General features: G+C 36.3%; 1 protein-coding gene across 2 annotated transcripts; it reads left to right on the forward strand.

Moving 5' to 3' along the window:
- Positions 1-3,455: 3,455 nt before the first annotated feature.
- Positions 3,456-79,255, forward strand: LOC105233684 (pituitary homeobox homolog Ptx1). 2 transcript variants are annotated; one of them, XM_049447163.1, is made up of 5 exons: positions 3,456-5,330; positions 16,051-16,891; positions 44,919-45,074; positions 54,209-54,462; positions 77,717-79,255. In XM_049447163.1, the coding sequence occupies exons 2-5, from the start codon at positions 16,408-16,410 to the stop codon at positions 78,296-78,298; spliced, it is 1,476 nt and encodes a 491-aa protein (XP_049303120.1). In that variant the 5' UTR covers positions 3,456-5,330; positions 16,051-16,407; the 3' UTR covers positions 78,299-79,255. The 2 variants fall into 2 exon arrangements, with proteins under 2 accessions (XP_049303120.1, XP_049303121.1); XM_049447164.1 differs by having other exon boundaries at positions 3,458-5,330; positions 44,934-45,074.
- The last annotated feature ends 64,924 nt before the right edge of the window (positions 79,256-144,179 follow it).

The raw sequence follows: 144,179 nt of genomic DNA on the forward strand, positions 1-144,179 counted from the left end.
TATTTGTATCACCTTAGATTAATCGAAATAGATATAGGGTTATATACATATATATAAAAGATCAGGATGACGAGACAACTTGAAATCCGGGTGACAGTTTGTATGTAATCGAATCACTTCCACGCCCACAAATCGCCATTAAACGAAAATCTATAAAGTATCATAACTAAGCACTAAATTATGATATGAAATTGTAATTTGGCTCTGGGTATCGCAGTAGCAAGAGGACTTTACAGGAAGCGGGGTCAAAAATGAACGGTGAGCTGGGCACCGCCCATATTTCAATGAAAAGCCATATTTCAGGATCTACTTGACCGATATTGACCAAATTCGGTTTGTAATGTTATCTTGACATTCCTTTGTTCCAGTGCGAAAATAAACGAAATCTACAACCATGCCTACTACCCATATAAAACAAATAATAAATTTCATCTGATTCTATTAATTTTTAGTAAACTGATCAAGCACCATACTTTGTATACTTCAAGAAGGCTATGTCCAAAAAACTGTCCAAATCGGATCAAAACCGTTGAAGTTCCGAGATATCGAAAGAGTACATCAAAGTACCAATTATGAACTTTTTATCGAAAATATCGGTTAATCCGTGAGATACAATATTATAGAAATTCTAGGAGAATCCTTTTTTAAATAATATTATTTTCTTCTATCAATCATTATATGAAGAATCTGCTTGAAATGTATTATAGCAAAAAGTAAGGAGTGAAATATCTCAATGAAAGTTTCTGTAAATATTAATTTAAGCATATGATGGCCCGATATGGAAAACAAGAAACAAGAAAGAACATTGTATCAAAAAAGTTTTCCATATGAGAACCGATATATTAATAAATTTCACAATTTTAGTAAAGGAAATTAAGGATGAAATATTAACTTCGATGTCTGCTGCTTTGAACTGATCACACCAGTAAATGGCTTTTTTTGACGTCTTTAACCTCACATTATATTATTTATTTAATTTATCTGTTAATTTATCTGTTTGCCCGGTGTATGTTGTATTATCTATCTGTTTTTGGAAGATTCGACAAGACGAAGGTTAGACAGAAGATTTTTCGCGTCGGCAAATGCGATGGAATCCAGAGCTAAATAAGTATTCGATAACTTCAGTACAACAAATTCTAGGAGACTATGTTTTATTACATATCTAATATTTATGAAAATTAAAGGTCAAATGGTACTAAAATTTTCTCCATCCCATTAAAATGGAACTATCACTGAAGTGCTATGAATATTATTTATTTATTTATTTACAGCAAACTATTTCCTTTCACAATTATTAAAAACAATTAAAGTGTTTTTCTATGAGTTTGCTTGCTTAGAATATAAGCAGTGATGTGCCATGCCGCGCAAGCCCCCACAGCGACTTAGCACGCTGCTCAATGCACGTAGTAATAACGGCAACTTCAAATAATACTTGAATAACACACGAGTAATACTCGAGACGAACATCTCGGCGAAATCATTTTGATGAAAAGCGAATATAATAACATGTTATTACATATATATTATTGGAGGATATATATATTTACAATATATTTGTATATACCTATGCATATATGTATGTACATACATACTATATAAATACTAACAACAAAATTGGACCACTTAAATGGAACTATTGCTGAGCGCTGAAGTTTGTTTATGTAGTTGTATTATACTTTTCTTCCTTTGTTGACTGCGATTGTTGCTGTGCGCTTGTTGTTGTAGCAGTCAACGACGAGTGTTGTGATAAAATCGCACATAAGGCGGCAATAAAAATACGAAATGACTTAAAAAATATGAACTCCAACAAGAGCTGCGTTGAATTTTAATAAACGCGCTGCCGCAAGAAGACCTTCAAATATGCCGCAACGCCGTTGCACGAACGCAGGAGATCGCTCGGAAGCGAGCGAAAGGTTGAAGGAGCCAAACGAGCAACAGCGACGGCGACGGCGGCGATGAATGAAAGCAAACGTAAGCGCAGAAGAAGTCAAGTTGAGCGCAAAGCGAATGGAATATGTCAAAAAATAACAGTAATTTATTTGTACACAATACAAATGTGGCAAGGGAGTGAGTACTACATACATATGGTAGGATGAATAAAGACTCAGCGGCAACGCAGCGCCTGGGTAGGGGTTGAAGGGTTATTTGAAAAACGTAAGAAAAGTAAGAAAATAAAAGATGCTTTCTTGTGGGGGGAAATTGAAGAAACGTAACGGCACTTCAAGCACAAGGAGATTCACAAAATAATGGAAAACAAAACGCCCTTGACACCGCTAGTCAGTGTAATAGCTTAAAGTGGGCGCCGCTGGGAAGAGTGAAGCGCAAGTTTATTTTTTTCTGCTCTCAAGATGCTTGGCTTGTCAATTGATGGGAAAAGCAAGTAGTCAAATTGTATTGAAAGATATGGTATGGTACAAAAATATTTCAAGTAAGAGTGAGAGAGCGCATGCAATATAGAAGTAACTGAGAGAATTCAATAAAAATTATGTGATAGCTGAGGCATCTGTTATAAGAGCTGTTTTTAAAATTTAATCAAATTTATAGAAACAATATTTGCATGTACAAATAACGGATGCGCAGATTGCCTACGCTACCAAAGAAACTATAGATAAGAGAGGCAATTCTTTTGCGATGACAAACAGTATATTGGAATTGGTAAAACTGGAACTTGCGTGGAAATCGGCTATGCTTATGCCTGACGTACAATGAACACCGAAAATGCGCCGGGAAATGTCGCTACAAGAGCAGCAACGACAGCGCAACAACAACCACAAAAAGGCATAATACTAACAACTGGTACTCCAAGACGCGTTCTCTAAGCAAAAGGGGTGAGTGTGTTTACACAGCATGGCGCGTTATAAATAAAAACAGGCGAGACAAGTCAATGGCAAATAGGACTTGAGCGCACCGCCGACACACACTCACCTTATAATACCTTGAGTGAACGCGTGCGTGTGAGCAGGAGCAACACAAAGAGAGCCACAGCGCGGTATAGCGCATGCTTCTGCACAGCGTTAACGGCGCTTGCTGCCATACAACGGCGCCGTCAATATGTCGTCTGCGGTGGCGGGTGTGTCCAATGAGGCGGAAAGGTGCTTTGAGTGCGTGCGCCTTGCGGCTGGTAGAGCGAGCGCGCATGCTGTTACATGCTGCACATAGCTGACAGTTGCGCGCTCACACACGTGAGTAGCGGCAATTTCTGGCAATTTCTTATCAGAATTTACACACACGCGCATAAACTCTAAGCGAGCGCAGTTTGTGTTGAATATAGCTATTCCGCTCACACCACTGCAAGCGTGGTAAGTCGACACGATCGATAGCGCTGCTCGCCAACTCATGTGTATTTATGTATACAATATATATGAATATGTGTATGTGTGTGCGTGCTGATAAGATATTTGTGTTGCTTTCGTCGAGTCGCTCGCCCGCTTGTTGGACTAGCGCGCTGCTAAACGGAATTTCACAAATCAGTTCGTTGTTTTCCGCTGCGCCAGTGTAATCGTACAGTGTACATGCCGCGCTGAACGCATCGCAAAGCAGAGTGTCTTTGATTATTTTCGCTTGCCGCGTCCCAACGGCGCGTTGAAGCAGTGAATTTTCTGAATTTTCCAATAATTGTGTGTGGAGCTGAAAAGTGTGTGTTCAGAAAAAAAAAAGTGATTTCCATTCAGCCTCAAGAACAAAAATAACAACAGTAACAACAACAATAGCAAGAACAATAACAGTGTGGAATATAATAAGGGGTGGTGATAGCAGCAGCGCATCAGCAGCAGGCACACGGCCAGTGTCCGCCCCATTCTACAGCAACAGTAACAACAACAACAATAGCAGCAACAGCAGCAACACTAGTAGCAGCAGCAGCAGCAGCATTGCGCAGCGCGTGTTCGTACTCTCTCACGCCATACGCCAAGCGCTGTGTTATTTTTGTAACTGATATTTGTATATATCTTTGTTATTCTCCTGCGCGCGTGTGTGTGCGCGCGTGTTTCATTAGGGTGTTTGTTGTGTGTGCGTGCTCGATAGCCGAAAAGCGCCCAGCATAGCAGCAGCAGCAGCAATACACTCGCGCGCAATGTGCCATCATTTGCTGGTACACAACCACACACACAAACAGATATAGACACTCGTACTCGCACTTGTGGTGTACATATCCACTACTCATCCAGTCGATACATTTGCGTTTCAAATTTGATTTCAATTCAGATACGTCTCGTTACCAAAGCAGACGCGTTTCCGTTTTCCGCTACCACTGTGATTGCCGCCATACAAGCCGCTGCTACACTTTTTTCAGCCAAACGTGCGCTCCGTCACAAAAGTCAAATTTCTCCAAGTGTTGTACAATAACAACTGCTCACTCACTACTCAGTAGCGTTAGTGTCGGTGTGTGACAGTGTGGTGTATTAAGAATTGTGAATTAAAAGCATCTACAGCTTAGCCTAATTACGCGAACGGCTTAAATTATTAGAAGACTAAGCCAGTGCGAATCCCCGAACAAAGCTAACTAAACTAAAGAGTGTGCAGCTGAACTGTATGTGTACTACGCATATGCATGTGTGAGTGTGTTTTTTTTTATTAAGCGTAAAAAACTAAAGCTCTTTAACGCGCTTAAGCTCTGCGTAAGCACTTAGCTACATAATTTGTTATTTTGTGGATACGAGAACGAGAATTTTTTTTCCAAGGTTTTGCGTGAAATACAAAAACAAAAAAGGTAATAATATTTACAATAATAAACAGCAGCTGCAAATATTGAATTGTGAAAAAAGTATTTTTTATGAAATATACGATAAAGTGACAACAACATTACAATTTACAACAACATTAAAGTTAAAAAAGTGTCAACAAGTAATTTAGCTAACTGTTTCACATTGAAAATAATAAAAAAAAATTGCGTGAAAATATTTAGAAAAATTTTAGCAGCAAAAACTCATTTCAAAAAACACTATAACTGCGTGGTAATCTCTAAAAAAATATTAAAAAAAAATCTAAAAGTAAAAAAGAAAAACAAAAAATAAAATAACACTCGTTCCGTTTTTGAAATCCCTGCTATTTTCACACACGCCCATAAATTTCCATTTACAACTTCGATTTGTCGCCGCGTCTTGCCATTTGATTTATGCGTCTTCAAGCGCTCACGACCCGTCGGTTAAACACCCATGTGCAGTGACAGTAAATTAGTGCTTCGAAATACACAAATCAACTATTACAACTACAAAAAATCGAAAGCATAATAAAAACTATATCACACAAGTAGTAAAATCCGAAAATTTGTCAGCTAGTTCGATTCATTATAAGTGGATTAAACGCTGATATTGGCCACCTTGTGCTTGAAGGTAAGATTTGCTGGTTTTTCTTTTATACATTTTTCCTCACACAATTTGATTTGTTGCGCTCGGTCAGGCAGTGCACGTGACTTTTATGCGGTCATATTTTCCTCACAAAAGCATTCATCAAATTGGAGATTAGCTAGCAGCTTAACTTTTTTTATTTTTATTTTTTATAAATAAAATATGTTGGTAAAAGCAATAGGTGTGAACGCGTTCATGATCGGCAGTCTCACCGAGTTTCCAATTATCAACTAATACTTGTTCAAAAAGCCGTCGCCAAAATTCATACCTCTGAGTGTATTTTTCATATAGAGTAATTTTCATAAAATCCAACAGCTGTGTTGAACAGGTTTTAAAGTTTTTGCTTCTTTCCAATATTTTTTTTTTTTTTACAAATTTAATATTGGCACTAATTTTTTTACTTTTCCATGGTGACTCAAATTTCATATTTGTTTGAAAATCTCTGAACACAAATTTAATTCAACGGTTGAACTGTTTGAAATCATTTTAGATATTCGGATGTTTTAACATCATTGAAAATACCGCAAATATTAGCCAAAAATTTAATTTATTTATATCATGCCAGTTGTGAAAACTTCGAATATTTTCGCTAAACTCCATCATTTTTCAAAAAGTTTGCTTTGGATACATCTTTATTACTACTGCGAGTTATTCCGTGATTGGGGTTTGACTCTCTAGTCACAAGTGTAATATTATTCATTTTATTATTGTGATATTATTCTTTCTAAAAACATTATTGAGCTTTTCTTGTGAGACTAATGACATTCAAAAATCACTCGTAAACTCATAAAATAACTCGTCGTTTTATAAAAACCCGATTTCTGGAGCTTTGATTATATGAGTTAACATATCATTGCAGCTACTACGTTTCTTTCGGTATTTGAGACTTGAATCTCAAAAGAATCGAAGTTTAATATCATTCTTCGCTTATTTGACTCTTGAATCCCGAAGGAATCGAAGCTTTAATATTATTTCTCTCGAAATTGATTTTTTGATCTCTTCTGCTTTGGACAACTGATACACACGTTTTATGAGAGCTATGTCCGAAGTTTACATTAACTTTAAAGCTACTGTCATTATTCCAGCAGTTGAGAAGAGTCTAAATTTTAGTATTATTTGTTTTCTAACAATATTTTTTTATCTCTTCTCTATGGCGCAGCTGATAATCACGGCTGAAAATTGCCTCTCAAAATTCAATGTCAATTCCTTGTTATTCTAAAACTGTTTCGAAACATGTCTTTCAAGTAAGCAATCCGAATGAAAAATATGATCCAACTCTATAATTAGACATCTATGGAATAAAACGTGTCTGAAACCATCTCTAAGTCTACTTATATTCCAAGCCATTCATGTATGCGATAATATAATAATTCAAAACTTGCAGAAGTACGTATTCAATCTATATTTTGGTGAATCAAGTATGTGATTAAGTACTTGACGTGTTCCTTTGTATTTGCCGCTGGCGTCTCATAATCATCTGTGGATTAATTTGAAGAAGTCTGCGATAAGACTCAACAGTTCTACAAATGTAGATATAGAATGGGCCTGCTGCTGCTATTAAGTTTCGTCTGATATAATTTCAATTCAGTGTTTTTAGATAAAAAAAAAAACACGTTTTCGTTTGCTTTTAATTATTTGTTCATCTAACTCATCGCGAACGTTATATGTATGCCTATATCAGCTCTTTAAACTTATTTTATGCTCTTCTCTGCTTTCTTTGTGAAAAACAAATTGTTTGTTAAGAAGTGGGTATTGCAAATTTTAGCTTTACCACTCACCGAAAAAGAGTTTGCAGCAAAAATAATCAAGGAATCTTTAAAATATGAGTTGTATTATGTTTTTCCAAATTTCAAATACATTTACATATTAGAACAAATTTTTTTCCAACGTCTTTATTCAATTTGCAGTTTGAATGTAATCTCCCATAAAGAAAATATATATTTATGAAATCATAAACATATGTGATCCTATCATAAACAATGTTAATACATGTTATTAGCATAAAATATAATTTTTTTAATATTTATGAAATTTAAAATTGAAACAAAAATAGATATTTCTATATCTTCTTCTTCTTTATTGGCGTAGACATCGTTTACGCGATTGTATATCAGAAAAATTTGAAAGACAAAACAGCAAGTGTCTGAACTCTTCTTATTTGTGAAGCAGATAGTAGCAGTGGTAGCGGGTAGAAAAAATATGATAATAAAATGGTTTAATTAATGGTGGAACATATCGAGCACAGGTCAAACCGCCAATAAAAATCAACCATCTGCAAACACATATTTCACCAACTTTTTTCTTAAATGGCAAAATTCGCGCAGATTCACAATTTCAAAATATAATTTTTTATGAAAGATTTACAGAAATAATTTGTTTCGCGGGTTTTTTTATTTTTTTTTTTTTATGAAAATGAGTGCTGTTTTCTATTTAAAATTAGTAAAAATAAAATATTAATAAAAATATATTTTGTCGGATCAAATATTATTCCGAAACTCGGTAATACTGATGTGAGCTAATACTGACAGTTTTTAGAACGTATACTATTTATCTGATACTGTTTATAAATGGTGATCTATTTCGGGATTCCCTAGTTTTTTTATGAAAAAACACAGAAACATCAACTTTAATGGGGAATGTTTATTATCAATCAAAATAACATGCTTTGGCATTTATCTTTTGAAGATTAACTCTTCAAATGTTGGCCGCGGCTGCGTCTCAGATCGTCCGTTGAGTCCAATATTTAATGACTCTTTCGGGTATTTCGACCGGTGACGAATCGATCGGTCCAAAATATGAAATTATCTGCTCACCGAAGTATCCTCTCAATAAATCCATTGATTGATGCGATGTGTTGCAGTCTTGTTGAAACCAAATGACGCCTAGATCACGAGCTTCAATTTCAGCCAACAAATAGTCGATTATCGGGCGCAATAACGGTCGCCATTGACGTTTATATTCTTACCAGCACCATTTTTGAAGAAATTTTGATTTTCTTTATGAAATGCCAGCTTGTGAATATCTTCAGGCAGGTCTCATCGCTGAACAAAATGTGGATCGAAAACGTCGGATCTTCTTGGCACTTCTCAAGAGCCTTTAGAGCGCAGCGATGTCGCTTTGGAAGATTGAGCGAATTCAGGTCTTGCACAAGATGTATTATTAGTACGCTTCCAATTTATATTATGTTCACTGCTTGCTGGCGTGGTCTATTCGTTCGAATGTTATCCAATATTCGAATGCCAGATCTCAAGATGGGTGATGGTGTTGTGAATAGTACGCTCAGTATGCCGATTATGTTGGTTAAAAATGATGTAATTTTGTGGATTTTTAGATAAATCTTCTGTTAAAAAAAAAAAAAACAAATTATAAAAATATAGTAGAAAGGGTAAAAAATATTAAAAATTTCATATATTATTTTATTCAATTGTTAAGTCTTATTACTGCTATTATATAATTTAGAATTTTTCGAAAAAAATTAGGTTTTGGCTCTCCAGTGTATATTGTAAACATTTGATCAAATATATTTAAATTTAAATTTTATTTTTTCTTTGTTATTCTTAAAAACTGTTTAGTTTTGCTACCATTTGGTCAAACAGATTTCTATATACATATATATTTTTTTTCAAAACTTTTTCCAAACATAAAAAGCATAAAATGTGTAGCCCAAAGCAGCAAACTTGACATTGCAACAATAAATTAATTTCTTTATATGAATTTAGAGGTTGCCACATTCGAAACTAAGAAATGAGCGACGCTACAAATACAAAAATATGTGTGTGAAAAATATTTATTTCTGAAATAAATTTTATGTCGAAATTATTTATCGCCTATCAACATAAATTCCAAATATATTTAAAAATTTCTCCAACTCAAACATATGAATTTTGCAATTTATGTGTGTGTGCTGCCCAAAGTAAGCAGCTTGCAGCTGATTGGTTAAGAACTCATAAATTCCTGTCTCATTACTTAACATCAACACACACATGCACACACACACACGCAAACGCGTATAATTCGCACACATCAAAGCGACTTTAAATTAAGCAAAATCTGTCGTTTTCAAATAAAAATCTACATTAAAGTAAATTATTATTTTAATAATGCTCACCGCGCAACCGCAAAACGATTAAAAACATTACAAGCACTCAGCCACTTTAATCCACTCGGGATCAAGTGGAGATCAAGCGGGATTTTGACGTATAAATTCTCAATTTGATTTGACTACTAGAGTGTGGTGTGTGGTGTGTGGTTGGCGGCAAGTGTGAATATTTTGCATGCCCGTCTGTCTACCCAACTGCCCAGACGTACATACGCACACCTACATATGTACATATGTGCATTTGCGTGTGGCATTGTGTGTGTGTGTGGCGTGTTTATGACAATCTAAAGCCGCAGTTAGCACGGTTAGTGGTTAGAGAACAGATCGCGCGCCGTCAAAGCTTTTTTTGCTCTCGTTATTGTTTTTGTTTTTGCTTACTACGCGTATAAATGAATTAATGAATGAAAAGCGAAAGTGGCATTTAAGCATTATACTTAATACAATAACACAACAACAACAAAAGCAGGCATTTACATTGTAATTTTTATTTTTAATTTGTTTGTTGTTGCAGTCAAGAGACCAATCCAATGCATATGCAAATATTTGCTGTTATTTTTTGCACTGTATGCACCGACTTGATTTATATTAGTTCATTCATACTTGTTAGTGTATATTTGCGTGTGTAAGTGGTAATAAGAATGATTGCGTAAATATTTTGTTTGAAAAATGATAGTGAAACACACATATATGTTCATACATATGTATGTATATGTATTAAAATATGAAAATGATGCTGTGAGTGCAATTTGTAATGGATTTTATTGGCGGTTTAGTTTCAAGGAACGAGTATATAGTTAAATACTATAAAATAATAATTTTTCTTAGAAAAAAAATTAATATATTTTTTGCTTTTATGGGTATATGTATATACTTAAAACATATTTTAAAATATATATTATTGTAATCATTTGATTCGGAGTGGATATTTTTTTTTTGGTTTTTTTGATATATTGCGGGTCGCAATCAGACTCAGAATTTTGGGAACATCCTTTAAGGGGTTACATGGGTTTCCTCGGCATCATCTAAAGTGAAAAATATGTGTTTTAGTTAAAACCTTAACTTAGAACTTGGAGGAAAAGAGTAAAAAAAACTGAAAATTGAATTGTTGGCAGAGATTTTTCCAAAAAAATGTAAAATTTCAATGAAAATTTCGAGAATTTTTTCTTTCTAATAGTTGTAATCGCAAAAAAATACTTTAACCAAGTCTTTAAGAGTTGTATCTCAAAGACTGGTGTAAAATTTCATGAAGATCGGTCAAGTAGTTCTCGAATAATCTTAACAACCGACTTCAAAAACACAGTTTCGCGAAAAATGCGTTTAAAGACCGCGCACTTAGCCTAGCTAGCCTCAAGCGCACAAGTTCTCAAGGCTGTAACCGCGAAATTATTACTCGAATCAACTTGAAAATTTAAGATAAAATTCCAGAGGTATACGTTGTAAAATTTAATAAGACATATTTCTCATTTCTTCAAATTCGATTTACCTGACTCACTTTTCTAAATTAAAAATACTTTATTACTTGCTCTTAATAAATAAAATCGTTAACTCATTATTTCGTAATTTTAATTTAAAAAATTTAAATCTCAACTATTAAGTTTTTGTTTCTGTGAATGAGCATTTTTCTAGCTCAAAGATTAAAAAACGTAAGAGTCTTTAATGAATCGGATAATTCTAGAAATCCAGCTACGTAAAAATAATCTCTTTAAACAATTGCGTAGTTAAACTCACCCAAACAAACAAACATACACGTTTTGCTATAAATATCTAAAAAAATTTGCCGCCAACGTCATTCTAACAAACGTGTATACCAAGCGAATGTATACAAAATAAAAGCGTTAAACACACGCACATACAGGCGCATTTAATTTGTGTATATTGGCGTAATCATTGATTTACGACTAATCCGTTGAGTGATTTTTAATTAAATTTATGTCTTTATGACTTCTCGAGCGTCATGTCTAATGATATGGTTGCATGCACATACTTTTGCTGTTGTTGTTGCTCAGCAACTTTACTTTTGTTGTTGTTTTGTGTATGTGTAGCTGTTGTAAAATCCAAGCGCTGGAAGTGCCAATTTCTAGAGCATAACTAGGTATGTAGATGACGAGCTTCTTGATATTTTGTTATGAAAATTATGCCGTAATTGGTTTTTTGTGATTTTAGTATGTGCTACAGTTGATGATTGACTACAAAACTATATTTATTGGTGTTTAATTTAAATTATAATATTATTTTAAAGCGTTGGGTGCAAAAAATGTTCCACACTCATTATTAAATATGCATGATTACACTATATAAATATATATATATGTCATACTGCGTGAATAAAAAATTATGAAGGATCTTTTGTTTGAGCTCATAGGGGAATATACATATGCACTATGGGAAAATATTAAGGTATATATATATATACTCAATTAAAGGATTATCCGCAAGAAATTCCAAAAAACAAAAACAAATTTAAAAAAGGGTATAGAGAGATCTTTATCTTGATTTTATGCGGCCGCTTTCTATGACATCTACCCACTAAAATAGTTCGATCTGTACAATATATGAATGTATTATAGCTTCGCCTTAGGCAAGAATATCTGCCAAATTTCATAACGATAGCTTGCCAAGTTAAAAAGTTTTCCATACAAGAACTTGATTTGCATTGGTCAGTTTGTATGGCAGCTATATGCTATAGTCGTCCGATCCAAACAACTTCTTAGCAGATTGTAGTACTGTCTTCAAAAATAATATGTGCTAAATTTCGTGAAAATTTCTCGTTAATTGAAAAAGTTTTCCATATAAGCCTTTATTCCATTGGTTCAGTTTATATGGCAGCTATATGCTATAATCGTCTGATTAAAACAATTTCATGAGAGATTATAGCGCTGTCTTCAAAAATAACCTATGCTAAATTTCGGCAAGATATCTCGTTAAATGAAAATGTTTTCCATATAAGCGCTTGATTCCGCTGGTTCAGTTTGTATGGTAGCTCTATGCTATAGTGGCCTGATTTCAGCGATTCCGATCAATGAGCAGCTACTTGAAGAGCAAAGGACGTCAGAAAAATTTCAGATCGATATCTCAAAAACTGAGGTACTAATTCGCCTATATACTTCTTTACATACAGAGTACATATAGTATGTACATATATGCACTCAGTTCTCCATGCTGATCACTTATTTATACATTTTATAGGATCTCCAATATAGTGTTCAACATACATATATGTACATATACATACATTACTATATTTATAGAACATACATACATAGGTATGTATATCAACAGGTAATGACAAAAATATCGGTTTTTGTAATTTTTGTTGTATTCTAATTCAAAATTTTCAATGATTTACGATGTTTTCCCGCGTATACGCAATAAACAAAAGCAAAAAGTGAATTAAAAATAAACATTTATATACATTTTTCTATATATCAGGTAAATGTGTAAATTTTTAACAGCACTAATTACAATTCAATACAAACAACAACAAACACAACAACTGTAATCGGCAATAATTTGATTAGGTCGCGCAAAATGTGTAGCTTCCAAGCGCTGATAAGCGAAATTCAGAGTTTGTAACAACTTTGCCACTGCTGTGCTGCATGTATGGTATATTGTATGCTGAAGGAGCAATAAGAAACCACAACAACAACAATATGGTACAGCTAGTGCCGACAGCACGCGCAATAAATAAGACACGTAGAGTGTAAATATTTTTACACAGATAAGACACCAAGTGCTGTTATCTATTTCGGAATATATGTACTTACTAAATACATACACACAAACATAGCTGTAGTTGTGCGCCTTTTTAGATGTGTTGCTGCGTAGGTGCCTCTAAACGCTTTGTGTGTAATTGCGGCCGCGCGGAAAATTAGTAGAGAAGAGCAGCAGCGAGTGTTAGACGCAAAGCATAGAAATATAGAATCATAAGAGTAGTGAAGCCGGGAATAATCATAAACTGCAGCCTGCAACGGCGGGTAAGTTAAGCAAAGTGTGTGCGGTTGGAGACAGCAGGGATAGGAGCTTGTGGCATTTTTTCACTTTAAAACCGCTTTCGAAGCTGTTTTGTTTAGGTGTATGTGTGTGTGTACTGAGTGCAAACACTTTTTCTGTGTTGTATACATATACTGCACTCTAAGTGTTCACATCCTCCACGCTGCTGCAGTGAAGCAACGCGCTGGAAACGGCGGCTTGTTCTGCTTTGAGCACAGGTGGCGAAGAGTGCATGACCTCAGCTTCAGTTACAGGAAAATATGAAAAAGTGTAAATAATATGTTATTTGTAAGACTACACGCATATACTTACATACATATGTATATATACATACACGCATGTAAACATTTGTACCTGTATTTGTTCTGCCGCTTAATTTGCTTTTATTATGCCTTATTAATTTGCTCAGCGCGCGGCAATGCCTCCGTGTAAAACAGCAGTTTACAACAAGCTATCAACACACCGCTATCAGCGCTGTTTATCTACAACTTTTATAAGTTTCATTGCGCCGAGCAAATATACAAACATACTTACATACATACATACAAATGTATGCAACATCTAGTATGTTTCGTTGGTAGGCATATTCATATTCATATAAAGTTTGTATGCACCTACATACATACATATGTATAAACGCCTATACTCCGTGCAGTGCCACAATTTTACTCACTCGGCGCTTTTAGCCATTTCTAAGTGTCGCTAGGTGCTGTTGGGGTTAAGCTTTTTATTTTGTTAGTAAATTTGCTAGGTAAACAGTTATATCAGCTATATTAAAAAATATATGCAACTACATACAATTTTAAAGGTATATTACCTACAAATAAATGTATATATAAGGTGCTACTGATGTATAAAAGATATTTTAAGAATAAGGAGTATATTTTTTCCAATTACAGAGTCTTCGAAAATATATAATTACGGTAATTACAAGGTAGTTAGTGCTAATTATATCCTGAAGAGAGTATATAAAGTTTGTCACGAAGTAACAGTCAGAGGAAAAATATAAAATATGTACATATATAATAAATAAGTAAATGTTCAGCGTGACGAGCTGCGGTGATATTGCCATGTTCATATGTATGATAAATGCAAATACGGGAATTAGACTCTTAGTTTTAAAGTTATCGAACGGAAATTTTACACACGAACTGCTGTCCAAAAGCAGCTCATTTGCCGTTTGGAACTACAAATTTTGGGTCATTATTGCATATAGCTGCCATACAAACTGAACGTTCAAAATCAAGTCCTTGTATGGAAAACTTTTTTATTTGGCAAGCTATCTTCACGAACTTTGGTATGGTTTATTTTCTAAGACTACGTTATAATATCTGCAGAAATTTTCTAAATCGGACTACTATATCATATAGCTGCCATACAAACTGAACGTTCAAAATCAAGTCCTTGTATGGAAAACTTTTTTATTTGGCAAGCTATCTTCACGAACTTTGGTATGGTTTATTTTCTAAGACAACGTTATAATATCTGAAGAAATTTTTTAGATCGGACTAGTATATCATATAGCTGCCATACAAATTGAACGTTCAAAATCAAGTCCTTGTATGGAAAACTTTTTTATTTGGCAAGCTATCTTCACGAACTTTGGTATGATTTATAAGCCAAAACAACGCTATAATATCTCTAGAAATTTTCAAGATCGGACCACTATATCATATAGCTGTCATACAAGCTAACCGGTCAAACATAAGTCCTTGTATGGAAAACTTTTGTATTTATGAACGGTATTAAGTCATAGCTTCAATGCAATCGAAGTTAAAGCGTTTTCTTGTTAAAAAGATTATTCTCTACATATTAATGACTGTTTTCCAGAACGCATAGGTATTTTTCTCAAAAATGATTAGCCATTGCATCAAATAATCCAAGAACAGCAAAAATACACCCAGGTGTTACATTTATTGTGCTTATATATCGCTTGTAAATATATTTGGGAATATTTGCCGCCATTTGGGAATGGATTCGGCAAATAGTTTCGGAGATATGAGCGTATTTCCAAGTACTTTTTAAGTTCGCGAGAATGGCTCCAAATGCTTTAAACGCGTTTTTCCGGAAACGCTGTATTCAGAGCCGGCAAGGAGAATATCTTCAAAACGACTAGATGGATTGACTTGAAAACTTCCTTCTATTAAAGGAATGGGATTTTTGGCACGCTCAAGTATAAATTTTTTCACAAATATTATAATATAAATTTCACTTTAAAGTTGCCCAGCTTCCAAGAAGCCTACTCATTTCCAATAGTTTAGTTGTTTAAGAAAACCTCGAACCTAAGCCATAAATATGAGGAAACCGAACGCAAAACTTAATAAAAGTTTTATAGTTATGTATACTCCTATTTGAATCAAAATCTAAATTAATTTACATGAACTCATTCAACATTTGCATTTAATTTTTTGTTATCACATAAGAGATAATCGCGCTGCGCTTAGCTATTTCAGCAGCAAAAGTTATCAACTAACGGTAGATAAGCTGCACACCTGACAGCGGCACTTTCTAAAATTCGCGCTGCGCACACACAGTTGTAAATCACATTTATATGCACATTTACAGTTAAATTTTGCACTAAACTTACTAAAATTGCCTTTACTTTCTCATTTTCAGCAGTTACTTACACATTGAGCCACTACGTATCTACGCCACGCCCTACACACCGCACAGTTGCAGGCCAACGGCACAATCATCGATCGCACTAACGACCGTACGACGCCACATACAGCGTCCGCGTACGTGCCGACCAATATTACGCCAACGTTAGACTATACCGGCCTCACCACGACGACTACATTTTTGCAACACTTCAAGGACGTCGTCACGACGAAGTTCTCCGGCAGAGATCACCACCTGCCACCGCTGCATCCGCATCCGCATCCGCACCAGCAGTCGGCCGCACTGCATCACCATCAGCCACACCAATCTGTGGCACAAAGCTTTTCCACCATTTTTCCCACATACTTAGGCATGGATCGCGCCGGTGGCGGCGGCGGTGGTGCCGTCGCTGCTGGCAGCGGTCTGGGTGTCGTTCACAATTCGGCCGGCACCGGTGGTGCGCTAAATGGTCTCGAAGCAATGTCAGCCGAATCGACCGGCCTCTGTTTGCAGGATTTAGTGAGTGCTGGCACAGCAGCGGGTGCCGGTTCGGCAGGTTCGGCTGAGAGTACCAACACAACAAGCACTGCACTCAGTAGCGGCAGTACTGGCAGTTCAACGGTGAATGGTAGCGCCGGTTCGGCCAACGGACAAGAGCATTTGCACAATCATCACAGTCTACATGACTCCAATTCGTCGGTTAGCATTTCACCCGCCATATCGAGTCTGATGCCAATCGGCAGTCTGAGTCATTTACATCATACAGCTGGTCAGGATTTGGGCTATCCGCAGCATCCACATCACGCCGTGGTGCCACCGCATACGCCGAAGCATGAGCCGCTCGAGAAACTGAGAAGTAAGTACTGAATATGCTTGTAACTTAAGTTGACTAGAGTTAGAAGATTGGAGCGGCTTTTAGAATTATAAGCTGAAATCTTTAAATATCAAAATTGTATATAGATTTTGAGTAAAGATCGTCAAGAAAAATCGTTATTATAGGTATTTGCAAAACGTGTATAATTTCTTGCTAGACTTCGTTTTTTCTACACACAAATCGCTCAAGCAAAAAAAACACGAAAAAACATTTGTACACGCTTATGCGACGTCAACGCAACTTACGCAGAAGCTCATGTTCTCATATGTTGCCAAGGCAAAAGTGTCTAAAATGACTTCTGACAACTAACAAATTAACAAATAATTAATTAGCTCATAACTCACTCATTCCCGCGCCATGTTCCGAGTCGTTGGCGCATTGAGTTATGCCCCCAAGGCAAGTAGTGTCTGTCTGTGCGTCAAAATGGTGTGAACAAGCAACTATATTATATCTGACAGCTTGTTCTTAAACTTATGCTGTATCGACTGATGTATGCGCTAATGATTCCACTATAATGGAGATCATTTAAATCGGTTTTGAGGCGATCAGGAGAACTTATTTAAATATCCCAAAAACAATGAAAAAATTTTATAAATTTAAGAAATAAAAAAAAATCAATTAAAAAAAATTAAATTAAAAGAATATACATATGTATATGCATATATTAATTGATAAAAATATTAAATTTCAAAAAAGTTGGAAAAAAAATAAATTAAGTAGAGAACGCTCTAAAAATACTAGTTCAGAAAATACCGTATTTGTATAAATGGATTTGTATAATGGTATGTACTTCCCGATATACATACATACATATTAAATATCATAAAAAATCAAACACTTGGTTATTTGAATTTTTCACATAAATTTTGAGGTTATGTGAAAAAAGTGTCAATACAAAAGTTGTAGATATTTTCATTCCCCACAACTTTGAAAGATAAGTTTTTCCTATAGGACCCAACTCTTCAAGACCGCTGTCGCTTTTTATCTTCCGGAGAATATCAGCATACGACGCACCTTCCACCTTCGTTATTATGATGGCGTCCGGTTTCGCTCTTATTTTCTTTTGAATCGGCTTCTATTTTTAACTACATCCACCCATTTTTCGCATGTGTTATGTTGACCCGTAGTAACTATTACTTTCTTGACCTCACTGGTCATTTCTTGCACCTTTTCAATAACCTTTTTTTTGTTTTTTTTTGGGGGGGTAGTTCTCCCGATGCTTCTCACAGCCGCTTTGGGGTGTTCAACTCTATAGAAATATGAGATTTCGTCACTTAATGTTGATCCAGCAGCGGTGGATTCTTCATTTCGGCCGTTTGGGGGCGTTCTCAGAATTTTAGAATTCCTCCGAAAAGGATTCTCTGGTGTACGCCCCATACTATTCTCAGAGGCCATACCTCAGTGAGAATATAGTTGGGTACACCTGTCAATGAGTACGTTCAGTCCCTGCTGCTAAACCTAATTTATATTATAAATGGTTGGCAATGCCTATACCGAGAGCAGAACGAAAAGGAGAAAAAAAACGAAAAAGCGAAAAACGGAGAACAGCTGATCAAAACAAAGCGGCAAATTCAAAAAAAAATAAGCGCACGTTCGAATCGCTGTTAGTAGGGGAAAAATAATAAAAATGGAACTAAAAAATTTGGAAAATTCCCACGAAGGTTCAGGTATTTGAAAATAAGTTTTTATTTAAATTTAATTGTACTTATCAATTTGCTTGGATCGTCCCGAATTTCGGTAAGTCCCAAGCCAAATCAAGTGTGATTTCACTATGAAAAACTGGGATTATTTCACGAAAAATCCAGGAGCTCAAAAAACACATCCACTACACTCAACACTCTCTAATATTGTGTAATATTCAAGCGTATGTTTGTTTGTATTTGCTTGAAACTGGCTAACGTTGCCAACAAGTGTCCACGCACCAAAAAGTTGCAACGCTGCTTTTGATGATGTAAATTTACACAGATATTGGCACTTACACACCTTTCTACATTCATAGCTAAACATTAGACAATGTGTCCAAACAATGCAACAATTATGCCAAAGTAATCTGTCAACAACAGCTGCTGTGATTCCCGCCACTGCTAGCTGTTCAGCATGATTCATGATTCATGCAAACGTTCACGCTTTTAATTTGCCAAAATAACAACAACAACAAGAAAAAAAACGCATGCACCCTCAACTACATACACACAGGCGTTTGAACAGGCAACATAACAGCACTATTAGCGGCAAGGAGGCACCGTAATTCGCCCAATGATATTCAAAACCACGTTCCGATGGCGCGTTGACAGCGCGAGTGTTAAAATTCGCGCGATCCAAATGCCATTCAGTCACACTTCAACGCCGGCAAATCGTTCGGCAAACTTAGCCAGCGCAAACAACAATAATAACAACAACAACCGACCAATAAAACACCCACCCAACGCAGTCGCCGCAATTACAAGCGCTGAGCTGCACTGTGTCGCTCGCGCTTACACGAATACACTTGACTGTGCGGCGACATCGTGTAATCTCGTGCGTGCACTTGTTGTTGTTGCTGTTGTACGGTTCGTTGTTATTTGCCGCTCTGCACTTGTTCAAATAAGCGAACATTTTTCACGCATTTTAATGTGTTCAACGGCAAGGCAACTGCATCACAGACGCTTGTTGCTGTCGCGCTGCAAGGGAGGGGGAAGGGAACGCTGAAAAAAGAGCAGTGTCGTGAACGAAATTCCAACGTAATCATTGTGCAATCATTAGCGTACATAAATATACTAATTTCGCTGCCTTTCACTCTGCCCTGCTGGGTTCGTATATATGCTTGTGTGTATGTATGTATGTATGTATACTGGCAGCGCGTCACGGCTAATTGAGCACCCTTCTGCCATAAAATGATGCGCCGCACACACAAAGAGTGTGCAATATGCGCTGAAGAGGAGCTGCGTTGAAGTGAGTTTTTGAAGTGCTGTGGATGGCAGCACAAACACACAAATATACAAATATGCATGTACTATAAAGTGTACGTACCACGCTTGGCTGCTGTGCCGTGAGACAGTGTTGAACATATGTACATATACATAAATTAGTACTCCCAAATTTCGAAAGTATCTTATCTGCCACATATTATTTTACCATTTCCTCACGAAATTTGCTGTCTACTTTGACTTCCCACTTGAAATCGCCGCGCTAGACGCAAGGACGCCTTCGTTCGTTGGTCATCACTCAGTTATGACAGGGGTTTCGCACTCAGCCGTTCGCTGTGCATCGTTCCACTCATCCTGCCAAGTGTTTCCCTGCTGGAAATTTGATATGTTTGCGTCAAGTGTTTGTTGCCTTTGTGGAGGCGAAATTGTTTTGGGAATTACACAAATTGAAGTGTTATTGTACAAGCTGCTTATGAAAATATGTGGCTGTCAATGTGTGGAGAGGAAGTGTGTAGGGTTAGGGGAAAGAAGTGGTTGATTGTATGCACTTGTTGTTCTGTGATTAGAAACATAGTTTCGGTGCAATTAAGTGATTACATTGCTGTTGAGGACTTCGTGTGTTGTTGGAAAGCTCTTGGCACACTTCAGTTTCAAAGATTTCAAGCTTGCTGATAAATCATTTGCTGATGAAATATTTCATAGTATAATAGTTCATAATAGCTGCTGATGCTGTCGTTTCAATATAAAAGAAAACTATTTTTTTTTTACATTTCTATGGATAAAGTAAGAGTACTAAATGCCTCGCCATTATCTCATCTAGCGCACTTGGTTGCGGCAGCATTTTTATTTAGATATCTCTAGATATTAAAAATATGCAATTTATGAAGAACAAAAAAATGCTTATTTCGCCTGCAGCGAATCTATAGAGCCTTAGCAGGTCACTTTGTTCGGCAGTATGGCTCTAGAGGTCCGAATTGAACAAATTCTTCACCTTTGCCTCGGATTGCTTCTCATAATATTCGTGCAAAATTTCGTGAACATATGTACATACATATATATTCAAATAAAAGCGTTTCCATACAATAATTAATAATAAAAATAAATAAATAAAAATAATAAAACGCCATTGTTGTCAAATATATACGTTTCTGGCATATGCATAGCTTCTTGAGAAGACAAGAACGATCAATATCTCAAAAACTGAGAGCTTAGTTCGCACTAATCAGTGGCTGATTCGGAGAAGGGGAAATGAAGGACCTAGGAAGACTACTACAGGGTCTCAGTGTACATGCCTTTATTGGATAAAATCCCCGTAGATTTGAAGACGCGCTTTTCCAGCGAAGTATTAGATGGATTTCAACTGAGTCTGTTGCTTCCAGAAAAAGTATGTACTTTGAAAACCAAAGAAATGGAAGATCTTATTAAAGCCAAAAGACAACAAGTAACCAACTACTGCATTGAAAACGTTGAAGAACTGCGATGACGACCTATACCCATAATTCATATTATTCTTCGTATATTCTGCACACATCCTGTAACAAATGAGAGCTTGAAGTCCCTCTTTCGACACTTTGCCCCATGAAAACTTGGCTGAGGACGAACTTGTTTCAATGGCAATTCGACTCTTAAGTGGATTGGAAAAGGGAATGTTTTGTGCTCTACTAACGGGTTTTTCAATAAGACCGCTAGTTAAAAAAAAAAAACACAAAAACCACATTGACTGGGCCATTTGGGGGAGAAGGGGGCCGTTCAAATTGGTTTTCCGGGAACCGCATATTGTCCAAAACAATCAATTCGCCAAGAATATTCAGTTTATCATTATCAGTAAAATTCCTTTTTCACAGTAACAACAAATGATCATTACGGAAAGATTTATTTTGCAAATTGTGTCAATCGTAAGTGTACCAAACGTAATTTTTTTCGGGATGTAATGGTGACTCATGGAGTTTTTGGAATGCTGCTTTCATCAATAAGATGTTTTGCTTATTGACGAAGCCATTCAGCTCAAAAATGAGCCTCATCGCTGTAGGTGATTTTCGATAAAACTTCAGATCATTTGCAAGTGTTGCTTCTAGTTCCTAAATTTGTATACATACGAAGATATTTTGATTAAATTCACTTTTGTTCGAACCATTTCATGAAACTTGTAAGGTAGGTAGATAGAGGGGGCGGCAGAATTCACTCCTTCCACGTCACGAGGGCGCTAGAGAACGACGTTGTCGAGAGACTGCCACTGGCCTTCCTCAATTGATGCTCTAATCGCACTATTTTCGCACTTCTGTCTCACTGCCGGGAACAAATGCGAGTTGTACTGTGCCTGTGGCATTAAAACTTTTCCACTAGGCGCTCAATATAGATATGACATCGGACTGATTTGCAGACACCATAATGACATGAAGGCAGCAGAAGCTCTCTAAAGATTCTCCGAACTTTCACTTTTTGTTTTAGTACATTTTTTAAGAAGTCTAGACTCCAGTTGTTCAAAAAAGGCCGCAATTAGACAGTTTTATTCTGACATTATGGGAACAGGAACCACCTGGAAAACATTTATTTGGTGAGCAAAAATACCCTTTTATTGACAGTTTTATTGTAGCCACTGCATCAACTTAAAAAAAGCACACTTATGTTCTTGATAGTCTAAAAAAATTTCGATTTTTGGAATTTAAAAAAAATTACAGCTTCGATTGTTTTGTAAAATGAATACTTTGCGCGTCAAAGACATGAATTTTTTCAATTTTTTTTTCAAATACCAGACTGACTTAGCCTTTAAATGTTTCGAAAGTTACTGCATTTTACAGACTTCCTCTAACAGATAATATCGCAGTTAAAATAAAAATCTGCACCAAACTGTTGCAAAGCACTGCCTTGGGCAAATGCAGCAGCAACACAGCAGTTGTTAAAACCGTAAGGACCAACTTTACTAGAAGCAAAGCACTTTTTGACCTCTCACTCACCCAGCCAGTGACATTGTGGCACTTTCATTCGAATTTATTTGCTTAGAAAAACAATTTAAAACTGCCATGCCACGAATGGGGCACATTAAAAATAAAATGCAAACAATAAAAATATTTGTTAAAAGCCACGAATATCCTTGGACCTGTTGACAAACGCAACCATATACACTTATACATTATATAAACACATATATGTATAAGTGCACAGGTGCAAATGTGTTTGGGTTGTGGTTGTATGCATGCATGTGTGCGTGTATATTGCCACTTGTGCCACATATGCAAATTGCATGCTTATTTGGAATTGCTGCAATTGCTATTATGTCATGCGAGGAGCATTGACAACACCTTCTCTACACACGTCGCTGATTGCTATCGGCCGCATGACTGCAAGCACACATACAGCACATATACCGTTTACTCATACTTTGTGCCACAAAGTGTCTGTTGCTTTTGCCACACACCGTTGCTGTGTTGCTGCTGCTGCAGCAGTTGTCATCGTTGCTGTTGTCATCTGTGTTGCTTGCATTGTTTGTCATTTTGCAGGTGCGCTTTGCTAACAAATTTGTTGTTATTGTCGTTACACTTGTTGTTGAACGTGTCATTTGTATTATTTGTTGCTTTCTGTCGTGTTGTTACTCTTGCCACAGCTTCCACGCTCCGTTGTCTGCCATTATTGGTGCTGTTGCTCGTTTCTTTTGTATGCTTATGCATGCTTTGCTATTGTTATTGTTGTTTAAATAATGGCTTTGCAACGTGCCGAATGTGTGTACATTGGGGATTTCAATTATTGGCAATTTAATGGCGACCAAAAGCATTTTCGGTGCAGTGGAGCAGCAACAACAGCAACTGCAATATTTTAGTCAGTTGTTCTGGAAGATATTTATTAATTTAATTTTTTTTTGTATTTTGTCTACATATATCAATGTGCTAACTCTGTTCTGCAGAAATTTTTTATATTGTACCGCTATATCATATAGCCGCCATACAAACTGACCGTTCAAACTCAAGTCCTTGTATGGAAAACTTTTATTGGGCAAGATATCTTCACGAAATTTGGTATAATTCATTGCCCAAGACAGTGCTAAAATCTTCGAAGAAATTGTTCAGATCGGACCACTATATCTTATACCTGCCATACATATTGGCCGTTCAAACTCAAGTCCTTATATAGAAAACTTTTTATTTGGCAAGATATCTTCATGAAATCTGGCGTAATTTATTATCCAAGACAACGCTTTAATATCTGATAAAATTTCTTTGATCGGATCAAACTCAAGTCCTTGTATGGAAAACTTTTTTATTTGGCAAGCTATCTTCACAAAATTTGGTATAGTTTGTTACCCAGAACATTCCTAAAATATATGAAGAAATTTTTCAGATCGGACCACTATATCTTATACCTACCGTACAAACTGACCGGTCAAACTCAAGTTCTTGTATGGAAAACTTTCTTATTTGGCAAGCTATCTTTATCAAATTTAATATGATTTACTATTCAAGACAACGCTGTAATATCTAAAGAAATTTCTTAGATCGGACTACTATATCATATAGCTGCCATACAGAATAACCAAATCAAGTTCTTGTATGAAAACCTTTTTATTTGTCCAAATACCTACGAGAAATTAAGTATTGATTATTACTCTAAGCAGCGCTAAAATCACTGACCAAATTTCTCGGATTAGACCATTATAGCATATAGCTGCCATGCAAACTTATCTATCGAAATAAATATAAGTATCTTTTTAACCCTTTTATGCTATGAGAAATTCACATGTGAAGTGTATTATAACATTTTTTCTCATTTGTATTTTTTTTGTCATAAAAAAGCTTATATTTATACCATACACTTTTAGTTTTTGTTTTGTTCATTATTAATTTGATTGCATGCAACAATTTTATGTCATTCGTGCGTGCTTTTTTCTCATTTAAAATATTTTTCCTCATTTTTGTATGTGTATGTCGTATTTTAATAATTTAATGCGCTATTTCAAGTTCAAATTATTTATTTTCTAGCCTGCAGTATTTCATAAACATATTTCTATATTTATTTTTAAGTCACCTTAACCCGCTCTAGAATCTCTCACACACATATGCACATATGCAGGTGGGACTTTTTTCTATAAACATGCACACACATCTGTATAAAGCGGAAATATTTTTTTAATCCCATTTAAGCCTCCTCAAAAGGTTTTGAATTAATTTAGTTGATCGCTTCAATATGTTTGCTGTAGTTAGTCAACGTCCGTTTATGCATATGTACATACACACATACATATGTATGTGTGTATATTAACTCTAATACAGCTTGCTCTCATATTCAGCTCTAAAATGTGCCACTCTTTAATACTCCAACAAATTTTATAACTTAATTTCCTTGCCGTTAACTCAATGCCGTCGCGCTTAAAGGCTGCGCCAATAACTATGCTTGTGTCTTAAAGTTTGTCACCAATGCATTTGTACTTTTTCCCACAACACACATGCACGCATACGTATATAAGCATTCAACTCCCCCTTTTCTCATATACTTCTCATTTCCTCCTCAGCCGCTTCTGTAACCATTCATTTCCTTCTGCAATCGCATTTGCAGCGTTTTGCGTTTGAATTATGACGCCAGCAGCTGCCCCGACGCAGCGGCGACGGAAAGCCTAGCTAGCGCGTGTGGCGAACACGCAGCACCACAAGTTCACCATAAAATTTGTCGCCTGCGTTTTTATTATATATTTCTTTTGTAATTTTTTCAACATCTCTTTTTATGTGCCTTTCGGTCGCCACCATCCATTTTGTTGTGTTGTTGTTGTGTTATTTTTTATGAAGCTTTAAAACTTGTTTCCGTGTGTTATTAATTTTATGTTTTGGCATTAAAGAGTTTAGCATTTCTCTCATTTTTCCACGTTTCAACACTTCAATGTGGGCGCTACAATTAATTCATCAATTTCAAAATTCAAAATTTTTCAAAATTTTTTTTTTAATATTTAAAAATGTTTTGAGTACAAAATATGCTATAAACATGAAGTCATAATCGCTTAAAAATTTTTGTTTTTATTTATTATTTATTTGTTTTGATATTTCTGATATTTTAATACGCGCTAATACTATTGGTATTTATCGGAATAATAGTATTCGAAGAAAGTGGCTGTTTAAGCCACCTGAAATTTTTAAAGCAAAATATTTTAAATAATATTAAAAAAATATAAAAAAAAAATTTTATATTTTTCATTAAAAAAAAGAACAATTTTGTTATTTTTGAAATTTTTTATTTTAATTTTTTTTGTTTTGATTAGTGCTTCATACCTTTAGACTGCTTCAGAAAATTTTCTAAATTTTAAATTGGAATTTTCAATAGAGGCCACATTTTTAGAAATTGTTAAAGTTTTTCGCTACGAAAATTTGATTTTAATTTCGTTCGTTATTTGCTTAAAAGCTTTTAAGGGCGAATTACTCGGTTACCAACATCTAAAAGCCGGATTATATACTACATAGATGTATACAATTCGAACTCAACATTTATAAAATTTGAATATTCGCAACTTCAGTGTGATTGATGCCGGATAGCCTTTAGTGTTACTGAAGATTCATTGATGTAATCTATCAAAAAAAAAATATTCGAAAAATTAAAAAAAAAAATTAACTTTGACCTAGGCATGACGCTTTAAAGAAGGAGGTCAAAAGTCCACACAAGCGCCAGCGACCGTACTAAACCGATTTTAGCGCATCTATGGTTTAATTATTATTTTATTATTATTCATAGTTTCTAAAGTAGAGATATTGCTTTGGGATAGGGTATAATCCGAGTTTACAATAGCGTCCGAGGCTTTTTTTCTTTTTTTCATTGGTAGTGTTTTTACCCGCAAAACCCTGAGCAAGGGATGTTTCGCCTTCTCGCTTTAACTCGCCTTCAACTTATGTTTTTTGGCTACCCAGAGGATAGGTTGCTTGGTCTAAGACCGAAAGTCGTAAGATGCTGGAGCCATATTTTAAGGAATCAATTCTGGCCACTCCGAATTGAATGGCGCTCAGAGAACTCTCCTCACTTTCGTGAACTTCTACACATGGCTCCATCCTCTAAAGTATATAAAATATATATCAATTTCGTTATAATTACCAAGAAAGATCTCACTTGGACAGCTTAGAACTCTTTACTTCTTTATTGAGTTAGAGAAATTTTACATAAACTGATTTTAAACGGCTTTAAAGCATAGAATCTTCGCAGAAAAATATTGAAATATGTTTGTCAGCACATAGAAAGATTTTTACAAAACGTCTTCACATAAAGTCTCGTTGCTAATATACAAAAAATACAATTATTTACACGAAAAAAGTCTCAATATAAGATACTCGTATACATAGGCAAACCTCAGAAGATTCATCTCCCATATTTGTTTGAAGGTACGTGAGTTGCCAGCATTTTCTTGCCACAGACTTTTCCACCCGCTTATCACTTTTTACCTTTTTGTTTATTTGCGTGAAAACAGCCACGAACAGTGTAAATAATTAAATGCGTTTTGAGTTATGCAGCGATTTTTATTTTATTCTATTTTTTTACTTTTATTACATTAGTTGAACAAATAAGTAAATAAGCAGATTCTTTCTCCTGTTTGCTTCGCTTGAGGAAAAAAGGGAAAGATGTGCGCAAACAATTTAAATGGGAGCACTTATGTGGCTGGAGAGCAAATAAGAAAAAAATGAAAAGAAACAAATATTCTATTATTTGCCTAAAACGTGTTGTCACAACACAAACTACTAAGATAATCCCGATATACTGAAAAAAAAACAAAAAAATTGGAAGAAAACATAAACGAAAGCAAATCCTGAAATTAGTTCTGTGTGGCTGCAACGGTAAACAAGAAGTTGGTTTTACGAAACTGTCAGGTATTTTTTCTTAAATTTGTATAGCAAGTGTTGGCGTTGTGGTATTTTTTAGATAAATTTAGGTCTGCGATGAGTTGGAAGAACAAAGTGTATGTTTGCTTACATAATCAAATACGTACGTACTTATATATACATATATGTATATGGAAATTTGTATGCAAGTACATTTATACATACATACATATATACATAAGTTTTTAAAAATGTGTATTACTTAGGGACATTGTCGAATTCTGAGTAAATTGTCATTTTCCAAGAATAACTTAAACCGTTAGTCATATGAACATTTTTATTCGCTTTTCTTTTAATTTCATCATGTTAGTCGTTTTAGTTTTTCATAAACATCAAACCTTCCAAATTGCGATGTAAATATTATTTTTATTTTTCAATTTTTAGAAGAAATAAAAATCTTAAATTTTAGAGTTGCCACCCAACTGCGAAAAAAATGTATGTATTTAAATTATATTTAATTTTTTTGAAGAATATCTCGTTTTTAGTTTTTTCAAAAAAAAACAAAAATTTTGTTTTTGGTAGTTGCCACCCAACTTGAAAAAAAATGTAAATATTAAAATTATGCTTCTTTCAAATGGAGTACTCGTTTTCAATTTTTACAATAAAAAAAATCTTAAATATTGTAGTTGCCACCCAATTTGAAAAAAAAATTACATATTAAAATTAAGCGGAATTCATTTAAATGAATAACTCATTCTCAAATTTTTCAATAAACAAAAATTTTATTTTTGGTAGTTGCCACCTAATTTGAAAGAAAAAAGTTTGATGCATTAAATTTTTAATAAAATTTCATGTTTTGAATTAGCCCTAAAAATTTCACAATAAACAATAAATAATATTTAAAGAGTTGCCATATAATTTGACATAAAGAGTGTCATAAATGTTGTATAAAAGAAAAAAAAATATGAAGTGTGAACTCATAATTTTTTCGATTTCAATATTGCAATTTATACATAGATTAAAATGGTGTTGCCACCCAGATTAGTTGTTTTCTGTTTTTGCTACCTATTTTGAAGTAAAATTTGTTGAAATATTATAGTAATATGTAAATTTCTTGAAATGAACTAGACCTTTTCAATTTTCACAAAAAACAAAAGTATTATTTTATGTAGTTGCCACCTAAATTGAAATAAAAATTGTCGAAAGTTAAATAAAAAGCAAATTAATTTAATTTAATGAATGCATAACTTTAACGATTTAAAATAAAAAAAAAATTTTCAGAAAATTTCCAAAAAAAAAAAAAATTTTATTTAAAATTACTAAGAAATATTTAATCAAATCTTCCGATTCCAAATTTAAAATTTTTATTATTCGTAAAAAAAAGCTTCAATACCTAATTTTTTATAATTGTTATAATTTTTTTTTTATTTTTCTACCATCATTTTTATGGCATATACTAATTTATTTTTTAATATTATAATCTTAAAAAAATGAAACGGTCACTGAGCAGGTTTAATAGCTCTGTTGATTCTCACTACTCTAAAATTTTCTAAAGCATTGTTAATATTTATCTAACCAAAAAGTGTTAATAGCACGTGAGCATCATAAGATGCGGGATGGTGTTGGCAAGAGTGTAGACAGATGTTACAAATTTACAAATATACAAACAAGTACGGCACAAAATACATGAGAAGATTACGTGTTTAAAGGAAGATAGCGTTACTAAGAGATAAGATAACAATTTATTCTTAGAAGCATGCATAACTGGCAGATTATGGAGAAATTAGGAAATTTAAATAGACGAAAATTTGAACTCAAGGTCTTGGAGGGGTTTGAATTATCACACCTGTTGTAAAAGCTGTAATAAGATAAAAAAAAATTTTATTTTTATTGTATGTTTACACAGATATAGGTATATATGTTTGTGGGTATGAAAAGATAGTATTTTTCCTGAAAAAAAAAAATTTTTGTTAAAGGAAAGCATAATTTTTATTTATCAATTTTTACATTTAAACAGGTAATATAAAAATATTTTTTATATATTTTTTTTTATTAAAAATTATTTATACAAATTCGTTTTTAGAGACTTCTCCAATTGAATTTTACGTCACACTCTATTAACTCTGCGCTAAAATAGAAAGTAAAACGGCCGGAAAATATGCTCTGGCTGATTAACTTTCCCCAACTTTGGTTTGCATCAACACTTCCTTACATGAAAATAAATATACAAACATTACACTATATCTACATACACGACATCTCTATATACTGCCACTTAGAAGCGACAGACGGCAAAATAGCGCAACCAAAAGGACATGAGAATATGAAATCTCCCATGAAGTGAATTCACCAAATTTGCTTGGCTGTGCCAAGTGGCTATATTGGGCACACTGCTTTCAGAAAAACAGAGAGAGAAAGAGAGGGAGATGGCGAAAAGGCCACTTCCGCAAATGAGGCTACTTTAAATGCAAAGCATTTGACCTTAGTTACACAGTTCTTGGCGTTCTTTAACATGCACTTGAACACAACAACAATATATATTTACAACAGTTAAAACAACACACTTTTATGTATGTATATGTAGATATGTAGCTAATATTTAGCTATATTCCAGTTTCCATTAAGAAATTGAAGCGTTTCGCTTTTTACTCCTTATGCTGTTGTTTCGCGTCTTCTACTTTGCACCTACATCCTTAAATTCACACCTGGCTATGTGCATGTAATTGTATATACATGTCACGTGTCTAAATTGTTGGAAGATTGCCACGAATGCGTTTAGCAATTCAAATGTTGTTTTATCGATTTTTGCGCAGCCGTAACAGATAAATTAGAAAACATGCGTGAAAGTTCGTCGATAACGTGATTTGATTGCTTTGTTGTTGTGGTTTTGCTTTTATCTGTGTATATTGGATATAAGAGCATGAAAAAATATTTGGAATTTATGGCAAATGCCGCGACATGTTCTAATAAAGCAGACTGGCTTAATGTGTGCTTACGATTTTTGAGTAAAAGTTATGAGCTAAACGGCAAGTGATTTTCAGCTTAGCAATTGTGTGTGATTAAATTTATGAAAATGAAAGTTTTACCTATGTACATATGTATGTATCTATTTTATAGTTATATAAATATAATATTATAATATGGCGGACATACAATTGAAACAATCCAAAGTGAGATTTCCAAGGGTTCGTCCTGACTTCGACTTTATCCTGAAATCGAATACGTATGAATACTCCGGACATTTCATATAATTAAATTGATGGAAAATCAAGATCTTCAACCGAATATTTCTTCAAGAGCTACGTTCGAGTATAATATTTGATAGCCTCACAATTAACAATAATCACTATGTAGGAGCTGCAAGAATCGTTTATTTCACACATCTTGAGCATTATACATATGTATGTGCAGCACAATGTCAACGGGAGTTTCAAAAGCTCTTTATTAAGTATAAAAGTCTGGAGAAAATATAAAAACGTTATTATCAGAGAAAAATGTTCTCTTAATTTTATTACGATACCAATGAAATTCACTGGGGTCTTCATAATCGTCAGCTATCTATACTTTCTTTCCATCTTCATTTTATTGATACATTTAAATGAAGCTAAGACAAATGATCTGATGGACATCAAAATTCTATTATATAATGAAATAGTCCGATTTCGTTCGTCTTATAATCATAACATAAAGATCACAAAATAATAGCAAAAATCAAATTTTGTTCAAATTGCTCGAGCAGTTCTTGAGTTATGTGATTTCATCTAAAAGTGGGCGGTGCCATAACCATTGCATAATATTTACACAATCTTGACTATAAAATTTGAGAAAATCGACGACTTTCTTCAGTGAGTTATTCCACTTTAATTACAACTATTGTATGGGAGTAGGCGTGGTTACCTATGACAATACTTGGTTACCCTCCAAATACAAATTTAATCAGAATTTCGCCATGATATATTGTTCGTTCAATGATCTCATCCATATTCTATCCATGCTGATATATTTTTCATTCTTTCGTTTTTTCGGTTTTTGATGCTTCGACAAATCACTTTCTTCCACTGATCTGGGAATATAAATTATTGTAGCCTTAATTGTGGAGTGTCAGGTGATTTAAAACGTTTTTGGTGAAATAATGTTGCATAGAAACTACATATTTTCATTATGGGTATGAGGTTTTCATGTTTCAGCAAGAGATAGTTCATGTCATCATAAATCAATCAACAATTAACTTTTCTTTTTATTTATCTATTTATTTATCTTGATTTAATTAGTATCATATGAAGATATTGTAGTATTAATATTTTCTTAAGAAAATCCAAACAGATATATAATTTCATTTGCATCACTAAACTCTCCACAAAATCCATGAAAAGAATGAATAAAGCAATACAAATTAGCAACAACAATTAAGTGAAATGCCAACTCAGTGGAAGTTAAGTGATCTTATCGCCTCAGCTGGTCATTCAAATTAAGAAAATTTGCAAAATTACCAGTCACAAAGTCATTTGTGCACAACAGTCGCAAAAAAATCTGCACTAAGACGGGACAAACTACGAACATGTGAGCATTACAGCTACTTATCATCATTACCAGACATGACGGGACACATTGAGCTCCAAATGATACAGAAATTACATGTTAGGGAAAATAAAGAATGGAGTGGAGACGAAAAAACCAACCCCAAATAAGCAAGACATACAGATATACACATATATACAATGATTGTGTGGGCGTCAGCCGGAAATACACGCCAGGATATGGCAATATGATGAGCTTCCTTGGGCGGTGAATGTAATATGTGATTACTGCAAGACAACACAAATAGAGTAGAGTTGAGTAAGGAATAGAAACATTTATTTGTATGTGTTTAGCTAGTAATAGAAACACAAACACATAAAAATCACTGCAATAACATTGACATGCCCAAGCACAAAGATTGCAGTGCCACACAAAGTTTGCCTGTACATTTGTATATAAGTGTGTGTGCTTTGGCAGCGGACTAACCCCAAAATGCGGTCGGCGAACCCTACAGCAGCCAAATTGCATTAAGAAGCTCATTAATTTCTACATTTTGCGATAACAGTTTAGCTCGTAAATGCCTGTCAGGGCACACAAACACAAAACGGCAAGCTTCGTAAAGTACTTACCCGATTGTGGCATTGTGGCGAGGCAGAGAGTGGAGAGTGAAGGAGCAACGAGGTTGACTGTGCAGCGGCAAGCTGTCTGCCTCTGGCCGCAAGTCGTTTCATGGCTGATTGTGTTCGTTTGTATTATCGTCATCGAAAGGAAAGGCGTTTGGGTATGTGTGCGTGAGTGTGTGTGCATACAGCTTTCTAAGCCCCTCAACGTCCGCCCTCCACATATACTTAGCCCTAGCCTCACAGCAGGCTGGCAATTTTCTTCATTTCGCATTTTCTTGACAAAACAACAAAGCTGCACACAGGCAACAGAACCATCAAAGCGCACGTCGAAACTGTCAGTCGAAGTTTATCTCAACCGAAAACAAGAAAAACTTTAACTTCGACTTAATACCCTGCACAGATGCCTTTCTTATAGCTATAAGGGGTATAAAAGGATCTTTTCCTTGATTTTCATAGGCCAGTTTGTATGGTAGCTATATGCTATAGAGATCCGATCTCAACAATTTTTTCGCAGTTTGTACCGTTGTCTTGGGCAATAATCTCTGTTAAATTTCGTGAAGATATCTCTTCAAATAAAAAAGTTGTTCATACAAGGACTGGATTCTGATCGTTCAGTTGGTTTAACAGCTATATGCTATAATGATCCGATTTCGGTTTACAGACAAATCAGCAGGTTCTTCAGCTGGAAGGGACGTGCGCAGAATTTTAGGTCAATATCTCAAAAACTGAGAGAGTAGTCCGCATATATAGAATTATGTAGATAGGCGGACAGACTGACAGGGCTAAATCGACTGAGCCCTTCATGCTAATCATTTATATATACCTCTTATATGGTTTCCAACGATTCCTTCTGGGTGTTACAAACCACCTGGCAAAATTAATATACTCTGTTTAGGGTATAAAGACGAAATTTGCCGGAGAAGAAGTGCGAAGCTGAGTGGAATGGGCAATGAACAAGCAAAATGGCGTCAAAGCGTTCGAAATAGCCATTGCAAGTGTTCAACGGCGCTTATTATGCGGTGCGCCTGCGTGTGTGTGCGTGTAGCTGTATGTGTGTTGCTTGCTCACGACGAAAGTGTCTTGTTCGGTTAAAGTTTGCGCAGAGATAATCTCTAATGCGACATTTTTAGAAAATTACCAAAATGGATAATGAGAAAAAGTGAAGTGTGTCTCCGAGTGTACAGCTGTGTGTGTTTATATGTATGCATGTATGCGTGTGAGTTTGCTAGTAATTGAGCTGGACATTACAGCGTGACCCACACGCACGCACACAATCTGCAACTTAATCGATTGCCTTTCGGCCCCAACCAATATGTGCTCGCCACTAATGACATTATAATAGATGTTTTCGCAAGCGCATAACCTGAAAATGACCACTGGTTCGCCAACGTTCGATTTCGTTGACTTGTTGGAGCTCTTACTCCTTGAGCATAATGAATGTATCACAATCACCTTTCAAACAGATTGATATATGGCCCCTTCAATCGGCTGTCTCCAGAGCTAGCATTCGCTGCAATCAACTAACGGAACACTGTATAGCATTTGGTAAGCTTGCAACTGCGTATCTACGCGCCTTAGCTGCAGAAGGACACCCTTTGTTCTAGGTAAGCGTTGGTTAAGCGTGGAAGATGTATTTGTTGTCAAGTTGCTGTGGACAAGCAGCAAATGTAATTTTCCAAACTTACAGTTATATGTATACTATACATTGTATAGTATACCCCAGCATTTTACAGTCACATATTCATGTGTATAATTCTGCCTTTGATCACCTCCTTCCCCTCCTTCTTTCTACAACTTCTTCGCCTTTAATATCTCTCTTCCTGCCGGTGATTATTATTGCTGGTTTTGTGCCAAATTTATGGGGTGATTGTCATTTGCTTGTTGCTGCCCACAATTGCTACACCCACTGCTCTTCTATATGAGTTTGTACCACTAGTAAGCGCTACTCCTCTTTCCCCTTTGCCCATTTTACGACTGTGCTGCTCACGGTTTTGCTGTCTGCTAAAGAGACATATGGGAGTAATTTTCCAGCGGTTTAGCTGCGGCTTCGTGCCATATGTTTGCGCATCCTCACACACATAGCCGCAGTTACTCACATGTTGGTATTAGAGAGTGAGTAAATTGTTGTCGGTCGTAGACAAAAGGCACTAAGTCAATCGGCATTAGTGTCAACAATTGTCCAAAAAAGCATTTTCCTACGACGATTCCAATTAAGTATTTGTCAAAGGGTTGTTAGCTCACAAGCAAACTATTTATGGTGGCATTGATTTCATTCTTTTGAGAATTTATGTTGATGTAGCAATAAATCACCAGAAATTAACTTTTCCTTTAAAAAGTTATTGAAACGATAAGAAGTTTCATAAATAGTTTTGAGTGCAGAAATTTTGAAAATACCTATGTTGAATAATTTACTTTCTTATAAAATAAATTGTTTCTTGATTTGAAGTTTCTGGAGCTCGCTTCGTATTTAAGGTTTTGCTATGAATTTATGGTCGACTTCAAATGAAGTGCAGATCCAGTATAAGAATCTGTGCTGCGTCAAGAATAAGGCTATGTGTATTGTACAGTATTTTTCAATCTCGTGAGACCTAAGAGCAATTCTAAATCCAAATTTATAGTGCTAATGAAGTCCGAATACTTTTCAAGTCTTTATACATTATATTGTATTAAGGGGTTAAGGGTAGTCAGAGGCACGAAAATTCTGTTATTTTTCAAAAGTAGTAATATGACATTATTATGGAATCTCTTATTGTTATAAACTACCACTACCATTAACAAATAGTTTAATTTCGAAGGACATATTTAAAAGAATTTTTGTGTGTAATCAACTCGCTAAAAGGTACTTGCGGTGAAACGCTGTTTTCATAAGCCGATGAGGAGATTCATCTAACGGAATGACTGATCGTACAAAAAAATTTCGCCTGATCTTTTTAAAAATAACCTGGGCCTAATCGAAGAATTTTTTTTTCAAGAATGAACAAAATGGCGGCCTCAGGAAATTTTTTAGCCAATCTAAATTTTTGTCTGGGAAATCTCCATATTCTCAAAAAATCAATATTTGGGCTTTTCCTGTAAGAAATTCCAAAATTTTTCAAAATCAATCACTCATTACTAAAAAGCATTAAATTTATGTATTTATGAACATAACCCTTTAAATTTCATTAAAATCTACTGAGTGATTTTCGAGTAACAGTTGTCACCAGTTCAAAAAATCTAGTTTTGAGAAAACCGCGCTTCCGCGCTTAAAGTTTCACACTAGCGTGAAGTTCCCGAGCTCTCTTTGTTATTTGTCGAATAACTCAAAAACTAATTATCGGATCAACGTGAAATTTTCAGAGAATATTTTTAAGATATTACACTTAACGAAAATGCAAAAAAAAAATAATTTTTTTGGAAATTCTGACTACTCCTAACCCTTTAATATACCCTGTTTAGGGTATAAGAAGTTCCATTGCGATTAACAAAGGTTTCTTAAGGATATTTGTGTCTTATCTATCTAGGTTTTTTCAAGTTATTTAAAAACTGCAACAGCTCATACTGCATGAAAAAACTTGTTTTGGAGACCTTCAAAAATTAAAATTCTCAATAATATTATTACTATTTGGTTAAATATGTTTATTTTTTGTTATTGTGCTAAAACCTTCATAGACAAATTAATGATTTAAAATGGATTTTTAAGATAATACAATTTTAGGTTTCATTTGTATCTTTGATAGAGTTAAACTTTTTTTTAAATACTTAAAGTTTTTTACGCGTTTAACGTCATTGGAAGTGTTTGGGGTCTGGCAACTTCCTTAAATTACACCAATTCTAATAAAACCATATATTCAAAAAACTCAGAGAAAATAGTAAAATTATCAACACTTCTTAGGTTTCGAAAACATATACCGTTATTTCAACAAATTAGCATTTCTTCAACCAAATTGCGCACCCACTCACTTCAATTATGCGTTTTCTGCTTAAATACTTTTTTTTGCAAAAATGTGAAAGACAAATTTTCTCGTTGTAAATAAGTATACATATAATATATATATAGTCTGTGCATGTTTTGCGTAGCTCCATCCGTCAGCCACTAATCCCGCTCACATCAAGCGTAAGAAACTTGTTTTCTCTGCTTAACAATGACACCTGTTGTCACAGCATTTGACAACTCTTAATTTCTTCAAGTGACCAAAGACAACAGACAAGCCCGACACAGCAGCAAACAAAAAGTAAAAATAAAAAACAAAAAAAAAATATTTGTAATTTTAGAAACTGTCAAATTGGTTTATTGACGGCTACTGCTGGTGCGGCGCTACTCTGACGCCTATTTCCACCTACCCAATAGCTGTCACCTCAGCGAAAGTATGAGCACACACACTCACATAGAGACTTGAGTGCGGCAGCTAGTGCGTGTACACGGCGAAAACCTTGAAGTACAAGAAAATCTATAAACGCACAAATGCACAAACACACATACGCTCTTACTCACATATATACACAAATACCAACGAATGTATAGCAAAACGTGTGATGCGCCTTAAAAAAATAAATGTTCCCAAAAAATGTCAAGCAACTTTTTGACATTTAACAATGGTGACCTGCTCAGCAAATATTCGGTGTATTTTCACTGCATAAAAAAACATTGATTTTTTAAATTTCTTTTTTTCGAAAACACAAGTTGGTGTAAAAAATTCCGCGCATGAAAAGCAAAAACAAAAACATCTTTGGAACGTGCTTTTTTAGTATTTTTCTTTGAATTCTATATATATATACCTGTATATATATTGGAGCACATGCATATGCATATATCTTTGTTTTTTTTATTTTTCAAATGTTTGTGGAATTATTTTTATTGTTGGCAGATGCGCCTTGCAGCCTACCGTAACTAACGTTTGTGTTCCGCTTGATATCTTCGTTTTTAGGTCGCCTCAACGCCATAAACACTTATTAGAGCATGTCTATAGAAGAATTAGTTCAGCTATTAAAGCAGAAGCGGCGAGTCGACAATAAAAAACAAAACAAAATAGATGCTAGTAAATGAGCGAGAAAACTAGCTGAACGCTTCACAAATTAACAAATATTTTTAAGATAATTAAGTTAAGCAATTTAAAGAAATTGCCGATAAATTGAAGTTCTTTCTTGTGGGGAACATACATACATATGTATATGCGAGGGCATTGGAAGCGCAAGAAGGAAAGAAAATAGTCAGAAAAGTTAAAAAATGAATATTTCCAGCACCTTGAGAGATAAATTTCTTAATACTTTGTGGCCTTGTCAAACAAATACAGAGTATAGACGACTTTAAGTGTTATATCCACTTGTGATATTGAAAATCGATTTTTGCTTTCAGTCATACACAATTTTGGTTTCTTAAAAAATCACACTAATTGTTAAGGAAACTCATTTAATGTGCAGAACAATCGATACAATTAAGTTCTGAATATAAAATTATTCAAATGACCTCCACAACTTCTTTTGCAGGAAAGAATTCGATGAACCCAATTTTCCAGTGCTTTTTTCTTTTAAATCAAGTCATATGTCATGAATAGTAAGATCAATATTGACTTCTAAAGTTTGCAGAGAGTCTGGTTTGCTACTAAAGACCAATGACTTCAAATAACCCCACAAGAAATAATATATTGGTGTTTAATCACAACTTTTTGGAGGCCATTCAATGTCACAATTTCTTGAAATAATCAAATCTGCAAACTTTTCTCACAATAATTCGGCACGTAGCCCCCTTTTGTTGGAATCGGATGTTGGCAAGATCAAGTTTTTCCAATTTCTGGTATGAAAGGTTGGTTAACTTCGATCTATACCGGAGAGAGGTGCTCTCCATTGACAGTAACGGAGTTATCAGCTTCATTTCGAAAGAAGTACGGATCGATGATTCCATCAGAACAAAAACCACACCAAACTGTTAATTTAGGTGAATGTAATGGTTGTTCATTAATAATTTGTAGATTCCCAGTATCGACAGCTTTGTCTTTTCTCTACTCGGATGAAAATTATCGTTTTCAAGTTGTTCCAAGGCAAAATCAGCAAGTTCACCTCGTTTACACTGGTCCAATGGCTTCAGTTCTTGAGTGAGAATAATTTTATATAGACGCAAGCCCAAATCGTTTCTCAAAATCAGATTGTGGCTCGAGACAGTCCCAATTCTTGGGAATGTCTTTGAATCGACAAATTGCGGTCTTCAGCAACACTTGCATGAACGGCAGCAATATTTTCATTGCATCGAGTGAGGCTTGGTTGTATTGGCACTTGAACATTATGCAAAGAAAATGTAGGCTCGAAATTTTTAACAATTCGACGAATAGGGTCGCGCAGGTATCATTTCTATTGGATAACTCGGAATATATATATACAAGATGCGTCCCAAAGTAAACAAGACTTAAAAATAAAAACAGAACAAATGGTTTTTTCGGCAAAACCAATTTATTTAATTCAAAAAAGTCACCTTCTGCTTCCATACAGCTTTTTGCATGGTCCAAAAGCGGATTGGACAGAAAAAATATTATTTTTTAACAATTTTATCAATTCAAGATGCTTTTAAGACCACAATGTTTATGTATAGTATATTGTATGAAGTCAAAAACTTTCCATTTTCGAAAATCCTAACTTGATCCAACACTAACCTAATAAATATACAGTCTTAGAAGATTTAAGTTACTTCGGTGCGATTATCCTTTTTATTAAAAAACTGTTTTAAAACAAAAGTATTGTTTTTTTTATTGAAGACTCAGATTACACTTTACTTATTTTAAGTCCAAATGACTCATTGATAAATTACATTTCAAGCAATTTCCCTTCAAGTTACACAGAAAAATTGACTTCATCGACACTTAATCAGCTATGATATCGAATAAAGTAAATATGGGTCCCATGAATATAACACTTTGAGTCATTTGTTACAAAAATCTCAACACATTCATTAAACTATTAACGAAAAGTCAAGTAATGGAAGCAGAATCTAAGCAAATTATAGCAAAATATTTCAACATAAGGTGTAATTTACGGCAAATGAAGTGTGAAATTGAAATCGCATATGAAATAACCAATTTAACCCTTTACTCAGCATTCAGATATAACCCTTTTCTGCACTACAAAGCACAAAAAGAAATGCTCGAGCACACACATTCGCCTACACACTGTACAATCGCGCTGAAAAGCAAGGCGATGATGTCCAGTGACAAAGCCACTGCCGCATCCACTGCAGCCAGCCTGTGACGCCCTTACCCACAAGCTGTATTTGCAATCGATATAAAGTTTTATTTATGAAAACAAAAACTGAGAAATGTCCAAACAAAACAACACACACATACAGTCTCACGGATATCCTGCTGTAACTGATTGTGCGTACGTGCGCTTGTGTCGCCTAGGCATACTTCCTGGCGCTTTGCCTGTTTTCATGTAACTATTTCGCCTCGCTTTGCTTTATCTATTTGTTTTTGCAAAATCATCATCAACGTCACCGTCAGCGTCGTTCCCGGTTGCATGTTCGTTTTGTATGCAACACAGTTCTTGGAAATATTTGCTTTGGCTGTCATATATCCTAATTCAACTGTCACATTAATCGTTTGTTTGGTCGGGCGCAAGGATGTGCGCGCAAGGGAAACTCTTCTACAAAACACATACTCATAAATACTTACATATAGACACACTCATTCGTAGATTTTTTGTTGGTACTTTTCTTTCCGTCCTGACAGATGCTCATGTGGCAGCGAAAATGTCAAAAAGGACGCATGTCTGCATATATATATGTATGTATGTGCGTGTACATATGTATAATACATAGAAATATATATAAAAATATAGAGGCGTTCATGTGTGCCGTTTTGTTTGACATTTTATTTGTTTACACATTGTGACCGCAGCTACTGTCATTCCTTGCCAACTGCTTTGCCATTGCCCACTAAATTTATTGCTTGTCACTTTTGGTTGCTCCTTTTTTCCCCGCAATAATGCCTATTTTCTCTGACTCTTTGCTTACTTTTTTTCATGAATGAATTGGGATGACAAATATACAACGAACCTTTTTTGTAGCCTCACGCATAGGCGCAGCACACACACTCTTTCAGAACAGTGTTTTTTTTTTGTTTCTTTTATAGTAGTGTGTGCATATTTTCGCTAAACAAATATATAAATAAAGAAATCATTGCCACCACAAAATTTATTTCTCATATTTCCAAATGACACCATTTCCACCACTACCACCACTAACGGTGAGTGTGTGATTTTGGGGCGTGTGTTGCCTTCCCCCGTCGTGCTGGTTCGAGAAGTCAGCTAAAATTTTGGCAAATGTCATGATTAATAGTTTCGGCGTTCATAGTTTGCTTGACTCCGTTGACTCTCCTGCCGGCCGATTGTCATTGTGACTCTGCATTTGCGACGTGCGACTCCCAAAGGTGCAGGGCTTTCCCTAGTTTTGTCCATTTGTAACTCTCCTTTGATTTTTTGATTTGTTTTTTTTTTTGATTTTTTTTGTTTGTTTTGCAGTTTACTATTTCGTTTGTTTACATTATGCTGTTTGTTTTCTCTGTTGAAGTCGCTCAACTTGTGCCAATTTTTGTGCCTCTTTCCGGGGGATGTTTACAGTTTGTAATTATTAATCATTTCATTTAAGCCTTTGTAAGTCTGTTTTTTTTAATTATCATATTTGACAGTATTTTTAATATTGAAGGCGTTAACTGTAATATTTAGAGTGGAAATAAGGCATGATGCCTATGGCAATCAATTCAAATACTGTTAAAGATATTTGAGAAAAGGTAACATTTTTGTGTTATGAAGACATTTTCTTTAAGCTGTAGTGATACTACATTTTTATAATAGAATTGGAATTCAAAAGCTTTTCATTTTTGGGAAAATTAAAAATTATATAAATTAAAGAAAAATAAGAGGTATTTAGAGCCCTGAATTTTAACATTTTTCCTCTTTAATTCATTCAGGTTTTATAAAAGTTTCCTTTAGCTGAAGTGATTATTCATTGACTTCGATAATTTTATTATGAGATTATTTCTTAAAAACTGAAAAATTGTTATGAGAACCTTATACGCTATAAGTAGATTGCTTTGAGAAAAAAATTTAATAAAATATTTTTGCCTTCTGTACTCCGATTCTTAAATTGTCAACTCTTCCGGTAACTCGTCGGCTCTTCGCCTGCTACTAATCCTGCAGTATAATTAACATCGTCAAAATACTACCACAAAACGATTGCTGGCAGCAGCATGTGTCCATGTTGTCAACGACATAAATTTCAAAATTCTCAAATTCACAAAAGAGTGGCAAATGTCGACGACAACCGACAATCGACAGTGACACAAACCACTTGCTCGCCAACAGCGCACGAAATGCAAAGCTGCACAGGCAAACATACCGATAACGATTGCTCTAACGTGTATGCGATGTGTGTGCTTGAGTAAAAGTGAAGCTGTGGTTAATTTAGTGACACATGCCAAAGTGACATTAATGACACCCATTTCACAGGAGCAGCGGGAGCAATGCGCGCCAAACACATAGCAGCAATCAACAAATCGCCGAGCATGCAGCATAGTGAAAACAGCTAATTTCACACAAATTCGAAACAAATAGTTGACGATTTTTCTACTTCGAGCAAAATGCTGCCTTTGCTGCTGCTGCTGCTGCATGCAACAAGCTGAGCGACAACATGTGGAAAAGCAATAAATTTTAAAGTGCACTTGAATGTTATGCGGTATTGCTACGCTCAAACAGACACACTAACATATATGTATGTATATATGTAGGTACGACATCAGCCTATAAGTGTGGGAGCCAACAAAGGTTCCAAGTTGCTCTCATATGACGGCGAGTTCGGCAGAAAAATGTGTTGGTTTGGCATTTTTGACTTTTACGGGAGTTTTTCAAGCGCTCGCCACATATTTCACCAGTCATAGAGTTATATATGCATGCGTATATACGAGTATATATATATGTATGTTTGTATGCAATATTTTGTAAGCCATAAATTGTGCAAGGAATGGAAATTGACTGCGTTATAAATTTAGTATTTGTCAATTGATAATTTGTTAATTATCTTGGTGGTGAGCATAACCGCAAAGGTCATTAAATTTCATGGCTCATTTAGCGGGTGGCAACACTCACATACTGGCGCATAAGGCATTATTGTTTAAATGCACATTACTCACGGCAATTATATAAATATGTACGCCAACACAGATTGAAAGTAACGCGTAACGTCGCTTACGTGGCCGCAACGTGCCTAATTTATGAGGTAACTTATTGAATAAGACATGATTAAATTTAATTTGCTCACTTCTAATTAAAACGCACACATTTCTGTGCAAGCAATGTGTCATTAAAAATATATATTAACAATTGTTGCCTTCTATAAATACCATTTTAATATAAAAAACACATAAACGAAAAAAACCTGTATTTTTGGCGACCCCGAAACTATAATACCCCACACAGATTCATTTATTATAGCATAAATTAATATTAAAGAATTTTTATATTGATTTCGGTGGGTCGGTTCATATGACAGCTATATGTTATAGAGATTCCAACTGAGGAATGTTTCCAGATCTTATAGTGCTGTATTAAAAAGTACTCTGTGGAAAATTTAATGAAGTAATAAGTCAAATTAAAAATGTTTTCATACAAGGACCAGATTGTGATCGGTCAGTTTGTAAGACAGCTATATGCTATTGCAGTCTGATCTGAAATCTATATATGTATCCACAAATTTTCATCTTATTTTAGAAAATAAGTATTGCAAAATTTCGTTAAAATATCATGTCAAATACAAAAATTGCCCATACAAGAACGAGCGCCATCAAGGCCAATTTATATGACAGCTATATGACATAGTGATTCGATCTACAAAATATTTACGTAGATTATAGTGCTGTCTTGGAAAATATTTCATACAAAATTTCGTGAAGATAAATTTGCAAATAAAAAACTTTTCGTACGAGGACTTGATTTCGATCGGTCAGTTTGTATGGCAACTATACGCTATAGTGCTTCAATTTGAACGAATTCTTAGGAGATTCTACCATTGTTTTAGAAAATATTCTGTACCAAATTTCATGAAGATATCTTATCAAATAAAAAAGTTTTCCATACAAGAACTTGATTTTTAACGGTCAGTTTGTATGGCGGCTATATGCTATCGTGATTCAATCTGTATAATTTTCTAGGAAATTGTAGGCATGTTTTGGATAATTATCTGTGCCAAATTTCGTGAAGATATCTTGGAAATTAAAAAAGTTTTCCGTACCAGGATTTCCTTTTGATCGGTTAGACTGTATGGCAGCTATGTATATGCTATAATGGTCCAATGAAGGCGGTTCCGACAAATGAGCAGGTTCTTGACGAGTAAAAAATGTGTGGAAAATTTCAGAACTATATATTCAAAACTAAGTGACAAGTTCGGGTATATACAAACAAACCGACAAGAATAACTAAATTGACTGAGCTCGTCACGCTGATGACTGATATAAGAATGCTGGGTTGCCAACATTTCCTGCTGATTGTTACAAACCTCGTATAACCTATTCAGGATACAAAAAAGTACCCAGTAATGATTTAATGCAACTAAAGAAACTTCAATATTGAAACGAGTACCATTACAAAGTTATAATTTTATGAGTTATTACAAAAATATTAACACAATCAAATGCTCAGCGTCTGAAACGATTTTCCGCCGGCTCTGTCTTTTACTCAACTCATGGTCTTCATAATATTATCAGTATGTAATAATCCGCAGCCTCTTCGAATATGCACCATACATAAGTACAAGCCGGCTCCTACATTGTAGCCTATCCGCGTTTATGCTTGTTGTAAATGCCATAAATCCTTTTATGATCCATTTTATCGTCTTTTAAGCAGCCTCTAGTGGCGCACTCGCGCTCAATTATTGAGCCATATTTGCGCCGGCCAAGTGCAGCTACTTACTTACAACAACATTAATGCGCACTCGTTAATGGCCTCAACTATAATGGCGTGGCCATAAAAGCGCTTGTTAAGCGATTGAATTCTTCTTTTCTTCTCACCCACACACTTGCACGCTTTCACACAGCAGTTTTACAATCTTTAAATTTCGTTTCTTCTGTTATAAAATACAGTTAGTTTAGTATTTACATCGCACTGTATATTTTAGTATTTAAAAAACTTTTCTTAAAACATTAATTTTTTTGTATATTTTTTCTCTACTCTGGTTTATTCTTTTCAGTTTGGGCCGAGACTGGCGATTTTCGTGATAGTCATAGTTCCATGACCGCTGTAGCAAATAGTTTGGATAGCACACATTTAAATAATTTTCAAACGTCATCATCATCGGCGTTGTCGAACCGCAATCGTGATCGTAAGGATGGTAAGTAGATATGGGAGGAAAAATATATAGTTTTTTATACTCAATATATATGTATATATATATGAATAGATTAATAGATAGATAAATGATAAAATTGGAGTACATATGTACATATATAGTATATACATACAAAGGTATGGATTCAGTGATCTTGGCTTTGGAGGTACAGTAATACCCCGACTTACGCTACCCCGTTTTACGCGAATTCGAAGATACGCGGTTTTTCATTTTGATTGCCGCGCGCATCGGCTCTCTCGCTCCGCCCACTCAGTGTTCAATTTGCGACAGGTTTAAACGTGTTCCGCGTGAAATTGTTTTAAGTGCGCAGTGCGTTTTACTTATAATTTCTAATTATGCCGTCTAAAAGAACGAAAAATGAGTCATTTGAGCCTAACAAGAAAAGAAAAACACTGTCTTTGGAGTGTAAACTGAATATAATTAAAGACTTTGAAGCAAAAATGAAAATTTGTGAATTGGCAAAGAAATTTGACCTACTGGAATCAACAGTCCGAACAGTTGTAAAAGGTAAAGAAAAAATTATGACCGCTGTGAAAGACTCTCAATCTTTGAATTCAAGTATCATCCGTAAGCGTCACGGTATTATCGCACAGATGGAAACATTGCTACAGTCATGGTGTGATAATCAAGTAAGAGTGAAAAATTGTCCTGTTGATCAAAATACAGTGTGCTTTCAAGCAAAGCAGATTTTTGAAAAACTAAAAGAAGAAGCTGGGGAGGCGGCTGAAAATGAAGTGTTTAAAGCTAGTAACGGCTGGTTCAGCCGATTTAAGAGTCGTTGTAATTGGCATAGCATCGCAGAGAGTGGAGAAGCGGCAAGCGCTGATAAAGAAACTGCATCTCTCTATCCAGAAAAACTCAAAACAATGATAGATGAAGGTGGCTACACTAGTCAAACTATTTTCAACGTAGATGAAACAGGTCTTTTTTGGAAGAAAATGCCTAAAAAAACTTTTATTGCGCGTGAAGAGAAAACTTTTCCAGGTTTTAAAGCCGCCAAGGATCGATTAACAGTGATGGTTGGTGCGAATGCAGCTGGAGATTGTAAATTAAAACCTCTCTTAGTTTATCGCTCAGAAAATCCAAGAGCCTTAAAAAATAAATCTAAAGCTGGTTTGCCTGTCATTTGGAAGTCTAATGCAAAAGCTTGGGTGACAGCTTCTCTTTTTGAAGACTGGTTTGGCCATCATTTTATTCCTGAAGTCGAACGTTACTGCCGATTAAAAGAAATCCCATTTAAAGTGATGCTACTAATTGACAATGCGCCAGGTCATCCTCCCGCAACTCTAATTAATTTCGATCCACGTGTGGAAGTTGTATTTTTGCCACCAAACACTACCAGCTTGCTTCAACCAATGGACCAGGGAGTCATTAAAACATTTAAAGCTTACTACACAAGGCGGTCATTTGCACATCTACATGAAGCTATGAGACAAAACAATGAGCTTTCTGTTAAAGACTTTTGGAAGCAATTCAATGTTTTAGATGCTGTAAGAATTATTGGACAATCTTGGAATGAGGTTTCACAAAAAACTCTCAATGGTGTCTGGAAAAAACTGTGTCCATTTTTTTCACCTCTGAAACCCAAGGAGAAACCATTTCAGATCCTGAACAAATCGATAGCATAATAGAAGAAGTGGTCGATATCGCCAAGCAATTAAATTTAGAGGTCGATAATGATGACGTTCAAGAATTGCTAGAATCACACAATCAAGAGCTAACAATTGACGAGGTTATAGAAATGCGTAAGTATGAGCAAGATATTGACCAAACTGATTCGCTAGACCCAGTTGAATCGGTAAATCAAATGACAATTGCAAACTTAACAGAAGGGCTCAATTCAATTGAAAAGGGGTTACAAATTTTAGAAAAAATTGATTCTAATGAAGAACGCATTTCTACTACAAAACGAGGGATAAAAAAATTACTGGTATGCTACGAGGAAATTTTACGTGAAAAGAAGAAAAATTTAACTCGTCAGGCAACACTGTTAGAATATATGAAGCCTTCGACATCAAAATAACTTCGGTTTAGCTTACTTTATTCATAACAATGTAATATTTTTTTATTATCCTACACTTTATTAAACATTTTTCTTCTAAATTATTGTTTTCTTTAAACTCTGGTCCCGATTAAACAAACTTTATATGTATTTATATGCAACGTTGAACCCCGACTTACGCGAATTCGACTTACACGGCAACCGCTCGGACCCACCTATCGCGTAAGTCCGGGGTATTACTGTACATACATATTTTTTCGCCCGACGGCCTTCCTATGACCTCTGATTTCTACTAATTACAGTACCAAAAGGTTTGAATTTAAATGAAGTCTTGAAAAGGACTGCTCTTTGAGATATGTATATATTTGACAGTTCAAATGATTTATTATTTTACACAAATACTTAGTTGATATTGACAATAAATCCAGTTTTCTCATAAAAATATATAAAACTATTCAGAGATCTTATAGAAAAATTATATTTCACTTAACTGGAAAAATTGTTGAATAATTACGCAGCACATCAGTTGATGCTCTTGAACTTAATTTGAAAGAAGGGGAAACTTTTTTTTCATGATTCTGTCAATTGACTAGTTTCAGTCGGAAAAAACGTTTCAGAAAGAAGTAAATCAAATTGCTTTGGCTTAGACTAACATTTGAGAAATATACCAAAATCGATTGAAAATATTTGATTTATTCACATATAAAACAAATACTTTTATGCTTATACATATATATATATGTAATCATAACGGCAAATAGTGATTTTCCACCTGTAAATGTGATTTTACAGAATAGTAAATATGTATATATCTTCTGTCAAAAACTGAAGCACCAAGCACAATCTTAATTTAAGTCGTCAAGTCATCATAATTTGACATTATCGAAGACTTTATGATTGTATATTTATCTATTTTGACTCAAATGTAAATCATATCACGCGAATTTTATGTCATATGCCTACAGTTGACATCTTCCGGTCATATGCCCGCAGACAACTTGTGACTCGTTCTAATACCAGACGCTTACCACAGACAGTGTCGTTGTGAATCATTTTATATTACGCCTGTACTCACATTTATATGGCAGGAGTTTTCCATTTTAAAAGCACGTTTATTTATGGTATGCAAAATTAATTTTAAAGACATGTTGTATATTTCCTATTGCAACTAACTTGCTAACACAGATAGCTTTATGTCATACAAGTACAAGTAGGGTGGCCAATAATGCCTGGTTGGTAGAAAGTCTGATTACTGAGAGCAATAAACCTAAGTCTAACAAAAACTGGAAAATGGAGCAGAAACTGTTGTGCATGTTCCCACTTCACCTTCCTCCATCGAGCTGTGACAATTTGCAAGATAATGTACAGTTAGAACTCCTATCATTGAGGCAAGATGTGCATTGCTCAGAACAACGCATTTAAAGTCTTACGTTCAACTTTGGGTCAAAAGGTTCTCACTATCGCATAGATTCTGATTGATAGACTTACGCTTACTGAGCTTCCACGAGGTCCGCGGACTCAGCGCTAGAATGCAAGAAACCAGCACAGCACTGACATATTTCAAGTCTGTTTGGATTAGCGTATGGCTTCTTGTGAGCTCATCATTTTTGCTGTGCTGAATGATTCCGATATGAAGAGACTGATATAGTTAGTTAGTTAAGCCACTGCTTGAATAATCTTCAGTGCACTGTACTGTCGCTGTGCTGTCGGATTGAATGCACACCTCTCGGAATGAAGCTGCACTTCGAAGCAATGTATTTACTGCTCCCTCAATTGCTTGTCATTGCACCACCAACCTTCCCCTGAGTTTCACTGCTGCAAAGAAGCTCACGACTCCTCTCAGCGACTTCGCCCCCTCCCAAAGGACAAACTCAGGCTACTTGTCGCTTTCTACACTGGCCATTGCAAGCTCAAGAAGTACTTACATACAGTGGCAGTGATTGCCTATTTCGTAGCAGAGTGAACGAGTGGTTTCAACGTTCTCAATGTGGTCGTGAGGACATAAATGACGATCAACATGTGGGCCAATCAAAATCCGTGATCACCGGAAATTCCATCGAAACTCTGCGTCAATTCATCAAAAATCAGCCGAAAACATCATTGAAATTCATGGAAATGGAATTTAACATCTCCAAAATATCGACTTATTGCATCTTGACCGAACATTTGAGCATACGAAAGGTGCGTGTACGATTTGTTCCGCACAAATTGACTAACGACCAAAAATTGCTTAGAACGATCGACGCTTGTGACCAATTATTTCACCAAAAATCACATTTTAACCATTAACTACTCCCCGTATTCACCTGATATGGCACCGTGGGCCTTCTTTCTTTTCGGAAAAATTCATTTTCTCATGAAAGGAAAGCGTTATGCAGACGTGGAGGCCATTTAAAAGGCTTGCACCGGCATACTGGCGGCCATACCGGCTAAAACACTCATTCGACATGCTTTCGGACCCTGCAAAAAGCTGTATTGAAGCAGAAGGAGACTAAGGAGAGATTTTGTCGAAAAAACCATTTGTTCTGTTTTTTTTTGGAACGCACTTTGTACTATATAACATGGGCCTAGCTTCTTGTCCGAATTGCCGGTTCTGCGACATGGAGTCTGACTCTCATGAACACCTGCTAAGTAAATACACAGCAGTCTGTAGGCACAGGATAAAGGCCCTTGGAGCCATCTTTCCAAATTGGGAGCACATCGCCTCAATAGCCCCTAGAAGTATATTGGAATTTGTCAATATGCTGTGGCTAAATGAGTCATTGTGACTTAGGAGGGAACACAATAGACCTTAGATCGCGGTGCAATCCTCTTTTGTCCTCTAATCTAATTCGGTTTACGAAACAGATCATTTAATTTAGATATCACATCAAATTATTGGATTTCTGGAATAAGCATTTTCAAAGCGAATCACTTCGTTTTTATGTGAAAATGAACTGAAAATGCTGATTTCTTTCAAAAAAAATATTTTTTAAATAAAAAAGAATAAAAAAAAAAATAAATAAATTTCGAAGAAAATGTTGGAGATATTTATCATACATATTTTTTTTTATAAAATTTCTATTTTCTCAACTTAGTAGCCAGTATATATCTTGCCGTCGGCTAAACGACACCGCATTGATTTGCGAATGCCAACGGCAATTGACGAAGCAAATTTTTGCATAAAATGCGCTGTCACGCCATGCCAACAAAACAAACAATCAGCAGTCATTTATTTCGGTGAATAATACGAATTAAGCCATACAATATACAACAACTGCAATAATAAAAATACACACAAATACATGCATACATACGCACATGTACGAGAGTATAAAAATAAAAATGCGAGTAATCACATTAAAACTAAATAAAATGCCAACAAATTATCATGAATAAAAGTATGTATGTATGTTTGTATATATAGTAGCTACATATACCTGTAAGTGTGTGTATTTACACCTATGAGCGTTTACGCGTGTTCGCTTGTTTGCCAGCGCTTATCACCGCCAAAAATATTTCGAGATAAAATTTGTAATTTATAACAATTTCATGCAACACATTAAATATAAAGTGACGGTAGCCAACGCGCGCTAATGCCATTACCAAAAAATCACAATCCTTTGTCGGCGAAAACGCCTTTGATTTTGACTTTGGTTTTCAGCATAAAAACATTGAGAACGGCTGCACATACAAGCATACAGATATACATACATGCATACAATCAAACATATATACGCACATACAAACATGTAATCATACATACATTCACATATATAGACATACATTAATTTGTTGCTATTTAGTTATTTGTTTTTGTTGTTGCCCACACTTAGTTTAGCTGATTAGGTACGGCGTAAAGCGACAAATTACTGAGCCGTTATTGTTGTATTAGACGATACCAGGTAGCACATCGTGTGGCTCCGCACAACACCCAACGCCACCGACGAACAGCGAATGATCGATCGATGATATATTTGTTTGCTTTTTTCTTCACTTTTTTCGATTTTGTTGGTCTTGATGAGGTGGGCTGAGCGGGCGGTGCTTTTTATAGTGTATAAGTTTGTAAAAAGGGTGGCGGGCATGGGTACTTATGGCGCTGACAGCGGCAGCGTTTGAACTTTTTTGGGTAGTAAGGGGAATGAAGGTGATTTTAACAGTTATTTACACAAGTTATTTTTGAATTTGCTTTCATTTATATTTTTAAATGTTAGCAATTACCTGAAATTATAAAAATTACATATACATACATATAATATATGTATGTTTGCACGGTTATGTAGTGCTATGTAAATACCAATTTACGTGACTGATCTGACTTCCTTCTGCATATTCTTCTTGCTGAGTCAGCTTTTTTTCTTCAAGGCAGTGAGTAATATTCGCCATATACAGCTAATTTTATATTAATATATAGTATTGAACTGTATGTGCTACCACTGACAATTGGTGATAGTGATAATGATAATACGGCTAATTACGATTAGCTACTGTATATTGATTAATATTTTTGCATTCGTTTTGTGGCACTTTTAAAATTTTTTTAATGTAATCGCTTTAGTTGGAATGTTTTTGTATGCATATAGTTGTAAGAGTACCGAATTTCCGACGGCATTGCTTATCATAAGCAGCAAAATTGCTAATAAATGCTTAATCAAAGGTACATAAAAATACAATACAGTGGACATTAATAAGTCATCTAACAACTTATTAGTGGCGAATAAAAAAACATTTTGTATTTTATATCTGAACAACTTCTTTGGAGACTTTTCCATTGTTTTGGGCAATAATCTATGCCAAGTTTGCAGAAAATATCTCCTGAAATTAAAAATGTTCCCATACAAGCACATTATTCGGATCGTTCAGTTTGTATGGTAGCTATATAATATGGTGACCCAATCTTGAAAATTTCTCTAGATACTATACAGTTTATTTGGACAATTACCCATGGTAAGTTTGGGCAAAATATATACATACACATAATTTATCATTTGCTGCTGTACCCGCACATCCTTTATCGAATTCCATTCAGTAGCTTGTCGGGTAAAGTGGATGTCTGGCGAAGCACCTAAGCCTTTAGGATGTCCATAGTGAAACCACTAGCACTAAAATCCGCTAAATATGGTAAATATGGTATATTATGCCCACTCTGAACCACCCTGTTCTTCCAATGACATTCATTAATTTAATTTACAAAGTTTTAACTGTGCATCTTTCGAAACATTGAGAAGAAACCCTCGATCAATATTTGCGTTTATTTCCCCATACAAAGCTTTGCATTTGCATAGAATATGCTCTATAGTATCGTCTTCTTCTATCTTTTAACAGCTTCTACAATAAGCATTGTTGATGTTCCCAGTCTGCTGGTATGCCTGCCAATACACAGTGATATCATAGAACTTCTACTAGAGAACTTAGGTTATTCCTTTCGAATTTTAATAGTCGTATGTGTGGCCCATATTCCATTCATGTCACGTTGTCCTTCATGTTGAGCAAGTTAGTGATTGACGTCACCGACCCTCAGCTATTTTTATACAAATTTTCTTGATTAAATATCTACAAGTTGCCAGCGGCATATAAATTCACTCTTTTCTTGAATCTAATTGTAATGTAATGCTTGCTTTGGCTAGTACCTCTGCTGTACCAGGAATATTATCATGTCCTGGAACCCGATGCAAGTTTTTGGTCGTGAAATAGGATGTTCGTATCACTAATAGATGAAGGCATTCTTTCATTAACCCTAAGAAATATTAGTGATGATTGGCTATCTTTATATGTGGACATATTCCTTGTTCTGAACATACTTTTTGTCAGAACAAGATGGCTTCCTTTAATATCTGTGATGTCCACATGGTAGACATTGCATTGATCAGGTAGACAGAAGGCGATTCTGTTAACAAATTCTATTGAAAAGATACTATCTCCAATTCGATTATGTTGTTTCGACTCGAAAACAACTGAAAATCAACAATCCTGCCACCAAAATAAAAAAAACACCTGTACTTTCTTCTTCTTCATTACTTGTGTTCTTATCACGTTTAGTGTGGTCGTCATCAAAAGTGGGGTGTTTCGTCCTTGGCTGAAACTCGCTTCAATTGTAAGTAACAGTGCTCAAATCTTAACCACCTTCAAGTCGTCCCACACAAACTAACTTCCGTTAGCACCTTCGACAAGTCCCACCCTGTATAAATACAAACATTCACCTATACATATATATATCATATCATATATATGTATCCGATAATAAGTGTCGCCAATACCGATGGCAATGGCCAACTCCTCTGCTATTTACAACTAATAAATCGATTTATTTACACACATGCACAGATATACATACATATGTATGCTTTCCTCGATTTTTCTCACCTCGCTCGCACCGATGCGGAAGGCGCCGACCATACTTACTTGCCATCTTGCAAGCAAACAATAACAACAATGTACAAGTATAATCAAGTAAGCGAAGATAGAACTGTTAGTGCTGTCATTACAACGATTTATGATTACCTTATTACTTTGTTGATATAATTGTTGTTGGGTGCTTGTTGTAATTGTTTGTTTGACAAGCGTCTCATGAGTGTTGGCGAGTGTCTCCGTTAAAAAGTGTCTGTCTGCCGGCACTTATGGCTATCATAGGTGAAATAGTTTACATTACATGAAATTTTTGTTGTTGTATTTCGTTTATGCCGCCGTCGATAAAGTACAACAAAAGCAAAAAAAAAACATGTGTAATCGATTTGTACACTTTAGCTAATAACAGTTTGTACAATTTTGTGTCAACAAATTATTTAGTATGCAAGTTGAGTGTGAAAGTGTGAGAACATGTATGTATGTGTGAGAGAGTGTGTGTGTGTGGGTGCAAACGAATGCGTGTAAAGTTCCCATTGATACACTTTCCACGCGATATTAAGGTGCATATGCACAGACATATGTAAATATATGCATAAATACATACATACATATGTACATACACATTTTTCATCAATGCATACATACTTACATACATATATACATATGTACGTTTGTATATTTATTGCACATATTTGCTTGCTCTCATATTTATTGAGTTGGCTTTTCAAGTTCTTCTACTCTTCTCTTCCAAATATTTTCAATTGCTTTTTTGTTGTTTTTATTATTGCAGGTAATCGTTCCGTCAATGAGACCACAATCAAAACCGAAAACATATCAAATTCCGGTCATGACGAACCGATGACAACCACCACAGATGAGCCGAAAAACGATAAGAAAAACAAACGTCAACGCCGCCAGCGCACACATTTCACATCACAACAACTGCAAGAGCTGGAGCACACATTCAGCCGGAATCGATATCCGGATATGTCGACACGCGAAGAGATCGCCATGTGGACAAATTTGACCGAAGCACGCGTTAGGGTAAGTCTTAAATGCTGACAGATTTTCATTTGTTGTTCATATCAGATTATGAGATATAAGTAAGTGAGATGGTTAGGTGAGGTAAGATGGCTGATCTAGAGAGATCGCACGTAGACTGCTATATGTATTCCTTTGTGAGGACTACAGAAAAGAAGAACTCCATAAATAAGCAAAACTCTTAGTAGTCAATACAAATTTGCACAGGCGTTTCATTTCCGCTCCCGCCAGTTCGGTGATATTTCTGAAGGTATGCGCTCCCAAGTGTTTAAGTCTTGACCTGCCAAACGCGGAGCAGATAAGAAGGAAGCGTTGAGTTGTTTGCACCTCATCTTCTTCCATTCAGTTTTAGCAGATGTTGTCTGGTAAGATTCCCAACCTTACAGCATGGACGGCAATACTGTAATGGCCTGTTAAATGAGGGAGCGGCTAGCCTTACTGAGGCAAAGAGATCACTAGATCACTTATGAGCGATGAAACTTGTCTTCTACTTTTTGATTGTAAAAAAGTTGTAATTTTTCTCGGCCAAAGAGAGCATATAATTTTCTAACAAAATTTTACAACCTTTTTCAAAGTTTACCATTCTGTTTTTTCAACCAAATCTTCTCGAAACTAATTCTATTGCCTTAAGATTTCAAATTAAAAGTTTCCAATTGTTACGAAATGCATCAGTACATAAATATACATATGTAACTAGATAAGTATGCCATTGTGACTTTTACACCAAATCTCACGCCCATCGCCTCACCACGCACGAATCGAATCGCGAGAGCACTTTAACCAACGACTACTGGTCACTGCATAGCCATAACTTTGCACCAAGCTCCCCATTGAGAGTTTTGTAAAATATGTGCGGAGTGGGCAACACTCACGAAGCGAAAACATAAAATCGAACAACGGCCAAATGGAAAACAAATTTAAGCGCGGAACGAGTAACAAAGCCGTGTTGCATGCCACATGCGCGAAACGCCAATTTATGGCAATATTACGGCCAACAAGCTGCAACAGCCAGCAAAGCACAAAAAGGCAGCTGAACTGCAGCCGATTGCATGCACTTCGGAGAGGGACAGCGGCAGCCAGGGCTGGTTGGGGAGTGCAACCACAACACTGGCAGCGCGAAATTCCACCGCAATGCGCGAATAACCGAAAATGCTGTCATACTTTATGGTGAATATACAACAACTACAAGTGTGTAACGCCAGCGCAGCGGCAGAAGTGCGAAGCTGAGACGGGTTAGCGGCTATAAAGGCTAGACTCTGCAGCGCCAGCTTTGCAAATAAATTCCGAAAATGCACACAAAACCCCACAGCGCTTAATCTGTGCAGGCGTCCATGTGTTGCTGTTGTTGTTGTTGTTGATGTTGGTGTCCCAGCTGTTGTTGAGCTTATTACGCGGTTATTTGCGCTGCCTTTTTTCGCCGGCTGTGTAGTAAAAATGCCAAAAACAACGAATTTACGAGTTGGCAGCCATGATGCAACAGCAACAGCAACAACAAACATCAACAACGGTGTGTGCGTGTGTAAGCCACGACCACAACAATCAACATGGTGGCTTTTCAATGAGTATAACTTTCGGCCAGTGGCCGAACGGTAACAGCACAACACGAACAACAATAAGCACGAAACGAGCAACAATAAGAACAACACAGTACAGTAACGAAGTGGCTTGTGCTATGCAATGTTAATGCGGTCAATGTTCGTGCTTTGTGGCGTATTTTGCATGCGTACACCGTGTGTACCGTTATTTGCGCCAGCACATAATTTTGTCTCCGCCTTCGACAATACACCATCGCCGGCTACAAATTTAAGCATTTTTAATCGGTTCGGCATATAAAGCGTTTAATAAATCTATTATAATATTCTGTGTATATACATATGTATATGTATATGTATATATTTATATATTTATAAATGCATATACCTACATATGTATGTATGTATCTATACATATGGATTGCAAATAATATGTGCATATTGAACTTTTAATTTGCTGGTTTTCCGCTTTATTATGCACTCTCACAGAATTTTCGTTTGCCACTTTCACATTTATAATTTGCAAACGGAATATATGAGCAATGCGTGACTCTGAAAATTATTGCTCATTTGCGGTTTTTTGGCAATTGGCAACGCGTTGTTATTAAGTGCGAATTTATTTATGTACATTTTCCTCATTCTACACTCCTGGGTCGCATTGGTTTGGTGAAATTTTTCAAAAATAAGAGGAAACAAGTAAGAAAGGGCTAAGTTCGGCTGCAACCGAACATTTTTACTCTTGAAACTTGCAAGAATCAAAGTCAAGCCAGGGAAATACTTTAAGATGTAAGCCCAATCATATAGAGTAAAGTCAGACGGATGTTCGAAAATCCGTATATAAGTTATATAGGGGCTAGGTCAAGTTTTCGCTCAAATTTACTATTTTTGGCATAAAAATGCACAGTTATCAATAAAATACGCTCTCTTGTTTTCATTGACTCACACATTGGCCGATATATGCGGTACATAGCCACCCAGAAAATCGAAAATCGTTATATTAGGTACATGGGGGCTACGGGAAGGTTTGGCCTGATTCAACCTATTTTTGACATACAGACATACCGTTGTCAGAGAAGTACTATTCATGAATTTCAATTATGTATATATGTATATCAGACATTCTCTGATATTTTCGGTCAAAAGTCAACTATAGGTACTGGGGTCCAAGTATTTGGTACCTAGGGGCTTGAACAGTTTTTGTTGGATTTAAACAATTTTCGGCCATAAAGTGGCACACACCAAAGGAATTATTGGTGAAAAATTGTGTCCCGTTATATGAATTACTTCGTGATTTGTGTACTGGAAAGTGAAAAAATCAAATGGAATTTTAAATTGTGTTATATGAGAAGTAGGCGTGGTTGTTGTCAGATTTAGCCTATTTTCTTATTGTAACATAGAAATGTTAGAAAATTGATACGTACTAAATTTTGTCGAAAACGGTATGTTGGGTCCCGGGATATGTCGGGCCCATCGTCCAATTTTCACACCAGCTCCCTTAAAGCTCTCTTGTACCATTCCGACGGCAAATTTTTACCATTATATGTGGAGTTAGCGGGATTATATCCTCCGATTTCATCCGTTTTCACGCCGTCCGTAGAAGTTTTTATAAAATTTTTACTCAGCGAATTTGGTTGTCGCAGCTTAAGTAGTTTAGGAGATATGTATGTACATTAAACTTGTTAGAGGGCTGGCCCACGACCATTTTTCAAAAAGTTTTTCCACAGGTGCTCCTTGCTTCTGGGGCACTTTGTACCAAATTTCGGCTTTATATCATAATTTTGTGCTTAGTTATGGCACTTTTTATGTTTCCGGTTAATGGCGATTTGGGGGGTGGCAGTGGTCCGATTACTCACATCTACAAAGTCGATTTTTTTTACAAAGGAACCTACGTATAAAGTTTCATCCAGATATCTCAATTTTTATTTAAGTTACAGTTTGCACGGACAGATGGACGGACGGACAGATAGACAGTCAGCCGGATTTCAACTTTTCTCGTCAGCTTTATCATTTATATATTAATAACCCTATATCTATTTGGAGTAGTTTTAGATGATACGTACAACTGTTAGGTGAGCAAAACTACAGAGTGTTGTAGGAACTGGTTGGGAAAATATAAAAAGATTTAAAAAAATAAAATAAAAAAACATTAAAGGAGTAACATGGGTTTCCACGGGTAAAAAAAAAAGACTTTTATCAACAATTTTTTTCTACAATACTCTATTGTTACAAACAATACACTATTAACAAAGAAAGTCGGAAATTTTTGGAAAAAAAAAAAATAGTTTAAACTCGGCCATTTCGAGCTCATTTCCGGTGACACCTCGGAAAAAAAGATGCTGATGGACAACTCCTTACAGGATCATCTAAAGGGAAATATGTGCTTTAGTAAAAACCTTAACCTAGAACACGGACGAAGGAAAGAAACTGAAAATTGCATTTTTAGCAGACATTTTTATAAAAAAAAATTAAAATTTCAGTGAACATTTCTTTCGTCCGTCTTTAAGACTTGTATTGTTCTCGAGAAAGCTTGCCAGCCGACTTCAAAAACAGAGTTTCGAGAACAACACTTTTAAAGAAGCCGCACTTAGCCAAACTAGCCTCGAGCGCACAAGTTCTCAAGGCTGTATCTCCAAAAATATTACTCGGATCAACTTGAAAATTCAGTACAATATTCTAGAGGTACTGTATAATTTAATAAGGCAATAAAAAATCGATTTTTTGAAACCCATAAGCCCAAGTAACCACACAAAAATTATAAATTTTATAAAATAATGGTAATTTTCGCTACATAATTATTTGTTGTTGGAACGAAGGCCCAGCAATTGAACTGCTATTTTTCTTCTTTTAATAATTTTTTTAATTATTTCGTATGCAGAAATTAACTAACTTTTCCTAGGGCAAAAAAAATTTTATTCAGCTTCTATTATACCATTTGTTTCCACTGGCAAATACACCCTTCTCACATCCCCTTCGTAGTCACATTTATGTATATACACCGCTTTCGCTTCTGCGTCGTGTGCGTGTATTTTCCGGTGGCGTCAATGTTTGCACGCACTTAATCCTTTTGTATACAATATCTGATAAATTTTATTGCCGCTATTATTGCAGTCAAAGATTCATTTACATTAGGCAGATCGAACACACAAAAAAAGTGGGATGTGCACGCAGAGCTCTACAATACACGCATAAATATGTAAGTATATGCATACATATGTATATGTATATATGTTTGAGTGTGCGTGCAACTTGCTCGCTGCCTTTTTGCATTTTCGGTTGCTGCAACATATTAGATCATTAATTTCAATGCGGTTTCTAATTCATTAAACTACACAGAGGGTCGGCGCCAGTCCACACCGAAAAAGGGGTGCCAATGACAAAGGGAGTAAAACTGTAAACTGCGTATGCTGCCGCCTTTCTATCTGCCACAGTGTTGACAAATTACCCACCGCTGTTTTATTTTGCATTTGTATTAGGCATATTATTGCTACATTTTGCAGCCCGAACTCCCTGTGGTCTTATCAGGCGAGGTGAAGCATCTATGTAATATGTGCGTATGTTTGTATGTATTATGGATAATGGGTCCATAAAACAGGCTGTCTTATGAGTTGCTGCATACTTCTTACCGCTATGTGTGTGTAATTTTGTCGCCTTTAACGGGAGTTGACTTGTCATTATTTGGAAAATATGTTTTTATTTTTGGCATTTTTCGGAACACATGTTCCAATTGACATAATTTCGCATCATGAACTTGATCTAGATACAAACACTATCACACAGACATGTATATGCTGAGTTAAATTGCGTTCATTGCGGTTTCATGGGGTGCATTGAAGCATTTAAGCGCCTTGCAGCGAGTGAAAGGCGCACTTGTTCGTCGCGGCATATTCCAAGGACAACGGGCGAATATTGTTGTATTGACATTGATTGTGTTGGTAAGTGCGTGGACGCGGTATTTTATTGCCATTATTGCAGTAGATTAGCTGCTGATATTCATAGCACTAGCTCTACATGTGCCTTGGTAGTGTTGTTGGTGGTGTCATTTAACTCTTGTCTGCCACAAAAGCGAGTCAAGTGCGCTTACCATTGTACTGCCATTGTTGTTTTTGTACCTATTTATGTGCGAATGTGTATGTGTATAGTAGAAATTTTGCCATATGCGCTGCTACAAATTTGACAGCACCTTGGCAACTCCGCCTTTCAGTCATATTTCCGTTTTCTTGTCGCTTTTGTGCATTTACATAAATAAACCATGAAATTTGCGTCATCATTAAATTTGTCAAATGGAATTTTTTTTTACCCTGAGCAGGCTGTATTAAGTATGCCAACAAGTTTGTAACACGCAGAGGGCAATTTCGGATACCACCATTCGAAATCCTTTATCTATATCTCAGCTCATCTGTATACATATACTCGTATCTAGTCGTACAATTTTAGAGATATCGATCTGAAATTCTGCATGTATGGTTTTCTCCCCAAGATGTTGCTCATTTCTTGGAATCGCCGTTATCGGACTACTCGGCGATATAGCTGCTATACAAACTGATCGATCAAAATCAAGTCTTTGTAGGGAAAACTTTTTTCTTAGACAATATATCTTCTCGAAATTCGTTATTTACTATTATCTTAAGCAACAGCTACAATATGCGAAGAAGATTGTTAAGATCAGGCCCCTATAGCATATAGCTGCCATACAGACCATTTGTTCAAAATCAAGTACTCATATGAACAACTTTTTTATTTGATAAGATATCAACACGAAATATGGCATGCACTATTTTTAAATATAATGTCACAATCTCCGAATATATTGTTCAGATCGGACTACTATAGCATATAGCTGCCATACAAACTGACCTAACGAAATCAAGTTAGAGACTTTTTTATAACAATTTATTTTATAAAAGATACAGCTGTGAAGGGTATCAGAGTACAGTGCAACCTTAGTTTACGCTTCTTCTTATTATTTTCTTCTCATTTGCATATTCACGTTTGCTGTGCGCTAACTCTGCAACTGCGAAATGCATCTATGAAGTGTACTTTCTCAGTCAAAAAAATCTCATTTCCTCTAGCAAGCAAGCGAGGCAACTGTTTTTTATTGTTGTTTTTCATTAATTGCATTTTTATGATTTTATGTGAATTGCAATGTCAATGCATATGTCAAATTTTCGCTTTGGCGCAAATTCATTTAGGACACATCAATTGATCAATGCAATATCACTTTCGTCAATTAGCTGATTGAGTAGCGATTTTCTAATTTTATAAATATTTCTTTAATTGCATAACCTTACACATAGTTGAAGTTTAAAGAAACCCCTCTAAAAGTACGCATTACGCCATGTGTGCCTCTGGCGGTGTCGCACAACTTTTTTTTATAACAAATCGAAAGCAAAACGGAACTCTTTATGCCTATTTATTTTCATTTAGCACTCCGTTGTTGTTGTTGTTGTTATTTTATATTTTTTGCCGCTTGTCTTTTTTGATTGATAAAGAAGTGTTGTCACTTCTGAAATGCCATCAGCAATCATCGATCATCGCCTTGTTGTGCACCGCGATGCCGACAACATTGCGGCCCTGCTTTGACGCTGCTGTTGGCGCCGCTGCTAATGACCGGCTGCAAACAGCAATGCTGTCGATGATGATTATGATTTCTACTTTTCATAATAATTAGTAATGTATGTACTTATATGTATATATTTATGTATTAATGTATATACAGTTTTTTATTTACTATATTTGCCCCTTGGCGCCACCAACAATTCGCTTCCATATTTCCTCTATTTCCCAAGTGTACCTGGATGTGTATTGTTGTATTGACACATTCGTCATGCTGCCGGCAGTCACTTCCCTACTTCTAAGCAAATATAGCTAATTACATATTTACAATAAATAAATGCATAAATACGTAGACATCTAAGTACTTCAGTGCAGAGAGTCTTTGTATATATGCGTAATTTCTATTCAATTTTTCCCTACTCGTTTACTATCCCATCCACATTAATTTGTATAGAAATTAACAGAAGAAAATTAATAAAAAACAGCACACATCAGATCACACTCGATAAGCTCATTGAACTAAAGCTTAACTTGTCAAAGTTGGAGTATGCATATTACATATACACCGTTATGCTGATATGCCCTGTAGGAAAGAGAACTATTTGTGGCGCCTAAAGCAGCGACAAATCTCATAGCAAATATGCTTGTTATAACGGGTGATTTTTTTGAGGTTAGGATTTTCATGCATTAGTATTTGACAGATCACGTGAGATTTCAGACATGGTGTCAAAGAGAAAGATGCTCAGTATGCTTTGACATTTCATCATGAATAGACTTACTAACGAGCAACGCTTGCAAATCATTGAATTTTATTACCAAAATCAGTGTTCGGTTCGAAATGTGAAAATCCGCTTTTTTATCGACAAATTTTGTTCAGCGATGAGGCTCATTTCTGGTTGAATGGCTACGTAAATAAGCAAAATTGCCGCATTTGGGGTGAAGAGCAACCAGAAGCCGTTCAAGAACTGCCCATGCATCCCGAAAAATGCACTGTTTGGTGTGGTTTGTACGCTGGTGGAATCATTGGACCGTATTTTTTGCTAACAAACTTTTTGTTGCCAAAAATGGAAGAACTGAACTTGGTTGACATGTGGTTTCAACAAGATGGCGCTACATGCCACACAGCTCGCGATTCTATGGCCATTTTGAGGGAAAACTTCGGACAACAATTCATCTCAAGAAATGGACCCGTAAGTTGGCCACCAAGATCATGCGATTTAACGCCTTTAGACTATTTTTTGTGGGGCTACGTCAAGTCTAAAGTCTACAGAAATAAGCCAGCAACTATTCCAGCTTTGGAAGACAACATTTCCGAAGAAATTCGGGCTATTCCGGCCGAAATGCTCGAAAAAGTTGCCCAAAATTGGACTTTCCGAATGGACCACCTAAGACGCAGCCGCGGTCAACATTTAAATGAAATTATCTTCAAAAAGTAAATGTCATGAACCAATCTAACGTTTCAAATAAAGAACCGATGAGATTTTGCAAATTTTATGCGTTTTTTTTTAAAAAAGTTATCAAGCTCTTAAAAAATCACCCTTTACTTAGCTCATAAGACGTATTAGCTGATCTCATAATTATATTGCAAATCTACGAAACTCACCACACCATTTTATGAAGTTCATATTTTTCACCCTTCTTCGATCTTAAATGTTATTATAATCTTTTCTGATGTATTTAAACTGGCATACACAGTTTTCGAAATCTGAAGACAAATTCCTAAGTGGAAGATCTCTCTCCTTCTCTCTCTTTCTCTCTTTCAACAACCATTGTCTACTTCGTTTCGGAATTATCGAAATTCATAATTTAGAAACATATTTTTCTTATCATATTATTAAAGAATCAAATGATTTTGAGCAAGTTAGTAATTAGTAATGAATGTTTGAAATATTAAAGAATATTCTGTATTATCAAATAACTTCGAAAATTCCATTAAAAGAATTAGATATTGATCTACTACATATTTACGAACATAAAAAGTTTTGTTACAGTCAAATATATCTTTTTAGAATTTTGGTTTTCTCTACTCCCAGAGATCACACATAAATGAGAGCTATTAACGTTCAAAAAAATTTTCAAATATTTAAAGCATAAAAATTTAACTACTCGCCTAATCACAGTTTCATTATTATTGAAATTCTTAAATTAGAAGTTATTATCTTTTATTAAACACCTTTTTGGTATCAGAATAACAGGTTTCAAGAAAATGTCAAAACCATAAATTTTCCCTACAGGGCATTAAAGGGCTGTCAAATATTCACACTGCCTGAACATTTATAAGTATCGCTCCTAATTGAATGTCAAAACTCAAGTGGCGCGGAATTCAACTAACTTTTGGTTAACGAAATTTGTTGTTCATGCCACATTACAAGTACTGGGTACTTGAGCAGGTTTGACAGGGAAAACAAAAAATAAAATAGTTCCCGAAACATAGATGGGGTTATATATTGAGAATGTCCTTTATGTGGATGTTATCACATGAACTTATATTTTACAATTTCTATAACAATGACTAATTTAATAGTAAAGTATACGCCAACTTCTCTGTGCCTAAAATAGGCATCTAACTTGTTTTGGCTGCAAATAGTTTTTTATATGATTATATGGTTATAGTAATGATAAGTTCAAAATGTTGCAAGCCAAGTAATTAATGATAAAGTAATCAGTGTCAAATTATCTCACTACTTTATACAATTTTATTATACCGTTATTATACCGCCAGTATAGTTTATAGAGTATAGTCATTCCCTTAAGAATTTCACCTTTGAGTTTTGATAATCACAAGTGTAATAGTTTCGCTCCAATTAACTCAATTAGATAATTGAAAACTGTTTAGTGTATTTGTGTGCACAGTTAGTAACAACAATGTATGAACTTTGATTAGGGAGAATATTATTATGATAAGTGATGATGACTTCAGCTGGCAGACGAAATTTCGTTACTAATTTTAAACAGGAATTTTTGATTCAGCATTTTGATTGGACACTTATATCTGAGAGAGGAATTGAAGTAGTTCAACGCGCATAAGTGTGCTATTTGATTAGTCGAATGGTTAAATATAGACTATTGAAAATTTTTTTCGACAACAACAGCGGAATTCGCACTGTAGATACTATGTTGTATTTATATTGAACAATGGTGTTTGAATTTTTGTCCGAACTAGAGTTAGTATTATGCTCTTTATAGAGAAAATAATGATATTTTATGACAACAAAGTTCATGGAAATTGTAAACAAAAGGCAAAATATTTAATTATTCATGAGTAATTATTTTGTCGCCTTCAAAGTAATCCCCACCATATGAAAGACACTTATGCCAACGATTTTTCCAGTCCTCGAAACACTTTTTTGGGATGGCCTTTAGCTCTTTCAGCTTTAAAATCGGTCACAATCGTGGCTCGATGCGATGGTGCAATATTATCGTGTAAAATCCATGAACTGTTCTTCCAAAATTTCGGCTTTTTTCGACGGATGCTTTCACGCAAACACCCCAATGCCGCTAAATAGAACATCTTATCTTTATTATTTCGATTGCAATTCTGTCAATCTGGAACACTGCATCGTGGAACCTTCTAATGATGGTGTCTTCACTACACACACACCTGCAAATGATTTGTGGGTGGGGCGAAGGTACTGGAGAAGCGGTGCAGTGAGCTCTGTTTTAGATGGATCGATGCTAAACGAGAGGGTAGGCGGTGTTTTCTTCTTAGAGCTCAACATTAACTTTAAATTAAGGTTTCGGGTGTGTTTTTCAATCTCAGGTGGCTGTCATAGAGGTAGCAGTAGATGTACTGTCCCGAAATGAAGTTTCCTTTAAAAAGTTGTATATTCACTACAACATTTTTCTTATTCACGATCTTTAAAAATTCTGCAAGATGTGTTCATTTCTCTAAAGTATGTCTTTAGACGGTCTCACCCTTTGCAACGTGAGTAAAATAACAAGCATTCACAAAAGCATTAAGGTCCTCTATAGAATGTCGTTAAAGGGAGATATTTATTATCACATATTAGCTACTCTGAAAAAATAAATTATTTAAGTTCTAAAATAGATAATCCTCATAATGCCGTTATTTACATTAAAAAACAATTCGAAACAAATGCCACGCACTCGTCATTCTCATATGCCACGTATCACTACGAAATATGTAAAGACACACATCATCGAATTGCTTCAAAAGGACATACAGTAATTCATTAAATAATTTTCCAAAACATAAACTACAACAACACATGCGCCGAATATAATGAAACTTAAAAAAATAAAAGTCATAAAACCGTTTGTTGATTTTTTTTTCAAATACACATCAGCGAGTCATCAAAAACACTTTAACCAATTTGAAACTGCAACCACCACCATCACCAGCAATTCAACCAACAGAGTCAACAGTAAATTTGCAACGTATATTTGTACGAAGTAGACTGTTGCCAGGGGACTGGGGTGACTATTAAAAATCTTTACAAATTGGCATCAACGCCGCAGATGGGTGTGCGCTTGTATTAATGTATAGAGATATGTATATTTAAGGATGTCTGTATGTGCATGTGTATGCTGTTCGCACTGTACAGAAAAAACTAAACGGTATTTTTTCCAAAAGCTTTGATTTGCACTTTTTTGCTATTAGTCGCCGCCAGAATCGACAGCACGACAGGTGTTGGCAATCGCTTGATGGCACATGAAAGACCATTAAGTGCTCGTTTGTTCACCGATTGCTAGTTGGTGGCTTGTTTTTGTGATGCAGCTTCCTTTGGCATTGGATTTTAGCGCTGTTGCTGGCGTTTATTGCTCAATTTCTTATTTTTTCACTATTTTGCCATACAACTCTAGGTTTGTGAGGACTAAAGGCAACAATATATAAACATACCATATATTGTATGTGTAGTTTTCGAGCTTCATTCTTTGCAAATCAGAGTTTTTTCTCTATCCACTTTTTTGTTTTTTTTTGTTTTTGTTTATGCGCTCGTTCATTGTTCATTGGCCATGTATTGGCGGTGGGATTTGCTGGTTTCAACAAGCTTTTCAAAAAGCCATAATGTGACCATTTATGAGCAGTGCCAAATGGCTAAATGGTAAATAACGGTTTGTGCGCATTGACGGTCAGTTGGTTGGTTAGTTTTTAAGCCATTTTTGTGGATTAGAAGTGAGGAGTTTAACTAATACTTTTATATTTCTTTGTTTGTAGTCCCAAAGAGAACGAAATATACTGGTTTTCTGGTATTAGACCGATTTGTTTGTTTTTTTTTGTCTAGTTTGTTAACTTAAAACTGCAATTTATTAAAATAAGTTTGAAGTTAATAGTAATACTTTGAGGTATTCTGGGGTATTTGGCACGGAATAGGTAAGTTATAGAAATAAAATTCATTAAGGTTCCACCCATGAAGAAATCTCGAATGCTGCATCCTTTTTTCTTTTAAAAATTTACTGTGTTTTCTTAAAATACAGTGATTACCGATTATTACATATTATTTCCATATATTCTGCCTTCAACTTCAGAATAAAGTTTCATCAACTATTACTAAAGCTCCCAATACTTCAATAATTTATCACTGCAAATACTTATTTGGAACATAACTGTGTATTACACCCTACCAATAATAACCAAACATCACAAGCTATCATCGATCTTGTCTCTGTCATTTTCACGTATCATTTAACAGCAGGCAACTCTGAAGAATTGAGTGAAGTGAAAAGTGCAAAAAAGCCTTCATGACTGCCAAGCCGTTGCATAAAAACTTAAATTCAAAGCAAAAAAAATTAAGAAAAATTCTAAAATAGCAACTAACAGCAATAACACGCTTGCACGGATATTGCTAACAGCAAAAAAGAGCCAAACTAGTCGGTGGGTCTAGCGCTGCTGACCGAAGCATGAAATTCTAATTGGTTTTGATGAAAGCAATGATGACATTGTTAGTTTTTTCTCACTGATTTTTTGCTTGCTACTGCGAATGACTGAGCTGGCAGCCAAGGATAACCTTAACGGCTCATCAGGTATGGAAGCCTTGGTGTTGTTTGTGCAGGGATGTATGTAGGTGAGCAAAAAATAGCAGAAATTTGTGATAAATTGATGAAAAATGGCAGAGGGAAGTGAGTTGAAGTTGAAAGCGAATGCGTGGGAAATGAGCTTAGGAAAATGAAAAGGTATAAGAGCAAATCGTTTTAGAAAGTTAAGAAAATATTTTATCCAAATACATCAGGATTGATATACATAAATCAAAATTGAAATAAGAATAAAAGGAATCTCAGAAAATAGTTTGTCTGAATAAAATAAATATTTAAGTTTTCAGAAAATAATTTAGCTGAATAATATCAAAAAACAAAATCTCTTGGCAAATAATTTAATTTAATTAATTTCTATGAAACCTAAGAAAATAAATTTTAAAAAATTTAAATAATTTAGTAAAAATTTTAATTAATTTTAATAATTAATAATAATTCATTTAATTAAAAAAAAATATTTCTCAAATAACCACTAAATTAAATTACTTAAAATAAATTTTTAATAAAATATTCTATGCAATTTAATTAAAATTACTTAAAACTTTATTTTACAGAAAGTAATTTACATAACTTAATAAAAAAAAATCAATTGCTATGATAATAACTTAATGAAATTATTTTAAAAATAATAATTACTAAGAAAACAACTAAATTGTTCTAAAAAAAAGTAATCTAAAAATTTACTTTCCAGGAAAAAAAATTAATTTTATAATTAAAATTAATTAATTAAAAATTTTAAATAATTATTGATTTATTTTAAAATTCAAATTAAATTTTTTTTCTGGAAAGTTATTATTTTTAAAGTAATGTTTTTGAATTTAAGTAATTGATTTTTGTAATTAATTAAAATTTTGTAAATTTAATAATTAATTAAATTTTTTATTTAATTACAAAAATCAATTACTTAAATTCAAAAACATTACTTTAAAAATAATAACTTTCCAGAAAAAAAATTTAATTTAAAATTTAAAATAAATTAAATCACTAAAGTTAATTAAAACTATCAATAACTAAAAACTAATTAAATTAAATTACTTTAAAAATAAAAACTTCTCAGAAAACAACTAAATTAACTTAATTAGGAAATGAACTTATTAATTAATTAGGATTTTCTCAGATAATAATTTATTTTAATTGATTTAAAATTTAATTTGTCTCTATTTAAGTTAGATAAATCTTTCAACTTCTTAAAAATAGTTAATTAATTGCACTTATATAAAAATTTTCCAGAAGTAATTAAGCTAAGCGTATTCAAAAATTTATTTTTTAAAAACCAACTTCGTTGAAATAATTAAAAAAAATAATAATTTTTTCAGAAAATAACTTTATCACGTTAATTAAAAAAAATTAATTCCTATAAATTAAAAATAATATTTATCAAAATTTAATTGAAAAGTTTTATTAAATTAATAAAAATAAAAAAATTATTCAAATTAGTTTAGAAATTTAAGCTGTTTGAAAATAATTTAATCAATTTAATTAAAAAAAATTAATATCTCAGAAAACCTTTTTAAAACTAATTTTCTCAAAATTAATTAAAAAATACTCAGAACTTAATTAATTGAATTATTTAAAATTTTTTTTACTTAAAATTCCTTTTTTTTAATTTTAGTTAATAATTAATAATAATTGTTTTAATTTCAATTAAAATTAAATTAATTACATTTAAAAAAGTATTTCTCATAAAATTAAATAAGTACATATTAAGCCTGCATTATATAAAACATTTCATTATATTAAAAAAAGCTCTCTCTTCTATCTCAATCTCTCTTTTTACTTGTAATACCAGGTCTTAGTCTGTTCAATATTTGTTTTCACTTCAAACTAAAAAACCCTCAAATCCCCTTAATATGATCTTTGAAAGTCTTTCTTTTCCTTTTTACAAAGCATTTCCGCTCGCTACCCTCTCCGTCGCCAATCATATGAGGTGTGATGTGCAATAAAAGTGTTGAGACTTTTTTGATTGATTGCCTTCTGTGTAATAAAAGAAGTAGGGTCATTACAAACGAAAGGCAAGCTGCACATAAATGCAGACGAAGGTCTTGCTTCCAACAATATCTATATTTAAACAAAACATAGACGTTCGTTTCAGATTTTTGTCTGCCAACTTACAAATATTGACTAATGAAGATTTAGTATGTACAAGAGTAGAGCAGAAGAAGAAGAAGAAGTCGACAGCAGGAAGTGAAATCAGGAAGAAAAGCGACTGTGTCAATAACTACGAACACGACAGTGTCTCCAACTTCGACTCCAACTCCGGCTCCGAGGCTAACGCTGACGTTGATGTTCGTTAAAGCGCTCACAGATGATGACTTGACTCGGTTGACATGATTAATTGCGGGCATTAGCTTGTCTAAGCGCCGGCGATTTGAGCAGCTATGATATTTATTGCTTTGCTTATGCATTTGAGGCAGGTAATGATGGATAAACGTGCACCTTTGCACCTCAGCGCTGGGCTAAACCGACAAGCTGCTGTCAGACTTGAGTGAAATGTCACAGATAGAAAAAATACAGGCGAGCAAGGAAGTGTACTCATATGATAGTTAATCCTATTTGCTTTACGCTTTCTGAAAATTAAGACTTGCTGATGAAACTTCCCACACACACTGCGCTACCGTGTGGTAATTACATTTCAATTATGTTGCACCGCAACTAATTTGATTAGACGCCTTTTAGGCGCATAAAACTGAAGTCACTGACTTTTACCACTTTGCTTATTGTGTTATAGTTAGTTTATTATGTGTGCGTTTGCATTCAAGCGATTTTCCCACAAAGCAAATATTGACTTAGTTTCCGCGCACACAAGTTCAGGCGGTAGAGGAGGAAAGCGGAACATTGGGAATTTTCAATGCTTGGCATCCATTACGAATACGAAACGCGTGCGCATAGTTAAAAATTTCAGCAATTGCTGTTGTTGTACTAGCTGATGCCGCTATACAATGCTCATATATCTACAATTACAGACGAATAATAGCTGTGAATATTGCTTGCAAGCAGCATATATGCCTAACATGTGTGTGTATGTGCTGTATTTAACTAGACAAACACATCAAGCCCAGCACCAGCACCAAGAACATTTCAACCCCACAACTGCACACTACACACACACACACACCTTAATCATATTTATTATGTGCACTACCGCTATTTCTGACTGTGAAGCCCAGCAACAACAAGGGATTACATGCTCATTACAATTGTGGAGAATGCAAGCGTAAGCGCCTGCGCCTTCTCGCTTGCGCCGTAATTTCGGTTAAGCGACGGCAGTGATTTGGGTGCGTAAGTTTGTTGGCATGTGTATGTGTGCGTGCGTTACACACGCTGGTGTAAAATCGTAATTTTACAGCACATTTTAAGCGCCCATAATTAACTTCTCACATCCATGGGTTATCAATTAAGCATTTATTGGCGTTTAGCGTATATAATTGAAGGTAAAGAAGCTAATAATCAGCGAGTAAAGAGAGCTTTCCCACAAGACAGGTTGTGAGAATTTCACACCGAAGTTCAGAAGATCTAAACTGGCTAAATAATTAAAATTTGCGAATAAAAAAAAACATTTTTTTTGGTTTTACGAAGTAGATAACACCAACTATCCCACAGATCTTTGAAAAACTATTGGGTATATATTCCTGAGTTTTTATTTTCTTAATTTTAACATTTATTTAAGGAAAACCTGTTAATAGCATTATTCAAAGTATTGCCTTTCGGAAATAATATAAATAAATAATAAATATTTTGCCATCTTTCTGGAAATTTGTGGATTCCACCCAAACCAGACTCGGCTAAATGGCCAAAAGTGATAAAGCCAATTTTTAATACCCTGTTCGGAGGTGTACCGTTTTCCAGTGACAGTGTTCTGCATAGATCACATTAAATTGTAGTTAGAAGAAGTCAGATCAGAGCTTTAAAGCGTATGAAGCAAAATTTCCCAACCGTTTTTTTTTTGAAATAGTTTCTAACCGGGTTTGCAACATGAAGCTGAGCATTGTCATGATGGAAAACTATTGATTCGTGGTTAGTCGCGAATAACGGGTGTTTTTCGGCAGTCGCTCGTTTCAATTTGATGGGTTGTTGTCAGCAGCGTTTCCATTAATGTTTACATTCGGTTTCAGAAGCTCATAATACCGAACATCCTTCAGATGCCACATAATACGGAACATTACGTTGTCGTTATATACGAGTACATTCGGCTTTGTCGTTGACTTGACTTTTTGGCCAGGTTGTGCATATTTTAGCAATTTTGTTGTTGTTATTAGTAGTCGTATAATACGAGAATTTGAATATAGAGTTCCCACATTTATTAAACAATAATTCATTTTGAATGATTGGTTGGTTGGTCGAGCGAATTCTGGCCTTAAAAGAAAGCTTAGACACAATAAATTTGGTACAAAACTAGAAGAACTATTGTCTATTCTTTCCATTATGCTCTTAGGATAATCGCACTTACGTTTTACAGATAGTAAAAAAAGTTTTTTAGCGAATGAAGAAATTACACTGTACAAAAAACTTTGGCTTCACAATTTTGGCATAGCAAAAAACATCCGAAATTTTGTCCCTAAACAACAGAAAACGCAATTTATACTATGAGCTTGCCTTTTATATTTCACGTTTAGAGAAAAAAGGAAATATCAAACACCGAAAATCGCTTTATTATTTTTCAAAATATTTTGAATTAAGATCTATACACTTTTGCATGCATGTAAACTAATTGTCGAAGCATTTTTGTCTCTCGGATTGCGGTATCTCCAAAACAAGCGATCAGAACGTTGCAGCCACCTTTTCAGGTTTCGAAAAACGTTGACCCTTTAGTTTTTATTTGGAACGGTAATAAAAATAAGTTAATCCGTGCCAAGTCAGGACTATGGATGACCTGTGAGTGCTCGCATTGTCGTGGTAAAGAGGGATACGTCTTTGGCGATTGATTTTCCTGATTTCTTGAGAGATAACTGGCAAATAAATGATTGCTGTTCAACGTTGCTTCAGTGGTATGATGGCGATATGTCCAGTTTTTACAAAAAAACTGGCAACCATTTACTTGGGATTAAATTGTGCGCGAACAATTTTTGTTGGATTTGATACATACATATATGTACATCCAATCGGCTGCGGTTTACTTTGAGAATTGTTCGCATAAGTCCATGATTCATCGTCTTACATGATGTGATGTGTTTCGAATCACTGTTTTTAACATCTTTCTTAACCAATCGACACGGTCCTTTTTAGAGTGATAGACAAATTGTTTGGGATCCAACTTGAACAGTTGTTTTTGCGAATGTGTACTGATCCCACTTATGCCTATATAGAGACTACTATTTCAAGGTAGGTCACATGACGATTTTGCAATATTAGTTTGCGCCCAGCATTAATAGTTTTCGGAACAACAACTGATTTTGGACGCTCTTCACGAAATTCGACTTGGAGAGATCTACAACAACGATTTAATTCACCATTCAATCAATGAACACTGGCTCTTGTTACAGCTTCATCCAAAAAAATTGAGTTAGAAGTGAGATCATCAAGTTTCTGAGTTAATATATGTATGTATGTGGAATAATGTAAAAAAATATACCCGCAAAAATTTTCGCGATTTATTTATATTTTTTTTGCCGAGATGAATATTTCAAGTTACTGTAAACAACACAAATAACCAGCGCTCATATGTCAACACGTTTTGAGCATCTAGGTATTCAAATATATCCAATTTTATGATAAAGTGCTGCGCTCCAAATTCCAAAACGACGGTTGCCAAATCACGAAATATAAAAGCCAACCTGTGTAATTTGGCGTTGTTAGGATCCAAATAAGTTGAAAGTCTGAAAAAATTTAATAATATAATTGAACTGACCGATGGCTTATCAAAAATGTATTTTTGTCAACAGAAATGTCTTTGTATAAAATAGCATTAATGGAAAAGATTGGAAAAACATCAACATTTTAAATCCATTTTAATAACTGTTGCCATGCAAACAAGATAAAACTAAGAAATTTGTTAAATTTTTTAATCGAGCCTGCCACTTTAATATCTCCTGAGTTAAAACTTTTCCACACAGAAACACAAAAATAATATAAAATGAAATCTACGTGGCATCATAAAAAAGGCACTTGTGCAAAATTTTTATATTTTTATAAACTTTGCACTGACAGCAATTTATGTATTCCGTCTGCCACCATATTTATTGCATAAAATACTACCCCCAATTCATCTAAAATACACACACAACAACCTAGCAGCCAAGCAACACACACACCTATAACAACACACACACCCACAACATCACACACACCTATAACAACAACAACATAGCAACCGTTAGCAGGCAAAGAACTCGCCTAATGGCGAACCCCAACGTGCGAACCCAAACCAGGCGCATAAACCGCCCGCACAGCCACCCAACCGAACGAACGACAATGGCTTACCGCTATGGAGTACGCATGTGCAGTAATTATAAATACAAATACCAGTAAATGCTGTTGCTTTTTTAACACAGAGAATTATATACATATAAATACTCGTAAAGTGGAGTGTGGAAGAAAATAACACAAAGAGGTGGAAGTGAGTGAGTTTTGGGGGGGAGTTGGAAAATCGTAATTGGCAACAATGGATACTCGTGGGTGGTCGGATGTTGCTACGATTATGTATGTGTGTGTGAAAGCAGCGAATGAGTGAATCGAACAACCCTAAAAGCTACCGAGCGTTATAACGCAGATGCCGTTCTTGTTGTTAAAGCGGAATATGACAATAAAGGGAAGAGCAGGAGAAGGAGCTGGCTGCTGTGGCTGGGGGGCCTGCAAGTCATGGCGCGGTAAAATAAATCAAAATTCTACTTCGAAATGCAGGGAAACAAACAAAACAGTCAAAACAACAACAAAACAGTGAAAAACAAAAACAACACAGTCATAGAAAATGGATGCAACACAAACAAAAGCAAAGCTGCCACAATTGCAAACGGCGACAACAACAAGCGACCAAAGTGAATGGCAAATAAAGAAGACGGCAAACAAACAGACAAACAAACAAAACAATTGTAGAAGAAGCAGAAGACGCGCACAAATGAAAATGCAAAAACAAAATGGCAACTGTGTAATTTATTACTTAAGTTGAGCAGCAGCCGAGTGTGGCGGGGGGTATGGGGGCACCGGCTGTCAACTTGTGCCAAATAAATAAAATATTACAGCGCGGCAAGGCAAGGCAGGAGGCGGCTGAAGTGGCAGCTACATTGAAAGTAAGAAAAATTATGGAGGCTGGTGGGTGGCAACGCCATATGTTGTTGTTGTGCAAGCAAGGCAAAGCATAAGCAAGCGCTGCAGCAGTGCTTTGCTATTTATTATGGCGCTATTGTTTTTGTTGTTACTGCTTTTGCTTAGTTTCTTTTCTACGCTCCCTGTAGCTGCAGTGAATTTTGATTAGCTCAGCGAAGTGCTTTATTTCCGCATTTGGAATTTTCATTTTTTTCTTCGCTTATTTATTTGTTAAATTGCTTATCTCTGCGGTTATATAAATGCGAAAGTGTGCTGTGTGTATGTGTACTGTGTGCGTGTTTGTGTGGCGCTGGCATATGAAGGGGCGTTTCATTTGGATTCCGATTTATATTTTTATCTTCTTCTTACTTATACTCATTGCAATTTCACAATTGTATCTGCACACCCACACACACACACACACATACACATAAAACATCGTCGTGAATGTCGGCATGTGTGCGCCTTATAAGTACTTTAACTTTATACTGTGTACGTGCTAGACGCCATTTTGTGTTATTATTCTCAATTTTTTTTTTGGTGTTGTTCTTTAACTTGAAGTGCTCAGCCATATGCTTCAGGCATTTCGTTGTGCTTGCGCTTGTTTATCTTTCATTGAAATTTAAAGTACTTAAAATTTATGTGTGCGTACACATACATACATACATACATATGTTATATATATTATATATATTGTATATATGTATATATACATTATTAGCAGAGCAAGTGCTAATTTTAAGTACATTTTCGCAGTATTTATGATATGTTATGTGTGCATGGCGTGCTTGCGCGCACTTGTTTCTACCCACCCGTTATACAAATATGTATGTCGAAGCTTTGAAACAAAAATAATCTGCACAAGTTTTAACAGGTTTTTGCGCGTCCATAGTATATCTAGATGCCTCTACTCTTCTCTTTGCTTCATTACGACTGCTGGGAAACAGTAATGTCTGCACAAATTTGCATTTAAATTTATTATTGTTAAGCGTAGCCACGTCAATCCTTTAAAAGTATTCGTGAAAATGTGTCAGCGAAGTCAGATGCTCAAAAAAAATTTTTGTTTTGATAATTGTTATGTTTGTGAATGTGTTTAAATATCTTGTTATGCATATTTATAAACTTTTTCCGACGTTCTTGTTTATATCAGGTCTCTTCATTAAAACAATGCCTACAGTTCGTGGATTTTCAGTTCTCCTAAGGAAACGGAAATTGAAGCTCAGTATTCGCTGAAAATTTCCTAATTATGTTTGCTTTAATTTTTTTAAAACGATTATTTATCTACGGACGAGATGTCTCCTCAAAATAACCAAATTTCTGGATATAGAATAAAATTCACATGATATTATCTTTTTAAGTTCAAAATAGTTTCCATTAGAGTTTTATATTGATTAGGATCCACTAAAATTTATGGCACTTCGTTGGTTTTTCAATAAGAACGCTACAAAAAAATAGAGCAATAGGGACAGCGAACGACCACATATTTTTTCCATCACTTTCGACATATCTCTTTAGTTAGGTTTGCCAATTCATCATGGAAAGATAAACGTTCCAACGAGTCAAAATTTTTAAAATTTACTACCGAAAAGCGGAAACAGAGTCCTCAAGTTTTCAGTAAAATTGAAGTTGGTTATAACTTGGTTATATATCATATACATATAACCATTATAAACAAATTTCAATACTTTTTTTCAATAAAAATTCAAAGTGAGTTCCAAAGTAAACAGGTATTTTTGAATCGAGCGCCTCATGGTGGTGCCATCTATTTGTCGACTAGTGCGTTAGAATCTGCTATTTTTGTCGATTGTCCAGTGAGAATTTCACATCATCTGTGCGTGTCATTTACGAGATATATACGAAAAAATCATTGAAATTCTTGGAAAAATCACATTTATAGCCCCGCACTACCTCGCCGGTGTGAGTTATGGCACTTTGCGACTCCTTCCTTTTCGGAAAAATTCATTTGCTCATGAAATGAATGCGTTATACAGACGTAGAGGCCATTCAAAAGGCTTTCACCGGCATACAGGCGGCTATACCGGCCAACGAGCTAAAACACTCGTTCGACATGCTTTTGGACCGTACAAAAAACTGTATTGAAGCAGAAAGAGACTATTTTGAATAAAATAAATTAATTTTCCGGAAAAAAAAACTTTTGTTCTTTTTTTTTAAGTCCTGTTTACTTTGGAACGCACCTTGTATTATTATAATATAATATAAAAATAATTTAATAATTATATACATATGTAATAGAATTTTATATAAATTTAATAATAGCTCTCGTTCGTACAAGAAACTATTTAAAAAGTAAATAATATTTTTATCGACATAGTTAATATATGTATATACATACACATCAGCATATTAGTCGTTGTTGAATGAAATTCATATATTTTGGTGGCTAATTTGCAAGAGTCATAAAGTCACTTATATATGTATTACATACATATGTATAAGTGGCTGTCTGTATGTCTCTGCATAACAATCATTTCCGCTTAGAAACATATATTATTGCCTAAAATCGATTAATGAATGAAATTCATCATACATGCGCACACGATAATATACATATACATATGTATGCATATGCATAAATATATATGCATGCCAATTTTTATACATTCATGTTTACACAAGTTAATAATTACACTATTCATTAATTTATTTTTCTTAATCCCGGAAATTGATGTCTAATGAATTCTAAATTGGCTCTAATTAATATACAAAAATTCTATATTTGTTTTAGACTTATGAAACTCAGCTAGTGGGAAATTAAAAATAATAATTCATTTCACTACTACCTAATCGACAACTCAAATAGTTTGGTACCGCGCCCTTAAGTCTATTGTGTCCTAAATCTAACAATTTATTAATTACTCCAATTGATTTTCTCTACCATATAAAAAATCTAATAATCTCATATCTTCATTTACTTCCAGGTGTGGTTCAAGAACCGTCGTGCCAAGTGGCGCAAGCGCGAGCGTAACGCCATGAACGCAGCTGTTGCTGCCGCCGACTTCAAATCCGGCTTTGGTTCACAATTTATGCAACCCTTTGCCGATGATTCGCTCTACTCGTCATATCCCTACAATAATTGGACTAAAGTGCCATCACCGTTGGGCACGAAACCTTTCCCCTGGCCGGTAAATCCACTCGGCTCCATGGTGACCACCAATCATCACCAAAACTCGGTGAACTGCTTCAATACCGGCGCTAGCGGTGTGGCGGTCAGCATGAACAACTCCATGTTGCCGGGCACAATGGGCTCTACGTTGACCAATAGCAATGTCGGCGCCGCACCATGTCCCTACACCACGCCCGCCAATCCGTACATGTATCGTGCCGCCGCCGAACCCTGCATGACGTCGAGCATGTCATCGAGTATTGCCACACTACGCCTAAAGGCCAAACAACACACCACCGGTTTTGCCAGTCCCTACTCGGCACCGTCGCCAGTGTCGCGTTCCAATTCAGCGGGCCTGTCCGCCTGCCAGTACACCGGTGTGACTGATGTTGTCTGAGAAAACGCCCTCGGGGCGCTACTCAATCAACATCAACATCATTTGCATCACTTCTCCGCCAGCAGTGGTGGCGGTATATCCGCACACTCACCCAATCTCAACAATAATTTACATCATTTACACAACAATAATAATAACAACAACTTGTTGAACAACAACAACCTGCTGCTAGATCATAATGGCGAGCTAAGCGTGGGTGTGGGCAGTCTGGTGGGTAACGGTGTGCACAATAACAAATCACCGCTGGGACATCAACACAGTGATATGGGGGATGGCAACGGCGGCCGTGGCGGCAATGGTGGTGGCACAAATAACGGACTGTTGGGGCCGAATGTCAATAGTGATGGCGGCGACGAAGTGGAGGAGGTCATCGACTAAAGCCGCCGAGGGTGGTTTTAATTGGGTAGAGTAGACTATAATGCAAATAAATAAATAAATAACGGCAACTTAAGACGAAGGCATAACACAACTGCGGCTCTCAAACTGTTCGTGTGAAATGTAAAGGGAAGTGTATAATAATTATTAAAGAAAAAATAATAATAAATAAAGAGAAAAGCAAAATATTTGTTACAATACTTGTAAAATAATGATTAATTAAAGTGCATACATATGTTTAGTGTTAAGTAATTGAATTAATTGTAGTTAAAATGGTGAACATTTGTATTGAGATATAAAATAAAAAAGGTTTAACATAATATACATATATCCAAAGAACAATAACTATTTTTAAATTCAAAAAAATGCGTTAATTAATATATATAAAAATGTTAAGTAAAACCGCAAACTAAAATAATTTATTTAAGTTCAGTTCGGCTAAAAACAAAAACATAAAAAAATGTATATTTTTTTATTACAAAACAATTTTTTTATTTTATTTTATGATTTTTATTTCACCAAATTTGTTTTGAAAATGAAAATTTAATAATTTTTTATAACAAACATTTTTTTTTTTATTATGGTTCAGTAAAAAAACTAGAAAAAAGTTATGTGGATTTTTTGTGACAAAGTTTTATTTTATTATTTTATAAAATTAAAATTACTATAATGCAAATTGTAAATAGCAAAAAGTATGATAAATTTATTTCACTTTATTTCCAAAATATTATGGCAAAATGCTGAATAAGAGTAAACATCAAACGCAATTTAAATTAAAAATTTTATTAAATAGTTAATAAATTTAAAAAATAAAAATATTACATACATACTATATATTGATTTTTTATTCAAAAACAATACATTTTTACTATTAAATTGATTTCTGTTCCAATACAATCAAAAATTTCAAAAATTTTCCAAACAAAAACTATTTTCAAACCGATCTCCATTACAAATTTTGTATGAATAATTTCTTCAGCATCGCTTTTTTTCTTGAATCAAACCACTACACGAAAAATAGTTCTTAGCAAATCGTGTAACATTACCATAATCAAACAAACTAGCACGCATACATATAAAATAAATTATTGTAAATTAAAAATTAATATTAAATAAATGAATAGATGCAAAACTATATCACCAGCAGTTTTTAAGAAGTTGTCTAGTCGTGTAACTGAAACAAAAACAAAAAAAATATATATATATATAATTAATGATAAACACAACCAGCCGAACACATCATTAAATTAAAAGTAAAAAAAATATTAAATATTAAAGTCTATAATAAGAAATAAATTCTGAAAGTGAACAATAAAAAAATGGATTGAATATTTTAAATGTTTTTATATTTGTGGAGAAAATTTTCGAAAATTAAGAGCAAAACTCAGATCGAGGCTGTTCAAAAAAAATGAATAGGAAAGTCATTTTATCAACACATTTTTGCCCAACCTGAAACACATTGTTACAAAAGAAATCACGAAAATTGTAATTAAATTCCTCAGGTAACTGGTATTTCAATTTGCTAAGTTGTTAGGACTATCCCTAATTAATACGCCAAATATGAGCGCTATCTGTCAATAGACAAAAGTATCGAACAATTTTGTAATTTGTCTCAAGTTTTGTATTTCGAACCAAATTTCGTGTGAAGAGTCGTTGCGAATGTTTTATCAAAAACACAAACTTACGAATGGTACAAAGCCTTTAAAGACGGTCGAGAGGTCGTCCTCGATCTGGACGACCTTCGACATTCTTAACTGAAGAAAATTAAAAAACAAAAATGAAGGATGAGGTGCTTAAAAATCATCAGGCAAGTGTTGGAGAGGTAGTGACAAGGGAACTCGTCATCTGTCGCGAGTTCGTTCGAAAGAATTTGATGGATACTTTGGATATGAAACGCGTTCGTGCTCGATTCGTCCCGATAAAACTACATTTTTTAAAGAGCATCGTAAACAGGTCTTTTTGGCATATCCAAATGCGATTCAATATTCGTGGTTTGGTGCATCATGAATTTGTTCCGGAGGGGCAGATGGTCAATAAGGAATTCTATTTGACCGCATTGAGGCGTTTGCTTGAGAACATCCGTCGAAAACGGTAGGAATATATAGCTGGAGGAAACTGAAGAAGTTGCAATAACAACAAAAATTTAACTCTTTTGTCACAGGACATTTTTTATCTAGTTTTGAATTTTATATCAAGTTTAAGCAATCATTTGTAAATAAATATTTTCTTAAAAAGTATAGGGTGATTTTTTAAGAGCTTGATAACTTTTTTTTAAAAAAAAAACGCATAAAATTTGCAAAATCTCATCGGTTCTTTATTTGAAAGGTTAGATTGGCATTGACATTTACTTTTTAAAGATAATTTCATTTAAATGTTGACCGCGGCTGCGTCTTAGGTGGTCCATTCGGAAAGTCCAATTTTGGGCAACTTTTTCGAGCATTTCGGCCGGAATAGCCCGAATTTCTTCGGAAATGTTGTCTTCCAAAGCTGGAATAGTTGCTGGCTTATTTCTGTAGACTTTAGACTTGACGTAGCCCCACAAAAAATAGTCTAAAGGCGTTAAATCGCATGATCTTGGTGGCCAACTTACGGGTCCATTTCTTGAGATGAATTGTTGTCCGAAGTTTTCCCTCAAAATGGCCATAGAATCGCGAGCTGTGTGGCATGTAGCGCCATCTTGTTGAAACCACATGTCAACCAAGTTCAGTTCTTCCATTTTTGGCAACAAAAAGTTTGTTAGCATCGAACGGTAGCGATCGCCATTCACCGTAACGTTGCGTCCAACAGCATCTTTGAAAAATACGGTCCAATGATTCCACCAGCGTACAAACCACACCAAACAGTGCATTTTTCGGGATGCATGGGCAGTTCTTGAACGGCTTCTGGTTGCTCTTCACCCCAAATGCGGCAATTTTGCTTATTTACGTAGCCATTCAACCAGAAATGAGCCTCATCGCTGAACAAAATTTGTCAGCGAAACACATTTCGAACCTAACACTGATTTTGGTAATAAAATTCAATGATTTGCAAGCGTTGCTCGTTAGTAAGTCTATTCATGATGAAATGTCAAAGCATACTGAGCATCTTTCTCTTTGACACCATGTCTGAAATCCCACGTGATCTGTCAAATACTAATGCATGAAAATCCTAACCTCAAAAAATCACCCGTTATAAACATCAGCCACATTTAGATAAATATTTGCCTAATATAAAAACTACTTATGGTTTTCGTGAATATTTGGCTTCTGGAAGTAATTTTTTTAATACTCCCACAAAAAATTGCTGACATTCCTTTTCCTCCATTTCCCTTGATAGCGCTTCTCCATTAAAGAAATGTGTTGATGAAACCTTTCGCCTTTTTGTACACTCAAATTTGCCAGATGACAGTATATGTATTTTAAAAGTTGTATTACTCCTCAAAGCTTTATAAAACATTCTAAGGTCATTTATTGAATCTTTGTCACTTTCCGACTTATGGTTTCCGAGAAAATTTTTGACAACATTCACAAAACATTTCTAGCTGAGTTTTTACTGATCATTCAGTTTCTCTTTAAAGCTCTTATTCTTTCTTAGTAGCCATATTTGTCCACCAACAAATATTTCCTCGTTTATTATTGCCTCCTCTGGGAATTTCTCTTTCAGACATAAAAATTAATTTGAAGGGTTTATTTCTCAGGATGGATCTGTTAGCCAAAGACAAACCGGATAATGTGTTAGTTGTAATGCCTTTTTATATGAGTCAAACGAAAATAACGATCACTACGTGATGCTTTGACTCTGTCCAAATCATTGGTATAACAAAGGGCGGTTGTCTAGGTTTTTGTTTAGCCCAACCTATCAATAGTCTCACACACGTTACACAATATTTATGTGGAGCCCAGTGTTTATAGCAATTCCTACTAGACAACCCAAAGCAGTAAAAATAGCCTTTGTTCAATTAATTGTTTTGTTCAATAATTATTGACGTGAAAATATAATGATATACTTACATATGTATTTTAATACTCCGTGGTTCATGTTGAAAAATTATTGATGTTCTTGATGATGAAGCTGATCTCTAGGAGGACTTTAGAATAAAGATTTTCATTTTGTCATGTCAAAAAAATAATTGAAAACATTTGCTCTTCAGAGCGACTTGAAAAATCGGATCAACTATAAATTTTCAAAGAATATTTTACAATATACATATGTACTTTCGATATACATACAAGCAAACATTTTTTAAAATTCACATCTGAATATAATGCCTAAAGCAAGACTTGCGGTTTTAGACATTATTGAGATAAATTTAAATAACTGCTGAATGATTTTGAAGGGTCTGAGGGTATAAGATCTGATCAATAAATTTGTTTGGTGTTTTGTAAAAGATCAACAGTTGACATAAAATAGTGTACACATCGAAACGGCAGTGAAAGAAGAAGACTTCCAATCATTGTCAGACATAGCAAATACATAGTGACGGCCAATAAGCTTTCTAATAACTCCACTTTTAAGACTTTTTTGCATAAATGAATGAAAGTGAAAACGGTTTAAGCTCGCAATTTTTCTAGGACATCAGGTATATGGGGAGTATTTTATATGTTATTTTGGAAAATAAGAGATTTATTATCAGTATAAACAAATACTATTTTTAGAAATAATAGAAGAAGAAGTCGTATGGCATTTATTGACACAAAAATCAATAAAATGAAAAAAGTTAAGTGAAAACTCTCTGCTCATTTTCTACTTATTGATTTTAAAAGCAAACATTTGCTAAGAATTTATGACTCAGAAGAGCTTGAAAATATAAATTTCCCTTTTTCTCTAGCCACCTTCAGTGGTATGCCACCTCGCATACCACACCAAATCACCGAAGTATAATAAATGACTCACACAGAAATGGTAAATTAAAATCAAAATCAAATCGTAATTTATTTTACCGCAGAACAAAGTAGCAGTTAGCACTTTCCGAGGGGGGAGCGAGTGAGCGACGGGCAGCAAGCAAAGCGACAACGGACCGCAGGAAGACTCAATTTAATTTTGATTAAAATGTGTGCAAGCACACACATTCATACATATATATGTATATAACGGGAGCATTATTAGATAGTGGAAAATGCAAATTTTCTCAACTCCAGCGGCAGTGAAAGGAAAGCGAGTTAACCTTAAAGCGACTGGCTGACTGACCGTAGCACATTTTTATTACCTTGCCGTGGTGGCTGGCGTCGAGGGCGCTGCATTAATAGCTACCGACATTCAAAGCGTTCTCAAAACTGGTGCAAAATCCATCCATCAATTTATTCATTACAAAGAAATTATGTCGAATTTATATGCACCCCAAGTGCCGCAGCGAAAGTAAGCAGTTCAAGGGATGGATGAGGCAGGCGAGCGGCCGAGCAAACGAGCTGCGTACTCGGTCACAGGTTTGACGGCTCATTTCACTTTACATTGGCTGAGCACTGACATGCTACCATTAATGTTTGTGTGTACGTGTGTGTAGAAAATCACCGCACAATAAAAATAATAATAAAAGTGCAAACGCGGTCGAACAACAAATCTTTCCGCAGCAACAACATAGTGGCAGCAGGAAGAAGAAAGTGCCACAGCGCCAGAGAGTCGCTACCTCGAGCACTGATTCCTTCTTTCTTTCTGGGGTGGATTGCTTAGTTAACTGTTTGCGGTATATTAGCCAGGCGCAGCTAATAGCCGCAAGATATTCAGAGAAAAGGATGCGCTCTGGCATACCCGCTGAGCGTGGTGTCGTTTAAGGCGCGTTCGCCGAAGAATGAGCGATGAGCGTGCGCCCACGCGGCCAAACAATAAATCGGTGAAATTAAATTTGCCTTTTGGGGTGTTTGTGTTGTTGTTGTTTATGTTTAATTTTCGTCAACTATGCGCCTTCTTCCACCCGTCGCTAATTCAGCCAGGAAATCGTTTGCCACCAAGCACGCAAGCACTTCCTTCCTTCGTTTGCGCGGTTCTTTCGTGGATTTCTCTTGCAGCGACAAGTGTTCCTTAACTTTTATGTGTTTAAATTATTGTGTTTTTTATTCACTATTTAAACTGTGTTATTGTTGTTTTTGTGTTTTTCTCAGAAGATTGATATTTTTGCATTTAAACTCTTTGTATGATTGCAGTCTCTGCATACGTGTGTACTTATGTACATATGTACATATGCAGGGGGGTAATTTAAGCGCTGTGCAATCGTGTTGCGCCCCACTGTGGTGTCAAAGGGTTAATAAGTTGTCGTCCCGCTGTTTTAGAACTTCATTAGATGTTATTACTACAATTTAACTACTCCAACAGCGAAATTACATTTTTTACGACTTCGGTTGGAGGTTTTGGTTATAACCGGCTTTTCTTGCAAGCCAAATCCATTCGAATTGAAAGGTCAGTAATACATATGTATATGTTGCCCACGTGTAAAAGATATAACAATTAAATGGGTGTATACGAGTATAAATGGCATTGTAGTTAGATTATTGGTTAAGAAAATGATATGTGATACTTAATACCTTAAATAAATCTTTCAAAAATAATGTGTGACCGCTGTTTACGAAACTTAGGAATCAGTTTTCGAAGTGCAAAGAATCAATATATTCAAGAATGAACTTTATAATCAGAGTACTTCCTCTTTTTCTTCTTTATTAGTGGAAACACCGCTGACACGGTTATAGCCGAGTTTGCTACAGCGCGCCAGTGGTTCTTCTTTTTCGCTGTTTACCACCAATAAAAGATGCCAAGTGTAGCCAGGTCCTTCTTCACTTGGTCTTTCTAACGGAAATGGAGATCTTCCTCTGCTTTCCGCGGCTACACCTGCGTCGAATACTCTCAGAGCTGGAGCGTGACCAGCATAATCGTTATCTCTTATTTCGCTCAACTATATCACTGTCGTCGTATATCTCGTACAGCTCAACGTTCAGGATTCTCCACCACATAGCAGGACAGGGATGGCGAGTGACTTGTAGCATTTGATCTTTGTTCGTAGAGAGACAACTTTACTTCTCAATTCCCTACTTAATCCGAAGTAGCACATGTTGCCAAGAGTTATACATTCTACGTTGAATTTCGAAACTGATATTGTTGTTGGTGTTAACACTGGTTCCACGATAGACGAAATTATCTCCGACTTCAAAGTGAGTTAACAGTGATATGGAAGCCAAGTCGCGAATGCGATGGCTATTTGTTTGACGACAGAAGATATTTCGTCTTGTTCTTGTTCACTACCAGACCCATTTGCTTCGCTTCTTTGTCAAGCCTGGAGAAAGCTAAACTAACGGCACAGTTGTTATGGCCAGTGATATCGATGTCAACGACTTACGCCAGCAGTTGTACATTCTTATAGAAGATAGTAGCTTCCCTATTTAGTGCTGCAGCTCGAATTATTTTCTTCAAGAGCAGATTGGTGAAGTCGCATGACAGTGAGCTGTCTTGTTAGAAATCTCGTTTCATATCAAATGGCTCGGAGAGGTACTTTTCGATCCTGACGGAGCTTTTGTTATTGCTCAACGTCAGTTTACACAACCGTATTAGTTCTGCGGGAATTCAATACAACCTTAAATGCGATGTTGAGGAGGCTTATCTCACGGTAGTTCGCGCAGATTGCGGAACGACTGCTCTTTTCGTCATCGATTGGGGAATATGGTTCACCATCTCCTGGTGTTATGCTTTCACTGCCATTATAAATCCATTGACTTTCAGGGAAGACATTGGAATTATTATTTACACAATTCTAAGTAAATATCTAAGTTCATATATTGATATAAAAGTGCTTGGAGTCAAAGGTTTACTCGCGTTTCAAAAAACTATATTGAAATGATGCAGGAACCTCTATATTCGCCAGACATGTAACATGACATAACGCTTCGTGTGACTCTTTCCAATTTCCAAAAATAAAGAGACCCTTAAAGAACTTTCGTTTTACAAGATAAATGAAAATCACGAAAGAGCTAAAGGCAATGTCAACAACCGAGTTTGAGAAGTGTTTCGACGATTGGAAGAAGCCCCGAATGTGGACAACTTATATATATAAATATAAATGATCATCATGATGAGCAGGGTCCGTTTGAATATATGCTAACTACTCAATTAGTTTTTGAGATATCGGTCTGTAACTTTTATAAGCTGCTTATTTGTTGCAACCGCCGATATCGGAAGCCTAAAGCATATAGCTGCTTTACAAACTGACCAGTCATACTCAAGAACTGTAAGTCAAAAAAAAAAAATGAAAGAAAATAGTGATATTGGATTGATTATTAGCCCAAAGATGATTGTACTTCTTTAACCCATCTGAAAAACGATCCGCCGATATTGATCTTTTCAATTTCTTCTAATTCCTGAAACAAAACTACGAGTTTCGTTTGAATACGTTTTCTGAGGGTTTTCAAATGTTAAGTTTGAGGACAAAATGAAGTCGCTCACGACCAATCCTAAAAAATACGGTGGATGGGCAGTCTAAAAACGATAACCTTGACCTCGTTAAAAAATGTTGGACGACCACCATCGATAAAGATGTATCATCCAACGCATTCAAGTGCTTCTTACACTGCACAACCTCCCATCTAAACTTAACTCGAATCACCAAATATTTTCTATTTTTCTCAAAACTATATTTTACTAAAGCACCGACTTAACTCAATTCTCTTCTTAAAAATTTGTGTGGTCTGATACGTTTTTGTCTACTTTCATTGTACTCGTATGCTAGTTGTAAATTGGCAATTTTTTTTTCTGAGTATATATACAAGTAGGTATATATGCATGCACCATATGTATACATTATGACAAAAAAGTACCCGAAAATTATAAATAAAACGCAAAATATTTAATTATTCAACAATATTTATTTTGTCACCGTCAAAGTAATGCCCACCAGATGTTATACACTTACTTGTATATCAACGATTTTTCCAGTTCTCGAAACACTTTTTGGCATGGCCTTTAGCGAATTTTGTTTTATCTCTTCGATGGACTGAAAACGGATTCAACTGAGTGGCAATTTCAGTTAGTGGAAAAAGAAAAAATCACTCGGAGCCAAACCTGTGGACTACGGTAGCTGATCGATTGTATTCATTGCATTTTTGGCTTTAAATTCGGTCACAATCATAGCTCGATGGGATGGTGCATTATCACCGTGTAAAATTTATATATAGTAGTTCTTCCATAATTCCGTCCGTTTTCGACGGATGATGATTTTTGAGGGGCTTTGGCATAGTTTTTTTTTTTTGTTTCGACTAGTTTTTTCCCACAAGCTCATGTCTCATCGGCAGTTGTAATGCCCTCCATGAATGTGTGGGATCGGAATTCGCGCGATAAAACAAAACGACCCAAAAACCCTATTTACGGTACTTTAAAAAAAAAATTAGATTTATCGGGACGAGTCGAGAAAGAACGTGTTTCACACCCAAAATATTCCCCAATATCATACGAATGGACCAGCGAGAGATGTGGAGCTCGGATGTCGTCCAAAACGAGGGATGTCTTTGACGAACTCTCGACCGTCTTTGAAGGCTTTGTACCACCAATAGGTTGGTGTTTTTGATAAAACTGAATCAATGTGAATTTTGAGATAAATTCTTTGTTCGATATTTTTCTCTCTTGTAAAAATCGCAACGTACTACTGAGGTGTGTTGACTTAAGCAGATGCTGTAAACAATCTGTTAGATCGCTTTCATATTTGACTTATTAATTAAGGAGAGTCCTACCAACTTTGCATAATACATTCTTGTGAAATATCATATATCCGAGGAACTTAAATTACATTTTCCAAGTACTTTTTCGTCACAAAGTATATACTATATAAGTATATTACATACACACCGACACTATTAAATATGTCTGAACATAAGCACTCAGCATAAGAAAATAAATATTTATGCTTTATGTGAATCAGAGTGACAAATACAAATAACACGCTGTGAACAAAAAGTCACCACGATTGGAGGAAAGAGTACCGACCAACAACAAAAAGGGTAAATAAGTTCGGGAACTTGCAGATAGTAGACAACGACTTGAATATGCATGAAGCTGAGAATAGAAGAAAGGGTCACGACGAAGAGCACAAACTTAGCTAACTGTAGAAGCAAAATAGGTATATACATATATACATAAATAACGGTTTGTAGGTGGCAGTGAAATGGTTGTTGTATAACAAGAAAGCTGGGTTGGAGATGATAGTGGAGCTGCTACTCCTGCCTTCGTTTCGGCTGAGGTCGTCTCTGCTGTTTTGGAGAAACACAGAGGGGGGCACGACGATTATAAAGCGACGCAGGCAAAGGAAAAGTAAAAGCAAAAACAAATGCAACATGAGAGGCAACAAAATGTGCACAAAACAAGATAAGAGCAGGAAAGATTTATTACCAACGCAATGAGTTAAGAAAGACAAGTACCTAAGAGAAATAGTACAACAACAACAACAAAGAGACTACAACAATACAAAACAAAAACAACATTGATGCCAACACAAAAGGCAAGAAAAGTTAGAACAACAATGCCAATGTTAATAGCAGCAGCACAAGGGCAACAACAAAAACGACAGATAGCTAAACAACAACAATCACAACAATAACCCAATAATAATAATGATGAAAATGAAGAAGTTGACAAAGAAAATGATGAGGAAAATGATGACTCTGATGCTTTCGGTGCTTTCTTTCTGCTGTACGCGCCCAGTTGGTGTGAGCAATTCAAGTACACTACAATAACAACCACAACAATGTGTTTGAGAGCGGATGCTGAGCTGAGATGCTGGAAGAGGTGAAGCAGTTGCGCCAACAAAATGGGTTGTCTTATGAAAATTCAACATGGCGGCAACGGTGGAGGCAACGGAATGTGGGGATACTTGTATTTCTATAACTATGTAAGTAAATATGTATGTATGTATATACAAATGCGTTATATATCTAACTGAAATATACATATGTATCTGTAAGTATGTATGTATGTTTATATTGGGGGTGCATGAACGTCAAACGAAAATGACTTCACTTTGATGTGGGGTACCGTTAAGCAAGCGCATTCACACACACACACACACATAGACACCTGCACCGTTACATAGTTGTACATAATTATATAAGCATTTATTGTAGTATTGGGGTAATTGATGGCTGCTACAATGGCTGCACATTTGTATGGACGTGCGTCTGCGGCAACGCGCTTCGTTTATGCAACATTTTCCTCCTGACATGTTTGTGATTTTAATTGGAGCTCATATATTTTTTGCGTTTCATGAGCTAAGCATGATTAACAATAATTAGAGTTGGCATTAATTACGCCAAAAAGTTAATTATACTGCAGGCGAAAAAGGAGTGAAGACACAAACATATGGACACTTCCATGTAAATACTTACGTAAGCTAACTTAGAGCAGTGGCGCAACCAATTTTTCATTGCTAATGTCGTGAAGACAACTGTAGTGACAGGGAAATATTGAATTTATATTCCAGCTACAACAAAAAGAAAAATATTTAGTTAAATGTTTACGAAAATAACATGAATTTTTCATATTATAATTTCCGTTTAGAGAATTATGTATGTAGCGCTGCTAGCGGCTATATTTCGTGCCAAATTTCGTGAATATATCTTTTCCTAACTTTTTTAAAGGAAAAGAAACTTCAAATTTAACGGGGAATGTTTATTATCAATCAAAAGAACATTCTTTGGTATTTAATTTTTGAAGATTATATCTTTCAAATCTTGGCCGCGGCTACGTTGGTTCATCCGTTGAGTCTAATTTTCAATGACTGGTTCGAGCATGTCGACTGGTAATTGGCCTCTTCTCTGAACAAAATTTGGTTCGAAAACGTCGAATATTTTTAAAACTTTTCAAGTGCCCATAGATCGAATCGATCTCACTTAGCAAGGTCTAGCGGCTTCAGTTCTTGCACAAGCTGTATCATGTAAGCTTTCAATTTATATTATGTTATGTTCACTGCTTGCTGACGTGGTCTATTCGTTCGAATATTATCCATTAACGAATTCTTGATTTGAAGATGGGGAGGGGAGCGATACGCGCTAAAGACGTTCTTTGCAGAAAGTGAATTTTCGTAATAAAGTTGAACGATTTGTAAACGTTGTTCAAGCGTAAGTCTCTCCACGATGAAATATCAAACAATACTGAGTAAAAATAAGGCTATTGAAAAAAGTACTTTTACTTGGATCACCCTTTATATTTAATAAGGCCTCTGACGATTCCTTAAGAGTGCTACAAACGTCCTGGAAAACAGTTTTAGTCTATCAAAACAATTTTTGAGACTTAATTTTTTTACTCATCGCTTTTGTGCCGTTGGAAACTTTGCTCACCCTTATAAAAACTAGGTAATGTCAGAAACAGATTTTACCAACCAAGTTCAAATGCAGCCGAACAAAATATACTAACGCACTTCGGCAGTGTTAGCTATATGAGTTTGTTGAAGCAGCAAGTTCGCCGAAAATGTGTCTAACGAGATGTTTCAATTTCTGTCTGACAAGAGCTGGATAGTTGAGAAGAAATTATCTAAATGGTTGGTTCCACCTCACTTTCTTCCATGCAGCTTTACTAATTAGCCACCGATAAGTTATGCAACCTCACCGCTGGACTTGCTAAGAACAAGTACTTCGGAGATCCGCTCGAGTGCCATATTGTGCCAGAAGGACCTCGGAGCAACACACGTTACTAAGAGTTGGCAAGCTCACTCGTTTACGCTTGGAAAGCACCGGCACAAAAACTCAGTATCCGCCACTGGTCGTTAGTTTTTAAAAGCTCTCTATAGCGGAGGTATCCACATAGTCTTTATGCATGACACCAGCCACGGCTTTATGGAACGAAAGGCAGTGTAAAAAAGTTACAGATAAACCGAAACGACACTTAGAAATTATATCATTCCTATTGGAAAACCCGGCATAAATATCAGACGTGGCTATAACTAGATTCATACAGTATCATCAAATAGTAAAATCAAATCTTTTTACTAAGTGTGGTCAATAAAGTTTAGGAGATAGTTATGTACATATATACTTTTCAAAACTTTTTGAAACACAGATACCGCTTACTACACTGATCGTGTATCGTGTTTTCGTTTTAGGGCATTTTTTGATATCAAATCATATATCCGATATCGTTTGGATAACTAACAAGTACTCAAAAATTAAATCTTATCCATATGCTGATCGATTTGATATATAAGTATAGTTTAAATTAATATTTTTTCTAACTTCTTGGGAAATACACGTATTACCATTATACCATTTTTATTATATTTACGTTTGTTACGTGGACTGGCTATATCTAAGTGAGCATGAATATTATAAGCGAAGACTTTAAGTACCGTTAACGAACGATTTGCAAGATGTGTAAGTTCGTTAAAACCAAGATATTTGGTGCCTGGTAATGTGGCATCACAGATTGAGCAAACAATATTCGAGGTTTGACAATTAAGTAATGAGACTGATTTATTGCCGCGCTTGTGGCAAACCTGTTCCCTTTCTCGCTCTAGCTTGTTTAGTTCGCCTGCTGCGTCAAGTTGAGTAGACGTGTATTTGTAGTTCTGTAGTGGAAAAACGAAATCAAGAGCAACGCGTCGCGATAAAATTGGGCGAAACAGCTTCGGAGACGTACCCTAGAGTGTAAGGTGTAAGGTATGGTTGCCTCCGCGCGCCACCGCCCGAAAAAAGCTTTCATGAGCATGTCGAAAGTGAAAACGATGATTATTGCCTTTTTTGATAGCCGTGTAATCGTGCACAAAGAATTCGTTCCACCGGGGAAAACTGTGAATCAAGTCTACTATTGCCAAGTACTCGAAAGATTGTGAAGACGAGTCAACAGGTTGAGCCCAGACATCGCTCGTACCTGGATCCTTCATCATGACAACGCGCCGTGCCACACCGTCCTCAGCGTGTCGCAGTATATGGCCTCTAAAGGGATCGCCGTGTTGCAATAGCCACCTTATTCGCCCGACATGTCACCCTGTGACTTGTTTTTTTTCGTAAATCAAAATCGGTGGTCAAAGCAACCCATTTTGAGTCGATTACGGACATCCAGGCGGCCGTGACGAGAGTACTCGTGGACATCCCAGTCGAAGCGTGCCAGAAATGTTACGAAGCATGGAAAACGCGCTGGAATCACTGAATAGCTGCCCAAGGGGACTGCTTTGAAGGGGATGGCAGAGTTGTATAATAATTTTCAAATATACGGTTTTTATGGAATCAGTTTCATTACTTAATTGTCATATGTCGTATATACTGATTCTTACGCCAAAAGTAGACCTCCGTTGTTTCCTTCTCCAATAAATAAACATTAGAAGACAATTTCTTGTCATTCAAAGCGCACTATAGAAAAATAAAAAATGACAAAGTTGATCGTTTGCTAGCTGAAATTTTAATTTACGGAGTAACGGAGCAGATGAGGCTCTTACTTAAGCTTAAAACTACACGAAAATCAGAAAAAATGTGTTTCTTGAAGAAATATTATATTAGCAGGACTACAGGGTTTGTCCGAAATTTAAAAGGACTGAGTCGTTGTAAAAAAACTTATTGGATCAATCATTACAATTATTTAAAAACAAAATGAGCTCCTTCTGCGTCGATGCAGCGCAATTTCCCAGCATAGAAGGCGTCACGGAAGGCATTCTCCTTCCAAGCCTTGAGAGCCGAGGTGCATGCTGCTTGGATCCCCTCTGTTGTCTCAAAATACTTGCCTTTCATCGGCCTTTTCAGGCAAGGAAACAGAAAAAGTCCAGGGAGCCACATCCGGTCTGTAGAGTGGCTGCGGAAGGATTGGGATGCCGGCCTTGTTTAGGTAGCTATTCACAAGAAAGGCGGGGTGAGCCGGGGCGACTTCCAAATGGTGCAACTTCCAATTGGCTGCGAAGTCTTGTCGAACCCAATTGACCCTTCGTTTGAGTCTCTTGAGGACTTTCACGTAAAACTTGGCGTTGATGGATTATCCAGGAGGAACTTTGCGAACACGAGTCACATTGTTGATGTTTGTCAAAGTCGCAGATCTCCTAGCACGGTTTTCATCAGCGACCTCTTCCCGACCCTCAGAAAAAGGACTGGCGCCACCGAAACACACCACTTCTTGCTAAAGAAAAATTTGAGTAAACTTATTTGATAATTTCAAAACGTCTCTGTCGCAGATTTACCGAGTTTCACAAAGAATTTAACCACTCACAGAAACACGTAACGCGAAATGTTTATCCTAACTCTTTAGGTGCTCGAACACAACTGACCGGCTGCTCGTTTGTTAGCGAGAAGCGACCTCTACCGAATCCAGTCAGTGCGCGCACGTTGCGGCGGAAGAAAATCAGTCCTATTACTTTCCGGACAAACCCTGTATGGATTTGCCACCGGTGACCTTAAATGGAATTAGAAACTGGTTAGTTATGTTGACAATGTTATGATAAGAATCGTGGATATTTTACCCACTATCATATTAGGCATACACTAAAGCAAAACAAACCTCCGAGGTCATACATTACGATTCATAATAAGTAAATTGATACATTTCTAAACAACATCTGCACAAAGAATCATATACATGTTTATGTTGTTGCAGTTCATCTACCAAATTATGAACAAATTTTAATATAAAGAGGTAAGTAAAAACGCAATAAAAATGGCAACAATAAAAATAAGCCCACAAAAACCCAATTCCAGCACATATATACGCACATTGTTGTTGTTGTTTTGTTTATAAAAACACAATATTGCAAATTGTTGTTGTTGTTGTTTTGTTTATAAAAACACAATATTGCATAAATGCGTTGGCTAATAAAAGCGGCCGCGTGTCCTTTTATGGCCACAGCGAACATAAAACATGACACCATTTTTGTTTTGGCCATTTTTATGGCCAAAATTTGACCTAAAACATCGTAAAAACGGCTATCGCCGTTGAGCGGCAGCGTGCAGCATACAAAAAATTACAACAACAATAACACATGAGCATATGATTGAATGACGGACTGCTGACTGGTGACTGGAGGATGGCATATGAAGAAATTTCAAGCGGAAAAAGTTTATTGCTTTTTGGCTGCCAATACTGACGGCCTTAGGCGGGAGATGTTCTAATAGCCGGCAAAAGTCCTGAATTTTATAGACGTATGACGGCGCATGGTAAATACAAAATGTATTTTTAATGTTGCAAGCGTCAACATTGATGCATTCACCAAAAACACACAAACTCTCTACATACATATATATATATATACAAGAACCGCCATTAAAGACAACAAATACATTTACGATATTAGGGTCAGAACCTGTTTTGACTGGTTATGCGAAGCAGCGAAAATGGCCGAAGGAAGCCAACAGCAAATCAGCACCAAGTTGAATGCAAGCATGAACTAAAGCGTTTGTGTGTGTCTCCTCAAAAAAAAGGTTTTTAGAATTCAAATATAATAATGTCTTGGCAACAATAAAAAACGCATAAATACATTTAACGAGTAGGTGGCATGCAATAAATTTGATAGTAAAATGGCGCATTGACAAAGATGTCAGCGACTGGGTTTCACATCGAATGTGACAAATATACAAAGCAACTTTATTAAACACTTAGTAACCAATTTTTGTTTTCGTAATAAATAATGATGAATAAATGATGAGTGGCTGAGGCATAAAAGCACACTTCATGGTGCGATATAAAATAGGAGCTTTCATCATAAATAATAATAGAGCATATAAAAAACTTAGGTGAAAGCTGCGCGCGCACAGTAGGTGCACAAAATTAATGGCAAATATAATGCGAACATATTTATATTTATTTAAGTGTAATTTGAGCAAAATATATTTCAAACTTTAAGACAAACACATTTTTCTTGCAGTATAGGTTGGAATTAATACATAATTATTGCCGCAGAAATTTGAAAAACTAGCTGCAAAAAGTTTTCTATTAGAGTGATCCATTTCCAGGGTCTATACTTTTTCAAAGAAAAAAAAACATAAACTTCAAATTTAATGGAAACTGGTTATTATCTTTCGAAAGAACATTATTTGCCCTTTATTTTTTGAAGATTATCTCTTTCAAATGTTAACTATGTCTTAAATTGTCCATCAGTTGAGTTCACTTTCCGATGACTCATACGAGCAATTCGACTGGTAACTGGCGAATGACTTGCTTGCTCGAAGAATTGAATCATAGCGGGATTGTCCGCATAGACTGTAGACTTTACATATCGCCACAGGGAAAAGCCTAACGGTGTGATGATATCACACGATCTTAGTAGTCAATCGATCGACCGATGTGTAGGAAGTGGCGCCGTCTTGTTGGATCCAAATGTCGCCGAGATCACTTGCTTCAATTTCAGGCATCAAAGAGTCGGTTATCCTGGCGCGATAACGTCTGCCATTAACAGTTACGTTCTCATCGGCATCAGTTTTGAAGAACTATGGACCGATGATTCCACCGGTACACAAACCACTCCAAACTGCTGTTTTTCCTCGATAAAATGGCAGCTCTTGAATCTACAAGGTGCGTTCCAAAGTAAACACGACTTTAAAAAAAAGAACAAATGTTTTTTCGGCAAAATCAATTTTTTTATTCAAAATAGCCTCCTTTTGCTTCAATACAGCGTTTTGCACGGTCCAAAAGCATGTCGAACGAGTGTTTTAACTCGTTGGCTGGTATGGCCGCCAGTATGTCGGGCAAGCCTTTTACATGTGCGTAACGCTTTCTTTTATAGGCAAATGCATTTTTCCGAAAAGGAAGAAATCGCACGGTACCATATCAGGTGAATACGGGGAGTGGTTATTAGTTAAACTGTGATTTTTGGTCAATTCGTGAAACAAATGCCAACTTTCATCTTCTCGATATTCGGGCCGAACACGTCGAATACGGCGCACCAAACGCTTCAAAACTCCAAGATAGAATACCGCATTAACGTTTTGGCCGGGTGGAACAAATTCTTTGTCGACAATACCCTTGGAATCATATAAGCAAATCAGCATTGTCTTCACTTTTGACTTCTCCATGCGCGATTTTTTGGGTTTCGACTTGTCCGGTCCTTCCATTCAGCACTCTGGCGTTTCGTTTCGGGATCATATTGGAAACACCACGTTTCGTCACCAGTCAGAAGAAGTGGTACACATTCTTTGTGGACAATACCCTTGGAATCATATAAGCAAATCAGCATTGTCTTCACTTTTGACTTCTCCATGCGCGATTTTTTGGGTTTCGACTTGTCCGGTCCTTCCATTCACTTCACTTTTGACTTCCATGCGCGATTTTTTGGGTTTCGACCCGTGCGGTACCTTCCATTCAGCACTCTGGCGTTTCGTTCGGGATCATATTGGAAACACCACGATTCATCACCAATCACAATATTGTAAAAGAAGTTTTTGTACTTTTTGACCTCTTTAATGATGGGCTTCGAATGTTGGATTCTGAGCAATATTTGGTCGTCAGTCAATTTGTGCAGAACAAACCGTGAACACACCTTTCGTAAGCCTAAATGTTCGGTCAAAATGCGATAAATCGATGTTTCGGAGATGTTATATCCCGTTTCCATGTATTTCAATGTGTCTCGTCAGAAGGCCTGGTGCTTAATTGGGAGGTTCTTTTGCGTCCACCTTACAGTCTGGATCCAACATCACGTGATTACTACTTGTTCCTGTCTAAGCCGAACAATTTTGCTAGTGGCATTATGAAATTACTTCAAAATGCCAACTAGTTAGTACATCAACTAATGGATTGTATTTATCAGATCTTATATTTCACTTAAAACTATCTGAATATTTAAGTATATAAAAATTCCATTTAGATAGACGTTTTTCAATATTTTGGAAGTAATTTATAATAGAACAATCAATACTTGACCACATGCTCTTTCTCACGGCTCGGCTTTCACAACTCGGCTTTCTGCTGGAACCGTTATTGGTGGTAAAACGAGGTTGTCGAAATGACACAGTTGTAAATATCGGTGTCATTGGAAATAATTCTTCTAAAAATATTTTTTATCTTTATCGTTAGTAATTTTTAGGCTCTTCTGAAGACTACAGTTTTAGGAAGACAATATTGGAAGTAATTGGTCCTTATTAAAACCCAAAATAGTAAATAAATAATAAATGACGGTCAAAGTCACATTTTGTATTTAAATTCGGTACTATTCTGTTTCAAAGGCATAACTGCTGTGAAATTCGTCGAATCAAAGTAGAAAACGGTTTCACTTATGCAGGCATCCTTCTACAGGATATACTTGCGCACACACACAAAGCAACATTCTTTCACTCTCACTTTGGCAACACTTTCCCAATGATTACTTTAGGTTTTGTCATTTCAATTCGCATTATCCTTTGCACTTACGCTACGTGTATTTCACTTCAAATTGCATTATTTTTTGTTGCTGTTGTTGTTGTTGTTGCACGACTATTTGCCACCTTCTTCGCAGAGCTGTTTGCTTTTCATGTTGCCATTACTCGTACCTTGGCGTGGCACTCACTTATTTCCGGCGCTGTGTGTGTGTGTAAGTGGAGCAAAAGGAAAGTATCTAAATATCGGTAAGTGGAAATGTTTCGCCTACTAAATTGTATATCTACGGCAAGTTGTGTCAGGAAGTGATGCTACTGGATTCAAGCGATTGTATGTGCCTACTTCGTGGTGTCGTAATTGTAAAGCTATTATGAGAGTGCGTGTGTATGCGCATGCATCTATGTCTGTTTGTATGAGTATGTGTGTTTACAGTCATGAGCGTTTGGATATTGCCATTGTCATTGTGCAAATAAAATATGTCACGATTGTAATACAAAAGCTACAACGACGGCGGCATTGTCATTTCCATTGATAACGCACACACAAACACATGCATAAGCCAACAATACGCACTTATATACATATATAAAATTATATACATATTACCCGCCCACTAATGGTAACCCACACGCGCCTGCCTATTTTCCCACCCTATAAACAGCTGTCTCCATTGTTGTTGCCCTTTTTGCTGCCAAGCCAAGCCAAGCCAAGCGAGCATTGTCAGAGTCACCACCTCCTTGCCGGCATTCAGTCAAACCTATTGTTACCCACATTCGAGCCACATTGTTCTGACTATTGTAGTCACATTACGGGTTTTGTTCGGGGGTTTTACAAAATGAAAAACATATTTTCGATTAGAGCGCAAAATAGCGGGGTGCGGGGAGAGCGGCGAGGCAAAATAAGATAAAACAGCTTTTAAGAGAGAGTTCGAAGACTTCCAACAAAGGTGTCCCTAGCTGTGAATGTGCTTCCACACTAACACACTGCCCATCTAACTGAAGATATTTTGTTCATTTCCTGCCATTTCTTTTCCTAACCACCTTCTTCAGTACTAATAAAATCTTATGTGAGTATATGGCAAGTGTGCTTTGGCTTATCCTTTCGCTGCTCTGATTGCCTTTTATGGTGTTTTTATTAACTATTTCGCCGTTATACAAAATTTTATTTCATTTCCTTCGTGTCGCTACTAATTCTTTAGCTTTTATTTTGGTTGACCTTTATATAAAATCAAGAAGGACACTTACAAAGATATGTACATTTATAGGGTTATTCACTTGACCGCATTATTTTTATTTTTTCAGCTGCCAAAAGCTAACATTATAAATACATTTTCAATCATTATGAGCCTGAAAATATAATATCACAATATCATCGATTTCATAACCTGGGGTTCAAAATTTACCCCGAAACACCTTAAGAAAATAGGTCGCGAAATAAAATTCGTCCAATATTTAACAAAATAAAAGTATCCTTAACGAGTAGACGCAAAGGTATGTCAGCGTCATAACAACTTTGGCAGTCGGAAGTGCTCTCGCCCCCCACCCAAATAAAACCGAGATGATTTTATTTTCTAGAAGATACAAGATCTCGTATTCACTGCTGCCGCAAATAGGAGACATTCGTCTAAAACCGGCTTATAGGGTTCATGCTGGGTTGGAAGCTTTCATGGCAGCCAAACATCGAAGAGTGAGCAAAAAAGGCAGCAATTGCCTTATACTGCTATAGAGGAGCCATTAGCAAAAGGTGGAGTCTCTTATCGAAAGTTGTACTCTGGATCTACGACAGCGCAGTCAAGCCCATTATGTTCTAATAAAGCTTTATGTGGTGGAGGGCTCTAGAAAAGACCACACTTGCAAAGAAACTCGAGACAGGCTGCGCCTATTAGCGTAAATCACGGAGTCGCTAAACCGGCTCCTTCTCTACCCATATACCTCCTCGGTATAAGGGTGTGAAGAAGTCGTTGGAGGAAAGGGAGAACGTTGGTGAAGGGGTTAATGTCATTAACACTCTATCAACTCCAATTTCTGATTTCCTGACTATTGCAGTGCTTTCCACCCCGAGGTTGCAGCCTTTAACATAGTAGTAGATCTAATGCTCTGGAGTGCAGCCTGCTTTTGAGAAGTGACCATCCACTCAGATAACAGTGCGGCGATACTAGCCTTGAAGTCATTAACAGTGTATTTAGGGTTGGTCAAAGAGTGCCTAACCTGGCTATCAAAAGCATAGAGTCTCTTTACCATAAGACTGGTATTGGTGCTAGGCGAAATCGCTGGAAATTATAAAGCTGATGAGCCAGCAAAGAAAGGCACCCTAGAACCATTACCATTAGAATGTGAGCGAATCCATGCTCCCGTATCTTCTTGTGTTCACCTTCTAGTTAGCTGGGCAACGCGGGATCGTCACCAACTGAACACTTTCTTCTTGACTATCCCACTTCGGGAGGTCAAGGCTTGAACACTTGGGAGCGTATACCTTCAGACATTCCGCGGAACTGGCGGGTATGTGCAAATTTGTATTGGCTATAGTTAAGCACGTAAAAATGCAACGAATGCACTGGTTAGGGTTAAAGCTGATGCAGTTCGGGGTTCCACCTAATTCAATATTTAGCGCTCACGTGGAGGGCTCCAAAGACTTTGCGAACAATAGTTATCTGGAATGTGCTTTCTCATCTCTATTCATCATCGTCCATGTTTTTACGCTGTATAAAAGGAAGGGAATGGTGAAAGACATCCATGTAAAGCGTACGGTTCCGAGATATACAAACAGTGACGAAGTTCCCAAGACGCGAGACCTTTTTGCGTTTGATCTGCAAATACTTTGTCTTGCTCTCGTTCCCCACAACACCCAACTATTTCATTACTTTTTCTGGGCTGGTTGAGGCTACGTTACGTTGACGTCTCTGTTGTTAAGGCTTATGATATCAATATCATCTACGTATCCCATTAAAATTGTACTTTTAGAGTAAACATTAGTAGCGTGATCCAGAAAACTTTATACCCTGCTGGGGATATTCTACTGGGTTTAGTCTAGGCCACGTAAAAAATGTAATTCCAATGAAAGAAATACGAAACCTCCTTAAATGTTGACGACTACAGCAAAGAGTATTTGATTACTATTACCCATAATATATTCGGCTCTTTTTTATGGCAGTGGAATTAAATAGCGGATGGACACGTGGCGAAAATATCGAACGCGTCCGATGAACACCTGTTCTGCGTAAAATTACCTCCATGACAAAGTTGAAGAGGTTATAAGAAACCTAACGTTGTATCAAAAGGCTCTGAGAGATCCGTTCCAATCAGTATAGCGGAGAAAGTGTTGTTCAACGTCATTATGTCGTACAGAATCTGCTTTATAATCGATGAAGAGATAGAAGAGAAGAGGTGACAGTTTCATATCTCGTTTCTTTCCCAGGACTTGACGCAGTATAAATATTTGGTCAATAGTGGACCAGGACTAACATTGCACGGACATGGTTCAATCAGTCTGTTGGTAAGTGGTTGGTGCAGAGTAACAAAGAAGACCCGAATGAGCCCATCTGCTCCGCGCAGCAATTGGTGTTGGATCATCTACTTTATGGAAGATTTTGCGATGGATCTTGTTTTGCGGACATGAAAAATCAAACTCGTGAAAGTATATTCACTTGAATGGATTCCGATTTCCAGCGATGAAGCTCACTTTTAGTTGAATCTCGGATTTAATATACCCATTTATATAGTATGTCTCATTTGGAATGATGATAATTTACAAGCCATTGTTGATATGCCGTTACATCATCAAAAAGTCATTGTTTAATGTGCTGTACTCGTATGGTCAGCGAATCGCTTTTTCAAAAATGAAACCCGCTGAAAAGGTAAAGTCAATGGGGTTTCATGCTATAGAGACATGAATAATTAACATACTTTTTGGTGACTGAAGTAGAGGATGTTGATATGGACGACCTTTAGCTCCAACAAGACGGCGCTACATGACAGACAGCCAACGAATAATGGGTTTATTGACGGAGCTCATTGTCTCGCATTTGGGACTTTGCCGTGGCCTCCAAGATCTTGCAATGAACATCGGAATATTTTTTGTGGGGTTATTTGAAGTCGCTTGTCTACAAAGATGAGTTCGAGACGACTGACGCATTGGAAGAAAATATTTGCCACATTTGCAGACATTTGACATTTTGGTGCAAAAAGTGGTCGAAAAATTATACTATCGGCTGGAACTAAGCCTGCCACGTCGGTCTTGCCCGAAATCATTTTTCAGCAATATGACAAACTCCTATCTTTATAAAAAAGCCAAATTCTTGGGCATGACATTAAAGTATATGTGTTTTAATTCTTGCTCTAAAACCCAAGGTCTATTACGTTATCAAATAGAATTACCTCGAATTATCACATTTGAACTTTTAAAACAAACAAATTCATATTTTAACTTATTTTCCTAGTTATGATTTCCACTACCATAAACCCTAAAACTTCAATATTTCGAAGTAAATCAGAGAAAATAGAAAATATTACGATTGTATGGTGTTCAATGTTCGTAAATATGAAAAACTTGTTTTCCTTATGAATCTGTAAAACCTAAACTAACCCCAACCAAAATTTAGCAAATATTATGTGTGCCACCTCCAACCCCACGAGTAACACATTTTTCATGCTTTTGAAAAACAATCAGCGTTAGCAAAGGCACAACAAAGTAATAACAGCAACTGTAACAAAAAAGCAACGCCAAAATGTTGGGGCTTTGACTTAATGCAGAATCGATTGGAAAACAATTTCCAATTTTTAAAGAATTATCACCGCCATATTCGCGCGTGCTCCTCTAAATCACACATAAGTAACCTCTAAATCTGCTTCCCTGCTGTTGCTTCTGTTGTTGTTGTTATTGGTTTGGCTATTGCTGCTACTATTACACACATTACTTGTTGTTATTGTTATTTTTTTATACTTCGCTATTGTTGCTGCCACTTTGGTATGCCAAACCCGCTGTTATGGCCATCAACAACAGCTTTTTTGCTGTTTTTTTTTTTATTTTATGCAGCAGATTTATTTTTTGCTTGCTTCGTCGCCTTTTTGCTATATTTCGCGTTTCTGCTTTAGCTAACATACGTGAGTCTAGTATCTGTGCGTGTATGTGTGTGATTCATTTGAAGCTTGTGTGTCCTGTTCTCGAGAAATATTTTTCTTCTGTTTACGTACATACGGTTTGCGCCATATTAAGATGAAGTCAAACGTTTTATGTGTGTGTGTTTGGTGGTGTTATACCCTTCAAGAAATTTTAATAAATCTTCTTTTTTTTTGTAAATAAAACATGAAAAAATGTTAATTTGGGTGCACCTCAACTATAATAACTTCATAAAGATTTCCTAGAAAAACTTTGATCGGTAATTTTGTATAGCAGCTATATCTTATAGTAGTCCGATATAGGCGGTCCCGACAAATAAGCAGCTTTTTGGGGAGTAAAACTTCTTGGGGTCTGGGCTATAATGCTGGCGAGGCAAAACTGCTCTGTCGCTGTTTTCCATTTCCTGTTGTTTTCCTGTTTTTAATCGGTCTTGCAAGTTGAAGCTGAGCGTTGTCATGCTGAAAAACGATTGTCTCGTGTTCTCCCTTGCTTTGACCCGTTTTTAGAAGTGGTAAGTACGCTGATCCCGCCTAATACAAAACATTACCTTTGCGTCATGGATACTTTACCGTTGATTTGGCTGGTCGGCCAATATGATCTTTTGGGTTTACGGTTATCGTAACGTACATATTCATATTTCATCACCAGTCTCAAACCGATGCCAAAAAAACTTCTTACAAAGCTTCTGTCAGTTCAGTGTGCGGCAATAATTTTCACTGAGTTCCAGTTTCCATCTTCACACATTTTTGCCGTAGTAACGTTAGCTCAGCTAGATCATATTTAAGTTACGTCACCTCTTATGTACAACTACTACTCTACGTAGGGTATACATATAGTGTTTATCCGGAAAGTAATAGAACTGAGTCGATTTAAAAAGTTTATTGAACCATTCGTTACAATTCTGTAAAAACTTTCAAAATAAAATCAACTGCTTGGATTCCCTCTGTAGTCTCAAAATGCTTGCCTGAAACAAAAAAAAGTCCGGCGACCACATCTGAGCTATAGGGCGGCTGCGGGAGCGTTGGATGCCGGCCTTGGTTTAGGTAGCTGTGTGAGTCGTGGCGTTGTCGTGGTGCAACTTTCAATGAGCTGCAATGTCTTGTCGAATCAGATTGACCCTTCGTTTGAGTCTCTTGAGGACTTCCACATAAAACTTGGCGTTTGACAATTAGAACCGACGATATCGGACTACTGAAGCACATAAGTGCTACAAAACGATCAAAATCATGTCATTGTATGGATTCTTATGTATTTGTGAAGGATAATATAGTTTCGGTGCAACCGAAGTTAAAGTATTTTCTTCGTTTTTAATGGAATTAAGTTAAAAATTATTCAACTTATAATAATATACATATTTGTATAGGACAAAAAAAAATATTTGTGCGTAGACGGTTGTGCTTGACTGTTCCCTGTAAGAAAATTTCGAACTGGTGAAATAAGTTTTTCCTTAGAGCAAGTTCTGATTTTGATATGATCTTTTGAATTCATAATAATATCGCTTTTAGTCGCTTAAATAGACCTTTCACAACATCATAATAAACATCTTAAATAATTTAATTCACTTGAGCCTATAAAGGTTATTATCTGAAGTTTTTTTATTTCCCAACCATAGAACTCAATTCTTTCAATTACAACAAATCTTTCGAATTAATAGTCGTTTTAGCAACGTATACAATAGCATCGAAATACCAGACATCAGATTGGGTTATAACAGATTTGGATTTGCCAAACTAGAATCTTAGAAGACAATTTTTTGTCTAAGGTAAAAAGACAAAACACAAAAGCTTGTTGCTACAGGGTATAATAGTTTTGTTCACCTAACGGTGTAAAATCAGATATATTTTGATACAGGCAATTGCAGTAACAAATGGCATCTGTTGAACGATAGTCGTGGCATCGCCCACTTTTTGGAGAACCCCATATCTCCGGACCCGTCTGACCGATACTAAGAAAAATTCGTACGTGGTATTCTCCTAATATTGCTATATCATGGGATATCAATGGAAGGAATTAGACTACAACTCCGTCTACTTCCCATACAACACAATTTTAAATTCAATCTGATTCGCTCACTTTCCAGTCTACAAATCAAGAAGCAATGAATGAAAATCTTTGCACGAATCATGTTTTTAGACTATGCTACCTTATGACCAAAATTTGTCCAAAACCAACTAAAACTGTTCAAGGTCCCAAGTATCGAATATATGGACCCCAGTACCTTTAGTTGACTTTTGAACGAAAATATCGGTCAGTGTGTGAGATATACAATTGAAATTCAGGGATAATCTTTCTCTGACAATCGTATGTGTGTACATCAAAAATAGGTTGAATCGGGCCAATGGCCCCCATTAACCTGATATACAATATAAATTTTCGAACTTCGAGGTGACTTTGTACCGCATATATCGACCAACATGTGAGATATCTCAATGAAAATGAGAAGGCATGTTTTACTCATAACCGTGTATTTCTCTGCCTAATATAGATAAATTTGAGCGAAAACTTGTCCCCTAGCCCCTATATAACTCATATCAGGATTTTCGAACATCCGACTAACTGTACTTTAGATGATTGGGTTTTTGATATTTGACATCTTATTAGTATGTGGTATTGGGTAAAATAGATAAAAATCGGATCGATACTACCCCAACTTCCATATACTAAATATAATGATTTCGTTTTTCTAACAAACCTTATGTGCCTATCAGTGAAAGGGTTTTATATAGTATATGTACATATATATAAAATTGCTTGGATATCGATCCTCTGGTAGACGTTTTACACCTTTAAGCACTTGTATTTCCTGGCATTGATTCTTCCAAGTTGCAAGAGCATAAATGTTCCTTTAGTTGTTTTGAATTCAAATTTTATCATAAATATAAAATGACAGAAAACTTGTGATTGTGGCTGAAGAGCGTAAAGCTTTGGATGTGTTCAATGCAATCCATTGCAGTACATTACAGAGCAGCACATAATTACAAGGGTTTCCTGAACTCTCTTGTATGTAAAAACAAAACTTAAAAATTGTATGCACTATACTCGTATAGTATGTCTTTGTATGTCTTTGGTATGACTATATTTTTCATTTTCAATGGGTTTCATCCGACTTTGTATTTTTTTTGCTTTTAAAAATTATTTATCTTAATCTATGTAAAAAAATCTCTATGAATCCAATGACTGATTGAGAATTTTCTTACAGGGTTCCTACTAAATTTGATTATACATACATATGTATGTATATCTTTGTTATCTAAATGTAATGGTGTCCTTTTGACTTTGGGTTGTAGCATCCACATAAGATAACATAAGAGGGTTTTTATTTTAAAGCGGAAAAATAAAAAAATATGTCGAATAGGTCAAAAAGTTACAAAATTTGTTATGTGAAAAGTTCTAATTTAAGTTCACATATCAATAGTTATTTCATTATATTTTATAGCTGGCACATTCACTACTTCATATTACAAACAAAACTTCCTCATTAACACTTTCTTGAAATATTGACAAACATACTTATTATTTTTAGTATATAAATAAATAGATTTTCCGCCCACACACACACTTTTTGCTTGTTGCCCCTTATTATGTTTCCACTTATTTGCACGTTATTTCCTTTTCCGATTGCTCATTTCCCACTAACTTACACACACCTCACCCACTTTCTATGCTCAGCGAAATTTGTACACTCGCTCGGATGAGTGGCTACGAATGGTTCATCGCACAAGTAGGTGCCAAATCGTAATTTACATGGATTTCAGTTCGATACCTGAAGAATTGAATTGAAATCCACAGCAAAGCTACCGCTAATGTATTGTAGATTATGCTAAATCCTTATTTTTATCCCTGCCTAAAGTCACTTTTGCAGCCAACGCACACATATGCATATGACTGTACGCGCGCGTGTCTGTGTGCGCATGGAATGTCCTTTATTCGCGCATGTGTGCAGCAAATCTCCAGCTTCTTCGTTGAGTACTTATGAGAGTGTTCGCACATATAAACGTACTTTCCACTCACACTTCGGTGCTTTTCGTCTAATGCGAATGCTTCTTTGTGTGTGTGTGGGTGTAATTCCACTAATAGCATTTGAAAAAGGGAGTATACGAGCTTTTATTTTGGCTCGCAAAGGGACATAACACTTTTTTATTCATTTTAGTGTTATTGGATTTTTGCGCTTCACACTAGCATACGCCGATTTATACTGGCACATATACAATCACACACACACCGTCACTTTTTTCTGACACACATTTAATACCCGCTAAAGGAAATAATCATAATTTCTCTAATTTAACACACTGCTTGCTGCTAATAACTTGCGCTCCTCATGGGATGAATGTAAAACAGAATGTCGATGTTACCATAAAAATCGAGGTAAGTATGTGGATTGCATATACCAACTGATTATAACATACATATGTATGTATAGGAGCCCCCTAGTAAAAACGTGTATCTTTTACAGGCTCACAAGATTATTGAGACTTTATTAGAAAAGATCACGGTTTGAATCTTCTATACACATATAATATGTATAAATACTTCTAACTAACCTCTTCACCTTTCACTAGACGACAAGGCTTACAAATCACTTTCTAAATTGTCGAAGACCTTCTTAGTCGCAGAGATTTTACAATTTTACTTATGTGCGCTTCGATAAGTGCCAATCATCGTGTTGAGATCAGAGATATACATAACAGAGGACATCAATACTCCTAGTGCATCGACCCAATACATTTTGGGTAATGTTTTAGGTATGAACGCGTGTTTTTGATTGAGTGATAGACTTGCACCAAATGACCCGAATCTCTTGAAAAAATTACACTCATTAAACGCATCAGTAGTCTAACAAGATTTAGTTTTTTGTATAAGGCGTCAAAACTGTCCAATAATCTACCGAATAACGCTCCAGAAATCAATCGGAACTGAAAAAACATGCAAATTTGAGATTGACTTTTTCGCCAAACACGAAACGAGAGTCATCGCTCCGCCACTTTATTTGCCAGATTGGGCTTCCTTCAATTTTTTTCTCTTTGGAAACTGAAAATTCCTCCATGAGTACATTGAAACTATTAAAAGTCATTCTCAAAAAGCACTGAAAGCCAAATGGAGCTGATATGCATAAATACCAAACCCTTGAAAAACATTATTGGTTCAATTCACAACTTGTCGTAAAGCATCGTAAAATCGTAAAATTTATACATTTTTACACTTGTTTATCTATAATTTTACGATTTTACGATGCTTTAAACGACAGGTTGTGAATTGAATAATTATTTATGTATGAAATCCGAAACATGGATCTATGGCTGCGAGGAAGAGCAAAAGGCCGCAATGAGATCCTACATTTATTTCTATCTTGTCCAGCCTCTTTGATTTGACTTCAACTTTTATAGACTTTAGCAAATTCTATGTCCAAATTTTTTTCTTAATTTAAAGCGGTTCGTCCCCTACTTCGGCTGCCTTATGGATTACAGTCGACAGCGTGATGGCTAATTGTTTCTGCAACTCGTCTCAAAACATGCCTGAGCCAGTCCTTTTTTTAGATTTAGATATTCGGTTCACACTTTTGTTTGGTTTGTACGTAACCATAAAACCACGTTAGAGACGGTAACGGGCCAAAAAGTACGCCAAATATTGTCGCATTATCGGTTCGAGCTTATAGCTTTTAGATGTCAGAGGCTACGAGATTCCATGTTTCGCAGCCGCATAGAAGTACTTAACAGTGGAGTTAAATAATTTTATTTTGATTTCTCGAGGAACTACAGACCGCCGATATCATATTTGGCCTTGTTTATACGCTTGGTGACGTCTTGATTTGATACTTCCATTGCAGATACAATTCTGCGCAATTAAGAAATAAGGAATTCAAGTTCTATATCATCGACTCTAAAGTTCTGCGTGTAGGAAGTGTACACATTTATTTTTCAAAAATTGTTTATATAAATGAACCGGATTACGAGAAAAATTGAAATCCGGGTAACTATCTGTTCACTATTCCGTCCTTCTGCGGGCTATAACTCTTCAAGGCCCCTAGTCAGCAAATATATGGAGCCATATGCTTTTGCATATCGATCAATCTGTGAGTTCTGATGTTGAAATTCGGGAAGAATATTTTTGTGATAGTAGCATAACCTTGTACCTTTCCTAGTCCCCATATACTTAATACAAACATTTTCGAACTTCCGATCGACTTCTATCTGTCAATATGTAAGTATATATCCTAATGAAATTAAGTAAGAATGTTACCTGTAATTGTAAATAATGAATGCAATACTTGTACTTCGTACTTTTAGTTAAAATACAGGGTTTTCCAATAAAAGTAATATGATTTAAATTTATTTTATATGAAGTACTATCGATACAATTAAGTTCAGAATACCTATATAATACCATTTAACTGGTGGTCTCCACAACTTCTTTTGCAGGAAGGAAATCGATGAACCCAAGTCGTGTGTCATGAATAGCACGTTCAGTATTGACTTCTAAAGCTTGAAGAGAGTCTGGTTTAATGCTAGAGATCATTGACATCAAACAGCCTCACAAGAAGTTGTTTAATGGCCTTAAATCACAACTTCTTGCAGACCAGTCAAAGTCGCAAGTTCTTAAAATAATCGGATCTTCAAACTTTTCTCGCAATAATTCGGCACGTAGCCCGCTTTTGTAGGAACCGGATGTTGGCAAGATCAACTTCTTACAATTTCGGGTATGAAAGGTTGGTTAACTTCGATCTATACCGGAGAGAGGTGCTCTCCATTGACAGTAACGGAGTTATCAGCTTCATTTCGAAAGAAGTACGGATCGATGATTCCATCAGAACAAAAACCACACCAAACTGTTAATTTAGGTGAACGTATTGTTATTCATGAATAATTTTTAGATTCCCAGTATCGATAGCTTTGTCTATTCTCTACTCGGATGAAAGTTTTCGTTTTCAAGTTGTTCCAAGGCAAAATAATAATAATTTTATAAAGACGCAAGCCCAAATACCCTCTCACAATCAGGTTGTGGCATGAGACAGTTCTTGAGAACGTTTTAAAATCGACAAAATGCATTCTTGAACAACACTTGCCTGAACGGCAGCAATATTTTCATTACTTCGAACGGATTTCCACGAACTTAGAATATATTACAATATTATTGGTTTTAAAATCCAAAAATGTATTTCTCTAGTTGATATGTACAAGTATATGTATAATATGTTTTATTGATTAGAGAATTTTCGAAATTCAAAATTTGCAATTTTTGGCCAATTCCTTTATTAAATATAAACATATATGTATGTATGTGTGCTATGCAATAAGTTAATTGATGTAAATAAAACAAACGGAAACGAAACGAAATGAAAATATTAATAATTTATACAGTGATTAGCAAAATCGGGATTTCAGAGGTGCCAGAGGAGCGGTGTATATATGTACATGTGCTGTATGAGTTTAAACTAATACAAAGGTAAAATCAGTTGATTAGTTTAAACCTGCCTACCTGTGCGCACACATATGCATACACGCGATGGAACATTTGTGCGAATGGGTGTCTGCTTGTTTATGCGATTATTTGCCACCCATTCGAACTAAAGCCAAGATAATTCTAATCGTGAGCGTGAACATGTGTTCATAGTTAAACGAATTTGCCTAATTCTGGTTTAGAAATGTGTATGTGTAGGCCTAACTGTGCATTGAAGTGTGCGCATGTGTGTGTTATCGTAGAGCTGCATGCATTAAATGTATGGCTCTTCATATATTCAGGTGTGTGGGTGTGCAAATTCCAATAAGCAATCAATTATTATTATTGAATTTGGTTGTGGTTTTACTCGTGGATATTGCGACACCCTGTCGAGAAATCCACTTGTGCATTTATAATTAATTTAAAACTGCGAGAGGGTTAGCATTTCTTGCATATTATAAACATAAAAGAGTCTGCTGGGTTTTGAAGGAAAAATTTAAAATATCAGAAAAAAGGTTCTAACCTTACACCGAATGAAAAAAGTGGTCACAATATCAAAATCTTTAAATGACTTTAAAGTTTAAAGTCCTTCAAGAATAGAAAGTTAACACCTCTAAGGCTACATTTTAAGTCCCCATCATCTCAACTTCTCGTTATCTCCATGCTCTCGATCTCGCTGCTTTTTTTAATGAAGCAGAAAGTCTTTTATCGCTCTTTTCTGAAACCTGAATTTATTTATGGACCGAATTCCCCCAGTCAGGCTTATCTCGCAAATCAGTAACTGCCTGGGCAACAATGATGGCGAACATCGGGCAACCTAGGGGTAAATGCCGATAAGACGAATATGGTATTATTCACATGGAGACACAAAATACCGACATTGAAGCCCCCAAAGTTCAGCAGGATTGAGTTAACAATCAAGAAGCATACCAAGTACCTAGAAGTAATTTTTTACAGCAAGCTTTGGAGCAGAGAGTGAAAAATGTCAGTCGTGCCCTCTACGCATGTAAGAATATGCTAGAGTCAACATGGGGCCTATCAACTTTCCTCATCTTTTATTGTTGCTGTTGTTGTAGCAGTAGAAAATATTCCTGAAGTGATTTCGAGGAATGGTGCCGAGTTCATAGTCTTTGACCGGATAAAAATCCATATCCGTAACGGTTACTTAGACCCGATAGTCGTGGGAATGGAAATAGCAATGTATTGATATTACACAGCGGTAGGCAATCCTATCTTGCTTTACGGTGCTTTGGTTTTATGGGTCGCTATCAGCAAAATCTCAAACAGAAAGCCATTGGAGCAGATACAGCAACTCGCTATTCTCTTCATTGCGGAAGCGCCAATAACCATTCCACTTGAAAGGTTTATCAACATACCACCAATCGACATTGCAGAAGATTGCTCGTCAGCAAAACCTCTTGCAGCTAGTGACGGCGTTTGGAGTATTCTGCAAATAGACCTCGGGCTTAGCTCAACAAGCACGCTTTATTTAGGAGAGAAGGTTTCAAAAGACAGTGGATGGCGTAAGAGTATGCGTCTCGACAGCGGAACTTATTACGTCTATACAGACTGATCAAAAATTGCTAATAAAATGGGCGCCGATTTATATTGATCAGAGCTGGATCTTACTCGACTCATTAAGCTTCCGAAATACTGCAGTATCTTCCAGATGGAAGCGTTTGCGGTCTGGAAAGCCGCTGAGACATCTACCAAAGCAGCTAACAGCATAAAGAGGATCAATATATACGTCGATAGCCAGACGACAATTAGGCAATAGTCTCACATCTTATCACGTTAGAGATTGTACTTAGAAGCATGGAGGCTGTAGATGTAAGAACTGTTTGAAAGCGGCTGCATACAAGTATAAACTTGGTTCCACAAAGCATTTAATTCCTGGAAACGAAACAAAATTGTTATCCGTCTGGCTACCGAACCAAATTATACGCGAGTTGTTAATAATGAAACATAATAAAATTACCGGAAGGGCTAAAAGACAGATCAAGGTGAAATGCCTTAAGAACCTGCAAGATAAGTTCATATGCAAGAGCTTCGAAGAAAAACACCATAGTCTCGAGAGGACTCCAGAACATTGGCCTAATGACTGCGAGCCAGATGGACATAAGTAAGTAGACATGACAAAGATGCTGGATCACCTTTTATGCTTCCGTCCAGCCCTATCTAGAACACGTCTTAGATGGCTTCGAAGTTCAATGGACTAGATGACGAATCATTTGGCTGTAATTAAACTGAACCTGCTGGTCTGGCATTACTAAGGGCCAGTAGATCTATGTAAGGTGGGACAACCGCCCGCATAACCTCGTTTCCACATGGAATTTTTTCCAATTCATCAAATCCCTGGAAATAGATGGTTCCGAAGATTGACCCGGTGGTTACCTATATGTAGTAAAATATCAGTATAATATAGTTTAGTTATTCATGTTGCTTATTTCATGGGCCTAACTTCTTGTGTGTATTGCTGGTTCTGGAACACCTGCTAATTGACTGCACAGCAGTCTATAGGGACGAAAAAAAACACTTGGATACATGTTTTCAAATAGGGATCACATCATCTAGCAGTATATTGGAATTCATTAATAGATATGCTGGCGCTAAGTTAGTCGTTGTGACCTAGGAGAGAGCATAATAGACCTTAGGTCGCGGTACAATCGTCATTCAATTTTTTAATCTAATCGAATTCATGTTTAATAAAGACTGAAAAAGAGGAACTCGAAACCTTCTTCCTTACTCCTAGAATAAAGTCTCAAGTTTGGTATTTTTAAGAGCTCTAGACTTTGGACTGTGTTCCACAACTTTTGAAGTGAACATTTTTAAAAGTACTACCTTGTTAACAATTATGATAATCTCATCAAAGTTTAACCAAAAATTCTAATCAACTGTTTAGTGTTTTCCTAACGGGCAAACAGATCCCCCTCAGCCTAAAAGTAATTACACACATATAAATTGCATACACATGTTTATCGACATGCATGCCACGAGTAGCGATGTGTTACTGTAATTGTGTGGCAGCTGGGAATTTGCAGTTAATGCGCCTAATGAGAATTTAGGCGTTTGCAAATCGAAATGCAATGCAAATCGCAAAGACCAGAGATCTGACAATTCGCAGATATGCACATAAACACGCAAGCACCAACACACATACACATTTAATGCGTTTGACCAGATATATACACTTATAAGAATATGAAAATATACATTTGTGTGAATAAGCGATTGCAATCACAAATGCATTGGTATTTGCCGAAGCGTTTGCGAATGCAAATATGGCAGGTAAATATGCGCACAATGCTGAAATGCAACCGCGATATGCGGACTGCTGCATTCGGGTGATCGGGCAGACATTTTTGAATCAGGTGTTTTTATGTTATTTTTAAGGAGTACGTCCATTCTTACATCTTACTTAATCACTTAGCCTGAGAGTTAGGATAGAGATGTCGAATTGCTCTTTGTAAAGTCTTTTAAAAGTCTGTGTCTAAATGTTCCAATATTGTAAATTGGGATAGTACCATGTTCTTGATCCTTATTTGCTTAAATTACTTCTATCAAAGCAGTTAAACTAAAGTTCAGTCCTTGGAATTTTCAACAACACTCTTCCTCTACTACCAACAGCTGATATTTATAATACTTCTAGTCAACAAAGACATCGGATTTGAATTAGCAAAAATATCTTGATGTTCAAATGAGCTTTTCAATGTTGATCGCTTCACCTTAGATGAATCAGAAATAGCCAGAAATGAGCCGCATAACTCGGATTTCATCAAGAGCTCAGCAGCTATCGTTGTGATCCCATTTTTCCACGATATGTTAAGACTTGTTGGATGTAGGTCTAACGAAATGTAAATTTATTTTACCAAAAGAACTTTACTTCTAAATAGTCTACTCTAATCAAAGTAGCACTTGCTGGTCAACTGTGATGATCAAGCCGAGAATCAAGTTTATTCGTTTATTCTCTCTTTTTTGTTGCTTTGCTGATTAGAGATACTCTCTAGAGATTAGAAAAACTGTCTCTAATCTATGAAATTGTTTTGTAATCTAGAGAAAGAACTAATTTCTTTTGCTTTATAATAGTTCAAATTAGGATTTGTCGATGACTTCTGAAGAGTGTGGAGAGGCCCGAGTTTGTTCACTGGACCAAATCGATATCTTAAGAGCTGAGGGACTAGCTAGCGGTTATACCAAACAGACGGGCATGCAGACGGACACTGATCATTTATATACACATACATACATATGTATATTTAATAGAGATTCCGATTCATTCCAAGTGGAAAACTGTAGATAGTATATGTTCAGGGTAAACAAGTCTCAAAATCGCGGTTCATTCGGCATTAAGCAATATCAGTTCGCTAACAAAATGCTCAGTGTAGACGTTTCCAATTGTGACAGATCCGGTGAAACTGAGTTATATACCATATCAATAAATTTAAAATTTACACACAGAATAGATTACCCTAGTACTGACAAATACTCGTATTGAACTCTGTATGTACATAAAATGAATCGCTTCATTGGCCGCTGGTAATCATGCAACAATAATGAGTATTGTTATTCGCGGTCTTGCAAAGTAATTAGAATAAATCTTGGCTATGATGATTAGTTAACAACAACAAGCATTTCGTATTACACATATCATATGTATGCTACAACAACAAACTCATATGATAATTATCAAATCAGCTACAATATGGACTAGGCACAGCATTAAATGTGCTTCAGGACCCAGTGTCATAATTTATAAATTAAGGGTAGTTTACATTCAAATTTCAATTTAAATTTCAACATTTCAAATGGACAGGCAAAAAGGACTATTCGCTACACAATCACCCATCTAGAAACCCAATATTCGTTATTGAATAATATTCCACGGAACAGACCACCACCAGCACGAAGTGAAGAAAATATAGCAACCGCAGAACTGAATACGCTCGACCTTCCCAAGCGACATCGCTTCACTCTGTGGGCTCTTGAAAAGTTCCAAGAAGCTCCAACATTTTCGAGCCAAATTCTCTTCAACGATGAGGCCCATTACTCGCTCAATGGGTATGTAAGCAAGCAAAATTGTTGCATGCAGAGCGAAGATCAACCGGAAGAAATCCAAGAGCTGCCATTTCATCCAGAAAAAACAACGGTTTTGTGTAGTTTGTGGGTCATATTTCTTCAAAAATATTGCCGGTGAGAACGTAATGGCGATCCATATCGCGCCCTGATAACCGACTATTTGATGCCTGAGATAGAAGTTTATGATCTCGGCGATATTTGGTTTTGATAAGACGGCACCGCTTCCCACACATTGCAACAATCAATGGATTTATTGAGAGAACACTTCGCTGAGCCGAAAATGTCACGTTCTGGGTCGGTCGATTGGTCACCAAGATCGTTCGATATCACATCGTTCGACATTTTCCTGCAGGAATATATAAAATACAACATCTAACCGGACAATCTTGCTTTCAGGCATTGGAGCAAAACATCACACGTGTCATTCGCCAGTTTCCAGTCGCAATGCAGAAACGAGTCATCGATTATCTAAGACGTACACAGCTGCGGCCAACATTTAAAAGAGATAATTTTCAAAAAAGAAATGCCGAAGAATGGATTTCGAATTATAATAAACATTCCCCTTTAACTTTGAATTTTTGTTTTTTTATTTAAAAAAAAGTAGGAACCTCGAATTAGATCAAGCTTTTTAAAATCGCTGATTAAGGAAACCCCAATAATTCTTTCCAAATACAGGAACTTGTACAGGGAATCACTTTTGATAACATCTTTCGAAGTATTGAGCCCTAAACATTCTATTGATAGTGTATCGATTTTATTATTCTTATTAAGTCTTAAATACTTATATTTTCCTTTTAATTTCAAAATTTTAAATAATTTTCCCAAAAAGTTGTCTACAAAAAGTATAAAATATAAATAAATATTCAAACCTGGAAAAAGTACGTTCAATGGCATTCACATAAGTACCAAATTTCAAAAATTCGATCCAATCTTATTTAAGGTGTAAATTTTTTAATTTTTCGAAGTTCCAACACTGATACGATCCAAAGATTTCATGTGGCACTGAAATAAGAGAAAAACCTGAATGCTGCCCATACTTTTACATTTTTAGTAACTTGCATATATTAAGTATTTTTGATACCTACAATAATTTCAATTTCGAAATTCGAAGATTAATTTCGAAAAACAAAAGAAGAAGAATTTTTGCTTATAACTGAAATTTTTAATTTTTAATTATTCTCCGTTTTTTATCATCTTTGTGATAATCTCATCTCACCTAGTTCACGTTGCTCATGCATCATTGAGGACAAACCGAATTCTCACGGCTCATTAACTACTAACACAATTGTTGCTTTATTGATAAGATTAAAATTATATAACCACACGCACTATTGGTTTTGTATAATTAATATTTGTTGTTGCTCAAGTACATCGAATACTAATATTTCAATAATTATTTGTGATTACCACAAATTATTAGTTAACTACACACACACACACGTACACTCATCTGCCTGGCGTTGTAATTGCATTTACATAAATAAATTGTTGTATGTGTAATAATTTTGCTGCAATTTCCAATCACTTTTGTTTAACTGGATTAGTCCGAGTGTTAAGTTTGTAATTATGTGGGCGCATAATTGTACACATACACATACTTATGTATGTATGTACATGTAAATGTAATTATGCACAGGTATTGGTTTGTAATTAGATTTAAGTGCGAGTGCTGAAGGCACCAATGCGTAAATATTCAACATTATATGGTGGCATAGTCAATTTATGGTGTTCTAACATAGCATTAATAAATATTAGTAATCACAAAATGTATCATATGGCAAGTTTTGAAAAAGCTTACATTTTTTATTTGTGTTTGAAACTTTCGAATAAAGCATTGCAAAGTGGAACCATACTTTGGAAGGACAAATGTGGAACATATCAATTAAATAATGGGAATCTTCGAATTCGACCAACTTTTAACCTTATTTCGATTGTCCAGAAGCTAAGCGTTGCACCGAACCACGTTTGGAACTACTGAAATAAGACTGGATATAAAAAGAAGCTCGTTGTATGTGTGCCACATGAGTTAAGACGAACGATGGTTCAATCAGAATTAGCGATCAGGAGCGGATTGCTCAGTGTTTGGTGAAATTGGCAAGCAATTATCTGCTCTGAACTGATGCACCATTTAATTTCGGAACTGTTCTGTCAAGAATTATACCATTTGAAGATAGAAATCGCACAGAAGCAACCAACTTTGACCAACAGAATTGCGATTCATCAGGAAAACACCAGACTACACACAACGCTAGTGACTCACTAAAAACTCTCGGAGCTTAGTTGTGGGTTCTTATGCATCTACCTTATAAAAAGTGATCCATTTCGAGGTTCCCTACTTTTTTAACCAAAAAACACAGAGACTTCAACTTTGATGGGGAATGTTTATTATCACTCGAAATAACATTATTTAGCAATTAGTTTTTAAAGCAAATAATACGCGTGATGTTTTGCTCCAAGCCCTGAGTCGAAGTGGGATTGCTCGCTTAGATTTTAGACTTTACATATCCCCACAGGAAAAAGTCGAATGGTATGATATCGCACGATCTTGGTGACCAATTGACCGGCCTAAAACGTGAAATTATCTGCACACCGAATGTTCTCTCTCTACGTTCTCACTATTTACATCATTTTTGAAGAAATATGAACCGACGATTCCACCGGCCCACAAACCATACCAAACCCTAGTTTTTTCTGGATGAAATGACAGCTCTTGAATCTCGTCAGGTTGCTCTTTATCACAAATGCGGTAATTTTGCTTTTTTATATACCCATTGTGCCAGAAATGGGCCTTACCACTGAAGAAAATTTTACTCGAAGACGTCGCTAGGGAAGGTCAAGCGGCTTCAGTTCTCACACAAACTGTATTTTGTATGCTTTCACTTTAAGATTTCGACGTAAAATGTGCCAAGTCATTCCATTAGCCAGTCCGAGTTGCTGCGAATGGCGCCGAATCGACTCTCCACTATCTTTATATATATTGTCAGCTATGTCTGCTATATTTTCTTCACTGTGGTCGAACATTATCCAATAATGAATACTGGGTCTCAAGATGGGTGATGGTGTTGCGAAAAGTATGCACAGTAGGCGGATTATATTGACTATAAAGTGAGCGAAGCGCTCGAAACATATTCTTTACAGAACGTGAATTTTCGTAATAAATTTGAACGATTTGTTTACGTGGTTCAGAGGGAGGTCTTTCCATGATGAAATACCAAGCAATGTAAAATAGTACCTGTAGTACTTGGATCTCCTGTTAATTTACAAAACGTATGCAACTGAAGGTATTTCTCTGGCCTCGATCCCAGCAAGTTGCAAGAGTATGAAATGTTCGGTTACACCCGAACTTAGCCCCTCCTTACCTCTTATATTTTTATATTTATAAATTTGCTTGAAAATAAGTTCTCAAGTACATATACAAATATATCAATGTCAAAAATTAATACAATCAACTCTTCCCTCTTCTCTGTCCCATAAAGGCGAAATAATGATTTTAGACTTTCCAACTAACTTTAAACCATTTAGTTGATCAATATGTGCGATGTTTTCACATGAACTCAATATATAAAAGGCCTCGAAGGGACTACGGTTGAGTTTATATCACATATATCCCATTGACCTTAGTATAATTTTCGCTGACGGGAAATAAAATATATTAATAAAACTAAGTGAGTCTATGACCATTAAAATAAGATAACATGATCCCAAATTTCGTCGAACAATGAAGTCGAACCTTTTCGTTATATTTTTAATATTGCCAACACCTGAGCTTTAGCCGGCTTTGATCCTTGCAACTATCAAGAGTAAAATGTTCCTTTACACCCGAAACTAGGTCTTGCTTACTTCTTACTCGTATTCAAGTTTTCGGGCTCCACCGCCTTTCGTCAAACTGAGGTTCAAACATCTCAATGGACATACCATCGGCGAGTCTTTAAATATGTTTGAATTTGACACCTTAAGGAATTTTTGCTAAGTTCAAAGCATCTGTTTGATATATGGGAAACATTTGAACTAGGAGTTCTTGGCTTAACAAAGGCTTGGCGTCCACATTTGGCTAATTGAGATCCTTCGTAACAAATGGCACAAGAATCTAATCTAATTTAATCTTCAAACAAACTTCTCCACAGCGGTTGTTCTCTTTAAATCTCAAATATGCACTTCTTGTTCTGTCCTGAAATATAAAATGTCGCATACTTTTTGTTTCCATTACTTTTTCAATAAAAAGGTAGTGCTTGCTTGTATTCTCAAAGTTTGGCCTTTTTCGCTCGGACCACATTTTGAAAATACCTTCAGCTATCACTTTGTGTCTGAATGTTAAAAATTACAAACACAACTCAAACTTTCACACACACCGTTTGCTCAAATCTTCAAATAAAGCATACACAAAAATACATACATATACCCTTTAATCAACGCTCATATATGTACTATTTAATGGGGAACGCATGAGAGAATATATAAAATTAGTCCAACAGCAAATGTGGTCCTTTTCACATTCCAATAAAGTACGAAGCTCAAATTAAAAGTATTAGCAACAAACAAATAAGCAAACACACGAAGACAATCGTATAAATAGAAACACACATGTCGGAAAATTTGTCTACAAACGTGTGTAATAAAAAGCATGGCAGCACCTAATAACTGCTCTACAAACACCCAAAAAAATCCCCAGTGAAGCTACTTACCGCTCCTAATGGCGACTGCTCCACCTACGAGTATAAGCAGTCAGACATATGAGTGCAAACAAATAAGTGAGCAAGACTCGGTATTAGTTGCTAAAAAAGGTCAAAAAATCAATCGTCCACGCAACTAATTCATTTAAATCTAACAAAATCTAAGAAAATCCCTGGCAACGACCTTCGGGATTTTGAGATTTTACGAATGTCAACCAACCAACAACCAACTAAGTACGGCGAACTGACTACCGCAACCCGACGACAGCGTATTGGCGAGAAGGACGACCGTCCAAATTACGTGTTCGAGCGAGATGGAGATAGGAATATGTTGACAGTATATAGAAATAGTGGGAGAATAATAGAGCTTAAGTTGACACTACGGTAAAATAGTTGGTGACACCACATTAAGCAATGTAGGGATATGCAGGAAAGCGTAAATAGGTTTGTACATACTTACATACATAAGTACATACGAACTTATATGGAACATGAGAATATGTTATTCTATTAATATATACATGTTTCTATAAGAATACAGCTTGGTCTGAACGATCGAAACTAATTTTGGATTTACATATTTACATAAGTACGCCTAGTACATGGCAGAAGAGTATTCACTTACTAATATGTATTTAAGTACATACATATGTATGTATGGTATGTATTTATATACAAAAGTGTTTGCAGAAATTAGGTAATTCGGCTTTCTTTTCAGCATATTTGAAAGTAATATGTGTCTGTTAACAAAACCTAAGAAATTGCACTTTCGAACATTTATCTAGTAAATATATTCCGTCGTAGTCATCACTTTGGCGCCAATTCGAGATAACAGGTGCAACCAGGTCCTTCTCCACCTGACCTTTCCAACGGAGTGGTATTCTTCCTATCCCTCTGCTTCCACCGGCGGGTTCTGCATCGAAACCCTTAAAATCTGTAGTGTTCCCTTCCATCCGGACAATATGGCCTAGGCAACGCAGTCGCTGTCTCTTGATTCACTGAATTATGCCAAGAGAGCTGTATATCTCATACAGCTCATCGTTCCATCGACTGTGGTATTCGCCGCTGCCAATGCGCAATGCCTTCCGTAAAACTTGGTTTTAAGATAGACGAAATTAATTATGACTGTCAACAGTGTACTCTTATAGAGATTGTACCTTCTCTATTTAGCTCTGTAGCACTTATAAGAACTAATAAATTTTGGGACGATGGGCTTCAGTCTTTCACACACTACGCTCGATAAGACCTTATATGAGATATATAGAGGCTTATCCCACGGTAATTGGCGCAGATTGTGGGGTCCTCCGTTTTATGGATTGGGTAGAACATTCTTAGGTTCCAATCGTCAGACATGCCTTCATTCCATCATACCCCGAAACGGGCTGTTGCATGCACCTTGTCATTTCTTCGCCGCCGTATTTGCATAGGTAATTCATTGGCTACCACCGCTTTATTGTTTTTCATGCGGATAATTGCTATTCGAACCTCAGCATAGGAGGAAAATTGAACATCTATTCCACCGTCATGGATTGGGGAATCGGTTACACTTTCACTGCCGTTTTGTATGCTGTAGAAGTGTTTCCTCCATAACTTCAGTATACTTGGAACAGCAGCCACTAGATTACCTCATTGGATCCTACAAGGGTATGCTCCAGCCATCTTTTCAAGCTCTTCATATTTACGCATTTCAGCCTCTTTCTTTATTTGACTGCATATGTGTCTCAATTCCCTCTTCAACGCTTCGGTATATTTCCCACCCGCTCGTGTTATGTTCAATCGCAACATTGCAAGGTAGGCTATCTACTTTCTCTCCTCTGTAACACGGCAGTCTTCAACGCACCAGCTGTTATTTCGACCTTTTCAAAAACCAATGGTTTCGCTGGATATACGAGGTTTGACAATTAAGTAATGAAACTGATTTTATTGGCGCGCTTGTGTAAACCTGTGACCTTGAATTCCCTTTCTCTTTTTCCGGCATCCGTCCCCTCTCCATTGATATATACGATAAAATTGTAAGAGTGTATGGTGATAGTGCTCTTAGTCATGCCAAAGCTCACAATGGTTGTCTCCGCGTGCATGACCGCGCGCATGAACAAGTCGAAGGTAAAAACGATGATTATTGCCTTTTTGATAGCCGTAGAATCGACCACAAAGAATTCGTTCCACCGGAGAAAACTGTAAATCAAGTTTACTATTGCCAAGTACTCGAAAGATTGCGAAAAGGAGTCAACAGAATGCGTAACTGGATCCAGCCACACCGCCCTCAGCGTGTCCCAGTATTTGGCCTCTAAAGGGATTGCCGGGTTGCAATAGCCGCCTTATTCGTCCGATATGTCACCCTGTGACTTGTTTTGTAACAACAAAATCGGTGGTCAAAGGAACCCATTTTGAGTCGGTTACGGACATCCAGGCGGCCGTGACGAGGGTATTCGCGGACATCCCAGTCGAAGCGTTCCAGAAATGTTACGAAGCACTGTATAACTGCCCAAGGGGACTACTTTGAAGGGGATGGCAGAGTTGTAGAATAATTTTCAAATATACGGTTTTTTATGGAATCAGTCTCATTACTTAATTGTTAATTGCTCTTGATAAAACTTACATATACCTATACTTACATATAGTACCTGGCACCCTGAATAGTTTTATATCAGATATAGTCAAAGTTTGTGCCATAACTAAGTCACAAATGATGCTATCAAATTTCATTGTGTGGTCATCAGTTGGCTTCTTGGTCTCCAGGTAACGACTATGAAGGCCGCCGTGATTTTTTGGAAGATAAACTAAGATCTTATAGCTCATTGCTAGTATTTATGGATTTTCTTCATCACTATCCAATGATCAGTTTTCATACCCACACACTCTTCACTATAGTGTATTTTTGATGATTTTTATTTAATTTTTACTTATAGCCATCTTTACATATCTCTGATGAATATACAATATATTTATGCATGTATTTGTGTGCGAAATGCACGAATAAGCCAAATTCGATTGATTCATTTACCGTTTTAATAAATAAAATTCAATTACCTTATCTGAATACAATGCGGACACATTCCATATGCAAATCCTACACGTGCACCCACACATGTATACTCGTATACATGCATATATGTTATGTGGGCTTGTATGCAGGTATAAAAGTCAGCAATCAAAATAGATTAAAATATGATTTGACAGCAGCAAAAGCAATAACAACAACAGCTGTAACCAACACAAAAACATACAAGATTATTACAGTAATGAGGTTTTGGAGAAAACAACAGCATATAAGGTAACATATATAGTAGATTATATATGTATGTGTACGATGATTTATATACCCAGCAGAAAAGTATAGACAAAATACAACTTTTCTAGAATAAAAATATTCCTGGAGCTTTATTCCTCGTATGTATGTATATGTTTCAAACGTTATATTAGTTTGATAGTTGCTTTACCTAATTTAACTAAAATAATAATGGAAAGGATATTTTAGGGTGATGCATTTCGAGGTTACCTGCTTTTTTAAAGAAAAAACACAGAAAATTCAAATTTAATGTAAAATGTTTATTAACATTCGAAAGAACAGTTTTTGGGATTTATTTTTGAAGCTTATTTCTTTCAAATGTTGGCCGCGGCTACGTCTCAGATGGTCCATCCTTTGAGTCCAATTTTCTATGACTCGTTGTAGCATTTCGACTCGTAACTGGCGAATGACAGTGACGTTTTGCTCCAAGACCTAAATCGAAGCGGAATTGTCCGCATAGACTTCAGATTTTACATATTCCCACAGGGAAGAGTCTAATGGTGTGATATCACACTATCTTGCTGTCCACTTGACCGGCCCAAAACGTAAAACTATCTGCTCACCGAAGTGTTTCGTTTTGTTGAAACCAAATGCCGCCAAGATCACGAGATTCTATTTCAGACATCAAATAGACGGTTATCATCCGCGATAAGGGTTATATTATCACCGGCATCATTTTTGAAGAAATATGGACTGATGATTCAACCGTCTCACAAACCACACCAAATTTTGCTTGTTTACATTTCTGGCTCAACACGGGTATGTAAACTCATCGCTGAACAAAATTTGGCTCAAAATCGTCGGATCTTCTTGGAATTTTTCAAGAGCTTATAGAGGGAAGCGATGTCGCTTGGGAAGGTCGAGCGGCTTTAGTTCTTGCACAAGCTGTATTTCGTACGCTTTTAATTTTAGATGTCGACGCAAAATGCGCCAAGTCGATACATATATACGTAAGTCCGAGTCACTCTCAGCACCGACTGCTTTTTTTGCTCCACTGCGATCTGGACGTGGTCTATTCGACCGAATATTATCCAATAATGAATACTGGGTCTCAGGATTTGTGATTTTTTTGCGAATAGTGCGCTTAGTAGGCCGATCCTATCCATTAATATTCTTCAGTTAACGACAGACTTAACAAAAAACTCATTATTACAACGGCCTCTTCTTCATTTACAACTTATTTAAAATAAAAAAAAAAAATGTTTTCTGATAGTTTCAAACATTTGACTAAAATTTATGTATGTCGGCCGAATCATTTTGCTCTTTTGGAAACAAAAAAAATTCATTCAGTGCCAAATCTGTAGAATACTATTGATAAAGTAGAAATTCTTAACCTAGCTCAACCAAATCGTCCACTATTTCATTTTTTTTATTTGAGTCAATACATTAAAAGTGAATCGCTAAGCGCATTGAAGGCTATTCCGGAAATTGACTTTAATAACCGTTTCGAGAATTGGAAAAAACGTTAGCACAAGTGTATTGGGTCCAACAGATCGAGAAGACTGCAGGAAATCTCTAGAGCAAGGCACTATAGAAACAATGGATGATCTATTGTGCATTTGCCCGCATTAGCAAGACTACGCTGTAAACATCAAGGGTCCCCACTGTATGATACACTGGAGGAGGTATCGATAGTGGATCTGTTAAAATTCGCTTCAAGCACAGGCATCTTAAAGGATGACTACTCCCCATGAACCTAGCAATTGAACTCCATCTGGTATCGCAAAGAATCAAGCCTATTGTGTTCAAAGCGGACTGGTTTTGCTTACGTCTTGGACTAGTTGGAAAGTAGTTTACATTATAACTAGTTGATTTCACTATAGAGAAAAGTACACCTACTTGTGTGCATATGCGAAGATTGAACTCCATTATTCTGTATTGTTATTTTTATTTTTGCCGGACCTTATTGCGATTCTATGCAGACGCTCTGCGTATACTTAATGCACCAGTAGTACACACAATAGTACGGATATACCACATACATACGTATGTATACTTGCATATAGATAAATGCATACGAACTATTTTATGCTCCAATATTGGCAACAATTTGAACCAGCAAAGGCCACATTTTACATTTCGCATTTTAAATTGCAAATTCGCTGCAAACGAAAACGTTCCAAATTGAAGAGCACACACTCGCACATACATACGTTTATTATGCTATGCATATGATCATATGTACATATGTATATGAAAGAAATGTGTGTGTTTGAAAGTGTTTGGTTCATCAAATGTTGACATTTTTGTCTGCCATATTCAGGCACTTGATGCCACTCGACTCAGTGACATTTCATTGCATTGTGCACTGCAGAGTAACACACAGCATCACATGGCAGAGCATAGCGTCGCATGGCATTGCATTTCCAATCCGTTCGCATTCACAATTGCAGCATTTATCTGCATTTTTCCACCTGCATGAATTTGCTTATCTCGGTGCATTACACGCGTGAGGGCATTTTGTGCACTACAACAACAAATACACCACAACAACACATAACATATGCGCATCCATATTCATTGTGTTGCATTGCATTATTAAGAATTCATAAATCCTTGCAATCAAACACACACACAGGCACATGCATATTTATATAAATATGTTGCATGTGTTGCATGTTGTACAATATGCAGTTGAAGTTAACTCAAGTTTTTAGCATAGCAACGAAATGAAAAATACGCTTTTTCTTTGTGCAACAAAGTCCACTTTTGAAAGTGGATTTAGTATTGGAATTTTATTTGCCTTGCATATACATATATTTGTTTTAATTATTATTTTTTAATAAATCTACAGCTCAACGGTGAAATGCTGAAATGCCGAAATGCTGCAATCAAATAGAATTCATTTAAGCGTATTAAACCAAGTCTTTGCTTAAACTATTGTGCGAGTTAATTGAGAGCATTGCAGTTCTTTGTTAAATAATAGTATCTACGCACACACACACATACAAAATTGAAAGCTGCAAATAACAAAATCTGTACAGTACGAGTACTCGTACAAGGGGCAAGTTAGTTTTTCGGTCTCCTATATTGTTTAAGAACATATCGGTTAATATTAGGTAGTCGAAAAAGTCTTTTCGCATTTCTAAACAAATTTCAACTTATTTTGTTTATATTTATACTAATAAATAAATAAACAAATATGTATGTACCATTTTGGTCGACCACTTTTTGTAATTTTTCCGCTAGAGACATTATTCCATCAGTGTAAATCGTAATTTCCAGAAGGAAGCCATAACATTTTCATATTACTGGCAATTTATGGACTCCATTCCAGAAAAATCAATTCTCTTTTTTCTAGACTGGATAAGAGAAGCGAAGCAAATAGGTCTGCTAGTGAACGAGGGCAAGACAAAATATCTCCTGTCATCAAACAAGCAGTCCTCGCACTCGCGACTAAGACCCCACATCACTGTTGACAGTCATAACTTCGAAGTCGTAAATAATTTCGTCTATGTTGGAACCATAATTAACACCAACAATGTCAGCCTCGAAATCCTCAAATGTCAACAGGTGTTACTTCGGACTAAGTAAGCGATTGAGAAGTAAAATCCTCTCTCGACGAACAAAGCATAAACTCTATAAGTCACTCATTATTTCCGTCCTGCTCTATGGTGTAAAGACATGGACGATGACAACATCTGATGAGTCGACGTTACGAGTTTTCGAGAGAAAGGTTCTGTGGAAGATTTATGGTACTTTGCGCATTGGCAACGACGAGTATCGCCTTCGACGAAACGATGAGCCGTACGAGATATACGATGCCATTGACATGGTTCAGCGGATTAAGAGACAGCGGCTACGCTGGCTAAGTCATGTCGTCAAAATGGATGCAAACACTACAGTTCTGAGAGTACTTGACGCAGTACCCACTGTGGGAAGCAGAGGAAGAGGAAGACCTACACCCCATTGGAAAGACCAGGTGGAGAAGGACTTGGCAACACTTGAGATCTCCAATTAGCGCCTAACAGCGAAGAGGAAGAATGGCTGGCGCGCTATTGTACACCCGACTATGCCAATGAAGAAGAAGATTCCAGAAGAGCTGTGCCGACGTGGAGACGAATTATGAATCCAGCCAATTTTTGTTAACCTGTTCTGATGTGAACCGTTTTCACGTGAGAGCATTCTGCACAGACCGAAACAATTTGTACGCAGAAGGTGCCAGATCTGAGTTATAAGGTGGGGCAGGCAAAATTTCCTGTCCTCCAATCAACAGCAACCGGAGGCCGAACATTACCATGGTGGAAAATCAATTGTGTCTAGTCGGAACTTCGGCAAACTCTCGCCTCAATTTCATAATTTGTTGTCGGTAGCTTTTCTCATTAATGGTTTCACCCGGGTTTAAATGTTCATAGCGCAGCACGCCCTTCTTATCACACCTGACACAGAGGCTTTGCCATTGATTTCCTTGGTTGGCCAGATGTCACATATGAATTTTTCGCGTTGAGGTTTGTTGCAATGGATTCATTTTTCATGACCAGTCACAATCCGATACAAAACCGACTTCTCTTTGTAGCGTTCAAGCAAGGTGATCTGAAATACACAATGGATTCAATTCATATGGTACCCAGATTCTGTAAGCCATTATTCTAATTGGCAACTTCAAACTTGTTTGGCAGACCAGGACATACTGCGTCTTCCAAGCCAAAAGCACTACTTTTAAATCGGGAAACCACTTTTGACACATTCGCTCTGAGCAAATTCTCTTTAATTTTCTACTTAAATGCGAGGATTTTCGACTGAAAACCTCAGCCTTAAAGTAATGAAGAAAACCTTCTCACAAAAACACTTGTTCAGGCATAAAGCACGACTGTGCCATCTTAGATCTTCATGTCAATCCCACTTCACATCACGTTTCTAGCATAGCTGACTTTGTCGCACTAATACTTCCACTTTCAAAGTTAAAAAAAAAAAAAAATTTAATATAAGGAAATCTATCTAAGGATACTAGGTGTCCCAAGAGCTCTGTGATTAATTCTATCATAATAATATTAAAGACAATAAGAACCTATAACACACAATTTTGATGATGGCAAAGATGGAAACCGGCAAAGAAAAAATACGCAATTTTTTATAGTGTTTCTTGATGACTGGTGATGAAAAATGGGTCACTTACAACAGCGCAGATTGCGTCAGCACAAACAGTGGCTAAATTAGGATTGAAGAACAGAAAGGTTTTCTATATGTTTGGTGAAATTGGAAGGGAATCATCTACTTAAAGGAATTCCCTTACGACCAAGCTCTTAATTCGAACATGTCCTGTTAACAGAAAACTTTGTGGGGGGTTCTTAAGCATCCACTGTATGCTCCAGATCTAGCAAGAGCTTACTACATGTTCCTTTAATGCTTCCTATGCTCACTAAAACCTTCAATCTAATGAAAAATACTAGAGATTCACTTTTGAAACTGGAAATTTTTAATTAACAGTATCTAAATACCTCTTATGCCAGTAAGAACAACCTACTCCAGCATGTTTGTTTGAAAGTTGTGCTACATATATTTCTCTCCCTCAATCTACTGGAAAATGCAAGATTACTATTTATTGTTATTCAATTTATTAGTTGAGTCTGTACTCTACACACATAATTTCGGAGAAGCTCATTAAAATGATTTAACTCCTCGACGTAAAACACAACTCAAAATTTTCAAATATTTTATTTGCTTTTACCTTCATCGATATTCATTCAACTTTACTTAAAGTTCAAGCCTTACTTCCAAAGCGTCCACTTCTAATAAAAACTTATGGGACGGCCGAAAGATAAATAAGAATCTGTAAGCACTGAACGACCACACTAAACTCTGTCATAAATATGTATCAGCACCCCACGTAAGCACCGAAAACCTCAAAAACATAAAACTTCATACAAACCACTGCATTGTGACCGGAAAATGCAGAAAATTATTGACATTTATCAATTTCGGGCACGAAATTTCCCAGGTAGAGCTCTTTTAAACGGAAAAATTTAAGATTCTTAAATTATCGGCTTGCCTTTCGTGGGCCAAAGCTGCCGAAAAGTTACAACACCATATAAATACCGCCACGGACACACTTGGCCAACAAAGGCTGCCACACAGCAACAGCAGCAGCAGCAAAAAAGGGCACCAACAACAACAATAGCAAAAGCCAGCAACAATAAAGCAAAAGAGTAAACGAAGGCTTAAAAAAGCATCAAATTTCATATTCAAAATGGCACTTTGCTGTCCGGCATAATTTATAAATGCCGTCGCCAGCGGCCACGGAACCAGCAGCGGAGAAAACAATGCGACACTTGGAGGCCGGCGCAAGCATGCATGTTGCACGTGTGAAGTTGGGTAAACAACCGAAGTAGCGGCATGCAACATACCACATGAGCCGCACAGCTCAAGTGGCAAAGAGTAGCAAACAAATTCGTATGCTGGGCCGGGTGGCTGCCTGCCAATGGTCACTAACTAACTGTGGCGTCGAAATGGTAGCAAAATCGTCATGGAGACAGAGCTATCGGGCCGCTGGCGAGAAGTGACAATGTCGACACTTTTTCTGCCGCTCAACGAGCAATGCTTCGACAGCGACGAGTAACTGCCGCATGCCATAACACCTGCAACGTGAGGGGAGGAGAGGCGGTGGTTAGTGTAATGAACACAAAAAATTCAAAATTGAAGTAAAACAAACATATTACGAGTAATGGTGCCGCATCGTCAACTACTGCATTGGTGGCAGCACCCGGAAAATCTCTCTTCTCCCCTTTGCAATGCTGTTGAAAGGTTTTTTCGGACGAACCCCCATGCCTGCCGCCTCGCTGACAAGTAACCGAACCAATGTTCGCTGTGGTTGGAGCTCGCCCAGCACTCAGCAACAACAATTGTTGCCACGGCAATATTGCTTGCTATTTGGTAAGATATTCTGTTCTAGTACTCATGGGCCTTGAGGGGCCCCAACGTACCTACAGTATGCAATATGTGAGTATGTATGTAGTTGTGTGTCGTGCTGATGCCTGCGCCTGCTGACATACTTGATTGGTTGTTATTTGGTTGGCCGTTGTCGAGTGACGACAATGCGGCAATGTTGAATGCTGCTCGCATGTCCCCCCCAGTCGGACTGGTCATGTGCGCTGAAATTTGCATTTCAAAAGTACACACACTCATGCCACAGCGTAGAGCCACACACGTACCCTGGTAAAAGGTGGTATTGCAGCGAATGACAAAGGACAAACCAATGAATGTGCTTGCAAAAAGACAACATCCGACATGTGGCACCAAAAAAGTCTACTATTGCAACTATTACATGCAGACGCACATATACCCAAATACGTACGTTAGGTGTTGAATACTGTGCAAAGCGTTGACGTGAATCCCGGAAATAAAATTTATGTGAGATCTTATGTATAAGTCAATATTAATAATCTTCCGCATAGTCGCTTGTAATTTTGAGAAACACTTCCCCCAAATTATTAGTGACTTCAGAGGATATTATTATCAGTAATACTAGAATCCAGCAAAGGAAAATGCATCAAGCCACCGGATCGAAAAGCCACCCGCGAGATCGATCCAGTATTTTAGAAGTCCGTACGCTCCGAGAACCACCTAAGATTGATTCGGATCACTATCTTGCTGCAGCGAGGATACGTATCCGCCTCTGTGCAACAGAAAACACACGTCAAGAAAGGTTCGACTGTAATCACAACAGACTACCGACCGGTTTTCTGCTCGACTTACATTCCTGCTCTCTGAAAGAACGTGTCAGCAACTCGGTATACGGGAACTGTAGGACGGCATTTTAAGCTCCTTACATACAGCTGAAAGCAAAATGTTTGGTTTTCGAAAGGGTCAAAGCTGAAACGATGAGCAGTGATGAGGAGAGAAAACAGGCTGCCTAACTCTCAAAGTTACAATTGACCACAACACGGGCGGAATGGAGTAGATACCGAGAGTTGAAGAGAGAAACGAGACGCATTTGCAGACAAAAAAAGAGAGGGGGCGAAATGCATAAGTACGAAGAACTAGACAAGCTGATCGACAGAGAGACCCCACAATCTTCGCCAACTACCGTGGAATAAGCCCCCTGCACATCGCATATAAGGTCCACCGTCAACAAATTGTTGGGTGATCAGTGTGGGTTCAGGCCTAGAAAATCAACAATGACAAGATATTCTCCCTGCGACAAATCTTGGAAAAGGCCCGTGAAAAGAGGATCGAAATTGGCCGTAACGAACGCGCTGTTACTTCTGCTTTCTCCAGATTGGACAAAGAAGAGAGAATTCATTATCTAAATTATCCTCAAATTAAAAATCAATGAAGATCGTTTATATTCTGCCTCCACATAATTAAGACTATAGGTGGCGCCTACACTAAGTCTCACTGCGTCAAGTAACGAAAGAGGCAGTAACCACACTTTCAGTGAGGAAAATCCATAAAAATAGTTCGTGTACCTAGTCATTAGGAAATTTAGAAATGAAGAAATGTCATTTCCTGAAGCTGCCCTAGGCAGATCAGGGTTCTAGAGCAACACGTCGGGTCTTGGAAGACTAGGCAACACAAAAGTATATACTTTGGGATAGTGTTGGTAGTAGACAGACCAAAAAGCTTGGACTTTTTGGTAGGATTGAACTAAACAACATTATAGGGGTCATCAAAGAGCTTCTGCTTATAAGATTACATCCACGAAAACCTGTCGAAGTGGCATCGGACGAAGGCAGGCCGCAGAGGATAATAAGATGCTGAAATATTACCTTTCCGAGCATCCAGCCTTCAGATGGTTAAATCAAGATTTCCAAGATGTTTCTCAATGCTCTAACTTAGTTTTATAAGGTCGTGACATGAAAATTCAGCCACTATTTAGTAAAAAAAAATTGCGCTGACATGGTAGAAGAGCGCCTTTTTTCGTCAAGTATTCTTTCTTCAATTCGATATCAAATCTACTCATTAATTCGGCATAATACGGCCTTGCGAACGTTTTCTTTCTCTCCACCCTGTGAACCCCAGAAAACGGTGACTTTTTGACCTTTCTTCTTCGGAACAGGTGAAATTCACTTTTTCGACTGTTACTTTATATCTTGAGCAGGTAAACCAGTGAATCAATGTTTCACCAACAGTCACGAAACGATGAAAAAATTCCTTCGGGTTCTGCTTAAATATTATCAAAGTCTGCTGTGAAGTGGACTCCCGGTTGCGATTGTTTACGTGAGTGAGCATGCACAATATAGCAAGAAAGCTGTCTTTTGAGATGACTATTGTTTCGGCTATCTTACGCACCTTTAGTCGGCATTCTGCCAAAAAGAGATGATGGATTTTTGTCATGTTAAGCTCTGTTAAGCCGTTTTCGTGTTACCTTAACTACAAAAGCAAGCATAATCTTTGGAAGCATCACAAACTACCTCATTTAAATGTTTAAACGACGCAGCCAAATTCTGTCAAGAGCAAAAAGAAATTGGATGCCACATCAGGTAAAGCCAAGGGATATTAAAATTTGGTACTAGACACAATTTAATAGTTTTCCATTATGAAAAGACCCGATCTGTTGTTGCAAGATCAGTTAAAAACAAAAACTACTTTGAAAACATTGGCTGGGAAGTTTTGCTTCTCCTACCTTAAAGCCCTCACTTTGGCCCTTCTAAGTACCATTAGTTCCGATCGATACAGAACACCCTCACTGGAATACGATTCACATTAGAACAGTGCCATCAAAATTGTCTGAATTCTTTTTGGACCCCCAAGCCGGCGCAGTTGCTTTGAGTTGGAATCCGAAAATTGCCAAAAACAGGAAAATGTTATAGCTTCAGATAGGCAATAATTTTAGTAATACTATTGTAGATGATAGACATGGCAATAGATCCAATAATATAATATTATTTTATTTGCTTACTACCCATCAGCTCATATCCATATATTCAAGGTGATTGATCAGTTTGCCACTACTTTTACAGTACTATTAAGAGTTAAGTCGTTGCCCTGATTGGGCAAGTCAAGGACTACAAACGAGTGCCCCTTTCCAAATCTGAAAATATGGAAGACTCACAATGTCACAAAGCAATAGCGATATCACATTACAACCGATCGGGATCGACTGCAACGGAACAAGCAACAACTACTGCAATATGCTCAGCTTTTTTCACAAAACGCCAGTACGTGTTCGCTCATACTGAATTTATGAACATAATATAAATTTATTTTGTCGGGCTTTCGACTACAACTCACCAACAATGTGAGCAAACAACAACAATCATAATGCGACGCGGCCGATGCGCCATGTTGTTTGTGGTGTTGAAATGCGGCATTTGTTGGTTTTGCTGTATTTAAAAGCCTCTTACCCGTAAAGGACCTGCCGTTGGCCATTTGAGTCATTGGGCAGCATAACATGCGAGCAGTTGGACGATGTTAGTATTGTTGTTATTGTAATGTGTATGCCTGCATGAGTATATTAGTGCGGCTATATGTGGTTTCCTGTGTTTTCATGTGTGTGTGTGTGTGTGTGACAATGCCAAAACTTATGCGATATTTTAAATATCCTCACGTTGAAGTTTATTTATGCGAATGCGGAATACATAATGAAAATTTAAAACGCAAGCGTGCGCTCACACTCACACACACACACATGGACACTGTGATATGCTGGCAAAAACATGCAGAAAAGTTTACTGCAATTGTTGGCATTTGAGTGTATGTGGGTGTGTGTGTGTATGTTGAATTGCTGATGGCAACTTTAGCCTTACTAGGTGTCCAACCGAGTGGCTTCGAAATGAAATTGCTAGGATTATTGACGTTTTATTTTCCGAAACGGAAATAAAAACAAAAATCTCTTGTGTACGAAATTAAAATAACCAGCATAATTTTTTTTCCATTTTGGTTTGTTGCATACGCCAATTTAACCAGCCTCAAAGCCGGATATCTGCAGTGCAGCAAGGACTTCATAAAAATATTGAATGCATGAGCACTCAGAAAGCCAACAAGCACACACATACATAAAAACGAGCGCATACACACACACATATATGCATAAAAACATACATACTCATACACACATATATATATAAACACACATAGGCCATGCATATTGTATTTTAGTTTTAACATTCTGTGTGAGAAAAAGGCGTCCGGCTAAGCCCGGCAATTTAAATCTAAACCAGCCCAGATTTTGGTCAAAGTAATTTCACCGGATAAATCTTGCACTCAATTTTAAAGCAATGCGGAGAAGCTTCATTTTCCAATACGATAAAAAATTAGCAAACCAAAAACATACACACACTCACACACAGGCGCATAGCTGTGAGAGGAGTTAACGGTATTATATATTTTATAAATATTTTCAATATAAATGCTAAGCAATGCAAAAACTTTTATTTAGTTTATATTTACTTTAACATTTCTTTTTATATAATTTGCTGCGTAGATTTTTATTTTTATACCCTGAACGAGGTATATCAAAGTGTCATGAAGTTTATAACAACGAGAAAAATATGTCGGAAACCCTAGCATCGATCAGGTTGCTGGGTTGATCTAAAATCGACGGATTTCACTTGGACAGATATTCGTCCTTTATGTTATCAATAAAGACTTAAAAGAGGAACACCTCCTCCTCCATAGATCGGCGAGCATTTTGATCTTACCACAAATTTATTAAGACGATTAATATCAATCCCAGTCACTTCGCTAGATTCGCGAAAGGTGAGTCTACTGATATATTTCAATTTTAGTCTCGGATAAGCCGGGCAATAGAGAAGGAAGTGGGAAGATGATACCACTTCGCCTTCCTCCATACAGATTTAGTGAAGAGTGTACGACAATATATTTAGCCACATGTGAACCTATTGGCAGTTCCAGTCTGAACATCTGAAATTGCGGCGAGATTGACTTTTCTACCAGTAAGTAGTGCGGAGAATCTCTTACGGTTCACTCTGTGACAGATTAACCTCGCAATCGCACAAGTTCTGGTTGTTGACCAGTAACTGCTGAACTCAATGGTGGTTCATAGAGACAACATCAGAACTCAAGAGGGCATCAGAAAACCGACTCGCTTCCGAGTCAAACGGGTGGCCACTCTAGCAAGTTCATCTGCTTTACAGTTTCCAACGATTCCACTGTGATCAGGCCCTAAACAAGTTTAATACCTAAAACCTATACAAGTCTAATATACATAAAAGAAGCTTGAAACTATTGCTGCTGAAGTAATGCAATCCTTGACTAGTACATCGCACAGTCAGCATGCTCAAAGGACGCCCCAATGATCGAAGTGAGTAGATACTGCTAACTTGATGGCAGATGCTTAAAATACGCTATTTTGATCCGATATCCTGCAACTTGAGTTGATAGAGAGCTCTAGATAGAAAACTCCACCCTCCTGCTCATATAATATAATATAGGATTCCTATATTTCTATAGGCGGGACGTGTTGAGTCGATCGGTCTGTGTATTTATACGCGAACTAGTCCTTTAGTTTATAAGATATCGATCTGGAACTTTTCTCACGTTCTTATCTCTCCAAAAAGGAACTCATATGACGGAATCGGCGATATCAGATAGCTATGGCACATAACTGCCTTGCAAACTGATCGAACAAAACCCAATCCTTGTTAAGAAAACTTTTTTGTTTGGCGAAATATCTTCAAACTGGTTGGACCTTATCAGTGTGGCTTCAGGACTGGAAAATCAGCAACCGACCAGATATTCACCATACGCCAAGTCTTGGAAAAGACCCATGAAAAGAGGATTGAGAAACACCATCTCTTTGTCGATTTTAAAGCTGCTTTTAACAACACAAAAGGAGCCGCCTTTATGCCGTTATGTCTAAATTAGGTGTCCCCGCAAAACTAGTACGACTGTGTAAATTGACGTTGCGCAATATCAAGACTTCGTCAGGATCGGAAAGGACCTCTCCGAGCCAAGATTTCAAACAAGTCGACTCCTTTTCTTCTTCAAACCACTGCTGGAGAAAATAATTCGAGCTGCAGAGTTGAATAGACGAGGTACAAGCAGTCTATAAAAGCGCACAACTGCTTTCGTACGCCGATGACATCAATATCATTGGCCATAACAACCGTGCCGTCAGTTCTACTTTCTTCAGGTTGGACAAAGAAGCGAAGCAAATAGGTCTGGTAGTAAACGAGGGTTAGACGAAATATCTTCTATTATCAAGGCTAGATCATGTCGTCCGAATGGATGAAAACAGTCCTCTTCTTCTTCTTAATTGGCGTAGAAACCGCTTACGCGATTATAGCCGAGTTAACAACCGAAAACAGTCGAACTCTAAGTTTGTTCGACGCAATACCAGCCGGGGGAAGCAGAGACCTCCACTCCTCCGTTTGAAAGGCTGGGAAAGAAGAAGAAGAACAAGAAGTTATCTTCATGATATTTGGCGCCAAATAATACAAAAGGCAATGGTACAATATCCGGTTATACTGTTCAGACCATAATAAAAAATTTGTATGGAAACTTTTTTGTTATTTCTGAAGGGTATTGCAGCTACAGTGCTGTCAGAGAGAACATTTTTTTCTTATATTAACATTTTTATTTTTTTATTATTTTTATTTTCACAAATCTTTTGCATCCTAATGCAGTAAAATGAAATTTTCGCTTGTCCGGCCAAATCCTTGGCATAGCTACCCAACTAATGCATAAGTTTATTATGCAAATCTCAAATGCTAACAAAAATATTGTTTTTGTTGTCATTGTAGTTATTGTTTATACTGTTGTGCTAGTGCTGCTGTCCAGTTGCATTGGCTAACTGGAAATTGCGTTTTCCTTATCAATCCACTTTCAGGTATAACGGTCACTCGCCCCCAACTGCTGCACTGTACTTGTTCGGCTTCGACCACTACCAACACCCACTAAGGTGTTGGTTTAGTAAAATAGAGCAAATAAATAAATGTGCAGCTAACCTGGGTAGGTTGCTTAATGTTCATTCGATTTAGATGCAAATTCATCTTACCGCATTGATTGTTTTATTTGTTGTTATTGTTGCTCAAGTCCAGCACTCACACTCTCTTATGGGGGAAATTATGTTTAGGTTTGCATAAATTGTTATATAATATTTACATATACATACATACACATAGTACAGTGAAAGATACATGAATATAAATTATATAATATGCGGATATTTATTATTGTTGTTATTACAGCGCTTACCTGCTTCGGCTGACCAGTGCTTACTATACACTCTTAGTGCCTTTGTGTGCATTGTGAAATCTCATTTCCGGTTTGTCTGTTTACTCGCTCAAATAACTATATTGCATTCAATGTGGTACATGCATGAAAGTGTAATTGTATAGTACTATATCTATATAAATCTAGGTAGATAACCTTTACTTACTAGTCGATATTACCCTGTCCGAAACCGGAATGGACTGGGATTTGTATTTAGTCAAGGCTCTAAACTCGATAATATTTCTCCATTGTCAAAATGGAAGATTTCTTAATCGAGAACAACGACTTTGGTCCGTGAACTGACTCTTATGCTTTGACGCCGTCTCTAAGTGATTTTTTCATCGGTTATTTTTTGAAAACCTTAACATCTGGAGAAGATCTCCGTTTACTTTTATGGAAAGACAATTATACAGTAGTGACAATGCTTTACCCTCTGTGCCCAAAAAATACGGTGACATTTGAATTTAAACTGCACGCGTCGGAGGATTTGAAGAATTGTTTTTTTTTAGATTGGTAGTACTGTCATTCACATTTATGTCAAATTTCAACGAAGAGCGTCCAGGGCGACCATCAACCTCAACCGACGAAGCTCACGTTCAACAAATCAAAGATTTGGTGTTGAAAAACCGTCGATTAACAATTAGAGACCTTGCTGATGAAGTTGGGCCTCAAGCGCGTTAAATTTGTGGAAAGACAATTCTTAGTTTTTACACCACGATAATGCACCATCCCATACTGCCCTCGTAATTCGTGATCATTTCGTCAAAAACTCAACCCATATCGTTCCGCAACCACCGTATTCACCTGATCTGGCGCCGTGCGACTTCTGGCTGTTCACCAAGCTCAAAAGACCGCTCTGAGGACACCGTTTTTATACGATAGAGGAGATTCAAGCCGCAGCGAAGACGGAACTGAAGGCCATCCCGGAAAGTGACTACAACCAGTGTTTCGAAGATTGGAAAATCCGTTGGCATAAGTGCAGTGCATTGGGAGTGGATTACTTTGAAGGGGATGAAATTGATTTGGAAGAATAAATGAAGAATTTTCAAAATAAATACAAATACCTTATTTTTTGGGCACAGACATCGAAATCCCATTACATTCCCTTCAGACGAGGTTTTAGACAAAGTTGTTTCCTCTCGTGCGTCTTCTTCAAAGTAATGCTGGAAAAAATAAGCGCCACTAATCTGAATCCCAGTGACACTATCTACTATAATAGGATAATACTACTGAAGTACACAGATGATATTGACATCACAGGCCTTAACAATAGAGTCGCCAGCGCAGCCTTTTCCAGTCTTAAAAGGAAGCAAAAGAGGTTGGTCTCCTGGTGAACGACAGCAAGACAAAGTACCTGAAGGTCATACACAAAGGTTTCTCTCACTTTGGCTGCTTAGTCACTGTTGGCAGCTAGAAATTTGGAAAAGTGAAGGACTTTGTCTATCTCGGAGCCATCATCCACCAATCTAAACTTGCATAACAAGCACAGAATTATCCAAAAAACCGAAAGAAAATGAAAGCAAGAATTGTATTAGCTTTGCGACGACATGGATATAGTTAAATTCCGTTCGCATAAAAGGCAATGTTCCAGCGAAAAGTTCCTTTGCTACGAGACCCATGGGTGGACAACGGCGACCATGCATCCAATTGAAGAAGGAATATCTGCAATTGGCGTGACCTTTCACTGACGAATATTTGTGTTCCCAGCTAAGAACGGCCCATAGTTGTAGTGCCAAAGAAAACTACTTTTCAAGAATTATAACGTTCGAAACTGTGGGCAAATTATGGTAATATAAACGTAACTGAGGAATATCGTTGTTTTCTATATATTTATTTATTTCTATGTTCTTTGCCTATATGACTTAAAACTAGATATTATTTACTGAGTTGCATAGTCTATTGATTGTGTTTTTACGTAATCAAACGTAATCAGATTTCGCTTACGCTGGCGACCATAGCGTCAATAGCCTTTTTTAAGAGATCACGCCTGAGTCGTGTCAAGCTGCCATGTTACGTCTAAACAACGTTTCTGAACCGTTCAACTTTATTAAAAAAATTAGTTCAAATTATGGTCAATATAATGGGAACACTGAACGTACTTTTCGCAGCTCCATCACCCATCTTGAGACCCAGCTTTCATTATTGAATAATATTCGACCGAATAGACCACGTCCAGTACACAGTGAAGAAAATATAAAATATAAGAATCGGCGCCGGTCGCCGCATTTTACGTCGAGATCTTTAATTGAAAGCGTACAAAATAAAGCTTGTGCAAGAACATCACTCAGTTCTTGGGGTCCTCGAAACGTCCCCAGAAGATACGACGGTTTCGAGCCAAATTTTGTTTAGCCATGTGGCCTATTTCAGGCTACTGAGTATATGAAAAAACAAAATTGTCGCATTTGGGACAAATAGCAACCTGAAAAGATTCACGAGCTAACATTTTATCCAAAAAACAATGGTTTGGTGTAGTTTGATCGATGATTCTATCGGCATATATTTCTTCAAAAATGATATTGGTGAGAACGAAATCGTCAATGGCGACCGTTATTGCGTCATGATAACCGACTATATGATGCTTCAATTTGAAGCTCGTGATCTCGGCGGCATTTGGTTTCAACAAGACGGTGCCACTACCCATATACCGCATCAAAAAATTGATTTATGGAGGGAACACTTCGATGAGCAGACATTTCACATTATAAATCCGGTAAAAAATACTTGAAACCCATTAGCGGCATCAAAAGGTTTAAGCACAACGTTGAAACGGGATAACAAGATTATAAGGACCTACGACCTCAAACATCAAAATGTCGCATCTAGCACTAATTAAGCCCACCTTTACCTATTTCTTAAAGGATATACTTCAAAATTAGCAAAAAATATTATAATTTATATCCAGCAAATATTTATAACAAAATTCAATTTTCAAACACAATAAATTATATCAGCAGGCATTAAAATTCGTTTATGCAGCCACAAAGGAACTTCAATTGAAAATAAAAAAATACAAAGAGTTTCAAAAAAATATGCAAAAGTTTTGCGAAATCCTTCCAGCCATTCAAAATTTATATTACTCACACTTTTGTTGCTGTACTCATATTTTTTCTAGCACAATGTGGGCTCAAAAACTTTTTTCGCATGTAAACAAGCTCAAAGTTTATGTTTTGGCCATTTCGTGTGTAACTTCATCAAAAATACAAGTTAACACATTACGAAATAAATCGTCTTGTAGCAACAACAAAAAAGCAAAGGAAACGAACTGTCGAAATCTCTTGCATTAGAAAGAAGACAGTAAGAGTAATTGTTGAAAGGAGAGGCGCGGTGCGGCACAGCAACTATCCTTCGTATCCATCTGTGCTGTCGGAGTCAAGTCAATGCCGAGTTATAAACATAAATAAATTGCACCTAAATTGGCTTCGCATAACCGAAATGCACTGACAGCACACATATGTACATTGCAGAGAGGTTGGGGGCGAACAAAAGCCACAGCTCACTTATGGGACTTTCGATTTGTGTAGATTTGGACCCATTCATCTTCGGCGGCTTACGAAGTTATGAAATATGGGCACATCACAAATGAACTGTGGAACTCAAACACAGTCGAGATGAGCATATGTAATAGCGCACATTTTTTTTATCAGCTGGCACATGTAACGGGAAGTGGCTGCACGAGTGCTTCTAAATGGGGTGGGAACGTGAATTTGTGGGCATATGCAGATAATACGCGTCGTAGAGGCGTAAATATTCATGAAACAAATCGTTGGCAATAGGATTTTTATGACTTCAAATATGATGTGAGAATTGAGCAAAACGGAGATGATAAAAAAATGTATGAGTTCGGAAAGTATGCAGAGGTTCGTGTAAAAGTTTTCCGTTAGTTCATATCGTAAAGTTTTGAAAAAAAAGAAATAAGCGTAAATGATACATGCTGTTATTATGTTGCATCAAAAGTGTATTATAAAAACATGCATCTAAATATAATCACTTTGGAGGCTTTGTTTCGAAAAGTGTTGACTGGTACTGAACGTGATTGTAGTTTTTGTAACTTGAATTTACAAAATTTGGTATAAAACAAGAAAAAAATAACTTCGGTTACAGCAAAGCTACAATAGACTTCACAAATAACATATGATTTTTTACAAGAACTTTATTTTGGTCGGCAATTTCACTGACTGAGCTATATAACTCGATCTGATCAATTTCTTCGGATATATTTCTTCAAATGATAAAGTTTTCCATACAAGCATAGCATAGCAGCTATATTCACCTGATCACAGGGGGCCAGATTTCTTCCTTTTCGGAAATATGCATTTGCTCATGAAAGGAGAGCATTATGCAGACGAAGAGGCCATTCAAACAGCTTGCACCGGCATACTGGCGGCCATACCGGCCAACGAGCTAAAACACTCGACATGATTTTAGACCGTGCAAAAAGCTGTATTGAAGCAAAGTAAATTGATTTTGCGGAAAAGAAAAATTTTGTTCTTGTTTTTTTAAGTCCTTTTTACTTTGGAACGCATCTTGTATATGCCATAGTCGACCGATATCGGCAGTTCCGGAAAATGAGCAACTTCTTGGGGAGTAAAGGATGTGGCGTATATACATACAGACATACATGGCTAAAGCGACTAAAGTAAGTTCGTCACGCTGATCTTTTATATATGCATATACTTTATAGGGTCTCTGACGTTTCCCTTTGCGTGTTACAAATATCATGGCAAACTTAATATACCCTGTTCAGATCAGAGATGTAAGATCTATACATATTCCTATAATTATCAACAAAAGTAGTGTATAGCAACATTGGGCCGCTTTTATATTTCGGAATTAGTCACAAAAATAATTTTAAACATTGAAAACTCCTTTATTTTTTTTCAAAATATTCGCTATTAAGATCTTTATACTAGTGCATGCGTTCGAATCAGCTTTCAAAACACTTTTGCCACTCTGATTGAAGTATCTCCAAGCCATGCATTCTGAACGAATCAACCGCCTCTTCAGATGCCCAAAAACGTTGACCTCTTAGTTTATTTTTTTTTTAAGAAGTTATTCGGTGACAAGTGAGAACTATATGAATGAGTACTCACGAATTCAATTGATTCAGGCGTTATAAGAAAGCTGACATTGACGCTATGAAGAAAGATTGTCTTCGGCGGTTGGGTTTCCTGCAAAACAAAAAGTTTTATACCAATTAGAATTTACGGTTCTGCGTTGTTCCAGTGGTATGATTACGACATGTCCAGTTTTTACCAAAAAACAAGCATCCATTTGCTTTGAAATGCATCGTGCGTGAACAATTTTTGTTGGATTCGGCTCATCTTGAAATGTGCATACAAACGACTGCTGTTAACTTTCGGACTCATAAGCATAAATCCATGTTTCATCATCTCTCACGATTTCATAGACGTGCTTCGGAGTACAGCTATCGTCTTTTCTAACAATCTCCCGACCAATCGAGGCGAGCATTTTTTTTCGATCGACAAATTGTGTGAAATCCAACGTGAAAAAAAATTTTTGCAGTCAAATGTCCAAACAATATTGAATCTATGCTGATCCCACTAATGCCTCTAACTCAAAAATATTTGCTCACAGCATAACCTTTTCATTCGAGTCATAACTCTGCCTAGAGAGAGGTTTCGGCCTAGAATCTTAACTGTAAATCGTCGAATTGGACACCTGTTGCCGTTTTACTATTTTCCAAGTAATCGATTTATATAACGCCTTCTGAGTGGCAGAAATCCTTGGTCACCACCTTTCGCTACGAGATTTCGCTTTGAGATTTCTGGTTTACGTTCAATCGCCCTCTAAATGATCGTGAACGGCTAGTTAACCCAATTTTTCGACAAACGTCAAAGAAAATGATTCACTTACTACAATATCTTTGATTTTAGTGCATGACTTCCCTTCCAAAAACACACGAATTTTATTTTTTCAACACCAAACTTAACATTTAGAAAGTTATGATGTCATTCATGATGAATTGTATGATGGGCTGAATTGATTTTCAGATGCCTCTGTATCGATCCGTCCGCTTATTCATACAAGGAAGTGCTAAAAGAAATCTTCCTTACCAAGATCGGTTTATATAGCTTCAGAGCTTTGTGAGATAGTATAAACTTATATGTCATATAATTTGTATAAATTACATACATCTATTAGAAGCGGAGCCACGCACAATCGCTCCTCATTTCTGCGATGCCCTGTACCAAATGTCTAATGGTCTTGGTCAACTCGTCATTCTGATTATTTATATATACTATATATCGTTTGGTTTGAAATGATAACAAATATCTCTATGAAACAAAAAACTGTTTATACTCTGCAGCAACATGTTGCGTAAGTACAGGGTAGGCCATTTAAAGTTGACCCATCTGGCAACGCTGTAACTTTTAACAGCGCTGACAAATCGGCTAATGTCATACCGCGTTAGAAGCGTCATTCGAAGACAATTTATACCATGGAACAGTACACTCCAAAAGAACGCGCTGAAATTGTTCAGCTTTATATTCAAAGCGAACTTGACTTTTGGCGAAAAACTCATCATGTCAGACGAGGCACATTTCTCGTTGAATGGAGGCGTAAACAAGCAAAATTGCCGATTTTA

The sequence above is a fragment of the Bactrocera dorsalis genome, chromosome 2 (genome assembly GCF_023373825.1).
Source record: "Bactrocera dorsalis isolate Fly_Bdor chromosome 2, ASM2337382v1, whole genome shotgun sequence".
In the NCBI taxonomy this organism is placed as follows: Eukaryota; Metazoa; Arthropoda; class Insecta; order Diptera; family Tephritidae; genus Bactrocera; species Bactrocera dorsalis.

Excerpts from the sequence above, each read along its gene's own strand:
- LOC105233684 (XM_049447163.1), top strand. The coding sequence starts at position 16,408 with ATGGATCGCGCCGGTGGCGGCGGCGGTGGTGCCGTCGCTGCTGGCAGC. Across the intron at positions 16,892-44,918 it reads GCCGCTCGAGAAACTGAGAA|GTTTATTCTTTTCAGTTTGG; the intron begins GTAAGTACTGAA and ends TTCTCTACTCTG. Across the intron at positions 45,075-54,208 it reads CAATCGTGATCGTAAGGATG|GTAATCGTTCCGTCAATGAG; the intron begins GTAAGTAGATAT and ends TTATTATTGCAG.